At 41.5% G+C, this 144,179-nt stretch overlaps 1 protein-coding gene across 2 annotated transcripts; it reads left to right on the top strand.

Moving 5' to 3' along the window:
* The first annotated feature begins 70,483 nt into the window (after nucleotides 1–70,483).
* KATNAL1 (katanin catalytic subunit A1 like 1) lies at nucleotides 70,484–132,516 on the top strand. 2 transcript variants are annotated; one of them, XM_082859294.1, is made up of 10 exons: nucleotides 70,484–70,701; nucleotides 72,506–72,666; nucleotides 91,256–91,424; nucleotides 108,097–108,224; nucleotides 108,621–108,726; nucleotides 113,119–113,277; nucleotides 114,011–114,137; nucleotides 115,413–115,547; nucleotides 129,707–129,833; nucleotides 131,254–132,516. In XM_082859294.1, the coding sequence occupies exons 1-10, from the start codon at nucleotides 70,540–70,542 to the stop codon at nucleotides 131,450–131,452; spliced, it is 1,473 nt and encodes a 490-aa protein (XP_082715420.1). In that variant the 5' UTR covers nucleotides 70,484–70,539; the 3' UTR covers nucleotides 131,453–132,516. The 2 variants fall into 2 exon arrangements, with proteins under 2 accessions (XP_082715420.1, XP_082715419.1); XM_082859293.1 differs by lacking the exons at nucleotides 70,484–70,701; nucleotides 91,256–91,424 and having other exon boundaries at nucleotides 72,569–72,666.
* The last annotated feature ends 11,663 nt before the right edge of the window (nucleotides 132,517–144,179 follow it).

Here is a 144,179-nt window from a genome sequence, read left to right as displayed (position 1 = left end):
TGTGTGTGTGTGTGTGTGTGTGTGTGTGTATTTATCTCACACTAAGGACTGAAATCACAAAGAAGCCCCAGGTAGCAGGTGTAATGATTGTGCTACAAATGCACTGGCACACTGTGGATTGTTGCCACATGGTTATTTTCTTCAAACGTATCTTTCAGGTATAATGTTCTCTTCCTGAAAGCAAACAACCTCTAATAGTGGATTCTTGAGTGTATCATTAGGCCTCTCCAAACACAAATACATCTACTACATTTTAAAAGGAATGGCCCGCACAGCTCTTTTTCTCCGTGACTGGTGAGACGTGTAGAAATGGGATCTCAGAAGTGTTAATGAAGTAACTATCCCTGAACACTGAACAGTCAGAACCAAGCCTTCCAGTCGACACCAAAGCGTGCAGTGAGGTGAAGGAACGTTGCTGGTCGAATCTCAGCTCAATGTCTTGTTAACTGTGCTCGCGCAGAGCAGCCTGGGTGCAGGTGTGTCTCCAGGCTCCTGGGTGCCTGGAACTCCACAGCTGGCGGGTTGAAAGTTGTGTGTGCACTCTGTTCAAAACAAGAGGTGGAACGGGACAACAATTGAAAGGCGACTTGTAATTTGTAACCGACGGGCTGTGCTCGAGGAGCCCCATGTATTTACAATCTTTCAAAGCCAAATGCACAGGCTCCCAAGCCTCATTAATCACCCAGCTGCAGCACTCCTGTTTATCATGCTTTTGTCACCACAAAACCTGAACTCAAGTCAATTTTTCCTTCCCAAGTTTTCCCTTGCACTAGAAGGGCTGCTGCTTGAGCCTTTCTAAATTAGAGCCACCGATGTCCGTTTCACGTGGCTGGTCCCCGGGGGCTGTAATTGCAGAAGTATAACCTGGCAGTTAGCTCACGTGGCCCTAGAAACCGCCAGGGCACCAACGTGCTTCCTGCCAGACCGCCTTCGGCAGCTGAAGGCACGGGAGCCCCACCTGCAGCCACAGTCTGTGTGCACAGGTCTCTGATGGTCCCGGGGCACCGTGGAGGTGCCTGTTGAAGACATCGAGTCAAAACCCAGAACCCTGAGCCCTTGCTCTGCCCCCCCATCATTTTCCTGCTAATGGAGTGGCTTGGTCGGGTTTTAACTGGCAAGGGTTCTTGTTTACATTTGCTTTGGTTTTCATAAAGAGAGCTGTTCTTTAGTATGAGACATTCCCTACTTCCGAATTAGCTTAGATCACGCTTCCTACTAAAAAGATAAGCAATGTTTGTATAAGGGTGCAGAACGTCTTGCCCAGTGTAACCCTTGGGAACAGAAGCCTGGCCCCAGGGCTGAGGGGATCTGGGCCGTGTGCAGCCTGTGCGGTTGAGGATGGTGGAGGCTGGGGGAGCTCGGCTCTGGCCTGGCTGCGTCTCAGTCCTCCCTTATCTGTAAAATGAGGTTGTTGTGAGGAGTGGCTGAGATACACACGTACGGTGTGTGACGGTAGCTGGTACTTGGGTAACCCTCACGACATCCCCGGCACTGTTCTTCGTTAGCTCGTTCATTCCTCAGAGCGATCCTGTGATGGAGACAGTACTGCTATCATTCCCATTTTACAGATGGGAAGCTGAGGCACAGAAAGGCACAGAGAGTAACTTGCCCGAGGTCACACAACCCCTAAGGGCCAGACCTGGGATTTGAACCCGGGCCTGTCTGTGGAGCCCATGCTCTCACCCATGACATGGAACTGCCCTTTGTAAGATGGTTGATGAGCGCCACGCACTTGGTAAATACCGAGCGGAACAGCTCTCCATGTCAGAAGCCACGTTTCTCCGCTCTGACACTACGCTAAGAGGCATGGGCCGCCCTTTGAAGGCCCAGCAGTACTCTCTGCTTCTCAGAGGGTCAGGTTGGGCAAGCAGAAGTCTGGCAGGGTGTCAGGCCAATCGTCAGGTGGCTGCTGAATGGGGCCACGCCAGTGGTGGGGCACTCAGGCCGCGGAGGAAGCCAGTGGGGGCGCATGGGAGCACAGCTGGGCCGGGAGGAGACGCCTGACCTGTGTGTGTGTCTAGCGAGGTGAGCGAGCACCTCAGATGGCTTCCGGTCCTGGGAAACAGGGCTTGGTGGGGTGTTGGGTCTTGGCTGATGTCTCTTGTACGTCCACACGTGGAGACGGAGAAGGGCTGAATGAGAGAAGGCCCTGTGCGTCTTCCCCTCCCCCAGGCCTCTGCTTTAGAGACTAGGGGAGATGTCTTAATAGTCAAGAGACGCCCACAGGATGAGACACCATGTACAGGTTTGTGGGTGGTCACGACTTTGATACTTCCTGGTGGAAGGCCAGGGAGGACAGTGCTTCTGGGCTGCAGTTTGCTTTACATTTTCATCCTCTGTGAAATTCTGCTCTATGACTGGCAATTCAGAGACAGTAGAAAACACAGTCCCTGCCCTCAAGGAGCTCACATTCACTGGAAGAGACAAACATAAACAGACAATATAAATCGATAGGGTGACCTGGGGGCAAGCATTGGGGATCATGGGGACCTTGGGAAGGGCGTCTAACCCTGGGAGGGGAGAGGTGGGATCAGAGATGGCTGGTGATATCTGTTGAATGTCAGCCTTCAAGGCAAAAGGAGGTGGTAGCATGATCAGGTTTAAGTAACAGGGAGGCAACAGAGAAACTTTTATCTTGATGGGGCTTAAAATACCAGGCAAGGCGAGGTAGGGGATAAAGGTGGGGAACACAGAGCTTGTATATATATGAAGGAGCTTGGGCTCTATTGGCTGTCCAGCATTGATGGTGTCATTGGTTATGTGAGTTGCTTTGTAAATGTATAGATCCCTCTGACAACATTACGGAGGATGGACTTCCTGGGGGGAAAGGCTGAGCCCAGGAGACCTGTTGCAGTAAATCCAGATGGGATGTTAAGGACTTGAGCTGGGACTGTGATCTAGGAAAGCCAGGTGAATAAAATGAGCAGGTCTCGATGTCTGATCAGTTATGGGTGGAGGGTCGTGGGAGAGAGAATGAGAATTCAGCGATGGCGCCCAGGTTTCTAGCTTGGGCAGCCCGGTGGATGGTGGTACTGCCCACTGAGTTTGAAGTTATAGGAGAGGAGCTGGGTTAGCACAGGAGATGACGAGCTCAGTCTTGAGTATGTTGAGTTGGAGGTGCCTGGCGGGTGCTTAGGTAAAGGTCCAAGGGGCGGTTCCAGAAGCCGAGGCTGGTGTCATCAGCGTCTAGCAGCTGGCTGAAACCTCAGAGGAGAGACGGGCTCAGCTGGGATCAGACGGGGGGCTCTGGCAGTACCAGCGATGTGAGGCTGAGGGGGCATCAGCTCCAGGCTGAGTAGCTCAAGGCACTGGTGCCGACCAGGCTCCAGTGGGCAGAGATGCTCTGGTCCACGCTGGCTTTGCAGGAGGATCGGTCACAGGGGCCTCCTTCAGGGCTTGGGACATCGTATCCCAATGCTGGTTGTCCTGCAGGGCAGGGGAGAAGGGTGGGCTCGGGGAGGAGATGAGAGTCACAGCCCCCTGCTGGCCAAAGGGGCTGTTTAAAATGGGAACATTTAGATCATTGGTGAAACATCGTTAAAGGTCCTGATCATTGGAGTCTAGGTGGAGGTTCTTAAAGCAGGTGAAAAGGTGGAAATGTCCTGTGAGGCCCTTTCATGTTGTGCGTGGCCGCCTCCTCCCATGGGCCTCTGAGTCTCTCACAAGCCAGAGGCCTGAGACAGGCTTGGGGGTGAGCTGTCCTCAGGGGAGGTAGTGGTACGGGTCCATTTTGTGAAAGCTCCTGGGGTCATTCCGATACAGCCTCGTGGGTGGAGGGTCCCTGCCGCGGGGGAAGCACAGCTAGTGGGAGAGAAGGCCTGGCACCTCCTTGTGTTGTATGTTGTATCTTTAAATGGAACCATTTTCCACCAACCCTTCAAAATGTCCTTCCCAGCCTAACCGTACGTCCCACATTGAGAATTTCTACACTTCTATTACTATTTTTTTTTTTAAGAATCAATTTTATTTATTTATTTTTATTTTTGGCTGCGTTGGGTCTTTGTTGCTGCGTGCGGCTTTCTCGAGTTGCAGCGAGCGGGGGCTACTCTTCGTTGCGGTGCGCGGGCTTCTCATTGCGGTGGCTTCTCTCGTTGTGGAGCACGGGCTCTAGGCACGCGGGCTTCAGTAGTTGTGGCTCTCAGGCTCAGTAGTTGTGGCTCACCGGCTTAGTTGCCCCGTGGCATGTGGGATCTTCCCGGACCAGGCATCGAACCTGTGTCCCCTGCATTCTTAACCACTGCGCCACCAGGGAAGTCCCTAGAATTTCTACACTTTTATCCACACTGCAGTAAAATAATTATATAATCATCACTCAGCCACACGGCACATTCAGAAGGCAAAGGAGAGCACCTGAAGCTGTGCTGCTCTTTGTAGAACACCATGAAATATTGATGTGCTTGTTTCTATTAGGTGACCTAAGAACAATCTTATGGGTGGAAAGGATGACTGTAATATATGTACGCAATCTACAAGTACCACCAACTATCCAGGAAGAAAGATCAAGCTGTCATACCAAACCTCACTGGTTATTTCTGTGTTTTTCTGCTCATTTTTGTTAGGTCTGCTCACTTATTTGTTTTATTGTGTCACTGGTCACTGGCAGATAAGGGGTAGCAGTTGCCAAAGTTGGAAGCCAAATTTAAGAGACAAATTTCAAATGAATCTATTGAGGTCAAGATGCCTTTGGGACACCCAGACGCTTCTGCCGCCCCTGAAAATTTGTAATAACTGCAATTATTTAATTTTCCCTGTAGAACTCCTGAGTCTAGATTATGGAGTAAATTCAGGAGCATAGTTTGAGAATCACTGGCTTCAATGATCACGTTTATTGCTTCTTTAACTGTCACACAGCGGTTGTGTTTACACGTATGTACATTCCTGACCCAGGTAGTGTGTCAGCTTTGTGGGGACTCCAGTCACAATGAGAGGCAGACCTCATGTGTTCTGACTCTGGAGGTTTGGTCCCTGGGTTCTTTCCACCCCAGACACCTTCTCCTCTCAGTCCACACCAAACAAGAAGCCTTCCTTCCAGGCTCAGCGTATAGGCCACTTGCCAAAATCATCATACCAAGAGCTGAAGGACTTACAGAGGCCCCTTCCAGGTGCCGGCGTGCACCCAGAACGCCACAGATGGCTCCAGCTTCTGCCTGGGTACCCTGGGGCCGGGGAGCCCAGTCCTTCCTAAAGAAAAGGTTCTCATCTAGCACTTTTGGTTTTTATCTCATCTTCTAAAACCACCCAGCTCTTAAATTCTGTTTTGGCTTTGCCGTCAGCACTTTCCCTTCTCATATTATCGCTACTTGGTACTTAACCATGTCACACAGTGGTTAGGGCTCAGCTTTTGGAATCATTTGGGCTAGAACTCCCAGGTCATAATTACATTCACTATTTACCAGCTGTGTGACTTCAGCAAGTTACTTAACCTCTCTGAGCCTTAGTGATCACATATGTAAAGTGAGAATAACACTTCTCACTATTTCAAGGATTATTATGAGGCTGAAGGTAATGGAAGGAAATGTCCTGACAGAGAGAAAGCTGTCAGTTTTGCTTAGGTATTATTATAAGTATCCCCTCTCCTAGATTTCAGAATCGTTGAGGGCAGGGACCTCTTCTTGGATATCTTTGAATCCCTCCATAACAGTCAGCAACGTGCCCGTATGAGGAATTTAATGACCGCATGACATGAAAGAGGTTGGGCTGAACAGGAGAGACAGGAAGCCGAGACAATTATTTGAAATACGTTAAAGTCATCAGAAGGCTTAAAAATGTAACACAATGCTCCTGTAAAAGAAATGTGCAGAGCAGAATGCAGAGCAGGGACAAGTTGGGACAGGAAGTGGAGGGGAGATTGGGAAAGGTCATGCAGAATCAGGTCAAGTTCTGGAGGAAGGAGTGAGCGCTAATTAAAGGGGTGAAGAGGCCGCGTGATGCAGCGGATGCCAGCAAAGTGGGAGCTGGGCTGCTTGGCTGACCTAACGCATGTCGATAAAAAAGGAACACAATCTTTCCACCATGCAAACTGTTTCATGAGCCTGCAAATATCCAAGAATCTTGTCTCCCACTCTCATGGCTCTATAGGGGGAGTGTGATGGCACGCTCCCTATACGAATTAACCTGAGGACGGGCTTCTGGCCGCAGTTGAGGCTGCAGCGCCTTCCTGCGATCCCTTCCTCTCTGCAAGCCCGTAGATGCTCGTCCGGGAGCAGGAAATGATTACATGTTTGTGCTTTTCTGCGATTAGTCTTCTAAAGGGAAGAACAAAACAAAAAAGAAGGCTGGATGTTTAGGGAGAGTCTGAAAACATTTAAAGACTAGCTAGTAATTCAGGCAAAGGAATCAAAAGCAGAGGCCGCTCGCTCAGGTTCTCTGGATTGAGGATTTGTGGGAACTCATCTCGGGCTGGCTTATGTTTATTCTGCGCTTCAAAATGACTTTGAAGGCTTATTTGGGAATTCCAGCCCAGGTGAGGCGTCCCTTGCAGACCCTTGACTGTACAGTATATCTTCTGGAGAGAGAAGACTGCTGTGGGAGAGCCTGGGAGAGCAGGCAGAGGGGACAGGGCCACCCACAGATCACTCACCCTGGAGATGGCTGACGTGCCTGGCGGGGCCGCCCTCCCGCCAACCCTCCCGCCACTCCCAGTTGCCTGTGCTCTTCAGTCAGTGGAAGGTGTTACGTGCTTCGGGGTGGGGGTGCAGGAGCCTGATCACACAGCCTGTCTCCCAAACCGACCGTCCGGGCCAGGTAGAAACCGGCAAATGCTGCAAATCAGGCCTACATTTTCCCCTCGCAGAGAATCAACTGTTAAACATTGACCAGCGCTCCACTGTGTATAAACAAGATCCAAGAGGAACCAGTTAACCTGCTACGGTGAACAAAGAGTTTGGCATAAAACTGTGGACAAATAAGCAGATAAGGTTCATTGTGTTATGTGTCCCTTCATTAATGGAAGCCTGATAGGAATTTGACCTGAAGTGACTCAGCGGTTAGTTCCCTTTACTGTATATCCTTGGAAGTAATCGAATGGACTTTTGTTATTTCTTTTTTCTTTCCCCCTAAAACAGAGGCCTCCAGTTGCAAAACTTTCAGTTTACAGATTACACATGCCTGATGGTCATGAAAAGTCCACGAGTCCAGTGTAAAAATTCAGAGCATTGCTTGTCACTGGTGGCCCCAGACACCTCGTTGGCAGCTCAGGGGGGTGGGGAGGTCCTGGAAGTGTGGACTGGAGTCTGGTGTTTTTGATCTTGAAGCAGAATCTGACCTCTCTCTTTTAAACCTTTTCCTTCAGGAACCCTCTGTACATAGAAGTGCTGTTGAGGCCCTAGAGCAGTGAGTTGAACTTCACGGTGGACTTTGGAGAGAGGGCCTTTCTGTGGTTTGGGGATTGCACTCCCTACGTACCCCGATTGCAGACCTCAACGTCCACTCCACCAGCTGACCTACTTTTTCAGCTGAAAGACTATGGCCTGGCTTCCTACAGTCCTCTGTCTATGGATTCCAGCCATGTAGGTGCTGTTGAGTTCATTTCAAAGACGCGGCATGGTATAACAGAAAAAGGACGGAATGTGGAATATGGAGTTTGGTGTCAGAAGACAGGTTCAAGGCAAACTAATCTAGGTTGTAGAAGCCAAAAAGTGGTGGAGGGTTTCCTGGGAAAAGGCACAGGGCTGGCGAGGGTGGGGACAGGTGCTACAGTTCCCTGGGTGAACTCTGGAATAGCCTTCCCGATTTCCCACCCTCCCAGAGTTTGTGGGTGATGGAAATGTTCTAGACCCTTTTCAGGTGGTAGTTACACAAGTATATACATTTGTCAAAACTCATCAAACAGCCCTGAAGATCTGTGTATTTTACTAATGTAAATGATACAGCAGTTTTTAAGAGGGTTGGTTCAACTCCTGGCCTCTCTCTTACTCCCTGTATAGACAAGTTCTTCACCTCTTTGAGCCTTGCTTTCCTACCTGTGAAATGGAAGGACCACTCTAACCTGCGCTGTGGGTGACCATGGACGTTAAATGAGACCATGTGAGTCCAGAGTACTTGGAAATGATGCAAAGCCTTTACACCGGTGACCACTGTTGTTGTTATGCTTCCCTTCTGAGAAGATTATTGAGCTGGTACAAATCTGTGGCCTCTGCTTGGCCACTTCCCTTGGAGAGTAGTGTTTATCTATTTTCAGGAGACGCTGGAGATACCAAAATGCTGCAGAAAAGCAAGTAGAATATGGATTTGCCAGGGAGAGGAGAGAGGGCTGGAAGGGAACAGCTGGGGAGACAGCCATCAATCCAGCTCGGCAGCAGGGCCAGATGGATGCCGGGAGGGAGTCGCTAAATGCCTGTGAGAGAGTCGTGACCAGGAAAAGCAGCGCGAGTTAAAAAAAAAAAATCACATCTTGCCAAACAAACTGGGTCAAATTCGTGACGGAGTTAGTCACTGAGCAGAGATGGGAAAGCACATTCAGGGGAAAAAGCAAAAGGTTGAGGGACCGTGGTGACTCGGCTAGAAGGGACAAAAGCCACTTTGGCCTCCTGGCCTCGGTCGCTCGTTAAGTGAAGGATTCTTCTTGTGGCTCCCTGCAGTGTGTCTTGTTGGTATTTGGGTTTTGAACTTGATCCTTACTCTTAACAGCAATCGCAAACAACCTTCACATTGGAAGCAAGAGCACAGCACACATTTTAAAATGGAAAATCTTAGCAGGCAAGTGAAATGGAGACAGGGAAGCTATTCCGGAGTTCACCCTGGGAATTCAAGTGGGAGGGGACCACTGCCTGAATGCAGCCAGGCTCCTGAGGCAAAGTCTTTCAGTTTAGAAACTTTAAAGTCAGAGCAAAGGGCAAATGCCGTTTGGCAACCAAATCCTATACGATGAATGGATAACGCTGAAATCAAATTTTAAATTGTTAGCCACTAAAAGTTAAAATAGGGAAAGACTGAACAGGAAGAAATAGTCTACAAGAGAAATCTGATGTGTGAAATTTTGATTTTATCCTCATTATAAAAATTTTGGTGCTTTCTGCTAGAGATTTCTGCCAAGAAATGTGATATGTTGAAAAAGAAGAGGAAATGTACTGTAGATGCTGTGACTATAAAAGGCTGTTTAAAGTGATAGGAATCAGTCAGGGTTCTCCCAAGGACCAAGGTTATAAAATTAGGATCTAAAACCACCAGATCTGAGTGAGAAACGAAACAAAACAAAAAACAAAACAGAACTTCAGTAAAAGCAACATCTAAGTCTACCTTAATATAACTAACGTTTCCCCACAATGTTTTCTTGTCTTTGGACATGTCAGGTCTCTCCTGTTGGTAATTCCCTCTTCTACGAGTTGTCCCTATTGCAGCAAGGCAGGGAGTAGGGGAGAGGGGATGGGGTGAGCAGGTACTGTGAGGATGCGGGGGTGTCTTTCTTGTGACCTCCGAATCCAAAAGAGGGCGCCACGAGATGCCGCCACACGCATGTGGGGTGCATCGGTATGGTGGTCCATTGCTCAGGATGCAGAGCAAGCTAGGTGGGAGGAGCCTTCCCACCCAGGCCTCCGTCTCACAGGAAATCTGATGCCTTAAACCTCGACCTCAACACTCAGTGACTTCAACCTCTAGCGGTACCACTCTGGTAATTAGCACGTGGAGTCGGAGACAGGCTTTTGCATCCTGAAGCGGGCTCCAAGGACTTCTGCCCTTTTCTTCCAAGTCTTCCGAAATAGTTGGAGATAACAGCTTCTCCCCAGGTCACTTGTGGGCCGTGAACTCTATGAGAATCCCTCGTTTCTCCCTGGCTTTGGGGCTTCCAGACTTGGGTTTGAATCTTAGGTCCACCGCTTATTGACCCGTTAGGAAACCTCCGTGAACACTGATTTTCTCGCCTTGAAGGGAGGCACAGAGTAACTTAGCAGCCCATACACATGAGCTATAATCAGGTACTTAACATTTTTGCCAATGGATCTTGATGGTAAGTTAGCAAATCAGCAGGCAGTTATCTTCTATTGGATAGATGGGAACAAACGAGAGAGACTCGTGATCCTCAAAGGCTGTGTTTTTGTCCCAAATCAACTTTCCAAGTACAGAACTGGGGGGACATGTGATTTAATGGCAGCATCTGTGTGATCCTGCGATATAATAAGAAACCTGTATTTGGTCTTTATTGCCCAGTTCCTAGCACAAGAGCTTCTAAAACCCTTGGAATTTCCCGAGTAATAGGGTTGAGAGGGGCATCTTTTGTTACTCGTGATGTGAGCCCCTTTCAACCACACCTGAGTTTATGCTACTGAAGTGACTTTTTTGGGGGAGGGGGCTTGAGAGCTTCAGGATGGGGGTTGGTTACCAGAGGAACCAGCTAAGTGATTAGAGGGCTGGAACTTTCAGCCCCACCTTCTGACCTCCAGGGAGGGGAGAGGGGCTGCAGACTGACTTAATCACCAAAAGCCAAAGATTCGATCAATCATACTTACGTAATGAAAGTTCCATCAAGACCCCTGACTGATGGGGTTTAGAGAGCTTCTGGGTTGGTGAACACGCTGAGGTCCTGGGAGGGGGATGTGCCCAGAGAGGGCATGGAAGCTCCACCTACCCCCCCCCCCCATCTCTTCCATTTGACTATTCATTTGTATCCTTTAGAATATCCTTTGTAATAAACTGGTACTAGCAAGTAAAGTGTTGCCCTGAGTTCTGTGAGCCGTTCTAGCAAATCATTGAATCTGAAGAGGGAGTTTTGGGAACCTCCGACTTTATAGCTGGCCGGTCAGAAGTACAGGAGGCCCTGGGACTTGCAGTTGGCATCCGAAGAGGGTGCAGTTTTGTAGGACTGAGTCCTTAACCTGTGGGGTCTGTGCTAACTCTGGAGAGTTAGTGTCAGAATTGAATTAAGCCACAGAACACCCAGTTGGTGTCCAGAGAGTTGGAGAATTGGCTGGTGTGGGAAAAAACCCCGTACCTCTGGTATCAGGAGCGTGAATAGAAACAGATCATAACCTGTGAAATAGATTTAGGTGTCTGGTTCGCAATGTGCCCCTGTTGGGAGCAGGGCACGACAAGGTAATCTGATGGTGTCAGGGTTCTTCAGTTGCAAGCGATGGAAACAGACTTTGACACTCAGTGGAAAAGGCCTTTGCTGGAAAGGTACGGAATGGTTGTTGGATGCTGAAGAGCCAAGCCTCAGGGAGAAGCGGATCGGGCCTTTAGCAGGAACGAATGGACAGCTCCGTGTCTCCTCCTACCCCACCGGAACTTCTCTGCTACATCATTCTCCCCAAGGCTCAGAACCCTAGGAACCAGAGTCTGAATGGCTTAAAGTGGGTTTTCTGGAAAACATGATACCTAAGAAATGGGTAACGACTTGAGGAGACTGAACCCAAAGAAGAGAAGACTGATGGGCATCTGACGGCTCTTCCCAGGCGTCTGAAGGTCTGGAATGTAGAAGAAGAAGAATTTTGTATTTAATGGCTCTAAAAGGAAGAAATAAAACCAACAAACAGATATTAAAGGGGGACAGATTTCAGCTCAATTCAGCATGTATAAGAAAGATCTTACCAAAAAAAATAAGTCTACAGCTGGAAATTAAACGAGCTGGTGCAAGATAGGGAACTTTCCGCCCCTGGGAAGCCTCAGCCCTTTAATTAGCAAGAGCAAGGAGCACACTCCTCGCACCAGATGACAACACACCCTATCATGGCCCTGCTGCTGAGGACCCTGACCAAAGGCTTTCACAGAAACAGCTCTCCCCGTTCGGCCACATCTACCACAGAGCACTTTTCCGTATGTGGAGTTCCAGATGTGCACAACGTGAGTGACGACAGATGGAGAGGACACGGAGGGCCTCTGAATATCCTCTTAAACCACCTGCCCAGGGCCACATGGTACAAGCATACCATGTGCGAGTCCTTAATTTAGAGCATTGCTTCACACAAGGGCCTCTTTAGGGACGGGTTGTATTCACGTGCATCCTTCATGTACTTTTCAGTGTGAGTCAAGCCCACATCTTGCTTTATCACTGAACAACATTCAGCAAAAATACGTGCAGTCTCTTGGGCTATAGCATTTATTAGAAAATTACAGTATCAGAGTGGGAAGGGACTTTGTGATCAATGAGTTTACAACGCTTGAATATATCCAGTAGCATTCTCAACGAGTTGATCTGTAACCTGGTCTTGATTTCCTTAAAACACACAATCTCCTAAAGTAATCCACACCACTTTGGGCAGTTTTAGTTGCTAAAATTCTTTATTACTTTGGGGTAAAATCTACCCACTATGTGGCTATATCTATCAAAGTTTAAAACGCACAAAGCCACTTTTAGCAATTTATCCTACAGATATAATCCCCATGGGCTCAAAGACACGTGTCAAAGATATTCACTGCAGCGAAGGGTTAGAAATCATTTATTTATTTATTTTTGGCTGTGTTGGGTCTTCGTCGCTGCGTGCCGGCTTTCTCTAGTTGTGGCGAGCGGGGGCTACCCTTTGTTGCGGTGCGCAGGCTTCTCATTGTGGTGGCTTCTCTGGTTGCGGAGCACAGGCTCTAGGCACGCGGGCTTCAGTTGTTGTGGCGCATGGGCTTGGTTGCTCCACGGCATGTGGGATCTTCCCGGAACAGGGCTCGAACCCGTGTCCCCTGCATTGGCGGGTGGATTCTTAACCACTGCACCACCAGGGAAGTCCCTGGAAATCATTTAAATGTTTAACAAGGGGATTGATTAAAGAAATTATGGAATGTCTATTCTATGGAATATCAGGCAGGTGTTAAACAAACTCTTCTCATGTACTGACAGGGAAAAGTCTTTACGTTGGTTCTCTGCTCCTGGTTATGTTGTTTAGTGGGAAAAAGAGATTGGATCCATAATACATTTGACATTTATATAATTGAAAAGAAGGATACACATGAATATATGTTTAGGTTTTATCTGGAAAGTTACTGGCAACTGTGGTTGCCTCTGAGAAAGGAAACTGTGAGACTGGGTGTCGGGGTTGAAGGGAGAATTTTATGTGTATATGTTTATGAATATATGTATAGGTACATATACATATGTTTATATATATATATGTATATATATGTATATATGTATCTTTCTTTTTTCTTTTGACATTTTTTTTTACCCTGCACATGTATCACTTTACTTCTTTAAAAATATGCCTTCAGGCAACAAAAACAAAGATAGACCAATGAGACTACATCCAACTTAAAAACTTAAGTGCATCAAAGGAAACAATCAAGAGAGTGATAAGGCAACCTACAGAATGGGAGAAAATATTAGCAAATCATGTATCTGATAATAGATTAATATCCAGAATATGTAAGGAACTTCTAGAAATCAACAAAAACCCCCCAAAAAACCCAATTTTAAAATGGGCAAAGGACTTGAATAGACCATTCTCCAAAGATGATATAAAAATGACCAACAAACGTATGAAAAGATGCTCAACATCACTAATCATCAGATAAATGCAAATCAAAACCACAGTGAGGTATCACCTCACATGCATTAGGATGGGCACTATCAAAAGACCAGAAAATAATAAGTGTTGACGAGAACTTGGAGAAACTGGAACCCTTGTGCACTGTTGGTGGGAATGTAAAATGGTGCAGCCATATGGAAAACAGTATGGAATTTCCTTAAAAAATTAAAAATAGAATTACCATATAATCCAGAAATTCCACTCCTGGGCATATACCCCAAAGAATTCAAAGCAGGATTTCAAAGAGATAGTTGCACATCCATGTTTATTGCACCGTTAATTCACAATAACCAACAGGTGGAAGCAACCCAAATGCCAGTCAACAGATGAATAGATAAAATGTGGTCTAGACATACAATGAAATATTATATAGCCTTAAAAAAGAGGGAAATCCTGTCACATGCTACAATATGGATGAACTTTAAGCACACTATACTAAGTGAAATAAATCAGTCACAACAGGACAGATACTGTATGATTCCACTCACATGAAGTATCTAAAGTAGTGAAAATCATAGAGACAGAAAGTAGAAAGGTGGTTGCCAAGGGCTTGGGTGAGTGGGAATTAATGTTTAATGGGTATAGAGTTTCCGTTTTGCAAGATGTTGTACAATGATGTGAATATACTTAACAATACCAAATTGTACACTTTAAAATGGATAAGATGGTTAGAAAAAAAAAATCTGACCTCTTAAATCCTAGCACTGGGCCCACTTGATTCCACCTCTCAAAGCTGTACAGAACACTTTCATGTTTTTCCTACCACGCATGCATTTGAAGACTTCTAACCATGGCCCCTTGGACCACCTGCTCTTCTCCAGGTTAAACAAGCTGCATCTTTACATCATCTCTTCCACTCTGGCCACCGGGTTACCTGGCCCAGCTGGCCCAGAACCTGCAGTGCTGTAGCAGGACCATGGGCATCCTTGACAGGCTGAAGCCCATGCACGGTGGCAGAGGATAGACCCTGTCTGGAGCAGCTAGTGCAAGCACAGTGGTTACGATTTGCTGGAATAGAAGAGAAAACCAGTATCCTTAAATTGGCAATTCTACTTTACACTTTTTTTTTTAAACATCTTTATTGGAGTATAATTGCTTTACAATGGTGTGTTAGTTTCTGCTTTATAACAAAGTGAATCAGTTATACATATACACATGTCCCCATATCTCTTCCCTCTTGCATCTCCCTCCCTCCCACCCTCCCTATCCCACCCCTCTACGTGGTCACAGAGCACCGAGCTGATCTCCCTGTGCTATGCGGCTGTTTCCCACTAGCTAGCTATTTTACGTTTGGTAGTGTATATATGTCCATGCCACTGTCTCACTTTGTCCCAGCTTACCCTTTCCCCTCCCCATATCCTCAAGTCCATTCTCTAGTAGGGCTGCATCTTTATTCCCGTCTTGCCCCTAGGTTCTTCTGACCATTTTTTTTTTTTAGATTCCATATATATGTGTTAGCCTACGGTATTTGTTTTTCTCTTTCTGACTTGCTTCACTCTGTATGACAGTCTCTAGGTCCATCCACCTCACTACAAATAACTCAGTTTCGTTCCTTTTCATGGCTGAGTAATATTCCATTGTATATATGTGCCACATCTTCTTTATCCATTCATCTGTTGATGGACACTTAGGTTGCTTCCATGTCCTGGCTATTGTAAATAGAGCTGCAATGAACATTTTGGTACATGACTCTTTTTGAATTATGGTTTTCTCAGGGTATATGCCCAGTGGTGGGACTGCTGGGTTGTATGGTAGTTCTATTTTTAGTTTTTTAAGGAACCTCTATACTGTTCTCTATAGTGGCTGTATCAATTTACATTCCCACCAACAGTGCAAGAGGGTTCCCTTTTCTCCACACCCTCTCCAGCATTTATTGTTTGTAGATTTTTTACTTTACACTTTTTAAGGCATTTTACAAACAGGATTAAATTTACTACTCACCACGCCCCTTTGGGCCAGGCATTTCAGGAAGAGAAGGCCTCGGTCAGAGAGATCAGCATTTACACTGGTCCTCTCAAGTCCTTACTGGGTGGGCCCTTTCCACTCTGCAGCCTGCCTTTGATTTCACATTAAAAACAAACCAAAAAACAAATAAAACAAAAACAAAACCGAAACGATCATTTGCTAAATTGTCCCAAGTCTTATAATTTTGACAGATTGAGAAAGTTTTCTATAGAGTTAGAAGAAACAGATTGAACTGTTCCCCATATCACAGTGCACATCCGTGAGGGCCAAAGGCCATTTGTGGGGTGCCCTTGGGTACCTAGCCCTCCCTGAGCCAGGAGAGCTGGGGGCCTTGTCTTTGGCTCTGCTGGCCAGACCTGAGCCTGCCTCCACCCGAGGGTAAGACAGCCGTTAAACCTCCACTCTGCGGAAGGAGCAGCTCCCTTCCCATGGCTGCACAAGAAGCCCAGCGCATCCTTAGGGAAATCCTCAGATCTGTGACCTGGGCCCTGCCCAGGGCTCGAGGGGATCCCCCTCTTTCAGGTGCTGGAAATGGAAAATGGTGGCTGAGAGAGGGGGGAAGGTGAAGGGAAAGAGGGCCCCTGGCAGCCAGGACGAAAACGTGTGGTACCCAGAGGCCTCCAGCAAGCCCGGCTGGGCTGTGCACACCCCCGGGCCCTGGCTGTTTTCTTCCCAGTCGGCACGCGCCCCTGAGGCTGCACATTGGCCTCTACTAACTTTATCTTCCCCTTTTAGGACGCTGCCCCTGGCCATTTTAACCTAATTTCATCAAGATAAACAAGTTAGGGAAGCAGAAGGAAGAGGCACATAGGAAAATTTCCTTGCAGTCTGGAGTATCAGGGTCCCCCAGGGAATGAGAAGAGGGCGTCTCTTCTTGAACGTAGAAAAAGACATTTTTACTGCAAAAGATACTCCCCGGTGTCCTAAACTGGCAGACGCTGGGCTAGGGAGAAAGGAGGCGGGGAGAGGAAGGTGGAGGGGTTTCTGCAGGAAGTCAGCTTTCTGGCCTCTCACTGATAGATCTAGTTACAGAGGGAGAGATTTAAAATATTTAACACGCCAGCCCGACCAACCAGAGCAGCCGTCCGCGGGGTCCTCCGCGCCAGCTCCTGGAGGCCCTCTGCTGGGCCGTGTGTTCCCCGCTGGCTGGCTGTGCGGTGGCGGGAGGTGTCGGGCGAGCGGGCTGCGGCTGTTTACCGACCGGTGTGAAGTGTTTGCACACGAACGCGTGGTGTGGCCGCGGCGTCTCACAGCAGCGGAATGTCGGTCTGGGGGGCCCCGCATCAGAGACGCTGGCCCCGAATGCCTGACCGCCGCCTCGAGCTCCCTGGGTGCTTATTCCAAATCACTCCCAGCATCGGTGGCCTCACCCCGTTCCCCGGCAGAATCGCAGATGTTTGTTTCCCGCCCCCACCCCCCGCGCAGATTCGGGCAGTGCCCGGATGTCCTGGGGAGCAGCTGGGTGCCTCCTGGCCTGTGGGACTCGTGTGCGTGTGGCTGACGTTCGAGGAGCCGGCAGCTTTTGCTTTACCAGGAGGGATCGATCTTTCTCTTGTTTCCTCACCCTCTCCTTCCAGGCTGACGTGCAGCCGGCACATGCTGGTGCCTCATCTCAGCAGGAATCCAGGGTTTCGTCTCTGTAAAGAGGAGGGGCCCACGCTTCCAGAGCCACTGACAGATGTCTGCGGGAAGCGGCCTCCACACCTGCCAAACCGACAGCTTCCTTTCTCAGTCTCAAGGGCTCTGGGGAACGGGAGCATTTGGAAAATGTGTCGTATGCCCTGCAGTTTCCACCTTCTCGGAAGACCGGCTATCTCATCTGAGAGTGAAAAATCAGGCAGCCAGAGTTTCCTGAGATGGGAGGCGAGAGGTGGCATGTGAGACAATGTACACGTCACCCAGGAGCCTCCCTTCCTGAGACCAGCCTGGGGTGGGGCCCGCGGATGCTTAGACGCCTTGTCCTGAAAGAGGAGACCGTAAAGATCCGTCTTCATTTTCACGATCTGAACACTTCTGGCGAGGCTTGAAAGGGAGCGCTGCGTTTTATTCTTATTTCTATACATATTACTTTTTCTTCTAATGTATATAGTTTTAAAATTCACATGTTTATGAGGCTTATAGAAACGTCACAACCCAGTGCCTCCTGCCTCACCCATTCTTACCTCCAGTTACTGTTCCCCAAAGCCAACGGCTGGCTGTGCTTTTAGTGGTACTCCTGGTATTGGCAGCAGTCGTTCTAAACAATATGTTTATAAAACTGCATCTTCACTTTCATAATTTTAGAAATGTTCTACTGACTTATTGCTGTGGAAGATGAGGGTTTAGCTTTCGTCCCCCCTCCTAGACACAGGTGTTCGTACTTCTCCCTCACCTCCCCATAGAGTTCTCTTCCCATCTTAGATGCCATCCATTATAAGATGTACCATTATTTCAGAGTCACTACAAAAGCATGAACATGCTCCCAGTTAAACTTAGAAACAATACTTTCTTATCACATTGACCATGAGGTGCAGTCTGACTTCCAAGATGTTAAAACGTGAGAAGTATGTGCATGTTAGAATATTATAAATTACGGGACGGCACAATTTTTGATTAAATCACTCTCAGTATTTGCATTATTTTGACTGTCTACATCGTGCACTATAATTACATTTTGGTTCTTGTACATCTCCCCGCGCCCCCCCCCCGAGTTAATAATTGCCTTATCTATTTAATTGTGTAATTCTTTGGGTGTTTATGAGTAATGCATCCCCAGACGCTCCTCAGCGTGATGAACACTGATTAGTAATCTCTCAGTTGTGTTTCCCTCCCTGTGGGGATGTCGTCCTGGAGCTGTCTTCCCGCTCCAAACTCGGGGCTGGTTCCCCCTTGGCCCACTGCAGTTACCAGCTCAGAGCTTCCCTTTAGCATCATCCTGGGAATCCTCTTTCCTTCTCTCCTATGTTGGATCCTCTGTTTCCTGGGGCTTCTCTCTTCTTTCTTAGGTAATTCTTTGTTTTGTTGAAGCACATCCTTCAGTAGATTCCTGAGAAAGGGTTCATGGCAGGTAAATGTCTGGGGACTTTGTAAGTGTCTTTATTCGACTGTTGCACTTGATAGCTTGTCTGGATATAGAATTTGACTTTGCAAATAATTTTTCTTCATGTTAGAGGCTTCCCGCCGATGTCTGGTGATTTAGTGCTCACAGTAAGGGGATGTGTGCCTGGGCGAAGTTTATGAACCAGTGGGCTCCGGGTTGGTGATTCTGCAGCAACCTGGATGTTTCATTAGGGGATCCTGCTAGCCCAGTGTCTGTAAGTCTTTTCTCTTGGACTTGCCAGCTTCCCTAGAGATGAATCATCTGATCTGCCTGTGGGGTATAAGCCTCACTGCCAGCATTCTGGGAGCCAAGAGGGGGGAAGAGACTGCAGGGTGTTATAATCCAAAATGCAGACTGTCATTTAATCCTGTTTCAGCAGCGGGTCACATGCCAGCTCCCAGCTGTGCCCACTGTCCAGATGATCTCTGATTCAACCTTTTCTCCCAGGGCTGGGCAGGGGCATGGCCTGGCTGCACAGGTTTGTGGGAAGAAATAGGGAGTCTCCTCGTTCCTTGCACAAATTTTCAACACATTTGTTTTCAGTGCACCTGCACCTATATTCTGCACAAAGGGAACCAATTTCTGTTTCTTCCTAAGGCTCTGTGGGAGCTGGCTTGCTTCCTCCAGGCTCCCTCCCTACGGGCTTGGGCTTTGGCTGTATCTTCTCTGCTAAATTAATTAACTCTCGTTCATCTGCTTGTCTAGTTTCCAGAATATTGTTGACATTGTTTTGTCTCCTGTTGTCTCCATTCCTGTTCCCTCTTTGTCCTTATGGGGCTAGACAAGGTGTGTTGGTCAATGTTTGACAAGTGGCTCCTGGGGGGGGGGGAGCCCTGATCTGTAGCAGTCTCGTTTCTGCGGTATAAATGCTCCTACTGTGGCTATTTCAGGCAACCAAGAGGATATCACTGAACAGGCAGATGGGAAGAAATACAGAGAAGCACATCATTACAGATACGATAGACATAAACACTAGCTATAAAAAACCTCAAGAGAATATATAATTGTAAAATTACTATGAAGTGATAAGTTTTGAGAAATTATTAGCTTTGTTTTCAATGTAATTTTTAAAATTGTAAGCTTATATAATTTAGCTTCAAAAATAACTGTATTTAAAAACTGGTTCAAAAAATTCCTAAAAATTTAACAATCAGTTCTCACAAGTCAGTATCAGCTGGCCCTGGCATACCACTGGGTTAGTGCCTTTTTAACAGTTTAACTGTCATTTCAGTACCTTATGGAAAAACTGTTTTTCAAATGAAAACACTAATTCAAAAAGCTACATGCACCCCAGTGTTCACTGCAGCACTATTTACAATAGCCAAGACATGGAAGCAACCTAAGTGTCCATCGACAGATGATTGGATTAAGAAGATGTGGTATGTATACAGAATGGAATATTACTCAACCACAAAAAAGAATGAAATAATGCCAATTGCAGCAACATGGATGGACCTAGAGAATATCATGCTTAGTGAAATAAGTCAGACAGAGAGAGACAAATACTATATGATATCAGTTATATGTGGAATCTAAAAAATAATACAAATGAGTGTATATGCAAAACAGAAACAGACTCACAGATGCAGAGAACAAACTAGTGGTTACCAAAAGGGAGAGAGAAGGGAGGATGGTCAAATTAGGGGAATGGGATTAACAAACTACTATATATAAACTATGTAAGCAACATGGATATACTGTATAGCACAGGGAGTTACACCTATTATCTTGTAATAACCTGTAATGGAATATAATCTGCAAAAATACTGAATCACTGTGCTGTACACCTGAAACTAATGCAATATTGTAAATCAACTATACTTTAATTAAATAAACTGTTTTTCAATTTGCTGCTCTGTAGCATACAATTATCTTTCCTCCTATATTGGGGTTTCCCCCCAGTTTTATTGAGATATAATTGACATATAATTCATATGATGTTAACACAATGGTAATTCATCCAAAATTCACATTATCTAACTATAAATCTCCAGCTGTGGTGAGGGAAGGATGATGCCTCAGTGGAATGGATGATGCTTGACTTGAGAGGAGTTACAATGAGGAGAGGGTACGTAATCAGTACAGGTGGTACTCAGGGGAAAGGGCTGTCAACGAGATCGGGCAGGAGGTCCTACTAGGACAAGGCAGTAACTGGGCCAAACTTTCTGTTTTGATTTAACCTCCGTTTTTAAAAAGACCGTTCAGTGTATCTGTGGTTCTTAGCAGATCTCTGAAGTAGTGCCAACCAACTTCTCACTCCAGACACACAGGACTGTGTAATAGCATTGAGTGACTGCACGGAGGGTTTCATTAGCTAAACGCAAAGCATTTTACCCAAAGTGCCTCATTAAGTCTCACCACATCCCAATGTGGGAGTTGAAGGGGAATATCATTATCCCCATTTTACAGAAGGAAGAAACAGAGGCCTTAAAGCAAATCAACAATAGCTGAGACTGGCTCGTCAGCCTGCAAATCCAGTATGCTGTCATTTCATAACAGGATCTTAGGCACTAATTTATGTTTTCTGCCTCTATAAGTAAGGGTGCAAGTTTTGTTCTCTGAAGTATCAAAAAGTTCTTTTAAGTCTAAATTGTATGATTCTGGTTTTGACCTTTGTTGACCCTCTCACACCTTCCTACATGCTTGATTTTATAGTATTTTATGTATATTATTCAACATAACTCCGGTCTGGCTGTAGGAATAGGGGCAGGTTGGCAAGAGCAGAAGGCAGTGCCATTTGGGTAGCAAGTAGAAGAGCAGATACTGTGGTTTGGTCTCCAGGCTGCGCAGATCACAGAGCACTAACAACCGCCAAAAGAGACAATAGACTGTTCGAGCGTTTACTGTGCGCCACATGTGGAACTGAGCACTTTACATGTGCTATCTCATTTAAATCAATTTAATCTTCACAATAACAAGTTGTGGTTGGTGTTAATATTATCCCTACTTTACACACGAGGAAAGTGAAGCTTACAGGGTTTAAGGAAACACAGCCAGCTTCTTGGCTACAGTGATGGGTGTAGAGATGGACCTCTCACCCAACAGAGTCCCAACTCAGGGTATACTGAGCTGGACCCAGAAGAAGAACCCTTCCTTCTCTGGTCAAAGGGTCATTTGACTGGGAACCCAGTGAGGTGGGCTCCCATATCCACTGCTGTGTGAAGAAAGGTTTCTGTAGGAGGAGAGAATGAAATCCACACACAAAAAAGCAGAGACAAAACAGGGAGAAAGAATTACTACGGAATTAATATCCTTGCCTCTGAGTCCCTGCCTCCCTTATCTAAGCTAGTGTAAGTTCAGTTTGTCACTTGGCCCCTGCGAGAGCCTGACCAACACAAGTGTTTAAGCCTCTGCTATCCCCTTGCTAGACATTACCATATTTACCCCTTTGGATTTACCCCCATCTCTGTCAAACCTGCAAGCAGGTAAACTTTCCTCACAGTACCACCCTCCTTCTACTTCTAGACACATTCTGCGTCTCATCCATAAGATTCTTCTCTATCTCTTGTTACTTGGCTGGAGACTCCTAATGCAAATACGCTATATTGTGATAACGTGCTCAGCTGAAGAGTCCATATGCATGACTTTGTCTTCTGACCTCAAGAGGCAAGAGAAAAGCCATGGTACTAACAATACAAAGATACGATGGCCCATTGGCCAGAATTTCACAGGCCGGCCTCTTTTTTGATAGGGTGAGGTTTGGGGGACCATAATAGAGTAGTCAACTTTTCATTCGGCCAGATGAATTTAGAAGGCTGAAATTTTTCCTTCTCCAACTCTTCATTCATGCATACATTTATTAACAAGTCTAGTAAATACTCTGCTGTAAGCCCTGAGAGTATAAAGCAACCTTACAGTCAAGTCACTAGACGACTATAAAGGTCACACTAATTCTTCTTCCTAAAATTCCATTCTTCCCTTCACTTGATACCTCTGGTTACCTTCCAAATTCAGGGCAGAGTATAAGCAGATTGTCAGTCAGTCTTGTTGGCAATAATTTAAAAAACGGGTTGGAAGCCAGGAAGGGAAAAGGAGGTGAAGAGGAAGCCCTGGCAGTAGAGACTGATGCAGCGCAGCCTTGGGCCAGGTGTGGGGAGCAGTGCAGACAAAGGGCACAGCCTGCCCTACAGGGGTGCCAGCCCAGGAGCTAAGGGGGGTGAGAGGCCTCTGTGCTCTGGCTTTGGCGTGAAGTAGGTAAGGGTGATGTTGAGGCTTTATAACCCTGATGTTAAGCCTTGAGGGAATGTAATCATTCTCACCTTCATGTAACTGAATAGTAAACTACATTTGGCCAAAGTTGTGCCTTTAGGACTATAGCCAAAGCAAGACTCAGAGCAAATCAATGAGAGAGGCACTCACATCGCAGCAAGGACCAGACACAGAAAAAGCCTTCTTGGTGTACATAGTGTCTGCATCCAATGAAGCAATATAAATTTGTAAGAATCTCCTTCAAATTGCTGGCAAGGGAATCTGCAAAAGATTCTAGTAAGCAAATCATAGTGAAATGGAAATTAATTGTACGGTACCCATTACTTTTAATATGCCCTTGATAAGCTCTTGGTATACTATATTGTCTAGTGTTTTATTCAATGGAAGTGAAGATTACCTATTAGAATTTTGTAGATTTTAATTTAATTTTATCTTATCTCATCTTGTTTTATTTTATTTTATTTTATTTTTTGGCCATGCCGCGCAGCTTGTGGGATCTTAGCTCCCCAGCCAGGGATCGAACCCGGGACCACTGCATTGAAAGTGCCGAGTCTTAACCACTGGACCCCCAGGGAATTCCCTGTAGATTCATTTTTAACCATGGTCCCCCAACTTTACTTCTTCTAGGTGGCTTTTAGTTTCTGAGCCCCCAGTTCTCTGGCTGAGGGGGTTTCAGTGATGTAGCACTTGGGTTGGGGCGTGTGGTAGGCAGCCTCCAAGAAGACCCTTCCTGTTGTTCACACTCTTGCCGGGTCCCTCCCGCACTATATCAGAGTTGGTCTGTGTGACCAATAGGATACAGAAGTGACTGGAGTTTATTTCCAGGGTTAGGTTTTAAAACACACTGCAGCTTCCATGTCACGTGCTTTCTCTCTCACTCCCTCTTGAATCCCTCGTTCAGGAAACCGGCTGTCATGTCACGAGGACACACCGTGTACGGAGAGGTGCATGAGGCAGGGAAATGAGGCTTGTAGCTGAGAGCCAGTGAGGAACTGAGGTCCCCAGCTGTTACTGACCAGGGTTCTTGGCCTCCTTAATCAATGGAAATTGATCAGAGGCCAGACAAGAAATTCAGGCAGGGCTTTATCGGGGCCCCTGCTGCAACCGGGGGGGAGCGAGGACAAACCACAGGTTTCCTTGCTTGCCTGCTCCCCGAGGGGACGGCATGGGGGAGGGGTGGGCGGGCCCAGGGCTCCGGCCGGAGGGCTGGCTTAGGGGGTCTGCCCACCCTTTCGGTGGCGGTGGTGCAGGGGCATGCGCAGTCCCCTGCTTTTGCTCCTGGCTCCTCAGAAGTGGCAGTTGGATTTTTGGTCTCTCTGTATCTTGTCCGTAACTTGCCCTAACTGCCTTGCACGCAGTTAGTTTTAGTCTCTTATAGTTTCTTTGTATTTTGTTGCTCAAGGAGACCTTTGTCCAGGTGCTAGTATTGCAGCACTGCCGCAAAGGGCCCCAGGTCCCAGCCTGTCTCATAACAACTGTGTGGTGCCCCGCAGCGTGGCAACTCCAGCCCCAGTCGAGCCTCACGATGACCGCAGTCCTGGCTTGACTACAGTCTCGTGAGGGGCCTGAGTCAGAGCCACTCTGTGAGCTCACTCCCAGATTCCTGACTCTCAGAAACTGTGAGAGATCATACACGTCTGTTGTTTTAAGTTCCTGAGTCTGGGGGTGATTCACTGTGCAACAATAGATAATTAATACAGCGAGGGGAGACAGTGTTTATTCCTGCTACCCTTATTTTCTCAAGGAGTCCCTCCTTCCTTCTGCGGGGAGAGATGTCCAGGTCCCTGATTATAGGGGTCGAGGCATCCTCATTTCCTTTGCTGTCATTGGTACACCTTTGTTATCCCCTGGATGTTTGGACATGTGGATGAGGAAGTACACACAGAATCTACAGGACGACACAGACAGTTCTTCTTGTCCCTGTCCCAGCTGGGAGGAGTATGAAAAGAATTTTTGTGCACATGTAGGCTTTAGAAATGGGTATAAGTAAGAAAAAATAAACTTTATTTCTTATTACAAAAGCAATAACATATGTGGTATAAAAATTTTTTAAAAGCAAGACCATTAAGCACCCATAATTCCAATATGCAGGTATATCCAATAAATGCTGTTGATGATTGAAGCATTTCTATAGCTATTTCTATCTCTATACATTTTACACGAATAGAGAATATAATAAGTGCTAGTTTGTGACTCGTTTTTTCATTAAATATATTGTGAACCTGTGTTTATGTCATTAACCTATTAGGTCATCTACAATTATACATTTTTTTTAAAGAAAGGGAATTTATTTATTTTCACTTATTTATTTTTATGGCTGCACCAGGTCTTAGTTGCGGCAGGTGGGATCTTCATTGAGGTGTGGAGGATCTTTTGTTGTGGCGCGCGGGCTCCTCTCTAGTTGTGGTGCATGGGTTTTTCTCTCTCTAGTTGTGGCACATGAGCTCCAGACCACGTGTGCTCTGTAGTTTGTGGCATGTGGGCTCTCTAGTTGAGGCACCCGGGCTCAGTAGTTGTGGCTTGCGGGCTTAGTTGCCCCATGGCGTGTGGGATCTTAGTTTCCTGACCAGGGATGGAAGCTGTGTCCCCTGCATTGAAAGGTGGATTCTTTACCACTGGACCGCCAGGGAAGTCCCTACAATTATAATCTAAAATGACTGCATAGCACTCCATTATACAGATACCATAATTTTTTAAACCAGTTCTTTTTTTTTGCGGTACACGGGCCTCTCACCGTTGTGGCCTCTCCCGCTGCGGAGCAGAGGCTCCGGACGCGCAGGCTCAGCAGCCACGGCTCACGGGCCCAGCCGCTCCGCGGCATATGGGATCCTCCCGGCCCGGGGCACGAACCCGTGTCCCCTGCATCGGCAGGCGGACTCTCAACCACTGCGCCACCAGGAAAGCCCCTAGCCAGTTCTTTTTGTTGGACATAAATGTGTTTCTACTTTTGCTCTTATACGAAATGCTATAAGGAATATGTTTGTAGCTAAATATTTGTACCTCTCCTTGACTTTTCCCCTGTGGGATTAAATTATTAAAGTAGAATGGCTGGCTTGAACACTTATACATTTTTAGAGCTTTTCCTACATATCGCCAAGTTGCCTTCCAGAGAGGTCTACCACTTTATAACTTACTCATGTGTCTAATTCTTCATACCCTTGCCAGCACCGAGCAACTGTTTTTATCTTTCTGGCCTGGTATCTGAATGGGCAACACAAGGATTTCAGGAGAAGTCTAACTCACTTACATCCCGAAATCGTCCGTATCCACGAGTGTGAGCAGGCCCCACCCCAGCCTGATGCCTTGTCAGGGGCGAGGGGAGTGAAGCGATGGGCTGAATGTCTGTCCCCAGCTACGCTTAGAAGGTGAGGAGGGCAATGCTGGGACTCATACGTGTGCGTTCAGGACGTACGGAGGACAGCCAAACATGAAATGTTCAAACCCTTTGGTCCGGTAATTGTGCTTTTGGGAATTTAGCCTAAAGAAAAATCTCACTGAAAGGAAAAAGGGTATATACTTGAAAACCGTTTATTGTAACATTACTTATAGTAGGGAAACATTATAAACAACTCAACAGAAGAGAAATGGTTTGAGAAACGGCTTAAGAAATTGGGGTCTATCAACTTGATGGAATATTATGCAGTTGTTAAATTAGCAATTATAACAACTATGTAGAAACATAAGAATGTATTCATGATATAATGTTAGATGCAAAAGAAGGTTATACATTTTTCGCATTTAAAACGATATACTAGTTAAGTCCACGCTGGCAAAGACTGGAAAAAAGCATAGAAAGTGAAAATAGTTGTGAGAGAGAGTGGTACCCCACGTTTGGAATTTTTCTTTAAAGTCATCGTTGTGCGATTACAAGGAAAAGTAACAGTTTTGAAAGAGGTGGGAAGAGGTTCATGGAAAGAGGTAAGTGAATGTGCTAGAGGGACGGTCATGGAAAGTGCTGAGTCAATCAAATATGTTACTTAGGGAGGCTTTGCTGAATATTGGAAAGAGCGAGGCGCTGCCGGCCAACAGAGCTCGGCTGGAAGCCAGGCTCCACTTCATACCAGAAATATGAGCCCAGACAAGTTAACTTCCTGCAGGTTCGTTTACGTAGCTGTAAAAATGGATGAATAGTGCCTACTTGTGCAGATGTTGGGGGGGAGGGGAGGCCGTATTCTGCAGGCAGGTCCGCGGTAGGTGCTTGATGAGGGGCGATGATTATCAAAAGCGATGCTGCTCTTTATTCATCTTTTCATAATTATTGATACGACAATAGAGAGAAGGAAGTCCAGCCAAGAGGAAATACTTGCACGTCTATTTCTGGCAAATGTAAACCACACGATTCTGTCCAGGACAGAAGGGAGTGAGTGAGTGCAGACTCTTATCTCAGCTGCATGGTTATGGAGCTAACTCAGCAGTGTCTCTACAGCCTCCCTGTTAAGTGATTTATCTGGACACTTTGACTGATGATGACATAGTATAAAAAATACCGCAAAACTGCCAACCTTCTGCTGTGTACCGCGGCAGCAAAACTGATCGTGAAAAGGCGACGGACAGAGAAATTTCGGAAAACCTTACATCGTATCTATCCCTGCGTTATTTTAAAAAAAATGGATTATACAGTCTAATTTGGAGTGTGGGGGGGACTCAGTGCCGGCTCTTGTTAACGCGGTGGCTTGAAATCAGCCCCAGGAGAGCAAGCAGCACTGCAGTTTGCTCTCTGTGATGTCAAGACCGTTTGCCAGTCACATCTGGATTTGCAGCATCTCTAGCACCAGGGAAAGCTCAGAGGGTGGAGGGAGAACGGCCTGACTTACAGACGCTCAGCAGAGAGACTCAGTGGTCACCTGATGCAGAGAAATCCGTGACCTGAAAAGGTCCATCTGTCTCTCTTCGGGGACGGGGACAATTTCTCAACTGTACCCACCCCTTTTGTAGGGAAAAAAATCAGCACCTTGTTTGTACCGAGTCCTTTCCGACAAATTCCTTGTCATCTTGAGAACCCTTTTCCTTCTTCCTCTTCAAAAATCTTTCAGCAGTAACAGCAGCTCAAATAACTGGAGTTATTTCGGCATTAAAATACAGGCTTTGTGGACCTCTGACGCAGACAGATGCAATTTCAAAGGAAACTTCTTCTGCTGGGTATTCAGTGTTACACAGGGATTTGGGGAGTTAATCTTCACTGTTTCTGTTGTCGGAGAAAAGGAAAGAAGAGCTACTCTTTCTAACCACTCTTCCCTGTGGGCCTCTGGCTCCTTTTGTACCCTGGAATTATGGAGATGGAGGAAACCCGGAGCGGTTATCCCCCCCCCAGCCCCTTAAGGCGGGCTGGGCTCTCCTTAAACCTCCAAAACAGATGGTTGTTGATCAGAGTTTTAAAGATCCCGGGGTAGACATTCTGCAGCCTCCCTTGTTAACTGGTGTCAGTGCTCAACCTGTTTTCATGTGAATAACTTCTTTTTTTTGTTGTTACACCAACAATAGTGGAAAATTTTAAATTGCAAAAATCTGTGCAGAAGCTCCCATAAATCACCTGCAGCCATGTTGCTACAGTTTACATTTACTGCAGAGACAGCTGGAGTTTAAGAACCGGGGGTTTTTCTTCGAGAGAGAGTTACAAGTACAAATCAGTCCTATTCCTCCTGGGGCCAGGGCAGCTTCCCCAAGGGTCCTGCCATCAGAGCCGCAGTGAGGAAGCAGGCCCTTGCCTTATGCCACGTGTGTCCTCAGCCTCCGGAGGACAAACTCCCCGCTGTGCTCTGCTCCTCTGTGGGTTGGGCGGGAAGCCCTGTGGCTCATCAGGTGTCTACTGGGGACCAGGCGCACCAGGGTCTGCAAGACTCTCTTGGACTAAGGGTCGGCAAACTACAGACCAGGGCCCACAACTGGCCCGCTGCCTGTTTTCACAGAGCCTGTGCGATAAGTTTTTTTTTTCTGTTTGTTTGTTTTAAACTTTGAAGTGGTTGGGAAAAAATCAGAAGAAGAATACTATTTTGTGATGTGTGAAAATCATAGGAAATGGAAGCTTGTGTCCATAAGTAGCTCTGTTAGAACACAGTCTTGCTCCTTCGCGTGTGTCTCCTTCGTTACGCCTGTGGCTGCTTTCACTGAAATGGCCGTGTTGAGCAGCTGGGACGGACACCACTCTGTATGCCCAGCAAATCCTACAGTATTTCATCTGGCCCTTCACAGAGAAAGTCCACTGACATCTGTCTCAGGGCCTCCCATATCACCTGCGGATCTCCTTGCTTCCCCCATGGTAACCTGTCCTCATCGACACTGCAGCTGCCACTCCAGAGACAGCACACCCCGGACGCCGTGGCTCCTTCCCTAGGCTGCCAGGTTGACCTCGGGGCTGGGGGGGAGCACGGAGCAGGAAGTGGGGCGGTGCCTGCCCAGCTGTTTGCCATCATCTTTAGACTGAGATTATCAAGACTTGCTGCTTTTCAGCTGTAGGGTCTAATCCTCATTCTGAAGAATTAAAACCGACAGGACATGGGATGCAGGAGTCAAGGACAGCTCCTCTGTTTCAGCCGTCTGCTGCCGTGTGTGGAGTTGGGGAAGGAGAGGTTTGGGCAGGGACAAGGAACCCTCGAGACTCCGCTTCCCATGGACCAAGTTCGTGATCCGTCGAGAGGGCAGTTAGACTACTGGTCACCTGCGTCTGGGATGGAGGTCTGGATTTGAGAGTCATCAGCAGGCGGATGGTGCGGAAAGCCTGGGTAGCGGACGACATTGCCAAGGGGGTGAGTGCGGAGAGAAAGAAGAGGTGTCAGGACTCATCACAGGCCCATCAACGTTTAGAAGTCAGGTGCCCAGCAGCGGATGCAGGGCCTGCACACGCCACGTGCTCCACAAATTACGTATTCACTCTGTAAGCGAATTAGAATTCCAGTCGACTAGAATCATCCACTCCCTGTCTCTTTCTCATCCTGCCTCGCCTTCCCTTTCCTTCTGTCTTCTCCTTTCTTCTCTGTTATGTGTTAAACGCATCGGGGAGCACCTAGGCACCCCGGCCACCCTTGGGCACCCTTGCTTCCCTTGCTACAGCTCCGGGTGAAACAAGTGATGATCCGGTGAATTAGTCGATAGATGATATCCTCCTTTTTGTCTCCATAGGCTGTTTAAAAAAAATGTCACACGTGTTCGTGTTGAACCTCACTCACCCTCTTTATGAACTCTGTGCTCGGTTAACGCTATTTTGACTCCTGTTCCTGCCTCTTTACTAATGCCTCACAACTTGGTGTCATCTGTGATCTTAATTCGGAAGTTCTCAGTTACATCACTGGGGTAAAGATAGAGATGCTCAGCGTGAGCTCCAGCTCTGACATGTGTGAGATCACGCAGGATGCTTCCAGGTTGAGGCTGAGTCATCGATAAGCCACTTCTTGGGTGATATTATTCAGCTCTTAAGAAAGAAAAGAGTCTTATTTCTTTCTACCTCACTGATGAAAAGTCATTGGCAATGGAATCTAAGGTCATACTTCAGCACAGAGCGATTACATCTCCTGCTCATTCCTTATCTATATGGCCTACCTATCATGGAAGAAAATTAAATTGGCCTGCCGAGCTTTGATCTTCACATACCATCGAGGTGAGTGCAAACGGATCGTTTGTTGTTGCTGAACTGGCTCTTGACACTGAAGAGAAGTGGACTTGTGTCGTGACCTGCGTGGGCGTTGCATGGGGTGGGACCAGGGGAATCAGAGAGACCTAGCAAGGCTCAAGGTCATACTCTGCACCAGGCATTATGCCAAGCGCTTTACAAAGATTTCCTTATTTAATATTTGCAACAGCCCAGAGAGGTTGGTATGGTTGTTCCTGCTTTCCAGTTAAGGAAACTGAGGCTCGGAAGGTAGAGGATCTGGTGCAAGGCCACACAGCTGGTTGGCAGCATTGAACTTGAACTTGAACTTCAAGTCTTTCACACTGACTCCCAGCAGTTATGGACTTGTGCTCACCTGAACAGGATCACATTGTGGGAAAGACTATCTTTAAACTCCTAAGGCTTCAAACATTGCCCGGGCACAAATGACTTCAAAGTTTATAATCTGCCCTCTGCGCCCTAGCCCCCATCTCCAACTGCCTCCTGGACATCTCCACTTGGATCTCATGCTAAAAACTACAGCTCCACGTGTAAACTCAAGCAATGATCTTCTCTCCAAAACCCAGGACCTCCCCACCCCTCCCGTCACTGTCCTGTGCTTTTCAGTGGTGCAGTATTCTTTCAGTCTTCTCAGAATCACAGTTATTTTTAAGCCCCTCCCTGCGGATTCTTCCTCTGAAATATTTCTTGCCTCCATCTCCCGTTTCTATTTCCACCATCCTTTTTGCCGTGATCGCCGAGGGCTTAGATTACTGCAACAGCTAAATACATCTTTCACCAGCTGTTATAGTTAAACTCTGTTTAATCAAGTCAGTTCCTTCCGTGAAAGGATGGCCCTCGACTGTGTTTGCATACTGGAATTACCTGGGGAATTTAAAAAGTACTCAGAATTATATATGTTTGGGGTCTTCAGCATTACAGCGCTGAGATATCGGCATTGCAGGAGCCACGTCAGGGTTCTATGTACCTCGGAGACCAAGGATGTTGTCCTGAGGTTCTGGGGATCAGACACAGTCCCCAGGCATTAAGGAGTTGTGACTCTAATCACACTCTTGTCTCTTTGGACTGGATGAGGGCAAGCAGGCTTGACTGCCAATAAAAAGAGTCACGTAGGTAAAGCTTAGCATTACTGCAGCTCCTACTTTCCAGTAGTCCCTCCAAAAGGTATCTGCTGTTTTCCAGTGACTGACTCAGGTGAATGGTGCCTCTGTGAGGTGTTGGACCCTCTCATTAAAGGGCCATGCTTCAGACTTGACAGTTTCACAGTTTACATATTACATATTTTCTGACCAACTTTCACAGAATTCTCTGATGGAGGAGAGTTGGTTAGCAAATCTGATCAATTAATCCAGAATATAATGGCTTAATGCAGTGTTTTAAAAGTTGTGTTCCATATAACACTAGCACTGTAGGGTGCTCAAAAAAAAAAAAAAAAGAGAGAGAATTTCATGCCCACATAATCTTAGCAAATCTCTTGAGATGCACTTTAGCATATTAAAGGCTCTGAGAAGGTCTGCATTCAAAACTTTAGTTTGAATTAGTTTATTCATTACTAAGTTCCCCAAACTTATTTGACCATGGAACCTTTTTATTTTCAAGTACCATATTCCAAAATTAAGACACCAGTGCCTATAAGATGCATTATGATCTCAGAGATATTAAAGAGAACAATGGTCAATGATGATTATATGGTACATCGATTATAACAAACATCCTGATTTCAGAGATGTTAAAATGTGAAAGATCGTACATCTTAGTCTTAAGTAAATCCAGTAATACATAGTAACTTCGCTTGAGCCTAGGGTTTTGTGGAATGCCTCGTGGGGAATTACTGGGCAAGAGAGCTCTATTTTCCCAGGGGTGTTCTGATTATGCTCCAGCGGTAGAACGTGGGCAGTGTGGTGAAGTCCAGTAGAGGAGGCATTTGAGGGGAGAAGGGATTTCCAGAAGCTGCCATTGGTCTATTTTCAGGAAGACCGGCCTGGAAAGAAAGGGACAGGGTCCTCATTGCCAGAAACCTAGGGTCTGACTGACTGGCAGAAGAACACGATGGTCCAGTGCTGAATAGAAGAATGGCAGAGACTCCAGGGGAAGGGAAAATGCCTTTACCACCTGCCTTTCAAACACTGAGAGAGCCTCTGGCTTGCCCAGTGTATCATGGAATTGCAAAATGTTCATTCATTGATAATCAGGTGGCAGGGGACGGGAGTAAGTGCTGGATACCAGCTATGCCTTATTCTGGCTGTGCGAATTGGCTGAGTTTCTTTACCTATCTGAACGTTAGTATCTTAATACGTAAGTCAAATTATCATAATAATAACCACTGTCAGATAGATTACATTCGGGCTGTTTGTAACAGAAGGCTGACTATGGGGGTTTAACCAAGTAAGGCTTTCTTTTTTTTCACACTTCTCAGGAATTCCAGAGGCAGGCATTTGCGGGAGGGTTGGTGACACCAGGAAGGTCGCTTTTTTCTTCCTGCTGCGCAATGCTCAGTGTGAGGCTTTCGTCCTCACGTTCGTGTCCTCTCACAGCTACGAGGTAGCTGCTCTACCTCCCACTAAACTCTACCTCCCAGGCAGGAAGGTGAAGGAGGGAAAGGAAGAAAGGGCAGCCCCCCAAACTGTCTCAGAGATCCCCAGCTGACTTCCAGCTAGAACCCAGCGGTCAGCATCCATCCACACGGTCACTCCCAGCTACGAGGGCATCTTAGTGAGCGAGTGGTAGCGGGCACTTTGTGAATAAAACTGGGATTCTGTTAGAAAGAAGGAAGGCGAATGCAGATCCTGGGTAAGTAGCTAGTAGCATTTGCCACAGACGCTGACCTCTCAGGTGTGCGTTAGAGACGCGTAACAGAGAAAACACCCCGTGCCCGCCCGGGAGTAGACGTGCAATGGATATTCTTCTTCCTACATTCCCCGCAGCAGATGATGGTTGATCTCTTCTCCCCTTTCTTCACAGTTGGAAAATGTGTTGTAACGGGTGGTCGTACCACAAGGCAGCATGTGACCTGCAACGAAGAGGGAGTCAGAAACCTGGCCGTGAGTCCTTTGGCCCCTAACAGTGGAGAAGGATGGACAGGACGGTTTGCAAAGGAAGCCCGGGGAGGGGGGGATGCCGACTTGTATCTGGGACTGCAGAGCTGTCATCAGTACAATGTTCTGTTTCGTTAGAGAAGCCAGTGTCTGGGTCACAGTCCTTACCTGGTGCGTGACTCCTCTGTGCCCCCCAGCGGGGGCGCTGCAGGAGGTATCTGTATCACTTTATGACGCTTCCCTTATTGTTACTTTCCTGTGCTCCTGACAACCACACTATAAACTCCTTTAGTACAAGGCCTGCCCCTTGTCTACCTTTGTCTGCTTCAGTCGCCACCCTAATCCTCCCGAAAGCTCAGGGCCTTTGAGAGCCAAGCCAGGTGAACTGTGAAGTGTGAAGCGGGCCTGGGGTAAAAAGGAAGGGCACCCCGGCTGGTACCCACCACCTGCCCAAAGGGGCTCATGTTTAAATACAAACCAAACATGAGATCAAGCAGTGGCTACTAACCTGACTAAAAGACACACAATTTATCTGGTGCCTGCTTATAGAAGCACTCACCTAAGAAGAATTCTTGTCAGAAAGTCAAACCCGAATCTGATCAAGCTTCTGGATATAACTACCCATTTACAGGAAAGAAAGGAGATAGGGGAACTCGTGAAATGATACCACAGGAATGCAGTTAGCAAGATGCAGACTGTGGGAAGCCCTACAGGACAAAATGACTCAGTTGCTACAACAGAAATTGCAAGCAAAGTAAAACGTTGGGACGGCAAACCTATAGACTAAGAGAGACTTAATCAACCGGTTGCAATACACTTTATATGCTTCCTGATTCAAACACACTGTAAAAAAATATTTGAGGCAATTAGAGAAATTTGAACACTGAATTGCTTAGGGAATTATTATTTTCCAGGTAACGATATTGCGGTTATGTTTCTGAAAGAGCCCTTATCTTTTAGAGGTGCGCACTGAAATGTTTCAGGGCTAAAGTGATGCTAGGGATTTGCTTCAGGGTAACACAGTGCGTGTGGAGGCGGGCGGGTGGGACTGTGGATGAACTGATGCTCGCCAAGGACTGATCGTCGTAGAAGCAGGATGGTAGGTGCGTAAAGATCATTGTCTCCATTGCTCTAATTCTTGCTTCATTTGAAATGTTCATAATAAAAGCAGGGGGGGAAAAGGCTAGAAGAGGAAAAATCACTGGGCCAGCCAGCACAAACACATGGCAGCCAGAGGCAGATTTACCATGAAGCTGGTGAAACCCCGTTTTCAGACCTCTCACCACACAGGCCCTTGCAAGAGAATTTTGTGTTCATGCTTCTTCTTAAAGCGGGGTCTCCAAATTGTAAGAGCTTCAAGCCTCACAAAACTTGGATCTACCCCTGATAGCAGGCAACCACCTAACCCCTGTTGTAGGCATTCAGTAAATATTCACTGATAAAAATTTAAAAACACTTCTTAACGAAGACTTTCAGACTTACACAAAAGTGGACATATCATATAAAGAACCTCACATTCTGGGGCTTCCCTGGTGGCGCAGTGGTTGAGAGTCCGCCTGCCGATGCAGGGGACGCGGGTTCGTGCCCCGGTCCGGGAAGATCCCACATGCCGCGGAGCGGCTGGGCCCGTGAGCCATGGCCGCTGAGCCTGCGCGTCCGGAGCCTGTGCTCCGCAACGGAAGAGGCCACGGCAGTGAGAGACCCGCGTACCCCCCCAAAAAAAAAAAAAGAACCTCATGTTCTTTTCCCCAAATTCAAGCTATCAACATTTTCCTATATTTGCTTCATATTTCGCTCTTTCTTTCCTCCTCCTCCTTCCCCTCCTCTTCCTCTTCCTTCTCTTTCACCCCTAAATACTTCTCTCTGTTTCTCCATTTTCTTTCGTAGCCAGAATATCATGATCATATTGAACAAAATTAACAGTAATTCTCTAATGTTTTCTAAGACACAACCCATGTTCCAATTTCCCTAAATGTCTCAAAACGATTGGTTCTTAAGCAAAGATCTCCAATTAATGTCGGAAAGATGAAATCAGAGCCATTAATGACTTATCTGCCGCTTTGCATTTAATGTTTTTTTTTTTTGACTGCACCCCTCGGCATGTGGGATCTTCGTTCCCCGACCGGGGATCGAACCCGTGCGCCCTGCGGTGGAAGTGCGGAGCCTTAACCACTGGACCGCCAGGGAAGTCCCTGCATTTAATGTTAAAGTCACATATCCCCCTTCTATCATGCGTGGGAGTGTGTGAAAATATCGACTGAGCCTGCCCTTTTTGTGAAATGTATTGTGCTTAGAAAGTTAGCAGTTGTATTTCTCAACGGCCACTAAAGGTGAGTAAGCAAGACATTCACACATCCGCTAAAAGAAGAGCTTATTTAAAATATAAACAAAATGACCCATACCTTTGCACTCTGTTCCTTGTTTCTACCAATAACAGCTAGCATTCTGCCTTCAGTGTGACCTTTACTGTTAGCTCTGCCACTCTGTAATTATCTAATGTTTCACATATGCTTTGTATCCTATTGTTAGGGACAAAACTCTGTCTCCCCCAATTTATACGTTGAAGTCCTCACTGTCATGTGACTGTATTTGGAAATGGGACTTTTCAGGAGGTAAGGTTAAAATAGGTCATAAGGGTGGGGCCCTAATTCGATAGGATAGGGGTCCTTATGAAAAGGGGAAGAGACACCAGAGGGCTCGCCCTCCCTCATAGAAGAAAGGCCATGTGAGGACACAGGGAGAAGTCAGCCGTCTGCAAGCCAGGAAGAGAGGTCTCACCAGACCCCAACCCTGCTCGCACCTTGATCTTGGATTTCTAGTCTCTAGAACCGTGAGGAAATAAGTTTCTGTTGTTTAGAAAATAAGTTTCTGTTGTTTAGAAAATAAGTTTCTATTGCCCCCAGTCTGTAGTATTTTGTTATGGCAGCCTGAGCAGAATGGTACGCTGTGTGGACTGCAGTGTGTAGAACAGAATGCGTATTCTACGCAGAACCCTAAGCATACCACACTGGAATAGTTTGCCAGGCATAAGAAGATTAAGGACCCGTAGTAAACTGCATGTGTGCGCACGTGCACACACACACACACATCCTCGAATAAAGGGCAGTGAGGAGGAGGGAGGGGAAAAGCCCATCTGATCTGAAATGTAGGCCTTTACGGAGCTTATGAAGCACACTGCCTCTGTGGCATACAGACAGAAAATATACCTCGGAAACCATTCAGGAGTAAGTAGACTTGTAAATTGATCACTTCAGGGGGTTGGATTAGAAGGGGAAGGGTCACTGTCAATTTTGGGGGACGTGCACATTTTGAGGAGAATGAATAAGTGAATGGGGAACACTGAACGACAGATATCAGATCTGGAAGGAATCTCGAGAAATTATCCGGTTCAACAGTTGAAGATGAGGGTGAATGCTGATGATGAAGGGGAACACTGATTTCCAAGTGGGGATGGGGCTTGCCCCCCCAGATGGGTGACGTGCTGGTCCTGCATAGAAAGGGGTGAGGGAAGGTCACGATTTTAGAGGTGATGAAATTCACGTGAAGATGCTGGCATGTGTGGGGAACACTCATATGCCCTCAATCGCTTCCACAGGTGATTCAGTGAGGTGACGAACGTAAGAGGAGGCGACGCGTGGGCTTGGAGCTCAGACTTAAGGGGTGAAGGGCCTCCCTGGATCCTTTGACCAGGATGACCGATTTACTGTCCACGCGGGGAACATGCGTGAAGCGGGATCGTTCCTGGCGAGTTGGATGGGTGGGCGCCCTGCCCCTGCCCCTCTGCTTTCTGGCTGGAGATTCGTTTAAGGTTTCTCTGACTGTTTGCAGTGTGGACAGGCACTTGTCCTCTCCCTTTCAGAAACCATGAAGGAAATATGCCCTCCTCAGGGCCTCCTGGGGAGCCGTGATCCAGTCAGCCTCTGAAACTGGAGAAGCAGGAGAGGCCCTTGCCCTTGGGCGCCACTAGTGAGCTGGGCAGCTGAGGCCGAGTTTGATTCTTTTCTTTGCGGTACAGAATCTGAGAGAGAAGTTTTACTGTGTCGGTTCTTAGGATGAAGGGAATATCTTTTCCCAAATGGTGCCAACTTTCTAAAACAGGCAGGAAAGTACTTGCCCCAGGGCCCAGGTTTAGAAATTAACAGTGTATTGAGAAAGTTTGAATTTCTTGAAGTCTGTTTTTAAAAAATCTCCTGGTTTTAGAATTAATTCCCCTTGCTCACAAATTAAACTTTGGAAAAGCGTGGAGGAAGGAGTTCTGCTATTATCGTTCCAGAAGTTCACACATAATTGTCGAGAAGTTTGAAGAGACTGAGCCTTTACCCCACTTGCACGCTAACAAGTTAGCGGCTACAGTTTCATGGATACGGTAAAGACAGGAGACTCCTGGGTCAGGGAAGGCTGTTTATTATTCACAGCCGTAGCGGTAGAGACTACCAGCACGTTTGGGGTACCGATCTCTCAACCCTCAATTCCCAGAGGGCATTGCAAAGAGGACTGGATTATACCTGCTCCTGCAGTGGGTTGCATTTCAGGAGAGGAATCCTGAGTTTAGGGAACCTGAATCTTTTATAAGAAGCAACAGGCATATAATGCCCTTTGCTTCAGCGATAGACATTATCCCTATCTTACAAGGATGTGAGCAAACCTGCATTTTGCTCCAGAGGGAGACACTGTCTCTCTTTATCAAGGCTGGTCATTACATAAACATCCTTCAAAAGATAGTCCAGAACAAACGGCAGTCAGTTTCTCTGCTCCAGATGTGCAGGAATTTGAAAGATCCGTGAAGAATTATGCCCCTACAGTAATGTCTTTGTAAGCTTAAATTCTCAATAAGTGGAGTTGGAATGAATGAAATTGCCCAGTACCTTAGTTTTGCTTTGACCCCAAATTGTCTACTCATTTCTCCCTTTTAGAAAAAGTGATGTTGGAGAGTTTTATTAATATCTTGTCATTATTGATGTCCCCAGAGCAGAGAAACTTCTTAAACACTGTGGGAGTCATGGTACACCATTGTCTCTGCTTTAATCGTTTTAACTTTGGCATCTCAGCTTCCTTCTGGCTTTTTCATGCCTCCATCCACATGGCTGCCTGCTGGCATCTCTTCCCCCTGGACTCAAGGCTGCCTTCTGTCTTCCTACTCCCAACCTTTTTAGGTCTTTCTGGTCCTTCTGGTTTCACTTCATTTGCTTTTGTCTATAAGATATACACAGAGGGCTTCTCTGGTGGCGCAGTGGTTGAGAGTCCGCCTGCCGATGCGGGGGACGCGGGTTCGTGCCCCGGTCCGGGAAGATCCCACGTGCCGCGGAGCGGCTGGGCCCGTGAGCCATGGCCGCTGAGCCCGCGCGTCCGGAGCCTGTGCTCCGCAACGGGAGAGGCCACAGCAGTGAGAGGCCCGCGTACCGCAAAAAAAAAAAAAAAAAAAAAAAAAAAAAAAAAATATATATATATATATACACACACACAGAGAAGACAAAACAATTACACTTCTGATGCCTTGGCCATTTTCTCATACTGTAAAGCTGGGAGGAATCTTAAAAGCTATCTAATCGTACCTGCTCATTTTATAGATGTGTAGGGTTCTGTTGTCAAATGAATGCAGGAAATACTAAGTTTAAAAAGTGAAACAGGTGCAACCACTTTGGAGAACCGTTTTGGGAGTTTTTATGAAGTTAAATATATCTGCCCTATGACCCAGTCATTTCTCTCTTAAGTATTTAACCACGAAAAATGAAAGCATATGACCACAGAAGAACTTGCACAAGAATGTTCATACCTGCCTTATTCATAATAGGCAAGGCCCGGAAACAATCCAATTTCTGTCAAAAGGAGGGTGGATAAGCAGATCATGAGATATATGTATTTATCCATACACAATGGAATACAGCTCAGCAATTACAAAAAAGAGGATGAGCTGATATACACAATAGCTTTGGTGAGAGTAAGAGATCTCACGCTGAGCAAAGGAAGCCAGACCGGCCACCCACACACAGAAATAAATCCATGCAACATGATTCGATTTCTGTGAAGTCTAAGAAGTAGCAAAGCCAGACTATGGTAATGATGAGAAGTCAGACACTGTTTACGGCTGGACCAGGAGGGGGATGGACTGGAACAAGGAGACTTCCTGGGGTGATGGAAGCGTCTTGTATCTTGTTTTGGGTGGTGGTAGATTCATTCAACTTTTAAAACTCATTGACCTGAACACCTAAGGTGTGCGCCTGTGCTAATGATACCACAATTAAATCTTTCAAAAAGTGCAACATACTTCTTTATGGTGAGACTTTCCAGAGGAGCTAATCCAGCAAATATGTATCATAAATCTTTAAGAAGGAGACACAGGACAGCGTGTTTCTTAACCATATTTGGAGACGGGCCCCACTTTGAAGGCCCATCCAGGGAACAGAACATGCTTTAGAGGACGGTGGGGTTTGCACGTTGACTTGGGGCACCTTATCCGCTGTTTTCTGCTGCTTATTTCCTTCCTCCTCGACCCAGAGGGGGCAGCTCATGCCAGTGCCTGGGGCTGGACGGTGAGTCACCTGCTGTGGTCCGATTCTCCTGCCTCCCCTCTGTTAGACCCTTGTCTCTCCTAGGCCACCGGATCACCACTGCCCATCACCTCCCGTCAGTGGCAAGAGACAGGGTTGGACGGGGGAGCTCGGCACCTGATACGTTTGCAGGACGTGTCCTCTATCAGCCACGCAAGCCCATTTATTCCGTCATGTTTGTATCCATCACCAGCTTGCAGCCCACATTGATGCGAGCGCCTCTGTCTGTCACCGTGTCCATCACTGGAGACGCAAGACCGAGGAAAGCACCATTCCTGCCTTAGGAGGAGAGAGTCACATTAAGACAACTTTTAAACAATGTGGTATCCGCAAGGTGCTCAAGACCTTGCTTTCATCTTACTTCTTCCCCTGCAGACGTGCAGATTTCCTCTTCCTCAGATGGGTCTGTCAAAGGCAAAAATTGTGATACCAACCACCGAACACAAAAGGAGGATCATTACTTTGGCTGAAAGGGCGTGTGTCGTAAGAGAAATACTCTACCCGTCACACCGCAGTGGTGCAGTGGGGGAGGGGCTCCGGGGCCCGCGGGGTTTTGCTGCACTTCTGTGGGTGCAGCTGCTAAGAAGCAGCCCCAGAAGCCTGTGCTCCAACGATGAGGGGTCATATAGATCCATACGCCCTGATGCTGATGAGTCCAGTGGGTTTTTTCTTGTTTGGGGGCAGGGATGGGGGGAGGTCAGCTTCACAGTTTTTGTAGAACTCTAACGCTGTCAGAATGACTCCTGACTTCTTATTCACTGCCCAGTTCAAGCATGTGATACACTCTTCCCTGGAACTGGTAGCCAGGCAGGTGGGGAGGGTAAATCCAGCTATCGGCTGCACTCAAGGGCAGCAGAAACAGCCTGGCCTTGACCATGGCCATGGCCTTATCGATTGCCCTTGCAAGCGGGCGTCCAAGGGAGGTGGTGAAGCCTCAAGTATTATTCAAAGACCAGGTGGTTCTTAAGGAGCAACATCTCTGTTTGTTGACTTTTTATTTTTTTAATTATTTATTTATTTAACAATCTGCATTTTATTAAGGACCACCTATGATGACAATGCCAATTTTTTTGTTTGTTTGTTTTTGCGGTACGCGGGCCTCTCACTGTTGTGGCCTCTCCCGTTGCGGAGCACAGGCTTTGGACACGCAGGCTCAGCGGCCATGGCTCACGGGCCCAGCCGCTCCGCGGCACGTGGGATCCTCCCAGCCCGGGGCACGAACCTGTGTCCCCTGCATCGGCAGGCGGACTCTCAACCACTGCGCCACCAGGGAAGCCCTGTTGACTTTTTAAAAGAAATTAATGTGGAGCAGCATTGACTTTGTATGTATGTGTCTGCAGAGTCCCATGTGTTTTACTGCATGTACCACCATCACAGTCAGGATACAGACAGCCTGGTCCTTCCAGAATTCTCCCCTGCTATCCCATTTACTCACACCCTCATCCCACCCCTGACTCCTAGCAACCACTGATCGGTTCTCCATCATCATAGCTTTGTCTCTCTGAGAGCGTCATGTACATGAGATCATTAGAGTGCATAACCTTTTGAGTCTGGCTTCTTTCACACAGGGTGATTTTGTCTGAAGATCTTTCTTTAGCCCCTTAGCAATTCTTCCAGAGCAAGTCTGCTTCTGATGAATTCTCTTATTTTTCATTCACCTGAGAAGGTTTTCATTTCACCTTCATTCCTGAAGGATATTTTCTTAGAATATAGGATTCCAGGATGACAGTTTTTTTTTTCTTTCTGCACATAAACACTGTTGTTCAACTGCTTTCTCTCCTCTAGTTGTTTCAGATAAGAATTCCAGTTGTTGCACTGTTGTTCCAACATAATATGTTGTTTTTCTCTGAGTGCTTTTTTCAGCAGTTTAATCATGATGTGTCTGGGCGTGGATTTCTTGGGTTTATCCTGTTTGGGGTCTGCTGAGATTCTGCAGTCTATTGGTTTATGCCTTTTTGATAAATTTGGGAAGTTTTCAGTCTATTTTTCATCTGTTTTTCTACATCATACTCTTTTTCCTATCCTCTGGGACTCTAATGCCACAAATATTAGACTTTTTGGAATTGTTCCATAGGACTCTGAAGCGCTGTTCGTTTTTGTTTTCAGTCTTCATGCTCTCTCTCTTTTCAGTTTTTATTTTATTTTTTCCTGTCTTTAAAAAATGTTTTTTTTTGAAATATAGTTGATTTACAGTGTTATGTTAGTTTCAGGTGAAGTGTACAGTAAACTGGTTCAGTTATACATATATATATATATATTCATTCTCTCTTGTTAAGACTGGATAATTTCTGTTGCTCAATCTTCAAGTTGATCAACTTTTCCCTCTGTTATCTCCATTCTGTTTTTTAACCCATTCAGTGAAGTTTACATTTTTGTTAATGTATTTTCAGTTCTAAAATATCTATTTGGTTCATCTCGTATTTTTTTTTTTTTTTTTTGCTGAGGCTTTCTAGAGTATTTGTTTTTACTTCTTGGAGCATTTTTGTAATTATCGCTTTAACGTCTTTGTCAGATAACTTTCGCATCTGTGTCATCTTGGCACTGATATCCATTGGTTGCAGTTTCCCATGTGAGTTGAGATTTTCCTGGTTCATATGCCAAATATTTTTGGACCATATCACAGACATTTTGAGTATTATGAGATACTGGGTCTTGTTTAAATCGGGTAGAGAATGTTGTTGTTGTTGTTTTTTTTAAGCAGACAATCGACACAGTTGGGCTCAGTCTGCAAGTTCTGACCAGATTTCTGTGGGTTGTGGTTTGAATGTCAGTTCCACTTTCAAAGTCTTTGCAGTGCTCTTCACATTTCTCCTGAATGCCCACCATCTCATGGTCAGGCTGGGACCTAGATGGTGAGGTATCTGTTAATTCAGTTCTGGGTCTTTGTTACGCTGTTTGTGATCAAATCCAAGCACGCGTGGCGTGGCGGTGAGCCCAGAATTTAGCATATAATGTTATGGTTTGTTTTCCCAAACTCCTTTCTCTCTATAATCTCCCTGGTATTTTCCAGTTTCCTGGGGTTTCCCTTTTTGGTTGTCCATCCAGAAAGCTGGGCTTTTATTTTCCCTGTTCTCCTGTGCCATTCTTGTGACTCTGCCCGTGTCCAGGGCCAAATGGTGGGGGCACTGAGAGAGGGAAAACCATACTCTTGGGACCACCCCTCCTTTAATTGGAGAGGAAGTGTCCCCTTCCCCAGCATTCTCCATGCTGCGTGCCTTTCATGTTTATTAGAGGAGGTGATGGAGAGGATGTGACCTCCAGTTGACCCACGAGCTGGACCGGGGCAGGCAGAGGCTCCTAACCCCCTCCCCTCCCCTGAATGTACATTCTTCCCACCATTCCTGCAGTGGGAGCTGTTCCAAGGACACAGCCTTGGGAGTCAGGTGTTGTTGAGACCATCTGGACAGTATACGTGATTGGACCCCGGTAGGGCTTCTGATAATCTTTTAAGAGTCTGGCGGGCGGGTACAGTGATGCGTTTGTCTTGCGGCCGCTCAAGGTGAGCATCTTATGTAAGTCCCCTTGCTTATTAAACCTGCCACCTACCGATCTGGAGGAGTCAGCTTCTTTCCTCTGTCTCTCCCTGCCCTGTCTGTATAGGGGCCGGTTTCAGATTTCACGCAGGAAGCTCCCGAGGCTGTGAACTTACACTGCTGTCTACACAGCCAGAAGACTCCTTTCTCACACCTGGAGGCTGAACTAGAAGATTTCTGCTGGAGTGTTCTCGGTCCCACTTCTGGGCTTCAGGCTGCCTTGCGTCCCTTCCAGGGAATTCCAGGGGGAAAATGGTGGATCCGCAGACAAGCTGATGGTACTAGGAATTCATGTTTTCTCTCCCCATCAACCTGCTTGGTCCTCAGATAGCTGCCCCTGCATTCTGTCCCGGAATTCAGTGGGTGAGCCAGGGTAGAGAGAGGGAGCTTACTCCATCTTACCCAGATATAGAAGCTGTTCACTGACTTTTGCTGAGCCATTTCTCCAGATCTCTTTGGTGTGAGAACTGGGGACTCTTTCCAAAGGGAGAATGGACATGTCATCATAGGAGTGTATGAGGGCAGTTGTCAAATACGTGAGTTTGTGCTACTGAAGTGCTGAGAAAAGACATTGCAGCCTCTCGTGGGCAACACGGAGCCTCTAAAGAGTGGCCCAGTCCTTGTCCCAGGCTGGAGGAGCAGCCACCCTCCTCTTATTCCCACACCCGGCTGACGGCCCTGCCTGTTTAGCGTGACGGTACCGCAGGCAGCTCTCTTCCTAATGGCCCATGGGGTGCATATCATACTCCAGATGCACAGCCGTCAGCCCTGCATCTCTTCCCAGGTCGCTTAGGAAACTTTCTTTTCTTCTCTTTGCTTTTTTCCATGTCTTCTGCCAGCCTCTTTTACAGAATAATGTGACCGTAGGAAGGAATGAGTAGATCCAACCGACCCAAGGGGACGGGTGGAGCGTTTATGCGAAGAAATGAGGTTCTTAGGTGTAGTAAACATTGTGATCTCGTCTGGGGCAGTCTTTTGTGAGGAAGGAAGCTGTAGTGCAGGACACTCTTGGTTGATAAAGATATAGTTGTTCTTGCCAATGTCACCCAAGGGATAAACAGTTTTGCCCGCCATAAAATCTCATTAGTCCTGCCAGGCGAATGAAGAAATGTAAAGATTCACGTCTAACTAAAGCCATTATCTCAAGAATGTCTCAGCGATGCGTCATGGGTCTATTTGAAGATTTCCATTTACCTGTAGTAGGGTTTGCTTTCCTTTCTTCTACTGGAGGAAAACATTCAGCCTGTTTTATTGTTTTGGATTCATTTTTCAGAGAACTGAAACTATCAGAGCTAGCCCTCCCTCCAGAAAAAGTAAAAAGCACCAACCACTTGCCTGTTGCCCCCCAGCAGACGCAATCCTAGAGGAGATTTCTGTTTGTGCAGTGACAGGTGGGGTGTGTTTGGTGCACGCACAAGTTGGAGAATATGATTGACGCGGTCGTGAATCCCTTTGTGCTTGAAAAACAGGCTGAGAATCTAAGAAAAACTCAGAGTCTCTCTGAAAAAGAGACACTATGAGCATTGCACTATTTTCCTTTTTTATACATAAAAGGAAAATAGTGAGTATAGGAAACGTTAATTCTCTCAATGAATGTTTACTAACTGTCTCTGTATGAGGTTGTGTGTTAAGAGCTGTGGGAGATGCAAAGAATACGCTAAGAGTCTTGTTCTCCTCGTGAAGACGAGGCGCACTCGTAGGTAGTGGTGGCCGAGCGTGGGATCCTCCCGGACCAGGGCTCGAACCCGTGTCCCCTGCATTGGCGGGTGGATTCTTAACCACTGCGTCACCAGGGAAGCCCCTTATCAACTTTATTGAGGAACAATTTAGGTACAATAAACTACATCCATTTAAAGTACATACTCTTCTAACCATTTAAACTACTAACTTACTAATGACTTGTTAATTAAAAATTATTCACCAATTCAAATAAAAAATAATTTTAAAACCCTACACAATTGGGAAATACTATATGACCTTCAGAGGGAGCAAGACGAATATGATTTTATCTTACTGTCTGGAATCTATGTGACACACACACGTACGACAGAAGGGCAAGAGGAAGCAGGTGAGAATCAGGACGAGAGGGTCCACCAGGACGCAGGAATTGTTTCCTGGGGGCACCTGGTGTGCTCCGGTAACACAGACTAGGGAACACTTTGGCTGCGAGAATGAAGTGAGGGGGACAGTCATGCCTTTCATGACTGTCCCTTTCTGTTCCCAAGGTCCCCACCTTGGTCCAGGACCTCATCGCCTCATGTTTAAATTATTATTAAAAGCCATCCAATGTTTCTCCTTGCTTCTGGTCTCTCCCCACATTAACCTGTCTTGCATGTAACTGTGTTTAGGCCACTTCCCAACTAACACAATTTCAGGAACTCTTGGGGCGAAATCAGACGCTTCAGTCTGGCATTTGAAGCCCTCAGCCATGCAGCCTGTACCTGGAGTGGCTTTGTCAACCCATCTCACCTAATTCTAAACACAGGCCATCTGTTTCAGGTGGGTGGTGCCATTCACTTGCCCACATCTTCATGGCGTCCCTCCTGTGGGAACATCCCTTCATCTTCCTTACCTGTGTTTCGTGCTCCACGTCAACTTTATGTACACAGTGAAGACTTTGTACCCTCCGAATTGTTGCTCTTCCATATTTTTGTAGCTGTTATGGCCTGAACTACTCACTTTATACAGAATCACGAGCTGCTTTTGATTTTTAATGAACGTTTCATGAGCCTATATTCTCTTTCTTAAATAACCAGTGTAAACAGGTTGAGATCAGGGATCACATTATAGAATGCTTCCTGGGCTTTAGGATTATATGTAAAAAAAAAAAAAACATCCTCTAAATGTGTAATTCAATGGTGTGTGGAGACTTTCAATGCAAGCAAATCCAAGAATCTGAAAACAGTCCTTTGTTAGACCATGCATCTTTTAAAATATACGTGTATATCTTAAATATTTTTTGTAAGCACTAAGGAAATGCAAAGTGTGGTGATAACAATAGTGAGTATTTATTGAGTTCTGACTGTGTGTCGGACACTTTCCCAAGCGTTTTTCCCGTAACTGCTTTAATTCTCCTGACAACCCACCGAGGCTGTTATTCCCATTTTACAGCCAAGGAAACCAAAGCACAAAGTGGGGAAGTCATTGCCAAGGCCAGAGAGTTTGGGCCAAGCAGCTGGGCCTGGTGCCCAAGAGTTTAACCACAACACACAATGCATCTCTTTCATATGAGGAGCATATGAAATGTAGACAGTGTTGAGGAATAAGGAGCAGAATTGTAATTAGAGGCCAGAGGAAAAGATCGTGACCATGTCACTATTTATGCCTGAGAGATGGTGAGATGGAACGTACCGCCTGCATGACAGAGGTGTTGGATTCTAACGAACTCTGGACAAAGAACAGCTCGTTATCTGTAGAGTCTGTTTTTAGATTCTTTTCCTTAGGTCATTGTAGAGAAAATATAAAGTCTCTGATTACTCTGTATATGATAGGTATGATCTTAATTATTATTATTATTTTTAAAGATGTCATACAAGTCTGCACTTTGCCGAGTTTTTCATTAAAAAATCTCCTTTTCGGACTTAGCAAATGCTAATCTTTTCCACTTAAATAGTTGGAAATTCTCCCCTGGGCGTCCTGGCTCTTTAAATATTTTTAGGTTGCCTGATTTCTTCTGTTGACTCTCCAGGAAGCCAGTTTCATTCCTAAACCCCAGAGCGTAGCCCTGCTCCATCTTCTGCACCCTCACTGCATCACGATGAGGTGCTGCCTAATTACTGCTTTTGTGGGGTCACAGAGGCCGGAGTATTTGTCTCCAGGCCATTGCTCTGGACCCGTAAACTCTTCTCAGATGAGAGGTAAATCTCTTCAGTATTTAAATCTCCAGGATTTGTAAGAGGAGTTTACTCCAACCAAATTGTTTCAAGTCTTGTAAGAGAAGTGATCAAATGAGACAATGTAACTCAGCCTGAGATAGTTTCTAATGGGACCAGTTTAAGGGTAGGGATGTCCCCCCCCCACCCGTAAGAGTATAAAAATCTGGTGTCCACATCTAAAGGGGGATCCTGAAAAATCAAATCATTTTATTTACTTTGTTTCTCCATTTCTGGTATGAGAAGGGAATTCAGAAGTGAGTAGTTGAGGAAGTGTTACTTCGTCTCCTATGAAGACACAAAGGCAAAGTTCTAATTATAGTAATACCCTGGCTTTTTGCTGGATATTTTCTTCCAATAATGGAAATTTCTTTAAGAAATTTCAACCAAACAGCTAAACCTGTGTTTTTACTAGAAACTAAATACTTTAAATAGATATGAAATAAATGACACTTGTAATTTTATGCTTATTTGCTTAACTCTAAAGTGAAACATGCAGAACATGTTAATTTGCAAGTGCGTTGGAATTGAGTGGAAGAAGTTAACATTAAATAACACATGAGTATTTCCTTATTATCGGTGGGAAAAATTACAGGATTGGCCACGTGTAGAATATTTGCTTATTTTCTGAGATTTCTTTTTTAAAATAAATGTATTCACTTTTCCAGTCCTTATGATGTAGGGGAGTTACTGTGGAAGCAGTAAGTTACTGAGAAGCAGACCTTTGATAGAGGAACAGTGATGAGGAAAAGGGTGCTCTGCACTGTTCAGGCTTCTCCCGTGTGTTTAGCATCTTTCCCACCACACACATTGCCCATGCTTTCCTCCAAAGGTGCCGGTCCAGAAAGGAGGTCTGCTGCATGTGTGATGGTGGGACTGTAGGATCTTTGAGGTCCGAGGTCCAACTTCTGGACCGCTTTCCCAAGTGACCTGAGACATCCTCAGGTTACGTGCTTCCATCTCTGGAACAAGTAGACAGACTTGTAGTCTCTACAGCGGTGGGTCCCAAGCTCAGCAGCAAATTAGAATCTCTTGGGGAACTCTATTTATTTATTTACTTTTTTAACTTTTTATTTTATATTGGAGTATAGCTGATTAACAATATTGTGATAGTTCCAGGTGTACAGCAGAGTGATTCAGTTATAGGTATACATGTATCTATTCTTTTTTCAATTCTTTTCCCATTTAGGTTGTTGCATAATATTGAGCAGAGTTCCCTGTGCTCTACAGTAGGTCCTTGTTGGTAATCCATGTTAAATATAGCGGTGTGCACGTGTCAGTCCTCTTGGGGAACTTTAAAAACTCCTGATGCCCAGTTCCTGCCCACCCCCAGATTAAAATTTAATTGGCCGCAGTGTGAGGCCTAGATGCCTGTATATTTAAATTTCTCCAGGTGACACTGCTCTAAATTCATTCTAGAAGAAAGAAACTTCCTCCTCCCTCATTGGCCAATTGCTGGCATACCTGTAGAGATGGTAGCAACAGGGGTGTTTTATTGGTAATAATATGGCGCAAAATTATCAAAAGGCTGCAATGAAAGGCCCTGTCAAAGTAAAAAGATAACAACTATTACTCTCCTTATTTTGTTAGAAAAGATTGCTGAGACCGGACATCTGTGGAACACCCTCCCAGTTCTAAAGCACGTTCAGCATACCACCAGCTTTGTCCTCAGAAGGACCCTGTGAGGCAGCCAAGGAAGGTATTATTATGTACTTTTTTTTTTGCGGTACGCGGGCCTCTCACTGCTGTGGCCTCTCCCGTTGCGGAGCACAGGCTCCGGACGCGCAGGCTCAGCGGCCATGGCTCACGGGCCCAGCCGCTCCGCGGCATGTGGGATCCTCCCGGACCGGGGCACGAACCCGTGTCCCCTGCATCGGCAGGTGGACTCCCAACCACTGCGCCACCAGGGAAGCCCATATGTACATTTTTTACAGGTGAGGAAATTGAGTTCAGAAAGGCTGAAAGACATGTCCAGGATCACACAGCTAAGTAGCTAGCAGCGCTGGGGTTAGAATCCAGGTTTCTGATTGCTGTTCCCTTGTAACAGGTGGTCGTATTATGACTTAGAATCCCATATAGTTCTAGTTATTCACTCACTGTGTGACTGTGTGTGGTTGTGTGATCTCTCTTTTTATTATTCTATAAAATGGGGATACTACGTGGACCTGCCTCACAGGGCTGCTCTGGGATGGAACGGGATAAAGCTTCTCATAGACTGTAAAAGTCAGTACAAATGTAAACTGCTGCTGTTATTATTACCTACAGGGAAAGAGCAGTGGTTTGAGAGAGGTCAGGTTATTTATAATGCTGTTTTCCTGCACTTGGGACTTAAAATTAACTAGCAAATTATAAGTTGTTACCTGGCAGTACTTCATTCTTTCCAATATAGTCTGTGTATGTTTTTGATCTGCTTTGTTCACTGATTTACCGGCCGGGATTGCAGAATTGATCAGAGCAGACTGGACTTCCCAGGGTCAAAGGAACATCTGAGTGAGACACTGAATCCACACTGGAGTCACACTTCCCCTCCTGCTGCGTTTCTGAATTTTCTGGCTCACGATGGCATCTGAAGCAGCTGCTGTATGTGTCCTTAACCAAGTTAAGATCTGTAACGTGTCACATTACTTCACTGGGGCTCCCTGGGCCTGTTTTGTTTTGTTTTTTAGATTCTGCATATGAGTGCAATCACATGGTAGCTGAATTTCTCTGTCTGACTTATCTTACTTGGCACAGTATCCTTGAGGTTCACCCATGCTGTCCTGTGAATGGCACGATCTCATTTCTATTTATGGCTGAGTAACATTCCATCATATACATATATCCCATCACGTGTGTGTACATATATATCACATCTTCTTTATCCATTCATCCATTGATGGACACTTAGGTTGTTTCCGTATCTTGGCTATTGTGAATAATGCTGCAGTGAACATGGGGGTGCATATATCTTATCTAATCAGTGTTTTCATATTCTTTGGATAAATACCCAGAAGTGGAATAGCTGGATCATATGATGGTTCCCTTCTTAATTTTTTGAGGAACGTCCGTACTGTTCTCCATAGCGGCTTTACCACTTTACATCCCCACTAGCAGTGCACGAGGGCTCCCTTTTCTCAGCATCCTCGCCAACACGTTTAGATGATAGCCATTCTGACAGGTGTGAGGTGATATCTCACTGTGATTCCTGGGCCTATATGGAGGGCCCTGAATTAGTCATGTGGGTACTTGATCAATATCACTTGAACAGCTCTGTTCTTGCCTCAACACTGGGCTTTGCTGTTGGAGAGTAGACCTGGGTTGGGAGAGAGATGTCTGAGGAATGTCTGAGGTTTGTCTCATAAGAGATAAAAATAGGGAATCAGTTAGGAGAAGGGATAAAAGAATGCGTTCCTTCAATCCCACTTTGATCATTCAATGCGCTGTCAGTGAGAAATCTGACGGTACTTCGCTGTATATAAAGACACTTCTTATTTATAAACACAGGTCATTTATACCTATTTAAAAAACTTTATCACTGTCAACTTCCACGATTTTTTTCCATAATTCTCTTCAGCACAATACTCTACGTTCAATAGATTTTCAATAAATGTTGGCAGGAACTTTTTTCTCTGTGACATTCATTCATTTATGTATTCATGTAAGAAACATTTCTTAAGTTTTCACTTGATGTCAGGCACTGTACAGGAGCGGGGGGTAAACAGCCAGAAAGACATGGTTCCCATTTTTAAGGAACTGATTGTTTCGTGGGGAAGCAGAGCGTGAACAGATGACCAGAATCAGCATAAGTGTGTGATGGTGGGAGGCACACGGAAGGGGACTGGGGGCCAGGAAATGGGTTCCAGAGGGAATGCCTAAGCCGGTTCTGGAAGAGCAAGAGGGGCTGGAGGTGAGATGGACAGTTGGGACGACAGGTGACTATAGGCACATCTATAGGAGTTGCGTAGGCACAGAGGCCAGGGGAGGAGGCTGGAGTGCAGAGAGCACTGCGTGCCCTGCATATCCGGTAGGCCAGTGTTTTCCCACATTCCTTAGTAGTTTATGAATTAAATATAAATGAAATAGAACAGGGACTATCAGAGACTATGATACGTAGCAAGGGTGAGTTTTGTTGCATGAAACTTATGTTTCGGTTATAGGTGTGTGTGTGTGTGTGTGTGTGTGTGTGTGTGCATAGAAATGTATGCCTGTACTGAGTACAGGTAAGAATGTTTGAGATACTCTGTTGTAGGCTGGCAGTGCCGCTGAAAGGTTTTTACCCAGAGGAGCGACATGATTAGGTTTGCATTTTAGCACAACTGTGCTACAGTTATTCTGGCTACAGTATGTAGAGTGGATTTGAGTGGTTGGAATGCAGCACAATGGCAAGTGCTGGAGCAGCTCTCTTGTATAATGAGGTAGGAGCCACATGTTGTGACTGGCAGATCAATGAGACAGAAGGAGCGTGGTTCCCTGATGATTATGGAGCTGCCATACCAGCCCTATACTGCCTATCCAGACTTCTAAATTTGAGAGAAATAAAGCTCTAGTCTTGTTTAGCTCACTGTTGTTTGGGTCTGTAATGGTAGGCTAACCAATATCCTTAACCATTATACCCGCCTGTGGCAGATGGAGCCTAAGATGACCTGTAATGATCCCCACCTCTTGGTATCACATTTCTGGGTAATCCCCTCCCCTACAGTATGGGTGGGATCTGTGATTTGCCTCTAACCAATAGAATATGCCAAGAATGATATTTTCACGAATAGATCACTTAAGATACTGACTTCCATTTTGTTAGCAAGTCTTACTTTTGCTGGCTTTGATGAAGCAGGTTGGCATGTTATGAGTTGCCCTGTGAAAAGGCTCAGAGGGCAGAGAACTGAAGGCAGCTTCTGGCCAACAGCCAGCAAGTAACTAAGGCCCCCAGTCCAGCTGCCTGCAAAGAGCTGAATCCTGCCAACAGCTAGGTGAGCTTGCAACTGGGTCCTTCCCCAGCTAAGCTTTCAGATGAGACCTGAGCTCTGGCCAACACCTCGATTATAGTCTTGGGAGACACCCTGAAGCTGAGAACCCAGCTAAATGGTCCCTGGACTTCTGACCCACAGAAATTGTGATAATAACTGTGTGCTATCCTGAGCCCATAAGATTGCGGTAATTCATTATGCAGCAATAGGTAATACACTGTCTAATTTATATTTGACTTCCTCTGCCTCCTTGGTTTCAGCCTCATATTCCTGACCAGCAACACTCATACAGAGATACCCATTTCAAACCCAAATACACCTTCATACTTCCATGCTCATTAGACCAGCAAAATAAAAATGCTGGATAATTCCAAGATATGGTGAAGCAGGAATTCTTTTGCACTTGTGACTGTAAATGGAATAACCACTTTAGGAAATAATGGGCAAAATCTCAGAAAATTGAAGATGAACATGCTTTACCATCCATTATTCTACTTCTTGACATAAGCCCTAAAAGACTTTTATACATATGCACAAGGTAAGATCCAAGAATATTCACTCTACAATCTTTAGTATCAGTGAAGTCCCAGGAGTGGGGTGCTGCAGTAATAAACACTCAAAAATGGGGAAGTGGCTTTGGAACTGGGTGATGGGTAGAGGCTTGAAGAGTTTTGAGGTGCCTGCTAGAAAAAGCCAACATTGCCATGAACAGACCATTAGGGGCGATTCTGACGAGAGCCATAGAGAAAGCCTCAATCCTTTTAAGTAATCCTGAACAGAATGTTGTAGAAATAGAGACGGAAAAAGCCATTCTGATGAAGGCTTAGCTGGAAATGAGGAACACTTTATTGCACAATAGAGGAAAGGCCGTACTTTTTATAAAGTGGCAAAGAACTGAATTGTGTTCATGTTCTAATGTTTTGTGGAAGTTAGAACTTGCAAGCAATGAAGTTGGATATTTAGCTGAAGCAGTTTCTAAGCAAAGAGTTGCAGAAGTAGCCTGATTCTTCCTGACTATTTAGGGTAAAATGTGAAAAGAGAGAAATGACTTAAAGACGAAATTGTTACTAACAAAGGGAAACAGAACTTAAAGATTTGTAAAATTCTCAGTGTCCATATTGACAAGAATGAGAAGGGCTCTTTGGGAGAGAACACTAAGGATGTGGCCAAGCGAGCATTCGATAAGGAGGTGGGTAGGGATCCGCCACCTCCATAGAAGCCAGGAGGTCTTCTCCAAGACAACGGAAGAATAACCCTCCCCCCCCAAGGTGATGCAGAGATCGTCGGGGCTGCCACTTGCATCACAGGCCTGTGTTCAGGGCGGGAGAGAGCAGGAGGGGCCGCTGGCGCTCTCAGGAGCTCAGGGATAGCCGGCAGCACTGCTTTACCTCACATGTCCGCAACCTGCGCTCAGGCAGGATGCTCCTCGGCTGCCCCAGGTGCGGCTCGGGCAGCAAACTGTGGCAGCATCCATACTGCCCAGAGTGTAGGAGCCCCGGGGGCATGGCTGCCTCCCGCTAGGCTTCAAAGGAGGGGACCAACGAGGCATGGAGCCACAGGGGTGGGGCCTGTCTCTGCTTTCTTCTTTGCCATTTGTCCTCTTTGGACTGGGAATGTCTGTCCTGTGACCATCCTACCACTTTGTATTTTGGAAGCACGAGGCACGTTTGCTTTCACAGGCTCACAGCTGGGGAATTTGCCTCAGGATAAATCTTACCTTGAGTCTCACCATATCTGATTTAGATGGTATTTGGAGGAGGTTTTGGACTTTACACTTTTGAGTTGACATGTGAGTACAACATAAATTTTGGAGGGCCAAGGGCGGACTGCTATAGACGGAATGTTTCTGTCCCATCTCCCCAGTTCATAAGCCCAGGGATTACTGCCCTTTTAAAAGAGACTCCAGAGGGCTCCCTCTCCCCATCTGCCATGTGAGGACACAGCAAGAAGACAGCCGTCCATGACTAGGAATCTCACACCGAATCTGCTGGTTCCTAGCTTCCAGAACTGTGAAAACTAAATTTCTGTTGTTTATATGCCGTCCAGTCTATGGCTTTTTGTTATAGCAGCCTGAATGCCTGAAGACAGCAGGGTTGAAAACGACCTAAATATCCATCAATAGAAAATGGACGAACTGTATTATATTGTTACAGCAATTAGAATGAATGAAATGGGCTCCCCTGGTGGCGCAGTGGTTAAGAATACGCCTGCCAGTGCAGGGGACATGGGTTCCAGCCCTGGTCCGGGAAGATCCCACATACCGCAGAGCAGCTAAGCCCGTGTGCCACAACTACTGAGCCTGCGCTCTAGAGCCCACGAGCCACAACTACTGAAGCCCGTGCGCCTAGAGCCCGTGCTCCGCAACAAGAGAAGCCACCACAGTGAGAAACATGCGCACCACAACGAAGAGTAGCCCCCACTCGCCGCAACTAGAGAAAGCCCGCGCGCAGCAGCGAAGACCCAACGCAGCCAGAAATAATACACAAATAAATAAAATGAATGAACTAACTTTATGTTTATAAACATGGATCAACCTCAGAAACACAACTTTGAACAGGAAAAGGCAATCTCAAGAAAGCATAGTATAACATTTATATAAAGCTTGAAAACCCATGAAACAATATTATAGAATGCTTACAACATAGAGTAATAGTAAAAAACATGCATCTGAAAAATAATCAAAATGCAAATCAGGATGTGGTGGGTACCAGGTGTTGCTGTTATGCAACTCTATGCTTTTCATGTATGTTTTACGTGTTAAAACAAAACAATACTGAAATGCTTATTGGCCATGAGGCTGTAAATCCTGGCACAGATCAAGAAGACACTTTACAAAACTTGTGTAATTGCTGTCCTACTTCACGTCATTGTAACTTCACTTTCAGAGAGCGGGAACAGGTAAGTTGGGGGGAAAAGGGACAGAGATGAGGTTGAGTAAGGGCTGTTAGAATTCTTTATCAGCTCTTAGCGAGGGTTTTCTGGAAACGTGAAATTTGAGGTGAGATTTGAGAAAGGAAGGCGGCAGCCTGGTGAATACAAGCAGAGAATACCAAGGAGAGATGGGATGATGAATGGGTTGCTTGAGTAGTTAACCATTTAGGAATGATTCATGCAGCCAGTATTTATGACGTTGTAGCATTTATGCACATAAATCACAAAGAAGACCTAAAATGTAGCAGAAAAGCAAGAGCCAGAAAAGGAGATGGAATTGCGCCTCCCAACCCCATCATTCTCCGTTCTATAGTCACAGTAGAACAGGACACAGGAAACCAGGGGGGAAAAAGGTATTCCAGGAATGGGAGGGTCCCTCTAGAGTGGCTTGTGTTTTCTTGCAATGGGAAGGAGGAAGGGGATCCCAGCTGAACTGTTCCGTTTTTCATTCAGACCTGCAATGTTTCATGGCTGGGGTTGCTTGCCACAAGACTGCCTTCTAAGAATAGAAAACCTGATCACAAGCTGCTTTTCCTCTGCGACACGCCACCTACATCGTAACGTGCTTCAGTGGCTGAATCAGAAGGTGACGTGCTTTTCAATTCGCTAGAAGATATTCTGCTTGTCACAAACGAAGTAACTCTTGCCAACATTTTCGAGTAATGCACATTTGGTTACGTATCCTTCTAAATATAAGGTCCTCCAATAGTTAGGGGAAAGAAGCATTGCGAATGTATTAGCACCTTGCAGGGTATTCACGATGACTTACTGCAGTGCTCAAAGAAATCCCGTGACTCCAGCTGTCACAGGGGACTGTGGGTTCATTCATTGAGTTATGTACCCACAACACTCCAGAGTGCTACAAATCCACTTAACCTTGAATCCTGAGTTTTCTGTTCATATTTCTAAATCAGCATAAAGAAATACAGAATCACAAGCAAGGAGAATCCCCATAGGCTACTGCCAAGAGGTTTTCTGTTTATTGGCACACATGGGAAATATTCTGAATCCCTAAAATGGGGAGCAGTTCTTTTCATTAGGAGTATGTGATTAAGTGAGGCTGGTCTTTAAAGAAAGTCTCACTTCTAACGGAAGCACTGAAGCAGAAGTACAGTTCGTGAATAGAACAGAGCAAAGCCTCATTTTGGCTGGATAAGACAGAAACACAGGCGCCAGTTTCTTCATTTCCTTCTCTTGTTATCTCCTCCATTACCTTTAAGAAAGGACAGCATCAGAGAGACAAAATTGCTGCCCTGAAAATCTTTTTAGCCCCCCCCCTTGCACTCACTCTATGAGGCCCCGGCGCCACTTCCTGGCTTTCTGCATCATTAGCTACGTGCTCCCACTTGCCAGTGAGGAGTACAAGGGCAGCAAGTGAAAAAGCTGAGTTTCCGCATTCGGAGAGAGGTCAGACTCCAGACGAAGCTTGGGGTTCAGGCCAAGCTCCGGGAGAACACTGCAGGCTCATTGGCAGTGAGGCTCAGGGGCCAGAGTGCGCCTGGGGTCCAACAGAGACAGCTTCTGCGGAGGAGCTGGCTCCTCGCTTTGCGCAGACCTGAAATGCACAGCACCTCTACCTGTCAGGACTGGTCCCTCGACATGCAGGACACCTGCTTGTTTCTTTAAGAACCCGACTCCTCTAAGGTAGTGTTCTTGGCTCTGTTCCACCGACATTCACAGGAGGAAATACATGTTACTTCACGATCCATATTGGTCAGGGTCCACCAGTTCAGGATGTATTAAGAAGCTGCAAGTGTCCTGTATAGTACTAGAAGGGGGAGGACCGCCAGAGAGGAGGCTGCCCTAAGGAGAAAAGCTAAGGAACCACCAATCAAAAATATGTGTGTCCTTTTTACAGAAAAGGTATTATAAAGATGTTTTGGGGAATACCCGGAAATGCACATCAGAGGAGCCTGAAAGCTAGTGAGGAGAAAGGACAAAAGCCAACGAGTAATCAGTTCACGGTCTGTCGCGAGGCAGTGTGGTTAGCTGTCCGGGGGTGACACAGGTGGGAAATACTGTGAGCACAGGGCAGGAGAGTAGGACTGTGAGCAGGAATGATCTGGAAAGGTTCCATGTAAAGGCCTGAGTTAGTTTTGATGGAACAGGTAGGATTTAGTGGAGGGGGGAGCATTCCAGGTGAAGAGAACATTAGCAACAGAACAAGCCCCTGCGTGCTTGCTGCAGCGCTGGGACCTGGGGGCCAGAACCAGTGAGGGAAATCTGAGTGCTGCCCGGGGCCGAGACGAAGCCTTGTACATGGACAGGCTCTATGGACTGAAGGCCGGGAACCATTCCCACGTTTAAGGAGCAGGTAGGAGAGCTGGTGAAGAACGCAGTGACGATGCTTTGAAGAGAACCAAGGTCACGGGGCACAAAGGAGGGAGGTCAAAGGCTACCAAGGCCAGGGGACTGAGGACTGAGGGAAAACTTCTGGCTTTGAACCAGAAGCGCCGAGTCTCTCTCTCTTTTTTTTTTTTGGCTGTCTTGTGGCTTGTGGGATCTTAGTTCCCTGACCAGGGATAGAACCCGGGCCACAGCAGTGAAAGCGATGAGTCCTCACCACTGGACCGCCAGGGAATTCCCGCAAAGTCTCTTTAATGAGGGCGGTGGCTCTTCACCATATTGTCTATCTCGGGAGATTAATCTGTTATTACTTTCAGCCCCATCTTTTGAATTTGCACAGTGTGTTTAACTATCACTTCAACTGGTAGAAAGTACCCAGTGAAAACACCCAGCTAAAGTTTACAGGCAGTCCCCGTAGTTTCCCAGCCGTCCAGAGCCACGCTGTTTTTTAAGGCTGTGCTTCAGTGGCTCGTGGTCTTCCTGTGCATGACTGCCCTCCTTCAGCTTCCTGCAAAGCAGCTGTTTCCTTTCGCTGCTGTCATCCACTCTCCTCAAGGGGCTTGTCCTGCTGCATGGAGGCTCTGGGATCCCAACTTCAGAAAACAAGGAGGGTTATGCGTTGGGACCTTGCGTTTGGAGACCTCTTCATGGTTGTAGGCTGCACTGCGACCCCAGCCAGCTGCTTTGCAAGTGCAAGTGACTGTGAACACTGGAAACCAGGTGAAGGATCGATGGATCAGGTGAACCTGTCACCCTGACTAAACATGTGTTCAGCTGGGAGCCGATCAGTATCACCTTCCCCAGGAGTAAAGGAAAGTCTATTTATAGCCTTAAAATATATGCACAGTTGTGACCAAATTGCTAGAGGTGACAGGTCCGGGTGTTGCTTCTGTGATTGCTTCATACTCAGGTTTTGTTCTGGATTTTCTTGTTTGAATGCTGTCATTTCTTCTGCACAATATAAGCTGTGACCACGAAGACTTTGGTTTCTTTTCTTTCTCTTGGACATCAGATTCTAGCTACTATCAACTGCTTCCTAACTTATACTAAATAGTTCTCGTAAGTGAATCCACTCTGTAGGTAGCCTAAACACATCATGTGCGTAAGCCGCTTACTTATTGAGTAACTATAATGTGGGCTGAATCAAATAGAATATGCAGAAATATTCTGGGGTGAAGACAATTATTTTAATAGCTGGCAGTTTCTCTTGGCAAGGCACTTTTTTGTGTGTAGGAAAATACTTTGATAAACAGTTTAGGAATGGAAGGTGACCTTAAGTATAGATTCGGAGACAGAGATAAGTAAAAGTACTATATAAGGAGAGAAAATAGGAGGGGAGGGATGGGATCACAGAGATGATGGAGAGTGGGAAGCTGCGGTTCATACTAAAAGAGGATGGGGGTCGGTGGATACCAAGGCCGCTGGGATACTGAAGGACTTTTAAGAGCAGGGAATTATAATTTTAGGCTATTTGCATCTTTCATTCAGAACGCTGTGGTTGCTACAAACCTTCAGAAGAGTCTGCTATACGAACAACCAAAAAGAGTCTGCTTTCCACATTGTGTGTCAGCAGGAGAAAAAAGCGTTGCAGGAGGTGAGATGTGAGGCAGTCTAACTATTTAGAGAAAACAAGAGCTCAGAGCCAGAAGTGACCCTGAAATTGTAAGCCCCCAAGTCATATGCAGTCTTGGAGAGAACACTGGCCTTCCACAAAATCTCTATGGACAAGGTGACCCCGACTGAAAACTGATGACACACAGCAGCTTGCTATTTTCAATCATAAATTCTCAAGAGGCTTTTATTACTAGAAAATGACAGGGTCAGTACTGCCTCCTTCCTCCTCCATTTACTTCAATCTATATGCCTCATTTTCCTCACCTGCACACTCTGGAGACTGGACCTAGAATATGTCTGTGGTCTCTATTAGAGTCTACAGCTCTAATAATAATAGCTGCTATTTTAATGTTCTTTTTTTTGAGGTTAAATTTACCTACAGTGAAATGTACAAATCTCAAGTGTAGCATTTCATGAGTTTTGACAAATGCATATACCCTTGGAACCCAAATCTAAGCAAGATATAGAGCTTTTCTATCACTACAGAAAAATTCCCTCTTCAGTCAAACCACACCCTCACCTCCAGGCGCCCACCCTTCTGGCTCTTATCACGATGGATCTAAGAACTAATATTCAAAAGTTACTGTTGAATGCCAGGCTTTGTTTTAGAATGCTTCATCAGCATGAGTGTTTTATTTCTCACGAGCACTGTGAAACGGCTCTTACCTCCATTTTGCAGATTAAAACGTTGAGCATCAGACCAATTAAGTTGCCCCTGGTTATCAGCCACCCAGTGTAGCGGCAGGGCGTGAACGAAGAAGTGGGTTTTAGACTCACGGCATCTCTGAGACGGGTCATGGCCAGCCCACATACGATTATTTAAGAAATATTATAGATCAATGTTCAAGTGAAATCAATGCCATTTACAAATTCTCAAGCCTCCCGAATAATCCTAAAGGCCGCATGCATTACACTTTACTAAATGATTCGTTTCTATCCTACACAGAAAATGGCAGAAAGGAGGTGTGAGAGGTTGCAAATTCGGTTTTACTGGTGAAAAAACTCAAAAGAGGTGACTTAGGTTCCAAACATGCCTCGAGGCAGGGCCCGCGGGGATGCCAGGATAGGCGGCGAGGGAAGGGCTGGACCAGCGACCTTTAAAGAGCCTGGCGCCGCTCCTTCCTCTGACGCCACAGGCATCGTCTCAGAATAGAGCAGGCTCGACGCGCTCGCCGAGAGAACGGACACGCGTCCTGCCACGGGGATTGGACGCTGCCGCGCAGGGCTCATCGGCAGCACCGGAGTTCAATTCGTCACCCGTCCTCCTCAATGCCACCGTCTCCCTCCGCTCCTAGGCGCACCCTAGTGCCTCCCTGCCCCGGCACCTGGGTGGGTTCCCAGGCTCCTCCCCAGAGCTGACTTCGAGCCCCACGCCCTACAGGCCCACGGCTGCCATGGCAACCGTACGCCGCCGCCGCCGCCTCTACACGCACGTCGCGAACTAACGGACTCCGCGGCGGCGGCGGCCTATGCCCCACCCCCACCCCACCTGGACCGCAGCAAAACGGTCGGTCGACCTGCGGCACCTAGGTAATGAATCCGAAGGAGACGGGCGCCAGCTACAGAGCCGGTGGTGGGGTATCCGGTTTGACAGCCCCACCCCTGCTCCCGCCGCGGGAGAGGCGGGGGGCTGTGCGCGGCGGGGGAGGCAGTGCGTGCCGTGCGGGACGGGGAGAGCCGCGGGAGCGTATGGCATGATGGGGATTGTAGTTCAGCGGCTCCTTGGGCTCGCGGCCTTGGCGGGGCGGCCTGGACGGGAGAACTACAAAGCCCGGCGTCCCCGACAGCTGGGAAAGACCGATAAACTTTGAGCCGAGCGGGGAGAGACAATCTTTCTCTTTGTGTTGAGGGGGGTTCTGGGGTGGTCGCGGAATTGGGTTCTGAGCGCTGGGAAGGGGAAGTGGAGGTGAGACTCGGGCTTTCCGCCCCGCCATTTGGCCCGCCCCGGTTGCAGAACTGGCCCCACCCCGGCCCGGCCACCGCCCCGCGTAGTCTCTGGGAGGAGCGGCCGCCCAGGCTGCAGGGCCTCGGGCCTTCGGCGCCTCTCCCCCTCAGGTTGCTGCCTCTCGGTGCAGAACCGTATGTATGGCACACGTTTGATGGGAGACCCGAAAAACTATATTTTAACAGGCGTTTCTCCTTTTCCCTGATTCCCTCCTTTATTTCTAGGTATTTGATCAGATTTGTTCTGAAGTAGTTAGGAGGTGTTTGCATTAATTAAACCCATTGATTAATAATTACTCAAAGGGCATTACTGTTTAAAGGTTAAGTGTAGAAGTAGAGAAAAGATACCATGCTGTTATATGGTAGTATCTGATATTTTTACCGTTTTGCGTTTTGCATTTTATTTATTGAGGGTCAAGATCCACCCCTGCCTACTAGCCTGAACACTGCCGACACATATTTTGATTCTATTTGAAACCTCAGTTCAACTTTAAATCACTAATGTTTTTGAAATACAGACTTGTCTTTTTATTTCATTTTTTTTAGCAGTGGGTAGTAATAATTATTTTATTTTTTATAACATTTTTCAGAATTTCTCAGGACCATTTTTCAGAATGAAAAGCGCCGTGTTGTTTCTTTCTTTTTTTTAATGCTCTGGAATACACCTTAGCACCTGAAGTTTGCTCAGGCCCTGGCGGTAAGGAAGCTGACACAGATTTAGAAAACCTGCCTTGTCTACCCTTTAACATTTTTCGATAGGTAGAATACCATCCTAGAAATTTGGCATTTTACAGTGGTATGTTGGGAAATTATTGATGTATTGTGGGCTTATTTTGTGTGTGTATGTTTTAAAACAAAACATCATAAGGCCACTATAAAATTCCTTTTATTTCCATTAAATGAAGTTGGCCTCTGTAAACTATACTTAAAGTAGCAGTTTCATAGGAGGAGATAAAAAGTAGGTTTAGTAAGACCACTAGAAAAAAATCAAGACCTTACGGTATACAGTATAAGGATTTGAAATATCTTATTTATTCATTCAAGATTTGTTAAGGACCTATTATGTGCCAGGCAATAGATGCCAGGTGGTGGGAACTGAGAGATGATAGAATATAGGCTGTGTCCTGCGTGGGCACACATTCGTGTCATCACAGTAGTGTGGGAGAGAGGTGCGAGTTGCTGTGAGCCTCGAGTGGGAATACGTGGTAATATCACAGTGACGTGTATTGAATACTTACTTTGTGGGAGGTACTCTGGCGTATTTTGCATGCAATCCCACTGCTGTTATCTAGAGATGAGGAAACAGCCTTAGAGACCTTGCCCAAAGGCATAGCTGATAAGATGTGAACCTGGGATTTCAACCCACGTGGGTCTAGCTCATCTCAGTCATGATCTCAACCACTCATGCCGTTCTCCACACCCTTTGGAAGAAAGATCCTGACTCTGTCTAGGGAGATTAGGAGAAGCCTCCAGAATGATGTGACATTTGACTTGTGTTAGGAAAGTTGCTTAGGCTTTTACTGGAGAGAGGCTGAGGAGAGTCATTCTACGCAAATGGCATTACAAAAGCAAAGGAAAAATTGGAGTGCTTTGTGTTTGCGGAACCCTAGGTCATTCTGATGACTAAATCCCAGAATACTTGCAATGTAGTGGGAGAGACCAGGTCTCGAAGTACTTGGTACCATGACAAAGCGTTTAGAATTTTTTCCTCAACGTGGGGTGACTGTTGAAGAATTTCTGATGGAGTAGTGCCATTTATTGGGTTTGGATTTTAGAAAGACCTCTGGCTCCAGTGTGGAGAATGGATCCAGGAGAGAGGTGATAGGAAAACCAGTTTTAGGGGGGGAAAAAAAAAAAAAGTCCAGTAAGGAAAAGAGCCTAAAGTAAGCAGTTGGAGTAATGGGAAGAGATGGATTGCAGGAGTATTTAAGAGGTAAAATTGATATGACTTGATAAGAGTTTGGATGTTGGGGGCTAGAAAGATTTGGAATCCTAAGACAAATGATTCTTAGTTTTCTGGCTAGGATGACTGATGGGATATTGAAACCACTGATTGAGACGAGGAGGAGCAGGTTTTTATCGGGGGCAAAAGATAAAGATAAATCGGTTTACTTTTGAGTATTTGTTCAAGGTTCCTTGATATTCAGGGAAGGAGGCATTTGTATCCAGAGTTCTGGACAGAGCTCAGAGGTAGAGGTTTACGTGTAGATAAGTAGTTACAGGAGAGAATGGACCAGCTCACATAGGAGGAATGTGTAGCTATGAAAAAAGAAGAGGTTTGGATGTGGATCTCTTGAGAAACAGCAGCATTTACAGGGGGGGTTGAGTTTCTGGGGAGAGGGGGGTGTGTTTGAAAGGAAGTGGGAGCCCACAGATGAGGCTGAGAGGTCAGGAGGCAGAGAGCAAGGAGAAGAACCGCAGAAAGCATCATAACAAATGACGAAGGAGAGGAAAGTAGGAAGCAGGGAGGGAGTGGTCCAGGTGCCTCGGAGAGGGTGAGTAAGGCAAAGATTGAAATGTGTCCAATGGATTTGGACTGCACATCATTTCTAAACTTTGCAAAAATGAAGAAGAGGAATCTGGGCATAGGCTACTTGAAAAGAGTTTCCGTATTAATACATACACAAAAGAAAACAGAATAATGAGCCCCATGTAGCCATCACCTAGCTTGGAGAATGAACACATGACCAATTTTGTTTCATCTGTAATCTCTGCCCACATTTGGATAATTTTATTTATTTCTTTTTTAATTAATTTTTATTTTTGGCTGCATTGGATGTTCGTTGCTGCGCGCGGGCTTTCTCTAGTTGCAGTGAGCAGGGGCTCCTCTTCGTTGTGGTGCGTGGGCTTCTCATTGCGGTGGCTTCTCTTGTTGTGGAGCATGGGCTCTAGGCGCGCGGGCTTCCGTAGTTGTGGCTCGCGGGCTCAGTAGTTGTGGCACGTGGGCTTAGTTGCTCCGCGGCAAGTGGGATCTTCCTGGACCAGGGATTGAACGGTGTCCCCTGCATTGGCAGGCGGATTCTTAACCACTGCACCACCAGGGAAGTCCCATGGATTATTTTAAAGCTAGACTCAGATATCATATCTTTTTATCTGTAATTATTTCATTATGTATCTTTGAAAGTTAAGGATTCTTTAAAAAAAAAATAGAACTGTAGTATTGCCTACTTAAAAAATTCAACAGTACTTCCTTAACATTAAAATTTCCAGTCACACTTCTTTTTAAAGAAGCTTGACTGTGAAGAAAAAGAGTTGAGGCAAACTAAAAGAGGTTTATAGGTTTTTTTTTTAAAGATTGATGACAAGCTATTAAGGAAAGAGCCAATAAAGAGGAAATGTGTGACAATGTAGGCGACGAAGAGCGAGGAGAGAGCTGATCGAGATCCCTGAGAAAGTAGGAAAGGATGGGATGAGCAGGGTGGAAGAATTAGGCTAGAATGAATTTGGTACGTTTCATAAGCAGCAGCTAAGTTCTAGCTGTGTTACTAGGCAGCATGCTAGTGTTGATAGGAGGGGAGAAGCTCTGAAAAAGGAAGAGATGCGAATAGATACAGGTATTTATAGGTTGGGTGGTAAAAGGTGAGAGTTCAAAGCTTATGGCCCCTAAGAGGTGGATAGAAGTAAACGTCAATTGATGAGAGATGAGATTGGGGTTAGGAAAGGAGAATAGTGGAGATTTGAAATAGCCACTATGGAACCTGAGCTAGGACAAGTAAGAATTGTTTCATTGATTAGATGACAGCAAAACACCAGGTGGTGCAATTTTGTTTTTCCTTAAAATTTGATTGGTTTACTAAGGGGAAGCTTAAAATAGTGAGGAAACCAATATCCTAATGTGTTCTGAAGAGAAGAGAATTCAGGCCAAGAACTTAGATGATTGGACCATTCCTCAATAACTTTAGATTTATTCATTTAAACTGATAATTGCTGTCTATTTGTATAAATATCACACTACAACTAGAAAGGCCCTTACAGATCTTTTGGATCAATACTTTATTTTCTCAACATATACAGTGATATTCTTTTACAGAGAACATTTTTCCGAGGATCATTTCCTGAGTGTGGTGCAGTGGGAGGGGTCAGATAGATCTGTTGTCTACTTCTGGAACTACAGCTTATTTTCCATGTGATCATGCGCATGTTTCCAGACCTGCGCCCCACTCAAAAAAGATGTTAATGCTATCTATAAGATTTTTGGGAAGATTAGACAGTTTAACGGAGGTAAACCTGAAGTGCTCCGTAACCGAAGGCCTTTCTCTCCCCCTTCTCCCCCTTCCTTACCAACAACATGGCAGGATTCTCAGTTCTCTTTGACAAAAGGCCATGTTCTGTGACTTTACTTGACCACATTAAGCAGGTAGATCAGGTAGTAGTTACATTACAAAATGATGATTTGATCTATATAAAAAGATTCATCGGGCTTCCCTGGTGGCGCAGTGGTTGAGAGTCCGCCTGCCAATGCAGGGGACGCGGGTTCGTGCCCCGGTCTGGGAAGATCCCACATGCCGCGGAGCGGCTGGGCCCGTGAGCCATGGCCGCTGAGCCTGCGCGTCCGGAGCCTGTGCTCCGCAACGGGAGAGGCCACAACAGTGAGAGGCCCGCGTATCGCAAAAAAAAAAAAAAAAAAAATTATACTGATTGGTTTTTTAATAGAAACCAGCTTGAAGTTTTGGTATAAGCCCCACTTGGTCATAATGTGTTATCCTTTTTATATACTGGACCTGATTAGCTAAAATTTAAATATTTTTGCATCTGTGTTCCTGAGGGATACTGGTAGGTAAATTTCTTTTCTTATAATGTCTGGTTTTGGTATCAGGGTAAAGCTGGCCTTAAGGTATGAGTTGGCGGTTTTCCACCTCTTCCTTTTTCTGAGAGAGTCTGTTTGGAATTGGTTTATTTTTTCCCTGAGTACTTGAGAGGATTCACTTGTGAAACCTTTTGGATTTGGAGTGTTTTGGGAGTTTTTTTTGTTTGTTTATTTTGGGTTTTTTTTGGTGGAAAGATTTTAAATTACAAATTGAATTTCATTGATTGACAGAGGACTATTCAGATGAATTACTCTGTTTCTTCTTGAGAAATAGCTTTGGTATGTTGTGACTTTCATAGAACTTGTCCATTTCATTAAGCCCTCTTTTGCCTTTTAATAGCTCTAAAGTTTGTAGTGATAACCCCTCCATCATTTCTGATTTTGGTAATTTGTGTTTTCTCTCTCCCTTTCTTGGTCAGTAATACTAGAGGTTTAATCATTTTTAATGATCTTTCCAAAGAACCAGCTTTTGACTACATAGAAATTTCTTTTTTTTTTTTCTGCTCTATTTTATTGATTTTTGCTCTTAACCTTATTATGTTCTTCCTTTTACTTCTTTTGGGTTAATATGTGTTTATTTTCCTAGAGTCTTAAGACAAGCTGAAAGCAGGAGTTGGCAAACTATAGTCTGGGGACCAAATTCAATCTGCTCCTTATTTTTGTATGGCCCATGAAGTAAGAATGTTATTTTCGTTTTTTTTAATGGTTAAAGACGTCAAAAGAAGAATAGTGTTCTGTGACGTGAAAATAAATGAAATTCAGATATCAGTGTCTATAAATAAAGTTTTATTGGAACACAACCACACTCATTTGTTTACATATTGTTTATGGCTACTTTTGTGCAGAGTTCAGTAGTTGGAGTAGAGACTTTGTGATGTTCTCGTTGCTTTGCACTGCTGCTTGGTGTGCACTATAATCACAGTGTTTCACGTGCCCTGCATATCACTGTACTGTGACATTTTTTTCATTTATTGTCAGCGGATTCCCATCATGTCAAAACAAGAAAAGATGAGAAAAATGGACTTGACATATTTATACTTTTAAAGCACAGTGGAGTGTAGAATATCGAACTAAATGACAAAGCATTTTGATTATTATGCAATGACACTATAGCTGTGCTAAAGACATACAATTTACACTGACATTACCAGAGTAATCACTCGTCATGGTATTCCCAATTCATAGGAAAGCAGTGGTTAGAAAACTTAAAAAGGAATATCTTTTTAAGCAGAATTTCTTCACAAAATTAAAAAACGAAAATCAGGCTGCACCCAGAGTAAGTTTCTGAATGTCTCATTTGTTGGCCAAACAAGGAAGTCATTTACCAATGGTAATTTAAGTAAATCTTGTTTGATTGTAGCAGCCAAAGAAATGTGTCTGGAGAAAATAAACTTGCTTGTGACTATTAGCCTTCTGGTGAGAACAGTTGCTATTGAGGACATCAATAATCAATTAAATAAAACAAGGCAAATGATTTTGATTGGTTTTCCTTGGCTCTTGATGAATTGACAGATGTTACCAAAACAGCTTAAGTGTTTATTTGAGAAGTCAATGCTGAGTTTGAAGTTACTGAAAAATTACATTTAATGAATAGTATTTGTGGAATAGCTACAGACAGGAATACTTATAAAAAGTTGAGAAAACACGAATTCTGTACAACCTGAAGTGGAATCTGTTAAGATGTGTTGAAACTCGGGGTGGCAAAAAATATGTGTAGAACAGAAAAAGGCTTAGGTGAACAAATTTACAAAGCTGTGAAAATGTAGCATGGTTAAAGTTGTTGGCTCTTCACTGTTTTTTAAAAATTTATTTATTTTTTATTTTATTTATTTTTGGCTGTGTTGGGTCTTCGTTGCTGCACACGGGCTTTCTCTAGTTGCTGTGAGCAGGGGCTCCTCTTCATTGCAGCGCATGGGCTTCTCATTGCGGTGGCTTCTTTTGTTGCGGAGCAGGGGCTGTAGGTGCATAGGCTTCAGTAGTTGCAGCACGCTGGCTCAGTAGTTGTGGCTCGTGGGGCCTAGTGCACAGGCTCAGTAGTTGTGGTGCACAGGCTTAGTTGCTCTGTGCCATGTGGGATCTTCCCGGACCAGGGCTCGAACCCATGTCCCCTGCATTGGCAGGCGGATTCTTAACCACTGTGCCACCAGGGAAGCCCTTCACTGTTTTTTTTTATCAGCAGGTGTTTTGCAGAGAATATTTGAATCTATCATGTAGTAAGGAAGCATTAGTGTCTTAAGACTCGAGTGTTGCTCTTGAGGACTTAGCCATGAATCTTTGTCAGAAATAGACTTGCCCCTGCCACACAGCAGTTTGGTGGCTTGTAGTGGTAAAGTTCTATTGTAATCGTTTGAGCTAAGGGCTGATTTGAAATTTTTCTGAATGAGAGGAACTGCTCTCACCCACTATTACTGAACACTGAATGGCTTTGGAAATCAGTTTGGCTGCAGACTTAATAATGTTTCTTTATGAATCAACTGAAAATTACAGGACCAAACAGTGCTTATATGCAAAACTAAAAGTCATTTCAATGCCAACTAATGTTTGAATCACAAGTAATACCAAGCTATTTTATATAGCTTTCCTTGCTGTCAAAAGTTAAAGCAAAGAAGTGAGATCTCCATTCCCACCCAGATTTTCAGTATATTTTTTTGAGCTCAAACTACTTTGATGCAAGTGCAAAGGAAATTTCCATATTATGAAATCCATTTAACTGTGTAATTGAGATACTTCCACTTACCCTTCAATTGGAAGTGATTAACATGCAATGTAATGACATGCTAAAAGACATTATCAAGAGAAGAATAAAATCTTTAAATGCTTTCCAAACAGTGAATATGCTGGATGAAATCATATGCTTGTGATTTGATATCATTATGTGACAGTACCTATCTGGGTAAAAAGACACTTTTAAACATGAAATGCATGAGTATTATTAAAGAGCAGCATTAACATACGAACATTTGCAATTGCTTTTGATGATAGGGAACAGTAACTTTGAATCTGAACTACATGAAATATCCCCCCACAAAAGAGTTCCATTCTTATTAGCAGACCTGTTTTGCAGAAAGTGGTACTCAACTATTACTACTATAATATTTTGAATTTTGTCGATAAAAATTGTGGACATTTTTGTCTCATTATGTAAGTACTTACATAATATCCTCGATTTTGCCCATTGCCCCTCAAAGCTAAAAATATTTACTCTCTGGCCCTTTACAGAAAAAGTTTGCTGACCCCTGCTTTCCGTCGAGGTATTTTCAGTCTGCGTATTTGTGTACCTGTACATATTAGCAGAATTAATGCTTTTGTCTTACAGTGACTAATTTGAAGAATTGTTCTAATTTGAAGAGGAGGCTTTCCGTGGTTGTCCTATTTTCTGTGGGTGGATCTACTGAATGTTGACATTTCTTACTGTGTAACAGTAGTGTACTATTTGCTGCAGTGTGATTCTCAAGTAACATAGATGCTGCCTTCAAGGAACCTATGCCTGGAGAAGGGGCAAATAATATGCCAAAACACATAAAGGAAACAATTTTATTCTCAGAAATGTACTGGAGTCAGCTGAAATGACTAGAACTAGAGACAGTTAATTTTGAGGAAGAGTTTTTGAGCCCCTTAAGAATAGATAAGAAGTAGAGAGGAAGGGCCAAGCTACCCACATCAAAATTTAATTCCCTCAGGAAGGCATGGAGAAATATTTTGATTTTTCTCTACCAAGTGTATTCATTGGTTTACTGTTCCAGGAAATAAGAGTAGGTCAATTTGGACTCATTCCCAAGATGTCCTTCTCCTGTATCTCTGGACTTCCTACTCTTTGTAGTTTTCGGTGGAAAGCAGCTTTGCTTAGAAGCCTTGGATGATCTTGGGAGACTTTAGAGAAGCCTGGAAGAAAAGCCAGAATTACTGGGCTGGAGGGCTTTGGTGGAAACCAGAGGTTCAGATGATATTTTTTCCTAGCATCTTATAGAAGGGGAAAGATTAATGATAGTTATTTGCACAGACAAAAAGCTACAAATGACAAGGTCATAGAAGATTACAACATGAGGAGCAAAAAGAGCTCAGGTAGTTTAATTCACAGGTTTTTGCTTAGATTTAAATTGTATGGAACAATTAAATGTATACAAACGATGCATGGACAACTATAGGCTGTTCTTTTAAAATGTGTTCCTTAAGTCAAAAAGTTCCTTAACTTTTTGTTCTTGGGGCCAAATAGTTTTAGTGAGAAATAGTTTATGCAGTTTTAATTGTTGATATCATTGGAAAATGTGAGCTATTCATATATTTATTTTTACATTGTCAAGAATAGGTGGACTAAAATAAAGCAAGTTCATCTTTACTATTATTGCAGCGTGTAGTAATTATAAATGAGCAAGGAGAACTAGTGTCTAATTTATGTACCTGTAACATAAATCGATAGTTCAGAGCTGTGTAATTTGTCTCCTTATTATCTCTTTGTGTGTTCTTTTGTGATCTCCTTTGTATTTCCAAAATTGGGAATTTTGTTCAGTATTATAAGATGCATTCAGATAACCTCAAAGAGTGAGAGGACCATTTTGACTTTCAAAGTAGTTTTAAGCAGATCTTTTAAATCATAATAAGAAATGCTCTAAAGTCGGTACTGAAAACTTAATAAAAAGTCATATTCTATGTTTAGGTCTCTGAAAGATGAATTTGGCTGAGATTTGTGACAATGCAAAGAAAGGAAGAGAATATGCACTTCTTGGAAATTATGACTCATCAATGGTATATTACCAGGGGGTGATACAGCAGATTCAGAGACATTGCCAGTCAGTCAGAGACCCAGCTGTCAAAGGCAAATGGCAGCAGGTAAGGTCACGTTCAAGTATTCAGTGAATGAGGGCAGCGGTCTGTTATACTTGAAAGATAAGAGTTAGAAAATTAGTTTGAGATTTTTGTAAATAGCTCTTATTTGTCTGAATACTGAAATATATTTAAAATGTACTCTGAATAGTTTTCTGTCTTTCCTAGTTAATATTTTATATACTTTTGATAATATATTTTATGAGGCATATTTTGAAGATATTTAATTCAAATTGAATCTACTTTTAATTCTTTTCCCTGATCAGTTGACTAATTGTGTGTGATTACAAATTTTTGAAATAAGGTATTTCTACTTGCCCTTTCCCCTTTCATTTTACATGTAATTTTGACTTATTTCATAAAACTTTTCCTTTAAGAAGATTTCCTCTTCTTTTGAAAGACTGCTTATAAATACAAAGGAGTCAGTAATCTAATAAAAAACACTAATATATTTGCTGTGTCTCTTGACTATACAACTTGGTTATATAATATTACAGTTAATAAAAACTTGAATCAGAATTTCCCCACTTACTCTTAAAACTTAAAATCCTTTTAAAATTAAAAGTACAAAGTCAGGCATTTCTTTGAAGTTTCATTTATGTGCTAATGCCTTTCAAGTGTTTCTGTTAAGTTTTCCACTGGTCAGAAATTGATGGTTTACTAAGTTCTCAGGGTAAATTTGGCTTATTTTCCAACTTAAGTGTTAACCAAATTATGTTGAGTGAGAGCAATACACTCGCTTTAACTCAAGCTGAAATTTTTAGTTGTGTTCTATCCTGCGTCCTAGCGCCAGGCAAGAGTTGTTTATTGATCTAGCATGGAAATATTTTTGACCTGTTCTTAATTGTGTTAAATAGTGACCATTTCTGTTCTGGTACTTCTACTATGTTTCTTTCTATTAGGTTCTGAAATTTCATTTCTCTAAGTGTAGCCTATAATTGCATATATTAGTTGAATTTAGATTTTTCTTTGGTTCTGTGACTCCCTTATATGTTCCTTTCTATATATTATTTGAGATAAAGTTAAGGGAAAGTTTCTTATGCTCTGCTTTATAGGAAAGTGTGCTTTCTGGTTAAGAAAATTAAAATTGTTAAAATTAATTTATAAATGTAATTTTCAATCTATTACCTGCTTGTCTTTGAAAATTAGTTTGGGCTCAAAGTTTGAAAACATGAGAATTTCCACATAGTTGGTGCTCAGTGAAGGTTTTTAAATATGGGAAAAATCTTGCCTTTGAGCTCAAAATAAACTTTAGCCAGGACTTGAAAGATTTTAAACAAGGCGAGAAGAATTCAGACCTTGGTGAGGCAGAATTTAAATTGGAAATGGGTAATTCTTAGTATCAATATTACACCACTTCAGGCTTTCAGATGCTCACGACAGTCATTTCGTATTTTGTGATATTGGGGATAGGAAATGCTGATTTCCTATCAGCATTTTGGCTGACAATTTTTGAGGAAGCTATTTACAAATATATTAAAAGTATTTAGCATAACATTATAGATTTCTGGGAATGGTTAACTTCTTACTAACTTAGTTGCTTGTTTTAAATTGTCTTAACGGTCATCACATTCTTTGGTAGAAAGAATTTCTTCATGAAAGATATATAACGACGTGCACTAAGAAAAGATATATGTCTTCAAACCAATTCCTGGCCTCCTATGTAACTTGAAATAGTTGTTTTTTTAAACTATGTTTTAATTACCCATTTTGCATACTTTGAACAACATTAAGAAAACTAGAATTCTATAGCAATTTGTTATTTGCAATTTATATAAATATTTTGTAGCATAAAGGCTATTTTTTTAAGGTTCGGCAGGAATTATTGGAAGAATATGAACAAGTTAAAAGTATTGTCAGCACTTTGGAAAGTTTTAAAATCGACAAGCCCCCAGATTTCCCTGTGTCCTGTCAAGATGAACCATTTAGAGATCCTGCTGTTTGGCCGCCCCCTGTGCCTGCAGAACACAGGTAACTGGGACTTTACATTCTCTTTAGGTACTTCTATAGTTAATTGATATTCAGAGTGAAGAGAGTAAAGCTTTATTTGAACAAAGTATGAAAAACTGTTTTGGGGGGCATGTAAATTTAATACCTATTTATGATTTTCACACGTGTGTTTACAGGGTTTGTATTTGATAAAGAACAGAAGTGTATCGTTTGTCATCTGTGGTGCTTTTGGAATGTTTTACTACTGTAACCAAAACAATAGCAATCTACTGCTAGTCCTAAATTTTAGTTTAACTGATAAATTTTATCAGTTAAGCAGGTTCTTTTAGATTTCATAATGTCAGCATCAGAGCTTTTTTGCTTTAAAAGACTAACAACTTTAGATGAAATGGTGGACAAATTGGGTTCATCTGGTTGGGCGTACAGCCAGTTTCCTGAATCTTAGTGTTGAAGGAACCTAACCTTTCCCTAAAGGTTCCCTAACCTTTCCCTAAATTTGCCCTAAAGGGCAAATTCCCTAGTGTGTCAATAAGGCTTGAAGTTTATCTCCTTGATGCTCTGTGCATCATCTGCATTAAACGTCTCTCTTCTTCTTTGCTGCCTTCCTGTCTTTGCATAGTCTGTTCTTCCTCAAGGAATAACCACAGTCCCCATCTAAGCAACTCATATTCATTCTTCGAGTCTCAGCTAAACTGCTTGTCTTCTCTGCAGCCTTTTCTGGTTTCCCTCGCATAACAGTGTTCATCCTAGTTATGTTGTGTTTCTTTGTCTCTTGACAAGATTAGGAGTTTTGCAAGGGCAAGGACCATGGTTTTAGTTACTCAAAACAAATAACAAATAGCAAACTTCCACTGCTCACACAGTGTTTGGCACATAGTAGGCATTCAGCCAACATTGAATGAGTAGCTTCATTAATTCCACAAGTAAAGAAACTGAGGTTTGGGAGACCTTGACCTGTAAGTTAGGCTAGACCAGGAGCTGAGCTTAGGTCTTTCTGGCTTTCAGTCCCCTTTTTTGTGAAGTTGTATATTGTGGCCAGAGTGTTGCATCATAGAAAATAAATATCCCTTTGGTTAGTAGCTGTGATCATGTATTTAGCTTGTTGATCTCTTAAAATTTCCTAAAAGCATTTAAAGAACTGTGAAATGTAGTTAATTTATTCCTTCAGGATTTTTTTCCACTGAGTTAGAGATAATTTTATGATTCCCATTATAAAAACACTAGATGATGATTCTTTTCTAAGGTCTACAGCAATATAGTGCTTTCCTCAGATGTAGCCACCCTCAGGTGTTTTGGATTAAGGTGACTGTTACCCCCGCAAAAAGCACTGTTTCAAGAGTCATAGGAAGTTCCAAAGTAAATATAATGGCATTTTGATGGATCAGACTTGAAAATTTTATGTATGTATAATAAATACCTTGTTTTTTCCTGCAAGTCATTAATTTAGAAATACATTTCTTGTTTAAAGCTAAAAGCTGACACTATTTTTATTTAGATATAATTGACATAGCATTGTGTAAGTTTAAGGTGTACAGTCTGTTGATTTGATATATTTATATATTGTGATAGGATTATCACAGTAGCCTTAGCTAACACCTCTACCACGTTACATAGTTATCACTTCTTTTTCTGGTGGGAATTAAGATATAGTGTCTTAGCAACTCTGAAGTATGTGATGCAGTATTGTAGTGTTTAATCGCTGTGCTGTGCATTAGATTTCTAGGACTTATTTAACTACTGGTTGCAAGTTTGTACCGTTAAACACCATCTTCCCAACTCCCTGCCCCCACCCCCATCTCCCAGCCCCTGGTAACTACCCTTCAACTCGCTGTTTTTACAAGTTTGGCTTTTTCAGATTCCACATATAAGTAACATGCATTAGTCCTTCTTTGTATGACTTAACTCACTTAGCATAATGCCTTCAGGGTTTATCCATGTTGTTGCAAATGGCAGGGTTTCCTTCTTTGTCATGGCTGAATAATATTCCATTGTAGTATATGTGTACCACATCATCTTTATCCATTCATCTGTTAGTGGTCTCTTACATTGTTTTCATATATTGGTTATTGTAAATAAAGCTGCAGTCAATGTGGGAATGCATATATCTCTTCAGTATCCTGTTTTTATTTCTTTCGGTTATATACCCGGGAGTGGAATTGTTGGATCGTCTGGTAGTTCTATTTTTAATTTTTTGAGGAACCTTAATACTCTTTTCCATAGTGGCTGAACCAATTTTCATTCCCACCAACAGTGCACAAGGATTCCCTTCTTTCCACATCCTTGCCAACCCTTATCCCTTGTCTTCTTGATAATAGTCATTCCAACAGATGCGAGGTAATGCCTCGTTGTTTTGATTTGCGTTTCCCTGATGATTAGTAATGTTTAGCATAGTTTCATGTACATGTTGGTCATTTGGATGTCTTCTCTGGAAAACTGTCTGTTTAATTCCTCTCCCCATTTTCTAATTGGGTTGTTGTTGTTGTTATTGACGTGTATGAGTTCTTTATATATATTTACTTAACATTTTGGATATTAACCCCGTATCTGATTTATGGTTTGCAAATATTTTCCCCCATTTGGTAGGTTGCCTTTTTATTTATTTATTTTTATTGCTTATTTTGCCATACAGGAGCTTTTTACTTTGATGTAGTCCCATTTGTTGATTTTTGCTTTTGTTACTTGTGCTTTTGGTGTCATCTAAAAAGATCATTACCAAGACCAATATCAAGGAGCTTCCTTCCTGTGTTTTCTTCTAGGGTTTTGCAGTATTGGGCCTTATGTTTTAAGTCTTTTAAATCCATTTCCAGTTCATTTTTGTGAGTGGTGTAAGATAAGGGTTCAAGTTCATTTTTTCCGCTGTGGTTATCCAGTTTTCTCAACAGGATTTGTTGAAGAGATTATCCTCTCCCCCATTGAGTGTTCTTGGCTCCCTTGTCACTATTATGTGACAGGGGTTTATTTCTGAGCTCTCTATTCTGTTCCACTGGTCTGTGTGTCTGTTTTTATACTGTTTTAATTACTATAGTTTTGTATCAATAGTATAGTTTGAAATCAGGAAGTGTGATGCCTCTGGCTTTGTTCTTCTTTCTCATGATTGCTTTGGCTATTTTTGGTCTTTTGTGTCTCCATACAAATTTTAGGATTCTTCTTTCTAGTGCTGTGAAAAACGCCGTTGGAAGTTTGACATGGATTGTGTTGAATCTGTAGATGGCTTTGCGTAGTATGGATATTTTAACAATATTAATCTTCTGATCCATAAATGTAGGATATCTTTCCATTTGTTTGTGTCTCCTTCAGTTTCTTTCATTAAAGTCTGGTAGTTTTCATTGTACAGATCTTTCACGTGGTTAAATTTATTCCTAAGTACTTTATTGTTTTTGATGCCAATGTGAATGGGATAATTTTGTTTCTTTTTCAGATGTTTTGTTGTTAATGTCTAGAGGCACAACTGATTTTTGTATGTTGATCTTACATCCTGCAACTTTAGGGAATTCATTGATTAATTTCAAATGGTTTTTTGGTTGAGTCTTTAGGGTTTTCTATGTTTAAGATCATACCATTTGCAAATAAAGACAATTTTGCTTATTCCTTTCCAATTTGGATGCCTTTTATTTCTTTGTTTTGCCTAATTACTCTAGCTAGGACTTCCAGTATTATGCTGAATAAGAGTGATGAGAGTGTGGGCATTCTTATCTTGTTGCTGTTCAAGAAGAGAAACGTTCAATTTTTCACTGTTGAGTATAATGTTAGCTGTTGTCGTATATGGCCTTTATCATGCTGAGGTATGTTCCTTCAATTTGTTGAGGGTTTTTATCATGAAAGGGTGTCGTATTTTGTCAAATGCTTTTCTTCATCTATCGAGATGATAGTATGATTTTTATCTTTTATTCTATTGATGTGCTGTATCATATTTATTGATTTGTATATGTTGAACCACCCTGGCATCCCAAGGATAAATCCCACTTGGTCATGTTGTATTTGAATTTGGTTTGCTAATATTGAATTTGGTTTGCTAATATTCTGTTGAGAATTTTTGCCTCCATATTCATTGAGGATATTGGTCTATAGTTTTCTTTTCTCATCGTGTCCTTATTTGGCTTTGGTATCAGAGTAATGCTGGCTTCATAAAATGAGTTTGGAAGTGTTCCCTCTTCCTCAGTTTTTTGGAAGAGCTTAAGAAGGATTGGCATTAATTCTTTTTTAAATGTTTGGTAGAATTCGCCAGTGAAGCCATCTGGTCCTGGGAATAATTTTCAGTATAGGAAGTACCTGTTCGTAATTGCTAGAGCACCATGATGTATTTCAGAAGGCAGTGGCCACAGATAATAACTCTAATATCTAATATCTGTGGCTCAGACTGAATAGAAAGTGTGGCTGGCATTTTCCCATTGATGAACACGTTCCTGAAAACTTCTCATTAGAGAAACACCAGCGCAATTATTTCTTTTTCTTTGGTCTCCTGTAACTGCCCATAGCACAGATCTGACTTATTTTTATACTTGTTTTAATCATTATTCTCAATGAAAGTGGAAGATGAATGGACCAGAATATGTTTCTCCAAACCTCCTTCCTCCATACTAAATTTTAAAAAAGTTTCCCTTGTGTGTAACCATTGTGTGTATTTTTTTTTTTCTCTGTGGATCAGAAATCCTTAATAAAAGCAAATCTAAGACTGTATATTGCTTGGGGAGAAAAGATTCCCATTTCCACATATATCATCAACAACAATGGAAAAACACCCAGCAACTCCACAGGGTTCTACTAGTGAAGGAATTCTGTTTAATACCTTGAGTAGTATCATGGGATTAGCAGTTTTAAACTTTAAGAATAAAATCTTTACATAAGCAAATCCACAGATCCTTCACCAAGTAATAACATCATAGTGATACCTACGTAAGGCAGATGTTAATGAAGTCAACTTTACACAGGTTTGTAGCACAGAATGTGTGCATGAGCTGATAGAATAAGCAAATATTAAGATTGTAAGTTTAGGGTTAAAAGTTATGGGAGGTTAAAATTGTATAATTTTTTCCTTTTAAAATTTTGTTTCTTCTACAGGTCCTATAAAACAAAAGTAATAAAATTTCCACCTAGAGATAGTGAAAAGTGGATATAGTCCTTAGGTATTCTTGGTGTAATGGGAAGACAATTGACTGGAGCCCACGAGATCTGAGTTTGAATTCTACTTCTGACACCTCTTTCCTCTATGACCTTGTGCAAGTTATTTAACCTCTAAACATTAGCTTCACTGTCTGTAAAATGGGGATGTCTACCTCATGGAATTAATTAAGAAAATTTAATGTTTAGGACAGTAACTGGCATGTAATAAGTAAAGTGAATCATCAACTCTGAAATAAAAGACTACAGCGTTCTCTCAGATAAATAGTAAGAGACTAACAGAATTTTAAAAATGACATAGCCTCATTTGTAAAATTCCTTAAGGAATTTTTTTTCCTTCCTGTACATTCTATATAAATCCTTAGTTTTCTGAAACATTTTGAATAACTCTGGCAGAGAGAATATGGTTTTTTAAATGTCCAAGTCTCATGAAGTGGGCAGTCTTTTTTTTTTTTTTTTTTTTAACCTGTACGCGGGCTTCTCACTGTTGTGGCCTCTCCCATTGCAGAGCACAGGCTCCGGACGCGCAGGCTCAGCAGCCATAGCTCACGGGTCCAGCCGCTCCACGGCATGTGGGATCCTCCCGGACCGGGTCACGAACCCGTGTCCCCTGCATCGGCAGGAGGACTCTCAACCACTGCGCCACCAGGGAAGCCCGTGGGCAGTCATTTTTAGGAAGAGCATGATAACTAGTTATCGGTCAATTTATGTTTTACAAGCACTATCTTATTTAAACCTACAGTGATCCTCTGAAGCAGCTACTTGTATTGTGTACCCATATTACTATTGCTGATCTATTGTTATGAATAAATCGTATGAAGCTGTCATTTTGAATCCTACGATTCATTCATATGAATCGTATGAAGCTGAGGAAATTGAAGCTTACAAAGTTTGTTATTTTCCCAAAGTCATCTGAACAAGAAAGTGGCAGAGCCAGGATTTGAACCCAGATCTCCTCAACTTCAGGAGTCTTATTTATATCCACTCTGCCATGTTACTTTGCTACACATACTTGGTGGTATCTATGGGTCTATTTTGATATTTATCTATATATCCTAACATATAATATATAGTTCTGTTAACCACTTGATTAAATTCTTACTAGAGGTGATAGGAGAATAAAGAAGCTGAAAATGCTTGATGAAATAAATAATGTAATTAAAAAAATTTCTCTTTGAGAATACCACACAGAAATTGTAGTGTAGGCCAGTCGGAAAGTATAATTTACCTTGTTTTGTACAAAATGTTTCCGGGACGCATCTGTTGGGTTTATTGTTAGCCACTAGTTTGGTAGCCCTGCTTGTGGGTCTGCCTTTCCACCTCATGGACTTTAACACAAAACTTCTCCTCTCTCCCTGTTACAGTACGGTGAGGTAATGTCCATTACCACTGGTGGTTTTCCGTGGTGGTTTTCCACATTGTTCGAAGTTATACCTTATATGTCATGTGTCCTCTGGGTTTAATCATGATCCTGTTTACCAGCAGCTGCTTGGATAAATCAGAACAACCTTTTAAAGTGAATTAGATTTATTGCCTTAAGTATGAGGAAATTGAGCTACAAAAGTAGGATTATAATGGGAGGTTCTGGCAATATGAGAATTAAACTCCAAAGAGATGAAGCCTCCAGATCATTCTTAGTGTCCTAAGTTAAAAGGTATCTTGTATTAATTAAATTATTTAATAATATTTCCCATGTAAATTTATTAAGCACATTCTCTTTAATGAGGCCATTTAAAAATGATCTGTGCTGGTGAGACCTGAGGCCATGAAACTAAGATTTTCTGTATTGGAACAGTATTTGACATAGATTATATTCAATAAAGTATTCTTTATTCAACTTAAAAAATAAATGTGTTAGGTCTTTTAAAGTTACATCTTTTGGGAGATATGGCAGTAGCAACAGGATACACAAGCCTGAAAATAATCATTTGGCTTATCCCATACAGGTTGAAAAAGAGAACTCTGATAGGCTCTCTAACGTTATTGCATCTGGAACCAAGGGAAATGGCATAGAGTGTTTCTGTATACAGATAGATAGGATGATTGATTTTTTATCAAATTTGTGCTATTCTGTAGCATTTCAGCAAAGAAGAAATTCTTGTTGACTTGGTATTAAAATTGTTGCTTTATGTTTTCTTTGGGTACCCTAATAGATTAAGTAACTGCTCGCATATTAAATCCCAGTTTGCACTGGGAAAAGATCAGTTAAAGCCAAGGTCAAGTACCGATAGACAGTAAACTGCCGTCTCATCCTTACTGGTATCTCACCTAGGCTCTGGGAAATTTTCCTGGGATTGGGAGGTAGGAGAGCAAGCTTTTGTATCAGTTCCACCACTAATTGAGTGGTCCTCCAAGTTAATTTCACTTCTCTGTGCCTCACTTTTCACCTCTGTAAAATGTACATCATGGTGAGATTGTTTTGTAAAATTGTTTTAAAGTCTTAGGAAGAAAAACACTACTATTGCTCTATCCAACGTATATTTTATGAGCATTCATCATGTGCTCAACTTTATTTTTGGCCCTGTGGAAAGTATAAAGGTAATTAAAAAAAAACCCAGCACAGACCTTGGCCTCCAGAAACCATCAGAAAAATAATGCGGACATTGTGGAAAGCTTAACCTAGGATGCTGGCGCTTATTGTATGCCAAGTACTATGCTGGGCGCCAGTACTATGGTGGGGATACGGTGGGATGCGGAAACAGATACAGTCCCTGCCTTCCTGAGCTTACAGTCTTGTAAAATGGGTGTGAGAGCCATTACTGAGGTAGAATGGACTGGATTTGGTGATTAATGATATAAGAGAATGAGAGAATTGGAGCAGGTAATTAAATATCTAGATGAAGCTGTTGAATAGGAATTGGAAATGAGAACCAGAGTTTAAGAGAGATTGGGATTAGTAGTGGTTACTTAGGAATCATCAGCAAGTATGGAATTTTAAGAAAGAAATTTTAAGGTCATTCTTCATATGGTAGAGTAGGTTATTGCTGAGTATGATTGGCAGGTTGAGATTATACTCATTTCTAAACATTCTGGAGTCATATTCTCTTCCAGAATTCTGTTTCTGGAGTGTGGGATGGACTCTATATTTAGACTATGGGAAGAATTAGGGAGCAGTGCTGATTACCCATAGTCATTGACATTTATTGAGGAGTTTTTAACTGGGAACCAGGTACTATGCTAATAAACTCTCTACATGGTTTTTTTCTTGGTCTTCACAACCACCCTCTAAAATAGGTACTATTAATATCATCCCTATTTTTTTTTAGAAGAAATTGAAGCTTAAAGATTCTAAGCAACTTTATCAAATGTTGCGTGTAGGTTAAGTAAGATAAGGATTGAGAATTGGATTGGATTTAGCAACATGGAGCTCACTGGTGACCATGATGAGTGGTTTTGGTGGAATGGTGGAGAATAATGGAGTGGGTTCAGAGAATGGGAAGAGAGGAATTGAAAACAATGAATGCGTGCAGTTCTTTCAGTGAGTCTTGTTGAAAAGGGGAGCATAGAAATTGAGTGGTAGTTGGGGAAGTGGAATCAAAATTTGTTGTTGTTTCCGAGACTTTTGTATGCTGATGAGAATGCTGCAGCAGAAAGGGGAAGATTGACGATGCCTGGGAGAAAGAGGCACTACTGGAGCAATGTCCCTGAGTAGACAAGAGGAGGCAGGATCCAGTGTACAGGTGGGGCGGCTGCAGGATAGCTGATTCAGAGTAGCTGGAGGGAAGGCAGTTAGTTACAAAGGCTGTGGACGCAGAGAAGTGGGCAGATGTGGAGGTGAGCGCTTGTGGAGGTTCTCTCCTGATTATTTAGATGAGGGAAGAAAAGCAAGCAAGGTCATCTGAGAGTGAGGGCGGGGTGCAGGTGTTTTCCAGGGTTTAAATTCTCACCTAAAGTGTCCCAAGAGGGGACATCCATTCCATTTGGCTATTTTATTTCTTTTATGTAAGTTTTCTAGGAAGCATTTGTCTTATTTTGCAGAACTCAGTAGTCATTCATTTGAAATCTTATTTTGGAATCCTAGGTATTTATTACAATGAGTGCCTAAAAACTTGGTATTTCTATCGTTTGTTTTTTTTTTTTATGTTACAGAAAAGACAACTGAAAGATAGAAATTTTAATTCATTAGAGATAAACTAAGGAATGGGAACAAGATAGTGGTAAGTCAGAATGAAATCATAACACATCAGTTTTGTTCTCCTTGAAAGAAATATTTGCCTTGCTGCACTTTACCACTGTTTTCTCCCTTCTTCTTTCCTCTGGCAAACTGCTGTGATGTGTACTCTCCCTGTGTTGCCATTCACTGCTTCTCCTTCCTTAATGAGTAGAAATCCTGGATCTCTATTCATTGCAGTATGGGACTGACTTCTTGAAGACAGCTTCCTAATTTAAAATGGAATATGCCAAATTCTCAAGAGTTAAGGTGTTTAACTTTTGTAACAGTTGATAGTATTTACCATCTTTCTTCTTTTGGCTTCTGTTACACTGTACTATGCTTTTTTCCTTCCTCTTTTTTTTTTTTTTCCCCTAACTGTGGCCCCTTCTTCTCTTATCTCCTCCTCTTGTTGTTCCCTAGTGCTATCCCTCTGCTCGTTCTATATTCACTTCAGCTCCTTATATCCAGCCCCACTCTCTCTCTGCTTTGCAGATGACATTAGTGATAGGAGGATTGTGCCTTCTGGTTTGCATGAGTAGTCTAATTGTCGTTTGTAGATAACTTCTCTTTTCTCTCTCATTGTTTTTATGATTTTCTTTTTTGTCTTGGTGTTAAATAGTTTCACTATAGATTATCTGAATATGGATTTGTTTTTATTTAACACTCCTTAAGACTTGTGTTTCTTCTGTTTCAAATTCTTTTTTACGCTTTTAACCATTTTAAACGTTCATTTTTATAGTTCATAGCTGATAGTTCTACTATCAGAAGTTGTTTGGAGCCTTATCTTTCTGGTTATTTCTGCTGGCTCTTGTTTGTGGCAAAGCTGAGACTGTCCCTTCAAGGTTTGAGTCACTCTAATGTGGGGCTTGTTTAGGGGGATGTCACTCCTCAGAGGGTCTGTGTTGGGTTCAGCCAGGTGCCTTCAGGATGTCACCTGCCTGGACCACTTTTAGGTAAATTTCTTCACTTAAGGGAGTATAAAACTAAATCCCAAGTCACACGAGTGCAGGCCCTGGTTACTGTTTCTGGGGGCGACTTGTACCTTACTCCACACATATAGAACATAGGCTCAGATGGACAGACGCACTTGTTTCTTCCACGTGCGAGTTTAAAGTCTGCCCTTGGAGAGTCCTGGCTTCACTCGCCAGTCTCAGTTCAGCTTTGACGTTTGTAGGCCTAAGGCCTTGTCGCAGGCCTCACTTTGTGCTCCTTAAATCTCGAGCCCTGGAAACCCTCAAGGACTGCCATGCCGTCAGCTGTATTTTATTTATTTTTTGGCTGTTAGGTATTTCTCTTATCTTCTGGTAAGATCACCTATATATAAACAGGATATTTGTTACATTTTATCCAGAATTTTTTTTTAATGTTACAGAAAAGAAAACTGAAAGATAGAAAATTCAATTCATTAGAGATAAACTGTATCTATATATTTATCATAAGTTCTTGAGGGTTTTATCCTCCAGTTTGTTGTTTCTGAGGACTTTTGTTTATAGTTTAGTTGGGAACTCGTCTTCAGCGAGGCTTTAATTGCAGGATTTATATGTGGATAGAAAGGGATGTCCAATATAATACATAAAATATGTATATATTTTTAGCTAAACTATAAGCTTCTTGAATGCATGGACTATATCACATTTTTTTGTATTCCAGTGTTTTGAAAATCAGTAGAATATTTTCAGAACTTGACCATAAACTAGACAAAGAACTATGAGATATTTAAAGTTCAACTGATAGTATTTTAATATAATCTGTAAAAATTGTGTAGTCCCTATACTCTGAAAGAGTGCCATTGTCCATCTAGTTTTAAGGTCTTTAGAGTTAGACATAAGATAAATTAAATATTTTAAGTTTTTCAAGTTCAAAGGTCTTTAGAGTTAAATGGAAAAGGCAAGGGCCTATCTTTAGATCCAAAGAAGAGCAAGGTAAAATTAAATAATCATCCTGCCTGGGAGTAGTGGCATCCTACCATTAGACGAAATAATTAGTAATGTTATCGTCCCCTTCCCCTACCTTAGAAGTGATAGAATGACTGGCTTAGCAACTTTAAATAAGGATCAGTATGTCCCATCAGAGTCTCTGACAAGAATCTCGCCCCTGTTCTTGCTGAAATACCTAGTTGTGGGTAACATCAAAATGCTAAGAGGGCAGCCCCCGTGATATTAAATGGGACTGTATACTATTTGGTGTGAGAAGTATGTCTGCAGCTCCAGATCTCATACCAGCAGAAATTTTTGGCTAAATATTACCTTGGTTAACTTGGCTAATTGTCTTCTGTAGTGGGTAAGCATCTTTCAACTCCAGTGACATTTAGAATTAAGAGTAGAAATGTCTAAGAGATTCAAAACTGTAATAGTAGTATTTTTTGTTAAGGGATATGTACATATTTATTTATTATTTTTATGTACTTGTAATTTAAGACAATATGGCTAATGAGGGTGATAAGCATGCAATTCCAATTTTACGTGTATTATGGAATAATTTAGATCTGTGATTTTACATGAAAATTTATGTTAAGTACTTTTGGGGAACATTTAGGAGAAATTAGGCTTACCTCATTTATAAGTTTAACTTACTAAGTTTATGAAAGTATTTATATGTAAGTTATGCTTTGTTAAGTAAGACAATTAAAGAACTAAGAAGGAAATAAAATATATTACATTTATAAACGTATGTTAAAAATTTTAGTGGCATTTAATTAGCCAGGTTTGTAAATGGCATCAAGGTTTATTCAAAAACCTCTTAAAAGTGACTTCTAAAATCTGCTATTCTTGTACATAAAAAAAGATTTGTAAGTGAATCTAAAAGCTTTAAGGACTAACCGAATTTTTGCAGTTTTAACTTTAATAAATTGAATATTTAAAAAATCAAAGTAAACCTTTGAAGAGATTTTTTTGCACAAAAAGTACCCTCGAGGATATAAAACAACTCGTATCAGCATGGCTTATAGTACTCCATGTGTTTCTGAGTGTGATTGATTTGCTTGTTAGATAGTGAGGGAAGACTTAATCCAGTATACAAAAAAGCCTTTTCTATTACGTAGTGTAGTATCTTGCATTCATCAAAAGTTCAGATATTTGTTGAAAAATTAATATTTTGAACTGACTCTGGAATATATCATACTAAAATATTTGTTTATAATTTTCTGATAGCAAATAACTAAAATTTCTAAAGTTCTTTTTAGAACTGGAACTTATTAAAGGTTAAGTTCTATGGAGTCACGTGATTTATGAAGAGGCACCACTGCAATTCAGTAGGGAAAGGTGGGTCTTGTCAGTAAATGCTTCTGGGTTAATTGAATGTCCATGTGGTGAGGAAAATCTTAACCCCTTACCTCACATCATATAGAAAAACTAATTTGAAATAGATCACCACCTAAAATGTAAAAAGGTAATAAAATAAAACTTCCAGAAGAAAACATGGAAGGGATATTATCATCTTCTTGGGATAGCAAAGATTTATTAAACTGGACAATAAAGCATTAAAGATAAAAGATCAGTAAGTCAGAATTCTAAAATTATGAACTTCTTTTCATCAAGAGATGCACCATTAAGACAAGCCATATACTGGTAGAAGGTAAAAAAAAAAAGGAAAGCCATATACTGGTAGAAGATGTTTGCAAAGCATATGTATGACAAAGGACTTGTATCCAGAATATATAAAGAACAACGATCAATAAATCAATAAGAAAAAGTCAGGCAACCCAGTTGAAAGAAAATGGATTAAAGATTGGAACAGATACTATACAAAAGAAGATATTCACATGGCTAATAAGCATCTTGTTGAAAAGGTGTTTAACATCTGTAGCCATTCAAGAAAGGCAAGGTAGAACCACAATGAGACACCATTACGCCCCACCCCACCCCCAGAATGACTAGGGTGGGACAACTGGCACTCTCGTACATGGTGATGGGAGTGTAGAATGGCATCACTACTCTGGAATACCATTGGCTATATTTACTAAAGCTAATCTTACATACACTTTATGATGCAGCTATTCTGCTCCTGGGTACAGATCCCAAAGAAATGAATGCTTCTGTTTACCATGAGGATAATTCCCATATTCATAGAGGCTTTAATAATAAACCTCAAATAGAAAACAGCTCAGGTGTCCAGTCACAGAATTGATAAGTTGTATATTTATGCAATAGAATACTCCACAGCAGTGAAGAAAGATAAACGGCTATATACAGGAACATGGATGAATTTCACAGGTAATGTTGAAAGAGTATGTACTATAGGATTCCATTTTATGAAACTAGAACAGGTAAACCTAATCTATGATAGCAAGGTCAAAATAATGGTTACCTTTACCAGCTGATATTTACTAACAGGGGCCATGAAAAAACTTTCTGGGGTATTGGGAAATGCTCTTTGTTCTACTGGTGGTTATACAGTACCAAAATTTATTGAGTTGTTTACCTAATATATGTACATTTTACTGAATATATGGTATACCTCAATGAAAAATAGATTTAAAAAATTCTGTTAAGTATTAATCATCCCCATTTACAGAGGAAGAATATGAGGCTTGTAGATGTTAAGTGATACACTCATATAATCAGTAATTGGTGGACCTGGGAGTAGGAAGGCACCCAGGGTTTAGGATTCTAGATCTAATGCTAACTCCGGATCACCATGCTGTTTCTCTGTGAAGGGATGAATCGTGTTTGCAACGTTTTTATGTCAGCAGCCAGTGTAGTTCCAGTCCTTATTAGATAAACATATATTTTCTGATTTGAAAAAATAGCAGTCATATATTTGATGAGAGTGGACATTAAAATTCTTAATCATTGGACTTCCCTGGCAGGCCAGTAGCGAAGACACTGCACTCCCAATGCAAGGGGCCCGGGTTCAATCTCTGGTCTGGGAACTTGATCCCGCATGCCACAAATAAAGATCCTGCATGCTGCAACTAAAAAGATGCAGCAATGAAGATCCCACGTGCCGCAACTAAGACCTGAGGTGGCCAAACAAATATTTAAAAAAAAAATCTTAATCGTTAATTTCAAATAATAAGTCCTCTAATTTCTGTTTAAGCTTTGCTTTCTTGCCTCCTGATTTCTTACCAAGTAATTTCTCTTGGACTCAAAGTCTCATATATTGACCCCAAGTCCTTATTGTAAAAATATCAGTATGAACTACTTGGAACTCGTGTTTTTTTTCATTAGCTATGGAGAGGTATGTTTTCCTGTTTAATTCATATAGATTAATGTCATAGCAAAGTAAGAGTATTTTTCTTCCTTTTCCAGAAGTTTCAGTAATTTGATTTATGTTCTTGGGCATATATAGGACCTGTTCCAAATTTCTTTTTCTTATACTAGAATTCTAACAATGTATGAACAAACAGATATAACCAAAGAATTTAGAATAATCATGAAACAGAAAGCTGGAAGAAATAGAAAGAGCTGAATAGATGGGAATCTTAAGAAGGTGCCTGTAGAGCAAGTGGAGAAAATTGTGATAGTATCTTTGACCCTGTTTCTAAATATGGTGTGGAATGAAGGCATCTTCAGAAGAGGTCTCTTCCCCTTTGATTTCTGGAACCCTGGATGTGTGGTGCTGTCTGACAGACAGTTCTATTTCTGTTGCCCAATCTTTTATGGAGATTTGCCAGGCAGTAATACAGTAGGTTCAACTGAGGATGTGTACTCTGAGCCCACATCACTAGCACATGTGTGTTTCTAGAACATGCCAAAAACTTTGTAGCAACCCTATAATTTCATTTTCTTAGGTGCTCAAATAATTTAATTAGGGGTGTTGTTATATTCATCATATTTAAAGTTTATTAACTACCAAGTAACTAATATGAATAATAAAATTTATGTAAGGAATAAGGAGTTATAATACAGTAGGATCTATGTACCCACCATGGAGTTTAAGATAAAGAACATTAGCATTACCTTGAAGGCCCCCTATGAGCTCCTCTGCATCCTGTTCCCTCCCCTCCTCTTTCAGAGTTAGCCACTGTCCTGGATTTGGGGTTTATCATTCCTTTGCCTTTCTTTATACTTTTAGCACATACATTTTAATCTCCACACAGTATCTTGTTTTGCTTAGAATCGTTCTGTATGTGTTCTTTGAACTTACTTTTTCACTCAACATTGTGGTCCTGAGATTGATCTATTATTATTGCATGTGGCTGTAATTCATGTTCACGTGAATATAGTATCCCATTATGTGAATGTATAATAATTTATGCATCTGTTCTGATACTGGACCTTTGGGTTGTTTCCAGGTGTTTACTATTACAAGCAGTGCTGTAAGAACATTTACATATAATATTGATATTTAATATTGCTTAGAAAGGGAATATTGGCTTTTGGAGGAAGTCAGGCTTATTTGCATATGATAGGGTAAGGCATCTTTCTTCCCATTCCTACGGGGAAATATCCTCCAGTAGGAGAACTGAGCTCAGCATAGACATGCTACTCTTTTATCTGCAGATTTCCAGTTATTCTCTATATTTGAAATGCTGTAAGCTAGCAGGGTGTCAGCCTGTGTTTGACCATTGGGGCAGAGGCTGACGATGCTGTGCAACCCTACTAATAAAGTCTCTTTTTAAAAAGAGACCAGTAAAAGGAGCCCTGAGACTTATTTTTTACAGCCTGGAAGCTGTCACTGAGTCCTTAAATTGAAGCATGCCATTGGGCTGTGATGCCCTAATGGAGGAAGAAGTACAGAACAGAGTCAAGGGTGTCCTTTGGGAAGCTGACAGTCTGTTTCGAATGTACTATCAAACTGCAGTGAGACGGAACTGAAGACCTGCAAAGCACAGGCACACTTTCTGTGAGACGTGGGACTTGCCACAAATGCCACATCTGGCCTCTTGAGCAGTTTCCTTCAGACCGTTTATGAGCCCGTCAGAATACTGAGTGGCAGGACAAGGTCAGCAGCAGCAAACACCTGGAGTGCAGCCTGTGAACGAGCTTTGACATAATTCTCGCAGCACAGCTTTACTGAACTGGCTGTGTGTGCAATGTGGGCTGCAAGCAGGACTCCTCAGTGACCGCTAAATAGCAAGCTGAGGCGGGAAAGCACAAGCTGAGGAGGCAGAAGAAACGTTTCCAGAGTCCCTGCAGTTCACCCCTCCTCAGCGAGGCCACCGAGCAGCCTGGCACGCAGCTGTAAGGATGGGCTTGCTGTGTGAGCAAGAGCTTCGGGCTGGCTGTGGCTCCAGAAAGCAGGACCACAAACAATGACAGACTATTTAAATAGCAGGCGCAGCTGCTAGCAGAAGGGCAGACTTGACGTGTGTTCTGTGTGGAAGAGATTGTCAGTCGCTTTTTATTGTCTTTGGCCAGGAATCCAATTCAGGAAAGACATTATACATACACAGAGATAGATATATATATATATATATATATATAAAACAGTAAAGTTCTGCTCTACTACTTTACACCTCTTCATCAAAACCAAACAGAGGGCTTCCCTGGTGGCGCAGTGGTTGAGAGTCCGCCTGCCTATGCAGGGGACGTGGGTTCGTGCCCTGGTCCGGGAAGATCCCACATGCCGCGGAGCGGCTGGGCCCGTGAGCCATGGCCGCTGAGCCTGCGCGTCCGGAGCCTGTGCTCCGCAACGGGGGAGGCCACAACAGTGAGAGGCCCGCGTACCGCAAAAAACAAAACAAAACAAAACAGAAATTCGTTCAAAAAACAATGGTTGCAATGAAATACTAGGAATAGAGCAACATAACATTTTTAGATTTTTAGTCTTTACCAGTCTCATTACATTTTTACCTTATTGACAGAATACTTAAAAGACTAATAATGCGCTAGAACCAAAAACATAATAATACCTTTAAATTTGAGAATGCCTTATAACTATTTCACTATACACGATTTTCAAGTTCCTTTCCTGTGGATTTTTTCCCCACAAGATTGCTTATTCATCTTTGTCTCCTCCTAGGGCCTAGCACAGTAGAGGATATATACCTCCTAACAGGTGTGGGTGTTCAGTAAATAACTGTTTAACTGGATTGGACTCCAAGGATTCAGGTGTCAGTGTATGGTAACCTAGTAGAAAGACATACACTTTTCACCAGCCTCTCTCATCCTCAGCACTTTCATGTAGCGGTCTAATTCCAGTAGTCTGAAGATGCTGCAATATGTTAACTATTTTTTACCTTGAGTTTTCAACCTTCCTGGCTTTTCATCCATTTTCCTGTTTTCCTGAGTTCATTGAGTAATACACATGTGAGACTTTTTCTGATACCAGGAAGAGAAACTCCGTGATGAGTTAGATGAGTTAAAAGCATGAAGCTGGAAAAGGGATAAGAATAGATTTTGGCACATGGGTAGAAAAGGAACACACATATGGGATGTGAAGGGCTGCAAATACAGGCAGAGCTGTAAAGAGAGTAAAGGTAGGAAAACAGAGGCAGAGGCAGTTCAGGGAGGAAGAACTAAAAGCTTAGACACAAAGTGATGGAGTCTCCCCCAACACCCAGAGAGAGGCAAATAAATACTGTTCTGAGAAGCCCCATAATTTCACTATTTGAAGAAGACATGTTTCACATTACATTAGACAAAATATGCCACTTTGTAAGCATAACTATATTTATGTATTTATCAAAATTCTTTTTTAAAATTGCTGTATAATTGACACGTATTACATTAGTTTCAGGTGTACAACATACTGATTAAATATTTGTGTATATTGTGAAATGATCACCACCATAAATAGAATTAACATCCTTTGCCACATATAGTTATCAAAATTCTTGATTCCCATTTGGTGGCCTGTATAATTTGAATGATCCTGTGATTTTTGACACCCTCAAAGCATGAGTAATATTTTTACACATAAACTTTGCACATAAATTAAGAAGATTTCATTAAGCCCTGCTGTTTGTAATTTGATGAATGAAATGGTTTTTCCAACATGGAAGCAGAGAAAATCATTTTGGTTGTAAAGGATAAACTAGTAAGCTATGCAAATGAATATATTTTGAATTCTTGTCCTTTCAGCTTTTAATAATTTTTTTTTTAAGTTACTTATTTGGCTTAGGACAGTAATGAATAAAGGAATTGATTTTCTGTTAACACCATTAAGATTATTAGATAGGAATAGTCTGTATTGCCCTCTATTGGTGAATGTTATTTTTGACAAAATAATTGTTGCTGTATATGTCATTTATATGTATTTAATGTTTGTATCAACCAGTGTACTTTACAGAAAAGCACTTTAAAAACTGACCTAAGAGTTGTAGCCGTGAATTGGCAAAAGGGGGAAAAATTGACCTTGTGGGCTTATTGATTTAATAGTTTTATTGACTAATGTAGTATTGAAATACTTTTGCCTTTGATTAATTTTAATTTTATGTATTTATTTTTTTGTCAGAGCTCCACCTCAGATAAGGCGTCCCAATCGAGAAGTAAGACCTCTGAGGAAAGAAATGCCAGGAGGAGGAGCCCGGGGACCTGTAGGCCGAGCACATCCTATATCAAAGAGTGAAAAACCCTCTACAAGTAGGGACAAGGATTGTAGAGCAAGAGGGAGAGATGACAAGGCAAGACTACCTCTTTGTAACCCACTCACTTTAAGCCCGTGATGTTTGTTGCTTATTATACTTTTAGTGGGCTTTTCAGGGGACCCTGGTTTTGACATGGAAGAGGTTTTTTAAAAAACTTTGAATCAAAAACCTATGCAGTCTTTGCATTTTGAAGGCCATTCTGCACTGTCAGTAACCTCAGAGGTGTATATATTTCTTAATACACACACACAGAAATCTTAAGTAAAATGGAGCTTTTCATTCTTTGAATTTCAAAATTGTATTAAATATCATCACAATTCTGATAATTAAAGATAAAAAAATGACAAAATTAAATAGGAAATAATTTTGAATCTTAAATAGTAGTCCACGTTCACTTAGAGGAGGATGAGGAGGTAGTTTGAATTTTCTTTTTTTCCCACCCCCCCCTGCAGCTTTCCCCCTTGGTGTCCATACGTTTGTTCTCTACATCTGTGTCTCAACTTCTGCCCTGCAAACAGGTTCATCTGTACCATTTTTCTAGGTTCCACATACATGCGTTAATATACGATATTTGTTTTTCTCTTTCTGACTTACTTCACTCTGTATGACAGTCTCTAAATCCATCCACGTCTCAGCAAATGACCTAATTTCATTCCTTTTTATGGCTGAGTAATATTCCATTGTATATATGTACCACATCTTCTTTATCCATTCCTCTGTCGATGGGCATTTAGGTTGCTTCCATGACCTGGCTATTGTAAATAGGGCTGCAGTGAACATTGGGGTGCATGACTCTTTCTGAATTATGGTTTTCTCTGGGTATATGCCTGGTAGTGGGAATGCTGGATCATATGGTAATTCTATTTTTAGTTTTTTAAGGAACCTCCGTACTGTTCTCCATAGTGGCTGTACCCATTTACATTCCCACCAACAGTGCAAGAGGGTTCCCTTTTCTCCACACCCTCTCCAGCATTTGTTGTTTGTAGATTTTCTGATGATGCCCATTCTAACTGGTGTGAGGTGATACCTCATTGTAGTTTTGATTTGCATTTCTCTAATAATTAGTGATGTTGAGCAGCTTTTCATGTGTGTCTTGGCCATCTGTATGTCTTCTTTGGAGAAATGTCTATTTAGGTCTTCTGCCCATTTTTTGATTGGGTTGTTTATTTCTTTAATATTGAGCTGCATGAGCTGTTTATATATTTTGGAGATTAATCCTTTGTCCGTTGATGCGTTTGCGAATCTTTTCTCCCATTCTGAGGGTTGTCTTTTCGTCTTGTTTATGGTTTCCTTTGCTTTGCAAAAGCTTTTAAGTTTCATTAGGTCGCATTTGTTTATTTTTGTTTTTATTTCCATTACTCTAGGAGGTGGATCAAAAAAGATCTTGCTGTGATTTATGTCAAAGAGTGTTCTTCCTATGTTTTCCTCTAAGAGTTTTATAGTGTCTGGTCTTAGATTTAGGTCTCGAATCCATTTTGAGTTTATTTTTGTGTATGGTGTTAGGGAGTGTTCTAATTTCATTCTTTAACATGTAGCTGTCCAGTTTTCCCAGCACCACTTATTGAAGAGACTGTCTTTTCTCCATTGTATATCTTTGCCTCCTTTGTCATGGATTAGTTGACCATACGTGCATGGGTTTATCTCTGGACTTTCTATCTTGTTCCATTGATCTGTGTTTCTGATTTTGTGCCAGTACCATATTGTCTGGATTACTGTAGCTTTGTAGTATAGTCTGAAGTCAGGAAGTCTGATTCCTCCAGCTCCGTTTTTTCCCCTCATGACTGCTTTGGCTATTCGGGATCTTTTGTGTCTCCATACAAATTTTGAGATGATTTGTTCTAGTTCCGTAAAAAATGCCATTGGTAATTTGATATGGATTGCATTGAATCTGTAGATTGCTTTGGGTAATATAGTCATTTTCACAATATTGATTTTTCCAGTCCAAGAACATGGTATATCTCTCCATCTGTTGGTATCATCTTTAATTTGTTTCATCAGTGTCTTATAGTTTTCTGCATACAGGTCTTTTGTGTCCTTAGGTAGGTTTATTCCTAGATATTTTATTCTTTTTGTTGCAGTGATAAATGGGAGTGTTTCCATAATTTCTCTTTCAGATTTTTCATCATTAGTGTATAGGAATGCAAGAGATTTCTGTGCATTAATTTTGTATCCTGCAACTTTACCAAATTCATTGATTAGCTCTAGTAGTCTTCTGGTGGCATTTTTAGGATTCTCTGTGTATAGTATCATGTAATCTGCAAACACTGACAGTTTTACTTCTTCTTTTCCAATTTGTATTTCTTTTATTTCTTTTTCTTCTCTGATTGCTGCGGCTAGGACTTCCAAAACTATGTTGAATAGTAGTGGTGACAGTGGACATCCTTGTCTCATTCCTGATCTTAGAGGAAATGCTTTCAGTTTTTCACCATTGAGAATGATGTTGGCCATGGGTTTGTCATATATTATTATGTTGAGGTAGGTTCCTTCTTTGCCCACTTCTTGGAGAGTTTTTATCATAAATGGGTGTTGAATTTTGTCAAAAGCTTTTTCTGCATCTATTGAGGTGATCATATGGTTTTTATTCTTCAGTTTGTTAATATGGTGTATCACATTGATTGATTTGCATCTATTGAAGAATCCTTGCATCCCTGGGATAAATCCCACTTGATCATGGTGTATGATCCTTTTAATGTGTTGTTGGATTCTGTTTGCTAGTATTTTGTTGAGGATTTTTGCATCTATATTCATCAGTGATATTGGTCTGTAATTTTCTTTTTTTGTAGTATCTTTGTCTGGTTTTGGTATCAGGGTGATGGTGGCCTCATAGAATGAGTTTGGAGTGTTCCTTCCTCTGTAATTTTTTGGAAGAGTTTGAGAAGGATAGGTGTTAGCTCTTCTCTAAATGTTTGATAGAATTCACCTGTGAAGCCATCTGGTCCTGGACTTTTGTTTGTTGGAAGATTTTTAATCACAGTTTCAATTTCATTACTTGTGATTGGTCTGTTCATATTTTCTGTTTTCTTCTGGTTCAGTCTTGGAAGGTTATACCTTTCTAAGAATTTGTCCATTTCTTCCAGGTTGTCCATTTTGTTGGCATAGAGTTGCTTGTAGTAGTCTCTTAGGATGCTCTGTATTTCTGTGGTGTCTGTTGTAACTTCTCCTTTTTCATTTCTAATTTTATTGATTTGAGTCCTCCCTCTTTTTCTTGATGAGTCTGGCTAATGGTTTATCAGTTTTGTTTATCTTCTCAAATAACCAGCTTTTAGCTTTATTGATCTTTGCTCTCGTTTTCTTTGTTTCTATTTCATTTATTTCTGCTCTGATCGTTATGATTTCTTTCCTTCTGCTAACTTTGGGTTTTGTTTGTTCTTCTTTCTCTAGTTCCTTTAGGTGTAAGGTTAGATTGATTATTTGAGATTTTTCTTGTTTCTTGAGGTAGACCTGTATGACTATAAACTTCCTTCTTAGAACTGCTTTTGCTGCATCTCATAGGTTTTGGATCATCGTGTTTTCATTGTCATTTGTCTCTAGGTATTTTTTGATTTCCTCTTTGATTTCTTCAGTGATCTCTTGGTTATTTAGTAACATATTGTTTAGCCTTCATGTGTATGTGATTTTTACATTTTTTTCCCTGTAATTCATTTCTAATCACATAGTGTTGTGGTCAGAAAAGATGCTTGATATGATTTCAATTTTCTTAAATTTACTGAGGCTTGATTTGTGACCCGGGATGTGGTCTATCCTGGAGAATGTTCCATGCGCACTTGAGAAGGAAGTGTAATCTGTTTTTGGATGGAATGTCCTATCAGTTAAATCTATCTGGTCTATTGTATCATTTAAAGCTTCTGTTTCCTTATTTATTTTCATTATGGATAATCTGTCCATTGGTGCAAGTGAGGTGTTAAAGTCCCCCACTATTATTGTGTTACTGTCGATTTCCTCTTTTATACCTGTTAGCAGTTGCCTTATGTATTGAAGTTCTCCTATGTTGGGTGCATACATATTTATAATTGTTATATCTTCTTCTTGGAATGATCATTATGTAGCATCCTTCCTTGTCTCTTGTAACATTCTTTATTTTAAAGTCTATTTTATCTGATATGAGTATTGCTACTCCAGCTTTCTTTAGATTTCTGTTTGCCTGGAATATCTTTTTCCATCCCCTCGCTTTCAGTCTGTATATGTCCCTAGGTCTGAAGTGGGTCTCTTGTAGACAGCATATAGATGGGTCTTGTTTTTGTATCCATTCAGCAACTCTCTGTCTTTTGGTTGGAGCATTTAATCCATTCACGTTTAAGGTAATTATCGATATGTATGTTCTTGTGACCATTTTCTTAATGGTTTTGTTTTTGTGGATCCTTTTCTTCTCTTGTGTTTCCCACTTAGAGAAGTTCTTTTAGCATTTGTTGTAGAGCTGGTTTGGTGGTGCTGAATTCTCTTAGCCTTTGCTTGTCTGTAAAGCTTTTGATTTCTCCATTGAATCTGAATGAGATCCTTGCCGGGTAGAGTAATCTTGGTTGTAGGTTCTTCCCTTTCATCACTTTAAGTATATCATGCCACTCCCTTCTGGCTTGTAGAGTTTCTGCTGAGAAATCAGCTGTTAACCTTATGGGAATTCCCTTGTATGTTATTTGTCGTTTTTCCTTTGCTGCTTTCAATAATTTTTCTTTGTCTTTAATTTTTGCCAGTTTGATTACTATGTGTCTTGGCGTGTTTCTCCTTGGGTTTATCCTGTATAGGACTCACTGCGCTTCCTGGACTTGGGTGGCTATTTCCGTTCCCATGTTAGGGAAGTTCTCGACTATAATCTCTTCAGATATTTTCTCTGGTCCTTTCTCTCTCTCTTCTCCTTCTGGGATCCCTATAATGTGAATGTTGTTGCATTTAATGTTGTCCCAGAGGTCTCTTAGGCTGTCTTCATTTCTTTTCATTCTTTTTTCTTTATTCTGTTCTGCAACAGTGAATTCCACCATTCTGTCTTCCAGGTCACTTATCCATTCTTCTGCCTCAGTTATTCTGCTATTGATTCCTTCTAGTGTATTTTTCATTTCAGTTATTGTGTTGTTCATCTCTGTTTGTTTGTTCTTTAATTCTTCTAGATTTGTTTTAAACATTTTTTGCATCTTCTCGATCTTTGCTTCCATTCTTTTTCCAAGGTCCTGGATCATCTTCACTGTCATTATTCTGAATTCTTTTTCTGTAAGGTTGCCTATCTCCACTTCATTTTGTTGTTTTTCTGGGATTTTATCTTGTTCCTTCATCTGGTACATAGCCCTCTGCCTTTTCATCTTGTCTATCTTTCTGTGAATGTGCTTTTTGTTCCACAGGCTACAATATTGTAGTTCTTCTTGCTTCTGCTGTCTGCCCTCTAAAATTGAGCTTTTTTTGGGCCAGATTTTAGTTCCCTGACCAGGGATCGAGCCTGTGCCCCCTGCAGTGGAAGTGCAGAGTCCTAACCACTGGACCGCCAGGGAAGTCCTGAGCATTGATAGAAATATTCAAAATAAAGTTTTAAAACTTAAAAAGTATTTTAACTAGTATTCTGAATTAAAATGAAAACATAATTGTAGGGGAAAGATTTATAAGGAAGTAGATGTGTCTACAGTGTTCACAGAATAAGATGATAGATACGCTTTACTATTGATAAAAACTTTTTAAACTTTGATTTATCTTTAAATTTTAGAGTAAAACAAGATTTTTTTTCTTAATGAGAAAATTTCCTTTGGTTTGGGTTCAGTATATACTTTTACTTTATCTGGAAAATTGATTGGTGAATAAACATAATACTGGGTAGAAATTCTGTGCTGTCCTTAAAATGGACTTTAGGAAAATGTGCTGAAAATAATTTTTCAGAGTAAGGAGCCAGGATGACCTGACATTTCTCTTAGCCTTAATTTTAATGAAAAGGCAAAAATAAATTTTTAGTGATAGCATTTCCTATTTCCTTTATGATGTCATAAATGGATGAGGATGTTATTGAATTGCCACAGAGAAGTTTTATTTTCCTAGCTAGGGGTTCTATATGTCATCACATATATGCCGTGATATTTATTGTGAAAATACAGCTTATAACTAATAGCAAATGGTTATCCTTAAAAATTACATACTATATTTGAATATTTTTATTCTATATGATTTCAGTCAGTGGTAAGGACTCTACACAGACCAACTTCCTACACCTTGTGGTTTTTTAGACCATAATGGAATAAAACTGATGTTTTCTGAGTATTTCTATTCAGGAGATAGAGCCAAAGACATATTCTCTCTACCTCGCTAGGACACTGAATATGAATTAGATTTTTTTATGTTTGTAATTTGTTCAAGCTATTATGTCATGAAACAGTAAGTGATTCCATTTCAGATCCTTTTGGGATTAGTGAGGGGTACTAATAAATAAATAAATTTTCCTGCTGATGAAATTGAACTGGTTCTCCCCATTACCAAAAGCCGCATAATGGATACTTAAAAATCTGTATCTTATATATCATCTTTGTTTCTTCCTCTGTTCTTCATTTTTGTGCTGCTAACCTTGGTTTGCAGTTTAGAGAATAAGGTGGTGGCTGAAGTCCACCCATCACTCTGCTAGTAGCTTTTAGATAAACTTTTAGAACCAGGTAAGGAACTTTCAGTCTTTATCTTACCTTCACATAACACAAGAGAAGGATATTGGTCGTGGTTTATTGGATATACCATTTGGAGTGATTACACAATAATTTATGAAATAATCCCAAGTAGTAGGCAGTCATTTTATCCCCATTTTTACAAATGAAGAAACTGAGATAGAGCTAAAGTATCTTATCCAAAGTCATAGAGTAAGGAATGGAGCTTTGGGAATCACAGATCTTTTTCCTCTTTATTTTAGTATTTTTCATATTATGTAGTATCCCTACCAAATTAGATTAAAAGTCTGGTTGGATTTGAAAAGAGTTCCAGAAAAATTAAATAAATGTTGATTTTAAAATGGGATTCTTAAGCAAAGAACAAAACAGCCAGGCAGCATTTGTTGAATGTCAGATAAATTTCTCTGGATATTGTAAATTGTCTTTTACTTAAAAAGTTCCAAATAATTTTCTAAATCTTAGTTGTTCTTCATTCACATGTAAGTACTCAGAATGTCACTGGAAAATAAGCCCTTTAATAAAAGAAAAAGAAGAGTTGTTTGAAGATAAAAGAGACTTTCTGAGTCACTCTGGAAACAAAAGGGATTACAATTAAAAAAAAAGCTCATAGAAACTTCATTAGAATTTGAAAGGTGTGCTTGGTTCGGTTATGATCATTGTAAGCACTCAGATATTCATTAGAATACTGGAGTCCTTAAATTCACTGGAAGCGGTGATAGGGTTTGAGGCAGTTCAGATGAAACTGACAGATATCCATTGCCATTGAAAGCTAATTTGAAATCGAGTACTGAAGGGTACTCAGTGTTGTTGGTTTTTTTAAATCAGCTTTGTTTGTTGCAACCAGCTTAAAAAGAAAAATGAAATAGACTAGAAAATTCAGACTGCATTGCCCATTATAAGGACAGTATTATTTTGAGAAAAAAAATCTGTTATATAAGTATGTAAAAATTTAGTTATATATTTGTATACACTAGCTCATGATCTAAGATGAATTTATTACTTTGTGTCATGGTCAAAAGTTTGAAAGCTGCTTTTCTGCTCTAGCCACTTAACTTTATAGATGTTAAAAAAAGAGAGGACAGGAGAAATTACATGTTTTGCTTAAGACTCTCAGTATCTTTGGATTCCTAGTTTAGTCTTGTAAACTGTATGAGGAAGCAGCTAGTAAGAAAAGCAGTAGCAACAGGTCTCACTTTGCCTTGAGCATTCTTAACCTGTCCCAGTCCTCCCTACAAATTCCTGTGAACTCAGGGTTATTTTCCCTGTACTGTGTACGAAGAAGTTGAGACACTGAAGTTACAACTGCAAGTAGGTGGTGGAACTAGGATTTGAACTCTAATACCTGAGCTTTTAACCATTATGCTATGCAGCCTCTTATTTGAAAATGCTTGCTGTCTTATTTTAATGTATCACAAATATCTATTTCTTTTAAGAGTACCAGTTCACTTTCTGAGAGTGATTAAATGTTTTTCTTCTTTTTTTTTTAAACTGCTAACACGCTTCCAGTTAGGTCCAGTCTTAAAAATGCTATTTTTCAATAAATAACAGTCACTGTGTATGGTGATCTGTTATTCAAGCCTTACAGTTTTTTCCCCTGAGGTACAGAGTCATCATGAGGCCAGTTTGTTACGCCATTTACTTAATGTGCCTTTATTAAGTGCATACTTTGTGTTAGTCATACTTCTAGGTACTAGGAAGGCAAACTTTAATATGTGACTCCTGGCCTCAAGTTGATTGTTATTGATGAGAGGGAATCAGATGAATAAATTAACCTTTATAGCCATATTTTTTAGTCTTATTTGAATGTACCTGAGAAAAATGGTTATTTTTATTTTACTATCTAAGTCTAGAGTCAGTGTAGAAATATACATAGAAATAACAAATGCATTTTTTAATTTAAAAAGGATAGTCTAAAAGTAAAATATTAGGTAACAGAATAGATGTTTTGATATTATAAACCAAAAATAAGTTTAATTAATAAAATTCTGATTCTCAAGTATTTATAAGACTATGGTTAATTAACTCTTAGTGAAATGAGCAGTGCTTCCATTATGATCTCATGATTGAAGTTGTATGTGCTTTTAGATAGAATTCAAATTAAAGTATGGTAAATCATCTTCAGAGACTTAATTTAAAGCTATTAAACTTAAAGGACTTCATTTCATTGAATTATAACAAATGGCCATTTTTTGAATATTTTCCTTCTCTGATTAAATGTAGGGATGTCTGATATGGAGAGACATTGTAAACTGGGTTGGAGTATTCTTTTAAATTTATTTATTTATTTATGGCTGTGTTGGGGCTTCGTTTCTGTGCGAGGGCTTTCTCTAGTTGTGGCAAGCGGGGGCCACTCTTCATGGCGGTGCGCGGGTCTCTCACTATCGCGGCCTCTCTTGTTGCAGAGCACAGGTTCCAGACGCGCAGGCTCAGTAGTTGTGGCTCACGGGCCCAGTTGCTCCGCGGCATGTGGGATCCTCCCAGACCAGGGCTCGAACCCGTGTCCCCTGCATTGGCAGGCAGATTCTCAACCACTGTGCCACCAGGGAAGCCCCTGGAGTATTCTTTTGAGAACTGTTGATCGGTGGTTATACAAGTGAACAGTGACTTAAAAAAATCTTTTTATTGAAGAAAAGTGTATACATTATAAGGGTATATTTGATGAATGATGATCATCTAACCAGCAGTGTACTGGTAAACTTTTAATAACTAGTTTTCTGAAGGAAAAAAAAAGCGTATGTGTATATAAACACGTACATATACACACACAAATTTATTATAAATCTGACTGATATAAAGGATGTGCAGCGTATAATTTACAAATAATAAAATATACAGTACTCTTTAGTGTAAACTTTATAGAGCCAATGGACCCTCACCGAATGCCTTTGCTGCTTTTTGCTTAACTCTTGCAAATGTAGGTACCTATGGTTGCAGTTGACAGATGATTAGGAATGTAGTTCTGTTAGGATATTGGTTGATATTTTGTTTTTATTAATGAGTCAGATGAAAGCGAAACAACAGAAACATATGTGGGAACTTCACTCATTGATCAATCACTTGAGCAACTTTGATGAATCAGATCATGGTTTTCAAATACTGGAAAATTATTTCCTTCATTTTTTGTGCTATTTACATTGTAACAACTATAGAAATGACACACTTTTAAATGTAATATTTTCCCCATTACTTTAAGTCTAGACAGTTAACAAAACAAGAAATCAAGCCCTGTTTTGTAGCATTTTCTGGTTTCTCTGGTATAAATACTTTCACTATGATGGATTTCAAGCTACCTGAGGTCACTGAACTCAGAGTCAAGATAAGATGGGTAGTAGCCTACCATTCTATAGTGTAGACACAGTAGACTTAAGTAACCTTAAGTGCATAGGTAATAGTTAAATAGTTAGAAGTGAGGAGTTTTGAGTAATTACCACTTCTGTTTTTAATATAATTTATTCTGTTTGTGTAATTTAATTTTTATCAATGGCTGTTTTTTATAGAAAAATTCCTGCAAATTTAATAATTGGCTCTTACAAACCAGTAAGAGTCCTCTTCGGCTGACTGCGTTTAACCTCTGTAACTACCATGTAATCCATGTAACTATCACTCAGGGGTCAAGAATAGAACATTTAGCACCTCAGAAGCCATACTCAGGATCCCTTCTGATCCCTGACACTTCTTTCTCAGAAGTAACCACTATTCTGCCACTTTGTTTCCAAAGATAACCACTATTCTGATTTCTAATACCATAAATTAGTTATACCTTTTTTGAAACTTTACGTACAGTAAGTATTCTTTTTTTGTCTGGCTTTTTTTGCTCAACATATGTTGGTGAGATTTCGCCATCCTGTTGCATATCTCTGAAGTTTGTTTATTTTCATTAATATACAGTATTATACCACAGTTGAATCTGTTTTACTGTTAGTGAATTTTTGGATTGTTTTCAGTTTGAAACTATTATTAATAATGCTACCTTGGATAGTTTTGTACTTATCCTTTGGTATATATGTGAGCATATATACCTTTCTAGGGAGCATATACCTAGGAGTGGAACTGATGGGCCATAGGTTATGCATATGTTAAACTTCAGTAGGTAACACCAAATAGTTTTCCAAAGTGATTATACCAATTTCCACGTCTGCCTGCAGAGCACGGAAGTTCTAGTTGCTCCACATCCTCACCAACACTTGATACTGTCTCTCTCTCGTGGGTGAATCTCGTTGTGATTTTACCAGCATATCTACCATGTATTGTGTACTTATCTGATAACTTCTGAGGTTAAAAGTTCTTTCATGGGCTTCCCTGGTGGCGCAGTGGTTGAGAGTCCGCCTGCCGATGCAGGGGCAGGGGACACGGGTTCGTGCCCCGGTCCCGGCGGATCCCACATGCCGTGGAGCGGCTGGGCCCGTGAGCCATGGCCACTGAGCCTGCGCGTCTGGAGCCTGTGCTCCGCAACGGGAGAGGCCACAGCAGTGAGAGGCCCGCGTACCGCAAAAAAAAAAAAAAATGTTCTTTCATATGTTTATTGGCCATTCGTATTATCAGTGACTTGTTTTTAAGAAATATCCTGTTCTGTCCTTTGGATATTAAATCGCTCCACAAATTTTTTCTCTCATGGCAGCTGATTAATAGTGTTGGTTTTTGCTTTTATTTTTATTATTTTAAATTTTATTGCATTAGATTATAGTAAAGTAGTTACTTGCTGTTCTGTCCCTAAATGTTTTACTGTGTTTTACTTTGTTTGTATGTTGTGTCCCCTAATGTGAGTGTATGCCTCTGAGGGCAGGATTTTTGTCTGCTTGGATCACTGCTATTTCCCAGTACCTAGAATAGTGACTGGTACAGAGTAAGTATTCATAAATATTGCTGCAAGAACGCATTTATTGATAAGTAAGCAGAATGCTATGGATTCGTTATTTCAACTTAAATATATTTTGTATTAACACTCCAATGCAAGGCATGACACTGAAATTAGTAAGCATTTTGCATTTATCAACGTACTTTCCCTTGTAAATAATAAAGTCTTATCTCTAAAATATCAGTTTAGAGATCTTGTCTAACTTTTCCTGTGTTTACTTCTCACACTGCGGTAGGAGTAGCCCAAAGTGTGCAGCCTTATGCCATAGTGTACAAAGGGGTTGAAAGCACTGGTTCTGAAGCCAGACTGCCTAGGATCTAGCTGTGTGTCCTTGGACAATTTACTCAAGCTCTTGGTGCCTCAGTTTTCTCATCTATGAGGTAGAAATAATACGAGTGCCTAACTCATAGGACCTTTCAGATTGTTATGTCAAGTGCTTAGAACAGTGCCTGGCATATAGCAAGCTGTAAACCAGTGTTAGCTGTAAAGGTAACATGACAGTGGGGAACTAACACAGGTATGATACAGAATAAAGATCATGTTAAAAAAAAAAAGAGGGAAACAATGAGATTTCCAAGCAATTTTGCACTTGCCTTGGGCTGTTGAACTCAGGAAACAGATGAATAAGTGGGCAAGTGAGAGGCAGTGGCTTTACCCGAAGAACCAAAGGTCAGCTGTCATTCAGCTCAGACATCCCTGTGATTGGGGGCCGGTGGTTTTTATTATTAATTAGCCACTGATTCTAACATCGGGTAGCTCACTACCTACAAGAGAGATGACTCCCTTGATGGATGGACTCATTGTTAGAAAATTCTTTCTTTTGTCGATCTGAAATTTACCTCTTCTGTCACTTTGTACTGGTCCTGGTTCTTTCCTTTGGAGTAATGTAGAGTACATACAGGTAAGGAGGTCAGTTGGTTGTGTTGCTCCGTTAACATTTTCTTCTTCAGCTTAAATGTCTCTAGGGTCCCTGAGCCTCCTCCATATGACATGGGTTTTGAACCCTTTATTACTCTTCTCGGTATAATTTATTTGTCAGCATTTTTCTTAAAATGTAAGACCCAGAGCCAGTAACTGAGCGTGTTTCTCTTAGATGGCACACAGTGAAATATAAAAACTATTATTTGCATTTTAGGCCAATCTGCGTCATTAATTGACTCTATAATATTGAGTTGGTCATTAATTTTCTCATCTTCCTCAAATAGTATACCAATGAAAGATCATAAACAAACTTTTTGATATGGGTAATTTAGACACTCGTAAAAAGAAGCTAAAATACTTCGCTTTAATGAGAAAAAGTATATCAGCCTTCATGCTAATAATCAAATTTTTGCTAATTAATTAATGTGAAAATTTAAGCAAAGATTTCTAAGATCATTTCAGTGATGTTGCAGCTATTATTATTATTATAAACTGTACAGGTAATAATATCTTGGGTGAGGTTAGCTTTATTGCCTGAAAACTAAACTTCTTTTAGGTGTTGTAGTTAATCTAGTTGGTTAACTGAAACCAGAGCTACTAACTTATATTTGATATCCCTATTTTAATTTATCTGAGTATTTGTTATGAAGGATAATTGTCACCCATTTTGTGATTTCCCAATATAACCAAATAAATTATTTATTTTTAGTTTCCTTAATTTGTTGTTTAGTAACCTCACCATTTTGGTTTGAAAAAGTTCTAGAATCTTCTTTGTAGTACTTAATTTGTATTCAGGTCTCATTTCTACCATTGAGAAACTTTGGGTGCTAGGGCACGTCCTTTGACTAGCTTCTTTTTTTTAACATCTTTATTAGTGTATAATTGCTTTACATTGTTGTGTTAGTTTCTGCTGTATAACAAAGTGAATCAGCTATACATATACATTTATCCCCATATCTCCTCCCTCTTGGGTCTCCCTCCCACCCTCCCTATCCCACCCCTCTAGGTGGTCACAAAGCACCGAGCTGATCTCCCTGTGCTATGTGGCTGCTTCCCACTAGCTATCTATTTTACACTTGGTAGTATATATATGTCCATGCCATTCTCTCACGTCGTCCCAGCTTCCCCTTCCCCCTCCCCATGTCCTCAAGTCCACCCTAAGTCTGTGTCTTTATTCCTGTGTCCTACCCCTAGGTTCTTCAGAACCTTTTTTTTTTTTTGACTAGCTTTATACACTTTCCTCTTCTGTGAATTGAGAGCCTTGACCTTGACTACTGCAATAGGTCTTTGTTTTTCTGCTTCTCCTTCTCCCTCCAGCCCATCCTTTTTCCATATCGCAGCTAGCAGGGTCATTTTAAAATGTAAATCAGCTCCTGTCATTCCCCTGCTTAGCACATTTCAAAAATTTCCCCGTGTACTTAGAATAAAATCTAAATTCCTTCCCATGGCCTATACGGGCCCAGTGAGCTGGCCTCTGATCATCTCTCCAACTTATTCTTTTTGCTCAATACCTTTTAGCTATAGACCATAGCTATAGCTATAGACCATTCAGTTTTTTCATAGCACTTAACAGTTTATAATTATGTATGTTTTGGGTTTGTTTACTTGTTAATTGTTTCCACCACAAGACTGGATGCTCAGTGAGGGCAGGTAATGTATTTTCATTCACTGATCTGAAACTGAATGTGTTGGACATAGATGGTCACATATTTATTGTTCTTAAAATCCTATGATTCCTATTACTTCCAGATAAGTGTGCAGCTTTTCCTTTCCCTTGGTAGTGTTTATCAAATCCTCCCCCACCACTTGGACATTCATATTAAAATGACTGTCTGCCTATATATATATATATATATATATTTTTTTTTTTTTTTTTTTTTTCTGTGGTACGCGGGTCTCTCACTGTTGTGGCCTCTCCCGTTACAGAGTACAGGCTCCGGACGCGCAGGCTCAGCGGCCATGGCTCACGGGCCCAGCCGCTCCACGGCATGTGGGATCTTCCTGGACCGGGTCACGAACCCGTGTCCCCTGCATCGGCAGGCGGACTCTCAACCACTGCGCCACCAGGGAAGCCCTGCCTATATTTTTTAATACTAATTTTTTGGTAAGTCTAAAATTACAGTGTCAGGACTTCCCTGGTGACGCAGTGGTTAAGAATCCGTCTGCCAATGCAGGGGACACGGGTTTGATCACTGGTCTAGGAAGATCCCACATGCCAAGGAGTGACTAAGCCCGTGTGCCACAACTACCGAGCCTGTGAGCCACAACCACTGAGCCCGCATGCCACAACTGCTGAAGCCCACGTGCCTAGAGCCCATGCTCCGCAACAAGAGAAGCCACTGCAATGAGAAGCCCATGCATTGCAATGAAGAGTAGCCCCTGATCGCCGCAACTAAAGAAAGCCCATGCACAGCAGTGAAGACCCAACGCAGCCAAAAATAAATAAATAAATAAAATAGTTACAGTGTCATATCCAAGCTTGTTAAGTCCCAGATATATCAGTGTCTGTTGCATTCTTTGGTTGATTTATTTCTAGAACAGTTTTAAAATGATTACACAGTGTTCCCAGTGATTTGTTTGAATGTGACTAGCCTTGGCCTATCATTATTATAAAATGTGATTCTAGGCTGTGCTTATTTTAAATTTGTTGATGTTATTTTTGTTGCGTAGGCATGCCAGCAGTTTATTCCTTTTAAGTGTCAGTATTGGGATCTGTCATCTGAAATACAAGAATCTTTCTGAAAACTTAGCTTAATTCTGTTGCCATGCTACCCAGGGACAGTAAATTATTCATTTTGGGGTCAAGTCACCAGAGTACTGTTTGGTCATTTACCTAGTGGCTTAAAGAGCTAGAGTGTTTGCCCAAAGGGAGCCATTTAGGCCTCTCTCAGCACTTAGGATCTAGTTTATGGTTTATCTCAGATGGAGTGTGGTAGGAGAGGCTCATCCTGTTCTCTCTCTTCAGATTGAAGCTTAGGAAACTGACTCATTTTTGGACCATATTTCCTTTCATTTTTACATTAACAGTAACTGTGGAGCTGAAGCTCTGGGGAGGTGCTTGGCTCTGTCTGCTGAAGTAGTTCCAGTGGTTGAACTCTCTCTGGCAGCTGAGCATGTTTCATTTAAAGCTCTTCAGAGCCGAGTAAATCTTGGCAGAACTCCATAGAAACCATAGCATATAACTCTTTTTTAAAGCTACTATATTATTAAATAAAGAATTTGGGGTAAAGTGATTGCTTTAATGGTCCTAATGATACTATTTTAAAAGGTCCTTTTATCATTGTCATTACAGTGACTTTATGATGTGGTCCAAGGACCTCACTAGGAAGAAACCCTCAGCCCTGAGTGGGTACTTACAGTGACAGGGAAAAGGCTTTGTAAGATGCAGTTCAGGGCGCCACCTCTTTCCTCACCTGCAGCCTCTTTCCTGGATGCTTAGGAGGATAGTTCTGCCACACATAACCTAGTCTTTTGTTTGTTTTAATGAAGTATAGTTGATTTACAATGTTGTGTTAGTTTCAGGTGTACAGCACAGTGATTCAGTTATACACATTATATATATATATGTATATTTTTTCAGATTCTTTTTCCTTAGAGTTTATTACAAAATATTGAGTATAGTACTGTGTAGTGCTATACAGCAGGTCCTTGCTGGTTACCTATTTTATATATAGTAGTGTGTGTGTGCTAATCCCATCCTCCTAATTTATCCCTCTCCACCATAACCTGCTTTTAAGCTTTAAACTGACTCAGCCAGGCATGAGGTGGCCTGATGCTGTGAAGAAGCATGGATCTGGGGAGTCAGGGAGATCTGAGTTAAAATCTGTACTCTGACATGTAATAATTGTGAACTTAAGTTACTTAACTTTCTGAGACCCACTTCCTTATCTGTAAAAATAGGGTTATAATACCTACCTTGTAGGGTAGTTGTATTAAATGAGATAATATATGTGAGATTTCTTGCCATGCAGTAGGTTTTCAATTGATTTCGTTTCTTCCTCTGTGTTAATACTCAAGTATTTTTTAGTGGTGGTAGAAATCCCATGCATCCACAAATTTAGAGGTATCTAGCTCATTTCAGTCTTAGATGCAACTGTCCCCTCAAGAATGTGAATTTGAAGTGTCTAATAAAGTTGGCCAGTTCATCTATTTCTGATGAATTAAATAGGGGAGGATGGCCTTTGGGTAATTAGCAAACAGTATTTAAAAAAATAGCCATTTAAAATGGTTACATTGCAATACTTTGAAAGCTTAATGATGTTAATTAAAATTATCTTGTTATTGATCAGCATTTTTTTGTACCTGTCCCCAGGGGAGGAAAAATATGCAAGACGGTGCAAGTGATGGTGAAATTCCAAGATTTGATGGTGCTGCATATGATAAGGATCTGGTGGAAGCCCTTGAGAGAGACATTGTCTCTAGGAATCCTAGCATTCATTGGTTAGTCTGTTAAGTTCTTGAATTACAGTAGTGGAGAAAACAAATTGTAGGTTGGCTTGGTGTGAGTCTTGTCTTGTTATCCGTTCATCTCCTGATTATGACCTCATCCGTAATATGAGTGTGCAGAATTGGTAGGACAGTTCTTCTTCCAGAATATAACCAAGACATTTTCATACTAATTTGATGTTGACATAGCTGACAAAGGTTGTTAATTGAATAACATGTCCTAATTTATGATTGCAATATGTTTTCACTGATCATTTTATACAGTAAAAATTAGAATAATGTTCTTAATGTAAGAAAAATTTCATAATTTAAAAAAATTAAAAGAATTGGTATTGATCATAAATCAAAGATGTCCCTGAATAAGCATGAAACTTTGCTCTTCTTACAAAGGGATGACATAGCAGATCTGGAAGAAGCTAAGAAGTTGCTAAGGGAAGCTGTTGTTCTTCCCATGTGGATGCCTGACTTTTTCAAAGGGATTAGAAGGCCATGGAAGGTGAGAATTTATTGAAGTAATATAGGTATAAAACTGCTGCTTGCATGGTAAAGAACGGCAGCACTGTAGTTTCTTTGTGTGTTTATTAACACAGTTTGTAAAGGTTGGGGGAGGTTGGGCAGCCCTCAGGTACCTGGATTTGGATTTGTGGTTGCGATATGCTGCCTCTGCCTGGCAGGAGAGGGGCCTGGAGTGGTGGAACTATAGTCTTTAAAGTCACTTCCCTCAGGGGCGCTGAGCTAGAGATGAGTTTTAAGAATTTTCTAGATGTCTGTTTTTGTAAATAAAAAGTTAGCAAGGGGCTTCCCTGGTGGCGCAGTGGTTGAGAGTCCGCCTGCTGATGCAGGGGACGTGGGTTCGTGCCCCGGTCTGGGAAGATCCTACATGCCGCGGAGCGGCTAGGCCGGTGAGCCATGGACACCGAGCCTGTGCATCCGGAGCCTGTGCTCCGCAACGGGAGAGCCACAACAGTGAGAGGCCCGCGTATCAAAAAAAAAAAAAAAAAGTTAGCAAGCAAATTAAGTAGTAATAGTGCATAGTCATAGAATAAGTGTTTGATCAAATAAATTATCTTTTTAAAAGCCGGCGTATTTCTTAGTAATTAATTAGTTTGAACACACTTCATCTAGGCTTGGTGTAATTCTCAGATGTAATCAGAATGTTTATATCTTTTTAGCTTGCCCAGGACTAGTTCCTCCTAAGTTCAGTGTTTTCATTTTAGCATATTAAAAACCCTTCCAACAGCTGCTGCCTGGAACTTTTTTTGGTCTTAGCCATAGGCAGACTCTTTCTTTACTCTGACTGGTAGAGTGAAATAAAAGCATGATCTTACTTTGCCCTTCCGAATTAGCTGGGAAGGTCTTTTACCTTCGCAATACCTCTTCCTTGTTTGATGTGCCTAAAAGTAGAGAGGAGGAGAAATTGTGTGTTTACATAAATGGCTTGGAACACCCATGGCATTTTGATTGCCTCTCACAACTTAAAAACTTTTATAGACTGTTTGTTAGAGATTTACCTAATTTGGGGACCATATTACCATAAATTTCCCCTTTATTATAACTTTAAAAACAATGTTTAAAAGAAATAATAAGGCCTTGATAAAATAGGTATTTAAAGGAGTTTTAAAACAGCTGGAATGGTAGGTATAACCTATGTATCATGACGAGCCCTGTACACTTTTAGCAAGAGGGTAATTTGCAAATGTATGAAGGTCACCTTGGCAGCAGTATGCAGGCTGGATTGGAGATGGGCATAGATGGATACAGAGAGGAGTCTGGTCAGGAGGCTGTTGCAATAGTCTAGCGAAACGACGAGGACCTGAACAAAGGCGTTCGTTATTTGGCCAATGAAGAATGAGTGGATCTGTGAGAGATATTTAAAAGGTGTAAGTGATAACGTTATGACATGATGGTTTATAGGGGTAGGGGGAGGAACAAGTTGTATGACTCTTAGATTCCAGGCTTGAATTACAGGAGTATGCAGTTGCTCGGATACCAACTACCCAAAATTGGGCCAAACTTCACAGGTTGAGGTCAGTTTTCCACAAGACTGCCCTCACTTGAGATGCCAACCACAAATTTGGGGGTCCCCAGGTCACCCTCACTCTGACAGCTGGCTGTAAATTTGGGGGTTCTTACTGCACCCTCAGGTTTGATAATTCTCTAGAATGACTCACAGAACTTAGGAAAGCATTGTACTTCTGATTATAGTTTTTGTTATAGCAAAAGGAGGCAGATCAGAACTAGCCAAAGAAGAAGTGCATAGGGGTGAGATCTGGGGGGATGCTGACAGTGTAGCTTCTGTTGTCCTTTCCCTTGCAAGCAGGATGCTTTACCCTCCTGGCGCATGGATGTGTGACAGTATACACAGTACTGCCAACAGGGAAGCTCACTCAGGCTTCAGTGTCTAGAGTTTTTACTGGGGTTTCATTGCATAATCATAATTGATTGAATTGTTGCCCATATGTCTCAATCTCCAGTCTCCCTTCTCTCCCCAGAGGTCTGGTTGACATCGCATGGCTCAAAGCCCCAGCCTGCTAATCACAGGGTTGGTATTTTGGGCAAGGCCAGCCCCCATCCTGAGTCATCTCATTAGCATAATCTATATAGGGACCCACCATGAGCCACCTTATTAGCCTAAAATTTCAGGGCCCAACATGAACAGCAAAGACACTCCTATCACTTGGGAAATTCCAAGGGTTTAGAGTCTGCCTCCCAGGAACTAGGGAAAAGGGCCAGCCAAATTCTTCATTAAATAGGGTACAGTGAACTGATACTGGAAATGGAGGAGAGGAGCAGATTTAAATAGAAACAAAATATATTTAGGTGAAAACTCAGTGGGTAATTGGAAATAGAGGTCTGGAGCTCGGGCTAGAGTTTAAGTTTAAATTAAAATTGAGATATAAGTGGTGGTTGATAATTTGGGTATGGATGAAATTGTTCAAGGAGTTTTATAAAGGGTTTTCAAAAGAGCAAAAGATTTAGAATTGCTTTGGGAATATAAAGGGCAGGGGGAAGAGGAGACCTGGAAGCCACTGAAGATGGTCATGAGTAGGAGAAGCATCAAGAAAGAACCATGTCATAGAACCAACCTAGGGAGCAGGGGTTTCAGGGAGAAGGGAATGAACACCAGGTATCGGCACCATCCAAGGTCAGAGAGAGGGAAAGAAGCTGTGAGTTGAAAAGTGACCATTGGTTGGGACTTCCCTGGAGATCCAGTGGTTAAGACTCCGTGCTTCCAAGCAGTGGGTGCGGGTTTGATTCCTGGTCAGGGAACTAGGATCCCACGTACTGCGCAGTGGTGCAGCCGAAAAAAAGAATACGTAAAACTCAAAACAGAAAAGGAAAGAAAAGTGACCATTGGATTAGTAAATTAGGTATTTTTAGTGAAGGAGTAGAGGCAGAAGTCAGACTGTAGCTTGTGAAGAACAAATAGTAAACATAAACCATTTCTTTAAGAAGGTTGGCTGGGAAGAGGAAGGAAGAGGTAGATAGTAGCCAGAGGATTTGTAGGGTCAAGTGAAGGATTTTATTTTTTAAATAAATAGAGCCCACAGAGGAGGAGATACAGGAAATAGAGGAGATAATTGACAGGGTAATGTCATGAGGAGGGGAAATTTATAAACGCTGTACTGTATCTATGAGCTGTGTCTGCGCACAGACGCTAACCCTGGAAATTATCTCCTGCTGGACATGACCACATTAATGACATTACGGGAACTGAGAGGGCATTGAGAGGGGATGGTGGAAAGAGAAATAGAAACTTTTCTGTAGCTGTGCCAATACCATTAGTTGTCTTTACAGTTTTCAAAATATCAATCTCATGTATAAAGGCTTCTTGCAAAGCAAAAATTTTTCTTGTAAAACTAGTGTTTCAAATCCTAGTGATCCCTGGTTGTCCTGGGTATCAAAATTCTATAGCTAGAAGAGCGTTTGGACGGTTTCTGAATTTAGAGTTTATGAAACTTTGATATGCACGTAGTTTTCAAAGTTTAAACCCCCCAAAGCTAATTGAATTAAATTAACAAATGGCTCCAAATTCCTCTTAAGATCACGAACTATTATGCAAAAGAAATGTAGTGTTAACTATATATCTGAACTCTCATTAAAAGTGTTAGAAGAAAATAATAAGTATTTAAAAATCCGTCAGTCTTAAAGACTAGAGGATTGGTGTTCTTGGATAATTTTTACTCCTCATTGATTTATTTTTATGGAACGTTTTTCTGTTTGTTTCAAAGGTGAGAAGTAACTAAAATTTATATTTTAGTCTATGTAGTGGCTTTTTCATTACTAACACTATTTTATGTAAACTCTTAACTGCCTAGCACAGTTAAACTGATAAAAGGCTAGCTAATTTGATTATGTTTGAATCACCACTAGATTTTAGCCACCTTATTTATTAACTGATGAATGGATCTTTATTTCTGATTCAAAGTGTATATTGTAAGTGTGTTGTTGAAGATAGGTTTTGTACCTTAGGAGGGCGAGGGATATATAATTCTGCTCCATGTGGTAGAGAATGTCATCTTATTTTCATTGCTTAAACAGAGCAGTCACTCTTAAGCGGTGCTCAAGACCATACATGTTTGTCTTCTGCCAGGTTCAGTAAAATCGGTGGGCTCTTTCTAAATGTACCAGGAGATTCCTTGTTGTCTAGGCCCTTTGTTAGCCCATCTCTGAGTACCTCTGATTTGAGACCTTTTGTGAAACCATTCTTCATTTTTGTTTTTTCTGTCTGTGACATGATATTCGTGCCCAATGCGCCATGAGTTTCCTGTGGCAGTTGAGCTTATCTTTTGATGGGAAGGGTTTCGTGTACATTAATAGTTGCTGATATTCTATTAGAAAGCACATTAATCTGATAAATCATTTCGTGTGTCCTTTGGAATTTCAGGGCGTGCTGATGGCCGGGCCCCCAGGCACTGGTAAGACCATGCTGGCTAAAGCTGTCGCCACTGAGTGTGGCACAACATTCTTCAACGTCTCGTCTTCCACGCTGACGTCGAAATACAGAGGGGAATCTGAGAAGTTAGTTCGTCTGTTGTTTGAAATGGTGAGTGGTGTTATATTCGGATTTCAAAGCACTGTTTGTGTAGGCACATGGTATCCCTTTAATCTAGATCCGTTTACCCAGGGATCCTTTTAAGAAAGGGCGAGTGTACTTATAGTTTCACAGTTTTTGACACGCTAATAAGACACGGGGCGGTGGGTTTTGTGGAGTGGTTGATGTGTCTTCAGCGTACCTTCCTCTCTGAAGTAAAAGCCCTTTGGCATCCCGTCCAGTGCGGGTAGAAGAGACTTTGGAAATGTGTGTGGTTTGACTGATATTTCTGGATCTCTAATGAGCTGGTGAGCAGAAGTATATTTTAACATATACTTTGAAAATCAGAAATTGATCTATCATTAAAGTTTGTTCCTTTTTCAAAGTAGTTTGCAGTAGCTACTTAAGACTGCATATTTGAGGATAGATTGGTGATTTATCTTTAGAAACTTTTTGTATTATGGAAATTTTCAAACACAAAAGTAGAAAGAGTAGTACCGTGAATCCTCATGTATCTGTCACCTGACTTCACCAACCATATAACTTATCTTTTATGTTTAGAAATTTTTCTGTTTCTGATATGATTGATTAATTTAACCTCTGTCTATAAGCAAGTGATGGCATTAAAGCAGTGAGAAATTTCTCTTCTTTTTCACCATTGTTTTAGTCGGAGGAAATGTCTTCTAAAAACTTCAGATTATTTCAGGAGGTCACTAAATAATTTCTTTAAACTATTTTCACAAAGGCTAGGTTTTATGCCCCCACCACCATCTTCATTGATGAGATAGATTCTATCTGCAGTCGAAGAGGAACCTCTGATGAGCATGAGGCAAGTCGCAGGGTCAAGTCTGAGCTACTCATTCAGATGGACGGTAATTGATATTTAATTACTGTCTCTAAACTGTTTTGGTCCCTTTTTGAATTTTGTGTAGATTCATACTCTGGAAATTCTCAACGACTAGAAGGCAGCTGAACGCATTTGTCATCATTTGTTCATCCAGGCATTTGTGCACTTGTTCGTGCGCTCAGAGAGCATCTGTTGCTTACGTGCACCAGCTCAGGTTCTGAGGTTAAAAAGAACAGGACTGTCGTGGCCTTCAAGGAGCTTACTATTTAGAGCAAAGCCTTTAGAGATGTGGCTCAGGGTCCCAGGGGTCTTTAAGACTTTTAAAAGGTGTGCAAAGGCCAAACTATTTTCATAGTAATATCGAGATGTTATTTACCTTTTTCACTTTCATTCTCTCACAAGTCTCATTTCTAATTTTTAATAATAAATGTTGATATACTACATGCACACAAAAGCTCTTTGGAGGTCAGTAGTCTTTAAGGGTATAAAAAGGATTCTGGGACCAAAATTTTTGAGAACCACTGATCTAGTTGAGAAGCAGGCACCTCACAGACAATTACAATACATTATGAGTTCTGTGGTAGAACTAAGCTCTGGGTTTAGTGAAAACATAGTACGAGAGGTACCACCCGGACTAAGGGAGTCATAGAAGGGAATAGCTGACTTGGGCTTTGAAATATTGGTAGAAGTTATTCAGACAAAGAAGAAAAGGCTTTGGGGAGCCACTGGAGGAAGAGAGTGATGGGCCCAGAGCTACTTTTTAGAGATATATCACTCTGGTAGTTGTATGGTGAATAGGAGGCTATTTAAGCAAATTATGAGAAAACATAAAGTGTGTTTAAAAAAAGAAGTATATATATATATATATATGTGTGTGTGTGTGTGTATATACGTATGTATGTATGTATGTATATCCACACTGCATTGTTTTAAAATAGCTGTGGTTATCCACCAACCATAGATACTAATTGAATACTTAAAACGTGTGTTGCATATAGTGCCAGGCACTATAAGATACATAAAATAATGTAGTACCAGGAGTTCCTTCCCTCAATGAGTTAACCGTCTTAATTTCTGTTAAAGTGTAATATGAGAGACAGGAGTGACTGTGTTGTACTTGTTCTGTAGTTATCTGTTGATTTGTCTGGTTCTGACACCATGCAGAGGTCAGAAGAACTGCATCATGTTCGTCATTGAGCCTCTACCACCAAGCCTGTGGCCGATGCTTAGAAATGTTAGTTGAATGAAAGAATAAAGGACTGTAAGAAAAACACTCTTCTTTCCCACTTACTGTATATAGGAGTTGGAGGAGCTTTAGAGAATGACGATCCTTCCAAAATGGTTATGGTACTGGCTGCTACTAATTTCCCATGGGACATTGATGAAGCATTGCGAAGGAGATTAGAAAAAAGGATATATATACCTCTCCCAACAGGTATGATGCCTTCCTTTTACTATATTTTGATCTTTCTTTTACTCTCTGTTACATTTTTCTATTTCTGTAGGTCTTTATTCCCTTGGCATTCTGCTTAAAGAAGTTTATAGCATCACAAAACCCATTTGTTATTTATGGAAACAGAGGCCTCAGTACTCTGCTGAAGTTTCTTACATTCAGAGGAGTGGTTGTGTTAATAAGTTGATAGGACATCTAAGTTTTACTTTTATTTATTTATTTTTAATTAATTTATTTTTTTGGCTGTGTTGGGTCTTCGTTGCTGCGCGCAGGCTTTCTCTAGTTGTGGCAAGCGGGGGCTACTCTTCGTTGTGGTGTGCGGTCTTCTCATTGTAGTGGCTTCTCTCGTTGCAGAGCACAGGCTCTAGGTGCGTGGGCTTCAGTAGTTGCAGCACATGGGCTCAGTAGTTGTGACAAGTGGGCCCTAGAGCGCACAGACTTTAGTAGTTGTGGCGTGTGGGCTCAGTAGTTGTGGCATGTGGGCTCAGTAGTTGTGGCTCATGGGCTCTAGAGCGCAGCCTCAGTAGTGTGGTGCACGGGCTTAGCTGCTCCACGGCATGTGGGATCTTCCCCGACCAGGGATTGAACCCAATGTCCCCTGCATTGGCAGGCGGATTCTTAACCACTGTGCCACCAAGGGAAGTCCCTAAGTTTTAATTTTAAACTTGAGTCTTCATTAAAACTTACGTGGGGCTTCCCTGGTGGCGCAGTGGTTGAGAGTCCGCCTGCCGATGCAGGGGACGCGGGTTCGTGCCCCGGTCCGGGAGGATCCCACATGCCGCGGAGCGGCTGGGCCCGTGGGCCATGGCCACTGGGCCTGCGCGTCCAGAGCCTGTGCTCCGCAGCGGGAGAGGCCACAGCGGTGAGAGGCCCGCGTACTGCAAAAAAAAAAAAAAAATCTTACGTGATACAAGTTTTTGTCCCTGTACTACAAAAAACAATGTACGTTGATAAGAATGTGAAAATTTAAAAACATTTTTATAATGAAAAAAAACTTCAGTGATTAAAAATAAAGTTCTCTTGGGATCTTTTTTGAAGTATGCTGCTTTGAAAAAATATTTCATTCTGTTGACGAATGTTGACATTTTCATAAGTGAGTTTTTTCTTTTTATATTGAGATAAAATTTACATACAGTGTGAAATGTACAAATCTTAAGTTTACAGTTTGATGAGTTTTGACAAATGAATACTCTTGTTTAATCAGTACCCTACTCACGATGTGGACATTTCTTTCACCTCAGAAAGTTTCTCTGTGCCCCTACCAGTTGACTCAAACCCCTAACAGTCATTCACCTTCCTGATTTTTAACACCATAGATTAGTTTTACCTATTACTAAACTTCATGTAAATGGAATCATGACATATGTACTCTTGTGCATGTGGCTACTTCCACACAACATAATGTTTCTGAAATTCATCCATGTGGTTACATGTATCAGTAGTTTATTTTTGGTGTGATTACATGACAATTTGTTTATTCTCTTTTTGATGGACATTTGAGTTATTTCTAGTTTTTGGCTATTATGAATGAAGCTATAAATATTTTTGTATAGATCTTTTTATAGATGAATATTTTCAATTCTTTTGGGTAATATAGATAAGAAGAGAATAGGTGGATCATAGGGTAGGTGTGTGTTTAACTTTATAATGCTCAAACCATTTTCCTAAGTGGTTGTACCATTTTATACTCTCACCATCAATGAATGAGAATTCCAATACTTCCATATTTTTGCCAACATTTGGTATCGCCAGTATTTTAATTTTAGTCATTCTAGTAAGTGTGAAATGCCTTATTTTCTTTCAGTTTGTGGTTTGCCTTTCAATTTTCTTTATGGTGTCTTTTGATAAGCAGAAGTGTTAATTTTGATTAAGTCCTCTTGTCAGGATTTTCTTTTATGGATAGTGCTTTTTGTATCTTAAGAAATCTTTGCTTACCACAAGAAGTCAAAGGTTTTCTCCTATATTTTCCTTTAGAAATTAGAGTTAGATCTGTGATCCATATTGAATTAATTTTTTGTATATGTGTCAATTGGGGGTTGAGTTTCATTTTTTTCATATGTGTATTGAGTTGTTCTAGCATCACTTGTTAAAAGGAGTTTTATTTTTCCATTGAGTTACTTTGGCACCTTTGTTGAAAATTATTTTGCTGCATATATGTGGGTCTATTTCTGAATTCTCTGTTCTGTTCCATTGATTAAAAAAAAATTAGACATAGGGTTATCCTGTCAGGTTATCTATTTTTCATTGAGTAGGCTTTGGTAGTTTGTGTTTTTCAAAAAATGTGTCCCTTTCCTCTAGGTTGTCAGGTTTATTGGGATTTGACCTAATACAAACATGGAAGCTGACTAAATGGTTTATGTGAGGCTGTTGATTTCATGTCTGGTTCTGGAGGCTGAAGTCAGTAGGGAGGGCAGTAGGAAGAGAAGATGAAATGGTAGAAACAAGAACAAACTGTAACCTGTGGGGATGAGCTGGAACTCATGAGGATACACTGGAACCCACACTGGGCTCTCATTGCCTCTAAGAGTTACAACTTTGATGATTGGGGTGTCCTTTAGAAGAAGCTGGCACTCTTTGTAAGAGTACTAAAGGTACACCTGGCTTAGGAGTCAAGCTGAAGGAGGAAATCTGACAGGAGCTGGAAAGAGTTGGAGGCCCAGGTGCTGCCCCTCACTAAAAAGATGAGCCGGCAGACAAGCGACAATAGGCCTCAACTGCAAATGCTCTTCATGCCCTGAACTAACTTTCTGAGTTGATTTCAGTTCTGCCTTTCACATCTTGTCCATAATGACTGATGTGGTCCCCACTAACCCAGAACTATGTAATGAAGAGAATTCTGAGAAGTGAAATTCTAACTTCACTGAAGTTGACACAGTACAAATCCACACACCTTAATTTCTGTTTCGTCTATATGATCTGTAATAATGGCTCAATTTTCATTCCTAGAAGAGGCAATTTGTGTTTTATCCCTGTTGTTCTTGATCATTCTTGCTAGACATTTATCAGTGTTATTAATCTTTTCAAAGAACCAACTTCTTGCTTTGTTAATGTTCTGTTTTGTATTTCATTGATTTTTATCTCTTCTTATTTCTCCCTTATACTCCTGAGTTTAATTTTCTCTTTTTTTATGAAGTTAGAAACTTAGACTGTTGATTTTAAACCTTTGTTCTTTTTCTTTTAATATAAACATTTAAGGTTGTATTTCTCTTAAAGCACTGCTTTGGCTTCATCCCACAAATTTTGTTATATTTTCTTTACTATTCAATTAGAAATATTTAAAATTTTTCCTTTTTCTTTTTTTCTTTGACTCTTGAGTTATTTAGAAGTATGTGGTTTAGGGAATTCCGTGGCGGTCCAGTGGTTAGGACTCTGTCCTCTCACTGCTGAGGGCCTGGGTTCAATCCCTGGTTGGGGAGATAAGATCCCACAAGCCGTGAGGCAAGGCTGAAGAAAAAAAAAAGAAGTATGTGGTTTAGTATCCAAATATTTGAGGATTTTCTAGATGTCTTGTTGTTGTTGATTTCTAATTTAATTCCACTATAATTAAGAACTACTCTGTAAGATGTCAATTTTTGAATTTTGTTGAGATTTTATGATTCAGCATATAGTGTATCTTGCTGAATGTTTCAGCCGCAGTTGAATAGAATATTTATTCTGCACTTGTTGAGACAATATTCCATAAATGTCAGTTAGATCAAGTTGTTGTGATAGTATTGTTTAAATCTTCTAGATCCTTAATGATTTTTTGCTCTGGTTTTTTCTATCAATTATTGAGAGTGGGTGGTTAAACTTTTTAAGTATGATTGTGAATTTGTTTATTTTTCACTTTAATTCTGTAAATTTTTGCTTCATGCAGTTTGAAGTTCTGTCATTAGGTACATAAACAGTTATCATTATTATATCTTCTTGATTCTTCTACCTTTATGAAACATCTCTTCATCTCTGATTAAATCCTTTGACTTGATGTTTACTTTGATATTAATATAGCCTCACCATCTTTGTTTTGCTACTGTTTGCATGATACATCTGCTTCCTTCCTTTAATTTTCACCTTGTACGTGTTTGTATTTGCAGTGCAGTTCTTGTAGACAGCATATAATTGGGTCTTACTATTTGTGTAGTTTATCTTTGCTTTTTAATTGCAGTATTTTGTCCATTGAAATATAATGTAATTATTGACATGGTTATGTTTAAGTCTGCCATTTTGCTATTTGTCCCTTTTGTTTGTTCGTTACTCTGTACCTCCTTTCTTAATTTCTCTTAATAGTTGACTCTTTTTTAGTATCCATTTTAATTTCCTTATTGGGTTTTAGCTATACTTAACTGTATATTTTTTAGCAGTTACTCTAGGGATTTACAATATGCATCTGTAACTTATTACAGTCACTGTAGAGCTAATATTGTACCACTTCATGTAAAATGTAAGAACCATTTGCCTCCCCCAGCCTTTGTGCTATTTTGTCATGTATTTTACATCTGCATACATTGTAAATCCAAACATATAATGGGCTTAAATTGTCAGCTCAAACTTAAATTAAGAGGAGCACAAATAGTAGTCTTTTCTGTTTACCTACATATTTAGCATCCACTGCTCTGCTTTCCTTTTTAAGGTTCAAGTTTCCAGCTGGGTCCGTCTCTCATTTGTCTAAAGAACTTCATTTAGTAGTTAAGGTCTGGTAGCATCAAATTCAGTTTTTGTTTTCTGAAATGTCTTTATTTCACTCTTATTTCTGAAGGCTGTTTTTGACTGATAAATAATTCTGGGTTGGAAGAGGGCTTTTTGTTTGTTTTTTGTTTTGTTTTTTTCTCTCAGTGCTTATAAAGATATCATTCTATAATCTTCTGGCCTCCATTGTTTTTTGCATGTGAGGTCAGCTGCCATTCCTATCATTGTATGTAATATATCGTTTTCCCTCTGGTTATTTTTTTAAATTCAGCTTTATTGAGGAATAATTTATATATAATAAGCTTTATCCACATAAAATTTGATGAGTTTGACAATTGCATACAGCCATGAAACACACCACAATCAAGATGCAGAGCATATCTTTCATCCTGAAAGGATTTCTTGTGCCCCTTTGCAGTCCATTCTTCTCTCCCCAAAACACTTCCCACCTCAGACAACCACTGATCTGATTTTTGTCACTATAGATTGTTTTGAATTTCACATAAATAGGATGATACAGTATGTATTATTTTGTGACTGGCTTTTTTCACTCAGCATGATTATTTTGAGATTCATCGATGTTATTGTTTTTTATTGGTGAGTAGTATTCTGTTATATGACCGTACCACAGATTATTTATCTATTCTCTTATTGATGGATATTTAGATAATTTCTAGTTTGGGACTGTTATAAGTAAAGTTGCTATAAACATTCATGTTCAGTTCTTTGTGTAGACATGTGTTTTCATTTCTCTTGGATAAATACCTGTGAGTATATGTTTAACTATAGAAAACAAGCTGGTATTTTCTTGAGTGTTTGTCCTCTACAGTTGACTTTTTAAATATTCTATTTATCATTGTTTTTCAGCAGTTTGACTATGATGTACCTCTGTGGGGTTTTCCTTTTATTTATCCTGCATGTGTGTTGGACTTTCTGATATTGCTGCACAGATCACCGGGACTCTGTTAACAATTTTTTTTCAATCTTTTTTCTTTCTATTCCTCAGGTTGGTAGTTTCTGTTCACTTGTCTTCACGTTCACTGACACTGTTTTCTTCTGCCATGGCCAATCTGCTTTTAATCCTGTCCAGTGAATTTTTCATTTCACATGTATTGACATTTTGCAAATCTAGCATTTCTGTTTTGTTGTTGTTGTTTTTTATAGTTTCCATTGCTTTGCTGGGATTCCTCATCTGATCATTGATTTTCTGTATATTTTCCTTTAATTCTTTGAGATGTTTCTCTCCAAAAGGTGGAGCTTAATTCCCCTCCTCTTGAAAATGGATTGGACTTAGTGATTTGCTTCTAAGGAAAAGAATATGGCAGAAGTGATGCCATATGACTTCCAAGGCTAGATCATAAAAAGGATTAAACCTTTTTATCTGAAGGCCATCTGCTGACAGAAATCCCTCTTGCTCTGGGGACCTCTTTTGTTCTGTTCAGGCCTTCAGCTGATAGATTGAGGCCCACCCACATTATGGAGCACAGTCTGCTGTACTCAGAGTCCAGCAACTTAAATATTAATTTCATCCAAAAACACCCTCACAGAAACATCTAGAATAATGTTTGAACAGATATCTGGGCACTGTGGCCCAGCCATGTTGACACATAAAATTAACCATCACAGACCCTAAACTAGAATTTTCTAGCTAAACTGCTCCCAAACTCCTGATGCACAGAAACCATGAGGGTAATAACTTGTTGTTTTAAGCCACTAAGTTTTAGTATAATATGCTGTTCTGAAATAGGTAATTGATATACTACTTTATAGTTTTTGTCAGCTAATTCTAACGTGCGGAACATCTGTTTCTATTTGCTATTTAAAAAATTGTTCGTGTATGGGTCACATTTTTCTGTTTCTTCACACATTCAGTAATTTTTATTGTATGCTCTACATTTTAGAGAGTCTGGATTATGTTGTTTTCTTTTAAACGGTGTTGAGATTTGTTCTGGCAGGCACTCAAATTATGGGCAGAACTTAAAAAGTCACTTTGCAGTCCTTTACTGTCTGTTGACTAATGCATGAAAACAGTTGCCTGTTATATTTTAATAGTTGTTTACCATAGAAGGATAAGTCTGATACCATTTTTTTTTAATGATGGCCAGAAGTCATAGCCTCCCCTATGACTTTTGAAACTTAATTATTGTAATATTCCTTATTCACTTTTGCAACTAGATCTCAAGGGTGTATATAAATAATTGGTAGATTTCTAGTTCACAGATTACATCTTGTATTGTCTTTCCTGGCTGCTACTACATATTCTGTTAATTCTAATAATATCATTACTTAAACAGAAAAAATTTTCTTAAAATAATGCTTAACTTACTAATTGAGCTTACAGAATAATAAACTTATTTAAAGCAATAATGGAAGTGATTCAAACTGTCCTGAAATATTACTCCTCCCAGAAGCAGCTCCTTAGTGTCTGCCTTGCTCTTCTATTAGTCACATGAAGATTTGAAATTTGAGTGGTTTATTATCACTCCCGATTTAATAAATTTCTTCCCTTTCTCTTTCCCCCTTTTTTCTCTTCTTCCTTGCTTTCTAAACAAAATATGTGTATGACACCTAGTATATTTATATGAAATCTTTTAATTTTGCTATTGTGCACAATGATTATAAATAAAAAATTAATACTGATGGGGAAAATAAAAGCTTTACTACTTGAATTGACATCATTTGAACTTCTGTACTTTGAACTTTAATTCACTGTAACAGACAGAAAAAAATATAGTTAGAAAAATAATTGATGATAGGAATTTTATAAACTGCTGAGGAAAGCTTGGGTTGAGGAGAAAGATATACTTTATGGTACAAAGATAGGAATTCAGCTTTCTTTGAAATATTGGAGAAGAACATAGACCTGGCTGACTATTGGGATTTTTTCTAAACTTGTTTTCCTTTATGAAAAGGTTATGTTATAGGTAATGGTCATTATAGGTAATGACTTTTAGGTGCTTCTCTTTGCTCATTACTAGTCTGAATGTGTGTACCTCATGACCATAGAACTTGAGAAATTGCTTTCTCCTAAAGGGCTCCCAAACAAATAATCATAATTAGAACTCCACCCTTTCTAACTTCTTCTTTTATCTGTGTTAATTAATTTCACAGGTGTTTATTTAGCTCTTTGCTCTCTGAAAGACATTTATTAGGTACTGTGGGAATATAAAGTGTACAATCCTTGTCCTTAGAGAACTCACCGTGTGGTTGGAAGGGGGCATACACCTCCCCTAACAGCGGGGAAACAAGGGAGCATGTGATACTGGAGTTGCCCATAGTACTTTTGGGGTGGAAACGTGGAATAGTAAATTCGGGCTGAGGTGCTTAGGGGAGACTTCATGGAGGAAGTTGCATTTCCGCTGAATTTCCATAGAGAAGAACAGAAACAAAGGCATGGTTGCTTGAAAGTGAATGGACAGCTGTTGTGGCCGGAGCATCTGGTGGGATAAAAGGGTCTGGAAGAGACAGAACTATAAAGAAAATTTGGAAAGATGAGAGAACTGAAAGAATGATTTGGAATCTAGGGTAAAATTAATGGAAAGAAAAGTAGATTATATTAAAGTAAAAAAATTGAAGGACATTTTATGAACAAAAGCAACCATGAAAAGCAATTTTTAGTTGGAAAAGGCAAGAAGTATAAGAATGAAAATAGATAAAACAAGGAAAGCCACCCCAAAAGGCATATTGTAAGTTATATAATTTACATAAATATGCAGATTTCTTTAAGATTGCGAGGCAATTAGAACTTGATGGCAAGAAAAGTCAGTGTATCAGTTACTCTTGCTGTTTAACATACCATTCCAAACAGTCTTCTTTTGCTCACAGATTCTGGGATCAGGGATTCGGATAGGGCACCACAGGGATGGTTTGTGTCTGTTCCATGATGTCTGGGTCACAACTGGAAGATCAGCAGCTGAGGGTGACTCCACATCTGGAGCCTGGCATCATCTGGAGTGTCTTCACGCCATGCCTGGTGGCTGAGGCCTGGGGCCTCAGGTGGGGCTGTCTTTCTGGAGCACCTCTGTGTTACTTGGGGTTATTCCATGTGGCCTGGGCTTCCTCAGGCATGGTGGCCTCAGCTTGTCACATTTCATACGTGGTAGGTCAGGGCCCCAGGTGTGATTGTTCCACTGGAAAAGGTGGAAGGTGCATTGCTTCTTATGACCTAGCCTTGGGGGTCACGTAGTGTCACCTCTGCTGTACTCTGGGTTGAAGCATTTACAAGCCCACGAATTTTCAAGAGGAGGGGGATCAGACTACCTCTGGGTGGAGGAGTGGAAGGCCCCATTGTAGAAGCGTGTGTGGGAGGAGAGGCTCTTGCACCGTGTTGGTAAATACAATCTGCGGTAGTCAACAGATGGAAGAAGTCAGGTAACAGGCACGGGTGGAGCTGGGCCTTGTACCAAGTCTCTTCTTACTTTACGCATCTGCATTATGGCAGCAACCGCTGCTCAGCCTAATGAACTCCTTCTCCAGCCCCTTCATTTAGTTGTTTGGCTTTTAGGCTAACCTCCCTACACCACCAAGGCATCACAGAGTCTCTTAGACTCTGAGTGATTCTTATTTCCTACCCCATCAGGGTCAGAGTACTTTTTTTTTAAACTGTAAGTTCATACCTTATCTATCCTATTTGTGTCTATTTGCATTTCTTAATACTGTGTTGTACTTTTCTACTTACCTTTTTTTTCATTCGTGCTTCTTCCTGCTTCCATGTCATAATTTATGGTGCTCTCATTTCCCAGATTGTTCTCCCTCTTCCTTTGTATTTAAATTTTATTGATTTTTCAAAGTTGACATGAAAGCATACCAATTCTATGAAGTCTTCTTTGCCATGGTCTCTCTCCCTGTGTGGACTTCACTCCCCTGGGTGTTTCCTCTGTGCTGTCTAACCCCCAGGTGGTCCTTAATAGAAGGGATCTGGCTTTTCTCTGTCTCCCGCTAATCCTGTTTGTTGATTGACTGAAGGTGGTGTGCGTGATGGGGCGACTGCCATTTACTGAGCGCTGCCTGTGGACTGGGCTTTACGTGTATTAGCTCATTTAACCCTCACATCAGGCTTGTGAGGTAGATTCTGTTCTTATCTTTACTTATGAGAAACTGAGGCCCCGAGCAGTTAGGTATCCTGCCCAGTGCGGCAGAGCAGGGATGTGCACCCCGGCCATGCGGCCGCACAGCACACACTCCTTATCAGTCGTGCTGGACTGCCTCCAGTACTCAAGAAGAAGTTGTGTGATCCATCTAACAGTGTTTATTTAAATTTCAAATGTGTATTAACTTGGTTATGTAGCATTGGCAGTTCTTTATACTGTTGTTAACACATTAACCCCTCGTTAAATCCTTTCATAAGCTTATTACATATCATTAATTCAGTTTTATAGAGATGATAAATCCTGCTTAGAATCTTCTGACAAATCATTGATACAACCAGTATTAAAAGTTATCTTTTCCAAATCATAGTTACTAGGGAAGAGGAGGATGCTTCCTACTAAGCTTCAGTCCCACCAGCCCTCACTTATGAGCAGCTTTATGCTCCAAAGTTCATTTAAGTCGACTGTCAAGAACTTTGCTTCGGGCTTCCCTGGTGGCGCAGTGGTTGGGAGTCCGCCTGCCGATGCAGGGGACACGGGTTCGTGCCCCGGTTCGGGGGGATCCCACATGCCACGGAGCAGCTGGGCCCGTGAGCCACGACCACTGAGCCTGCACGTCCAGAGCCTGTGCTCCGCAATGGGAGAGGCCACAACAGTGAGAGGCCCACATACCGCCCCCCCCCAAAAAAAAAAAAAGAACTTTGCTTCTGGGGGCGAATGCGTTGTATTAAACTTGATGCTTTAAGTTCTTCGGGCAGGCCATGGTAAAACGTTTTGATTTGCAAATACAGTGGTGTTCTACCATGGGAACTGAAAGAGCAAAGTGATGTTCGTTCACTAACATCCACCTGCTATGTGTGGAGCTCTTGGGCTGAACTTGGAGCTTTCCCTGCGGCATCCGGAGCACGAGCGCCTCGTGCAGCAGTGGCCCTGTGAGCTCCCTCCCTTCCCCATCTTTCTTCCCACACCCCTCTGGCTGACCACCTAAGTGGAGGACTTCCTGGGCCCGCACCACCTGTGGGTACCCATGCTCACTGCAGGGGGGTGCCTGTGGCTGAAGATGGTCAAGGATAGGAGCTCCCGAGGTGAAGGGATTCTGGAGGTCACAATTTCTAGTCACACGCAGATCCTGCCTGCTTGCTGCTTCTCTTTTCACCCTGGCTGCTCTTTGCGTTGCTTTGCTCCATCTTACTTCAAGCGTGTGTGTGTGTGTGTGTGTGTGTGTGTGTGTGTGTGTGAGAGAGTGTGAGTGAAATATAACTCAAATACAAAATAATCTGTTAAAATGTCCAATTTATCCAGTAATTGGCAAAGCAAACAACCGTCGAAGCACCTGCTGGGACAGGAAGTGGAGCAGTGTCAGGCCTCCGCGCTCCGCAGTATGTTCCTTCCCGGCACAACTCCCTTCCAGTTCCTGCTGGTAATCACTGTCACTGCTTCTAGGGAAATAATTTATTGTTTTTCCGTACAATTTTATCACCTAGTAATGTATCCCCACACACAGTTTTACCTCCTTTTAAACTTTACATAAATGAATCACATTGCGTTCATTTGTAGCTTGCATATTTTGCTCAGTGTGATTTTAAGATTCATCCATGTTGTGACGCGTAGAGGCAGCTCGTGTTTGTGGCGGTGTGCTGTTGCATTGTATTCATTTGCTAGGGCTGCCATAACACAGTACACCCACAGACTGGGTGACTTAAACAAGGGAAACTTATTTTATCACAGTTCTGTAGGCCACAGGTCCAAGATGAATGGTGTTGGCAGGATTGGTTTCCTTCTAGGGCCTCTTTCCTTAGCTTGTAGGTGGCCATTTTCTTTTAATGTCCTCATGTGGTCTTTCCTCATGTTGTGTGTCTCTGTGTCCTAGTCTTCTTGTAAAGATACATATTGGATTAGGACATATTGGATTAGGGCCCACCCATCTGACTCATTTTACCTTAATTACCTTTTTAAAGGTCCTGTCTCCAAATACAGTCACATTCTGAGGTATCAGAGGTTAGAGCTTCAACATAAGAATTTAGCAGGGGACACAGTTCAGCCCATAACATCCATTATGTGATTATGCCACAATTATCCATCATATTTTTTGATGGACGTTATGATTATTTCCAGTTTTAGGCTTTTATACTGCTATGAACATTCTTCTGCATGTATAATGGTGCAAGTGCCTAAGTTTCTTTAGGCCAGGATGGAGCATTCCATCCTAGGAGTGAATTGCTAGGTCATGTTGCACAGCTGAAACATCAGTGGATAAATCCAGGCTGTCTTCCAGAGTGGTTGCTTCAGTTTACACTCCTCCCAGCCAGCAATGTATGAGAGTTCCCGTTGTTTCACAGTTTTCCATCACTTGGTGTTGTCAGACTTTTAAATGCGTACCAGTCTTTCGGTGTGCAGTGCTTATTGCGGTTTAATTTGTATTTCCTATATTAGTAAAGAATTTGAACATCTTTTCCTTTATTGATTGGCCATTTTGATTTTGTGATATATTTGTTCAAGTTTTTTGTCCATTTTTCTATTAGGTGGTCTGACATTTTCTTATCGATTTGTAGGAAGTCCTTAAATATTCTAGATATAAGTTTTTTGTTAAATCTGGTGTAAATATTTTCTCAAACTCTGTAGATTGTGTGTTTTCACTGTTTTACAGTGTCTTTTGATGAATAGGCGTTCCTAATTTTAATGGGGTCAGTTTATCCGTCTTTTTCCATGTAGTCGATTTTTTAATGTATCTTAAGAATATTTATTGTGAGGTCATTAAGATAGATTCCTGTTTTATCTTCTAAAATGCTTATAATTTTGCATCTTATGTTTAGATCAGTAATATATCCGGCACTGATTTTTATGTATGGTGAGGATGACCCAGTCCCATTTTTTCTCTGTGAGTAGTCAGTTCTGGCATCGTTTATCGAAAAGACCCTCCTTTCTCCTACTGCCCCGAACCACCTGTGTCACAAATCAGGCGTCCATAGCGTATGCTCTGCTCTGCTCTGCTCCTAGGCTCTCCATTCTGTGTCACGGATCTGCTTGTCTCTCTCTGCAAGAGTGTTAGACAGATTTGCATCCTATTGCTTTGTAGTAGAGCAGTTCCTCCTGCCTTGCTATTGTTCTTCCAGAGTGTCTTGGTTATTCTTGGTTCCTTCCATTAACATTTTCATATCTGCCTGTCAGGTTCCACAAACAGACCTGTTGGGGTCTTCATTGGAATGCCTTAACTCTGTAAGATCATTTGGGGGGAATTGTCAATGTCATGAAAGACAAAACAAAGTAACACTGGGGAACTGTTTGAAGAAGACTAAAGAGAGACAATAACTTTAATGTAACGTGTAATGGTTTTTAAGAAAGTAATAAAGGCCCGGGACAAATGCGGACATTTTAATCTGGACTGTGTATTAGATGAGACCAATGCACCAATGTTAAATTTCCTGTTAAGTGTGATGGTTGTATGGATGCCTTTGTTCTTAGGGGATACATGCTGAAGAATTCAAGGTAAAGTGTTGTGTTGCCTATAGCTAGCTCTCAGTTCATAAATGAGAGTGGGGATGAGAGGAGAGGGCAAGGGAGTGATAATGGCAAAATGTTGACAATTGGTGAATCTAGAGAAAAGGTAAATGAGTGTTCACTATTTTTTTTTTTACCTGAAGATTTAAAATTTTTCAAGATAAAAAGTGGGAAACTTAAATTTCGTTTTGTATATCAGGAAATCGTAGAGAGCCGGATCCAGGCTAATTCTGCATTACCTTAGTGTGCTATATGAAGCAGATTTGTCACAAAAACTGATGGTGAAACAGCAAGCAAGATTGGTTATTAAAAAATTCTGTTTGTTTCAGCTTACTCGATACACATTTCAATCATATTGGAACAGCAAATGTCTGTGGGCCGGCTCTCCAAGTAAAAAATATATTAATAAGCGTTTTGTGCCAATTGCTGATTGCTAGGAAAAGAAAACTGGATTTTTAAAAAATACTGATTAGAGTTCTGGAAATCTTTTCCTATGTCATACTAAAAGGTGAGCAAAGTAACTCATAGGAGTTACACTCCATGCAATCTAGTTTCATAAAGCTAGGCTAAATATTTTTTTTACAAAAGCATTTCTGGTGCTTGAATACTAATGTTTTTATTTTTCATAAAGGATCTCAGACCCTTTGTTCTCATAGCAAATATCTTCACAATCTATTAGGAAAACTCTGAGTTTTGTTTCAATTATTAGTTATTACAGCCAAGGCACACAGGAAGTTAAATGATTCCACTAGTCATGCAGTGAATTAGTAATATTAGTGGACTCACAGTTGTTGACTTTCCTTTTCCTGAATGTTAAATAGGTGATTTCTTATCAAAATGATTTGTAAAGTAAAACATCTAATAATAACAACAAAAAAAATCTTCTAACAGCAAAAGGAAGAACTGAGCTTCTGAAAATCAATCTTCGTGAGGTTGAATTGGATCCTGATATTCAACTGGAAGATATAGCAGAGAAGATTGAGGGCTATTCTGGTGCTGATATAACTAACGTTTGCAGGTATTTTTTGTTGTTGTTAATGATCTGTGACGTTAGACATTAGTTATGGATTTATCAGGAGGACTTGTCTTAAAGTCAGTGTGCAGTTGACCCTTGAACGATGCAGGTTTGAACTGTGTGGATTTTTTTCACTAAATACATCCTGTAGTACTACAGGATCTGCGGTTGGTTGAATCTGGAACTGTGGATAAGGAGGAATCGCTCGTTCAGAGGGCTGACTATAAGTTATTCCCGGATTTTCAACTGTGCCAAGGGTCTGCACCCCTAACCTCTGTGTTGTTCAAGGGTCAACTGTAGTTCACCTTTTAGAGCCTTTGATTTTTAAGAAATTGTTTTGCCCAACTTGGTCATAAATGGCTTTGACAACCTAAGGTTAATTTAGCCCTAGATTGGAGACTAGCTGCATCAACATAAAATAATATCATTTTGTTTTGGTCGGCATTATTTTACTACACGCAGATGAACAAAGGTGATCAATTTTATATGTATATATATATATAAATTTCCCTTTCAGTTTAGTGACATCATAACTTTTAGACAATTCACATCTCTCAGTGAAGAGGATTTGTTTTTAGTACTTAACTTCCCTAACAATACTTAAATTGACATCAGTAGCCTTTCCTTAAAACCATAACATCTGTGTTACTCATTTTTTCTATGAGTATTTGTCCTATTCGCGTGTAAGTTTAGTGGCACTCAATAAGCTCACAATAGCTTCTCCTGTTACCATAGAAAAATGTATACACAATAGCTTCTACTGTTACCATAGAAAAATGTATAAAAATGTGAAGTTTTGGTTGGCTTGGCTGCCTAATAGCTTTTTCGTGAGCACTAGTTGTACACTTCTTCCTAACCTGCGTAATTATTTACAAGTGATCAGAACGAGCTGAAAATAGGATCCAGAGAAGCCAGGTTTTCTCTCTTCACTTGCCCACAAATATTCCATGTAGGGAATTCCACATCCAGTGTATTCAGATATATTCATGCTCCAGAGAGAGAGAGGTTCCTGGCTTTACCTCCTCTAATTAGGTTGTAGACAAACTGGTATAAGATTTGAGTTATGTTAACATTAGCTGTATGTTTATTTCCAAGTATGCAATTCAGTATTTCATAATTCTCCTTCAGCTTCCTAGACTTCTGGGCTGTCTTTGAGGAGCAAGTGGGGAAAAGAAAATTCAGTACCATCTGAGCCCAACCTAGACTTTTAGGATTCATTACAGTACTTTCTATGTTTAAGTCCTTTGCATCTTGTTTTAACCTTTCCTGAGCCCTCAGGATGTCTCTGAAGTGGAAAATTCTGAGCAGCATGGTAAAAACATATAAAATGATCTTTTGAATGTTTTCCCTTAACATGATCACAACTGAATATGTTTAAAACATTTGCAACAATAAGTATTCACTGATTTTGGTATATTTTTAGGGATGCCTCTTTAATGGCAATGAGACGACGAATCAATGGCCTAAGTCCAGAGGAGATCCGTGCACTTTCTAAAGAGGAACTTCAGATGCCTGTTACCAAAGGAGACTTTGAATTGGCTCTTAAGAAAATTGCTAAGTCTGTGTCTGCTGCAGACTTGGAGAAATACGAAAAGTGGATGGTTGAATTTGGATCTGCTTGAATTTCTGTCAGCTCTTTCATTTCTGGTATTTTTGTTTATAAAATGTGAAGAAATTCCAGGAATTTTTTTAAAAAACAGGTTTGGAACTTTACATTGGAGAGATTTTCTCTTAAAGAAAAAATTTAAGACACAAAAGAACATACATATACTTGAGAAGTAAGAAAAGCTTACATAGAGAGCCTGATATCCACATATCCATGCATTATAGATGCACACCCTAACCAGAGTATTGGGGGCTGAAGAAAGCAACCAGTGTGCTATCGTAGAAACTTGTTTACAGAAAATGTAGAAGGAGCTCTGTTTCTCACTAGTGTTCATTGTTTTTTAGTTTTTTCTATTCTTTGCTCTGAACATGAGGGACCTATATCTGTTGGCTTTTAACATCAAAACTGGGTTTGTGTCAGATCTATTATTTGTTGTTAAGAATTATGGTTTTGGATTAAATAATGAATCTGCTAGCTAAACCTTTAGAATTCAGCTACTACTGTTAGAGTCTCTTATATAGTTTGAATTTTCCCTTCCCTTCCCTCACCATTCCCTCTACTAGCTATTTAATCGCTTATTGAGCTTTATGGGGGAATAACCTCATGCTTTGTGGTTTTTGAATCCTTTTGCCAAGTGGCTTCTCTGGTTTTCAGTATTTGTTTTGCTGGCCGTATTTTACATTGGAAGGGTGGAAAGAACATCATGCTTGCATAAGATGCTCTTTTTCATTCTAGACTTCTGAGTTTGTTTTCACTTTTCTTTCAATATGTTCAACAGATAAACCCTTGATTTTTCTCAGCTCAAACATTGTTTTTTGCTGAATTTGCCTTTCATATTCTAAATAAATGCTTTGGTATTCTAAACAAGTCCACTCTCTTGTGGCTAATGCAAAACAAACAAAGCAAAATCTTTATGGCTTTCGAGACAGCTTGTTTATTAACAAAATAACATCGTGCATAATGAACAGTGAACATTTAAGAATCATTCCTTGTCTAGGTTGAGTGCTTGTACGCACGCTAAGATTAGGTTAGAAATATGATATGCCCATTCTTTTCAGCAGGAATTAGACCGTAGAAGGAGGCCAGAAAAGGAGAGGCCATGTATCTAGTCACAAGTAGAGTAGCCTAGTGTTAATTTTTTTTTTTTCCTAGTGTTAATTTTAAAAAATTACATTTATCCTGTTTTGATTGGGCAACCTCTGCTTTAATAGTCAAGCTTTAAAAAATTTGTATTTGATGATATCCTGAATTTTGAATTTTGGACAGCAACTACTAGTTTAAAACCAGAAATAACATATAGCTTTTTTGACAGTTAAACTCTTAGCAGCTTCCTTAAGAGATTTCTTCCCCCTACTTAGAACCATATACCACAGTATTCATCTAATGCTTTCAATTATCCCCCTTTCCTCTGAGGCATAGATTTATAAGAGTTAAAATCATGAGATATCATGATTTTATTCTAATTGATTTAGTTCATCTTAAAAGTTGAAATGAGAGAACTTTCCTTTTATTCATGAACTTTTAAAACAAAGAAATAAATAATCCCACTAAGATAATCTTGCAGACTATTGCCATCCAGTAAGTTATTTTTTTCCCGAAGTCCTAGGGGCAGTCGTTAAAACCTTAGTGTTTTGATTGCCAAAACTTGTTTGCATAGTTTAGTCAGACCATTTTGCTAGATTTCATGTATTTGTCTTGGCTTACATTTCAATTTTTTTCTGAATTCTTCATGCATAATAACGTGGTAATTTTGATTTTTTAAAAACTATCAGTTGAGCAGTATTTGGAGACTCAAGCCTCCTAGGAGCTTATCTTTGCTGTGTTAAGTCAGTCCGGTGTGTTTTTTATTTCCCTTGTTTCTCACTTTGCTCTGTCAGTGGATGGTGAATGCTTTGTGTGTATTAACCCCTTAAAGGATCCTGAGGAGATCCCTAGGGCGTTCTGTCCGACCTTTCCTGCACATGGTATGTGCATTGTCTTTATTGCAAGACTGTGTTGCCTTACCCAGAATGAGAGCATTTTTGTGTTTTATTTTATTTTTTCTGTTGTATTATCAAATTAGAAAGATTTGGTTCCTTTCATTCCTCTGAAAACCTGAGTGTTTGGGGTTCTTCAACACAGTGATGTCGGGACTAAGTTTTCTACACTTCTGTCTCGCAGTTATCTGATCAGATAATCCTCCATCTTAGTAGGCTCATGTTGGTTGCCTACTGTGTGCCTGTCCCTTGGGTGGGCGCTCTGTGGCCACAGAGTTGGACCAGGCAGTGCAGTACCGACTGGGCACTTCCTGTAATTACACCGTGTAGCTTCTGGCTCCCACTAATGAAACGATTTCAGTTTATAAATGGAAGGCACAGTAACCTGCGAGTTGCTTTAAACGTTTTTCTCTCTTTAAATTTGCTTTAAAATTGGAAGTGGTATCCATTTGCTTGAACAACAGGACTACTATAGATCTTGGCTATTTTCATGAACAATTTTTGTCATTTCCCAAGCTACATGTTTATTGTAAACACATACACATGCAATTATGGCAAACATGTAAACGTGCTACATGTTTACTGCAAACATTTTGCTTGCACAATTCCTTTACTTTTGAAAGGAAATGAATATTAATTGAATGTGCCAGACAAACGGCTCTCTAATGGAGGCCGAAACCTTCTAGTAATCCAATGTAGAAAATAGACGATGGCGTCACAGACTTTGTCTTCAGTCAGCAGCAGTGTGGGCATTCCAGAACGACCAGACACACTTTGGGCTTGGACCTCTACCTCCCAAAATGCCAAGACAGCTTGGAAGAGGTAACATGTTGTGGTCTAGCTGCCTAACTGGGGGTTTCGTTTGGGCTCCAGAGACTGCAGTTTTTATGATGTGATATTTGACTGTCCAAACATAGGCTGAAATCACTAATTACTCAAAAAGTGAGCAAGCAAGTGTCTGGTGAATCTGCCGTAAAATACATACATGTACATCAGGAAAAATGTGCGCACACAGCCCAGATTTTCAATATAAGTGTCACCCTTTCACTTTGCTGCATGCAGCCTGACTCTTCTGAACACAAAGTATTGGTACTGTAGGTTTCGAACACCTTGAGTTTGTTTGAATCCCCTCCTTGGAAGTTGCTGTCTACACTGCCGTATCCATGATGAGAATCACAGACCAGTTGACGCAGTTCTGTTTCACTTTCCTTACCCTAGCAACCTTGAGGTAAAGTGAAGGATGAGGCAGGTTATTGCTTGTCATGTGGGCTTTGGCTCCTTCTGTGTTGTCTTGCTTATTGAATCTTTTGGCATAATAGTAGATTCCCACTCCTCCTTTTCTCTTGTGAATGATAAGTCACCTCAGGGTATTTCCTGTGTGATAGGCATAAAATGTTAAGGATAATTGTTGGCCTTTTCCAAGAAAGGGCCACTTTAACCATATGAAGAAATAATAGTAATCCTTTTAACATTTGTTTTGTATCTTCTGTTCCATAATGGTTTTGATTGTATAGTAGTTTGTACATACCACTTAATTTGTGATGTACATAATTTTTTTTTTTTTTGCGTTACGCGGGCCTCTCACTGTTGCGGCCTCTCCCGTTGCGGAGCACAGGCTCCGGACGCACAGGCTCAGCGGCCATGGCTCACGGGCCCAGCCGCTCCGCGGCATGTGAGATCTTCCCGGACCGGGGCACGAACCCGTATCCCCTGCATAGGCAGGCGGACTCTCAACCACTGTGCCACCAGGGAAGCCCAATGTACATAATATTTATGTGAATCTAAGAATCTGTCACAATGGAAAAGGGTAGGAATTATAGTTGGAGGGCGTGTTAGGGGAATACAAATATTTAAACCCCAAATGTTTTATTCTTATCTCCGCTAATTTTTTTTTTTTGCAGAAAAAGCTAAAAACTGTAATAATTACTATGTTTACTTATTTATACCTTTAAGTTAGGCTTTTCGTACTTATTTATTTGATTTTTTAGGACGTTTGCTTTTAATATTGTTTTCTCTTGTGAAAACTATATGAATATTTAAAAATAAAGTCCCTAAGATAACACATATGTTTTTAAACATTCACAAATTAACAATAATTCTTTGAATTTTTATTAGGTTTTTTGGCTCCGGACAACTCTTTAACTTTAGGAATATTTCTCAATTTCCAGATGACTTGTTAATAAAAACAGGAAAAATATTAAGGTAACGTCATCAAATTTATTCTTTTTATTTTACCTTTCTCCTTTGTTGATTGATTTTATTTTATATGTATAGAAATAACCTAGATTCTGCTTTGTCACCAGCAGTGTGTAGGTTTCTGTACATATGGAAATTTGGTAGGGAATTAATGTGGAGGTTTTCCTCCTATGAAAGGACTCCCATTTTATTTTATGTTCAAAATCATAAAATGCACTTTTGTTTTACAACCTCTGAAATGACTAAATATTGCCCTTTGGAAAACCTGAGTCTTTGCACGTGTTATTTCCAGAGTCTACCTCAGTCAAACAGGCTTAGTTTTAGGTGCGAATGAATTGAAACCATATTGAAATTCAGTTCGTCATCTCTACTATACCTATGTGTTCGTCTAAGCGCTTCCTTCTCTCTCCTCTCTCACTCACTTTTTTTAACACTGAAATTTCACTTGAAAATATTTGTTGTTCTTCCTCTGGGAAAGCCATATGTTCCAAGTGAAGCCTCTACAGAATGTCTGGGTGAGTCTTCCCCTCTTTGTTGGGACAGCTTCATCACTCGATGTTCCTCATGTCAAGGAGTGGTTTCAAACACAACACACCTCCCGTTCTCTCATAGCTTCATAAATACAAACTCATGTGACAGCATTAAAAGTCTCGGGACCTAACTGTTCCTGTACAAGGACCTAAGTACTTCATGGAAACACACCAAGGTGGACACGTGACATGTCTGTTCACACGGCAGCAGGGCAGCAGGCGTCGCCTTCGGTTAACATTGTGCGGACACAGTGTCCAGCGAGATCGCTATGTGCTGTAAGTGTTTTGTTAAGATTTTTGTTTCAGTGTCTGTCTCCCAGTATTTTGAACCTAATTTAAAGAAAAAGACGTTTCCAAATTGTATGTATTAAATGTGCTTTTCCTTACATTTTGTGCGGCTACATCCCTAGCTTCATGAGCTTAGCTGTGTCTGTGCATAGGTTGTAGTTTGGTAATAAATTTCTAGAGTGTGGCTTGTCGGTGTTTTCTTTGTGGTTCATATTTGATCTACAGTCGCTGGTCCACTTATTGCCACCAGTGGGAGTAACAAATCCCTCACTAGTAAGGGATGACTTTTTCTGGAGTTTCAGTTCTTATAAAATCACATATTGTGAACCTGACGTTTTGTGTTTGCCGTGCATTATGCTAATAATTTCAAGGTTGATGTGGCTAAGATAAGAATGGCTTTTCAATTAATTCTAACTGGTTTAACAAATACATGTATTTGTGTAGCACCATTGCGAAGTGGATGTTCCATAAGGTGAATTTTCCACATGACGGTGTCTTTTTTTTTTTCTTTCCTGTTTCCATTTTTCTTTTTAAACATCTCTATTGGAGTATAATTGCTTTACAATGGTGTGTTAGTTTCTGCTTTATAACAAAGTGAATCAGCTATACATATACAAATATCCCCATATCTCCTCCCTCTTGCGTCTCCCTCCCACCCTCCCTATCCCACCCCTCTAGGTGGTCACAAAGCACCGAGCTGATCTCCCTGTGCTATGCGGCTGCTTCCCACTAGCTATCTATTTTACGTTTGGTAGCGTATATATGTCCATGCCACTCTCTCACTTCGTCCCAGCTTACCCTTCCCCCTCCCCATGTCTTCAAGTCCATTCTCTACATCTGCACCACATGACTGTGTCTTATGTTATGAATTCTCCAAAACTATTTTTTTTTAGTTCACAGGCTTTATTTTTTGAGCAATGTTATGTTTACAGAAAAATTAACCTGTATATGAGGAGAGGTTCTTCTCCCCCCCCCACCCCCGCCATTTCCCCTTTTATCAGTATCTCGCTTTAGTGTGATTTGCTTGTTTTAGTTGGGTCAGTATTGATTATTACTAAAGTTCATAGTTTATATTACAGTTCATTGGGTTTTGACAAAAGCATAATGTCATATATCCACCATTACAGAGTCATACAGAATTGTTTCACTGACCTAAATCCTCCCTGCTCTGCCTGTTCATCTTTGCCCCTCCTCTTAACCCCTGGCACCCACTGATCTTTCTACTGTCTCCACAGTTTGCCTTTTCCAGAATGTCATATAGCTGCAATCATGCAGTATGTACCCTTTTTAGACAGGCTTCTTTCACTTAGCCATATGCATTTAAGGTTCCTCCTTGTCTTTTTGTGGCTTGATAGTTCTTTTCATCATGGAATATACTCCAGTACATGGATGTGCCAGTTTGTTGATCTGTCACCTACTGAAGGGCATCCTGGTTGCTTCCAGGTTTTAGCATTTATGAATAAAACTGCTGTAAACATTCTGGTGCAGGGTTTTGTTTGGACATAAGTTTTCAACTCATTTGAGTAAGTACCTAAGAGTACTGTTGGTGGAATGTATGGTAAGAGTATGTTTAGTCTTGTGAGAAACTGCCAGACTGCCTCTGAGTGGCTGCACCATTTGCATTCCCACCAGCGATGAGTGGGCGTCCCCGTTGCTGCACATCATCACCGGCGTTTGGTGGTGTCAGGGTTCCGATCGTGCCATGCTGATAGGTGTGTCGTGGGTTCTCATTGCTGTTTTAATTTTCAGTTCTCTAATGACATGATGTTGAACGTCTTTTCATATGCTTATCTATTTTTAATTGGTTTTTACTGAAACCTTTCTAAAAGATATCACACTTGTTCTCTGACTTTGTAAAGTAGAGAATTTGAACGTAACCTTTTCTTTGTCATTCAGAGTTCTCCTTGTGATGTGCTACCCTCAGCAGCTAGTGGAGGGACAGCAGGGCTTTTCTGCCTGTCACTCAGTGGTCTTTGAGTTCTGGTGTTTGCTTCTGTAGCATTTTTACTCTTCTGTTATCAGGCTGTCAACCTTTATTTCTCTTCCAATTTCCGGCCTGCAGTCTTCAGTGAACCTAATGAAAAGAAACAGTTGTTAGGCGTGTTAGAATTGCGGGTAAATTAGGAGTCCAGCCGTTTGAGGATGAGGAGTGATAGGGAGGTCTGTTCTTTGAGTGTTCGTGTTTGTGTCATTTATCTAGGCCGTCTGTGCCCTTTCTAGCTTTATCTTTAGTTCCCAGAGTGTTCCAGGTAGACCAAGTGTGAAGTAGATATTTATGCATCATTATTTTGTCATGTAGTTGTATAATATTTATAGCTGGAAGGCACCTAGCAACAATTTAATTCCGTGGCTCCACTTTTTTTCTTCCTGTCACCATTGAGGTTTTGATCTCTTAAAGGATATGAAGAAAAAGAATGAGGTACAAAATTAATTAAGGACAGAAGTAGGACACATATGTGGCTAGGGCCTTCCCTTCAGTCCTTCCTACCTTCTCCAGGTGTATGGCCAGTGCCGCCTTGAGATGGCTCATGGCAGAGCACACTGGATCGCTAGGGGGCCTGCCCAGAACCAGGAGTTCAGGTGGAAACGGCGAGGGAAGATAGAAGCGTTGCCTGGCCAGTGGCAGCTGCTTCCTTGCAAATGGATGGGTGGAAAGGCAGGGTGGGCTCAAGTCTCACCTGGCTGATTGCATCAACCCAGGCTCAGATTCAGGAGACTGGTGCACCGTGCTTTCCTCCCTGCCTGCCTGGGCATCACCACGGTCAGATGCTCCTGGCCCAGCAGACCCGAACCTGGGAGCAAATGACTTGGTCCAGTCCCCTCGTGTCACAGGTAAAGGAACTGTGCCCAGGGAGATTTTAATATCTGTGTTCAAGATCACATTCTGAACTGGGAAATAGGACTTATATCTATTTCTGATCTTAACAAATGCTGCAGGTAAGGTATAATGAAAGCAAGCTAGACAGGGGAACATTTATTAAAGACCTTAAAGCCTCTGCGGCATGGTGCCAGTACAGACTGTTCAGCTAAGTTGATGATAGTTAAGAATAAGAAGTATCAGATAAATTGACATCATAGGACTGGCGCTAACATTTATAATGTTTACTGTATGCAAGATACTGTACTTTTATTGCTTTATTAATTCCACACATTAGTTCTAAGATGTATTTACTATTATTCTCTTGTTGCAGAAGAAGAAACTGAGGCTTATAGAGTGATTTGCTCTAGTCATTTGGCTCCTAAGAAGTAGAAGAAAAAATGGAACCTAAGTCAGTCTAGTTCCAGAGCCTAGTCCTTTGCCATATTCCAAGGTTACTTTCAACAATGTTAAATGCAAAAGTACTCAATTCTTGAAATAAATATGTTAACATTCACCCATTTATCTGAGGTTATTAATCACCGTTTTACCATCCCTTTCCTGTAACTTTTTTTTTACCAGGAGACTTTTGGGCAGACTACAGTGATATATTCTGTTACAGTATTTATGTTTATAATAATAGGAAAAAATAATGGCTTGTGTTGTGGGATTAACATGACTTTGGGAATATTGTTGCCCTACGTTATATCAGAGTGTAAATATACAGCTATTTCTTTTTCAGGGCCGGTTTTATGAAATGAACTGATCATTCTAAGAGTTTCCATGAATCATATTTAAATCACCAACTTAAGTGGTATAGAGCTCAGTCGTTTATTTTTACTAATAAGATTCCTGACCGTGTTCTGCATAGAGGGCGGCAGCTCCAAAGTCCTCAGCTGTACGTATGGTCGCCATGAGTTACCAGGAGAGCAGCCCCGTGTACTTGCCCTGGCTTCAGTGTCTGTATTTGAAGAACTACCCCAGAGCTGAGTTTAGCTCTGAACGTTCAAAATGCTTTCAATCAGCACATCTTAAATAACCTCTTTCAACAAATAACTAATCATGGTATGACTACTGTATTCCGTAACATAAATCCTAAACTACAGTGTTAGTAATTAGTGTTGTAATTAGAGATGGGTGAATCAAGCTTCATTTGGGATTTGTAAAATACCTCCAGCTATTTTTCAAACATTCTGAAATATATTTTATAACATTTCTCAAACATACTTTACCAAGCATATTTCCTTTAATTTTTAAACCCTTGTGTATTTCAAGGTGAATTCAATCCATACGTTTATGATTCATTTGTGCTTAACTCATAGAAATTACTTTTTAAGCACAACTTGGTTTCTAAGGCCTTAGGAAACCCTTCTCATGAAATCCGTAAGCCTTTAAAAGCCTTTTCCCCAATCAAACTTTTTTTCCTCAAAGATAAATGTGTGTGAAATGTTTTAGTTTGGTTTACAATGCAGAGCCCATGTTTCAAAATCTAAGCTAGTTCTGAATTTAGTACACGTTATTCTGCCTTTACTGTAAGAACTGGCTTCGTTTGTGTCTCTCTGTAAAGAGCTGGTAATAACAGTGCTCTCTTGAAAACCCAGCGCACCGACATTCCATGCCGTCTCCCGGAGTTGTAGCACAGGGGACAGACATGCGTTGATCAAACACAGCAAACCGAATTAGCTGTTCATCAGGGATCTGTCGTGTGCTGAATGTATATACATGTTTGTACGTATTCAGATATACATGTACACACTCATAAAAATGCTTAAGTCCTTGTAGGTTGTCTTTTTTGTTTTGACCTCTATTTAGAAATTCTAACAAGATGATATTGTATTCTGGATTAAATTAATAATTTACTGTGAAATGACTGTAATTGTTCTCATCTCTCTTCGAAGAGAACTGTTTTTTCACCTGAGATTTAGTTCACAGGTTTCTGTTGCCTAGCAGTGGGTCTTTGAGAACAGCTTTTTGTATAGTTTTAAATGAACGGGTTGATGGTGTGAAATCTTCTTAGAAGAAGTAAGGTTATTGCAGTGAAGGTAAAAGGAAATATGCTGACAACTAATTGGACAAAATGTCATCCAGCACAGCGGCTCTGGAAGAGATTTGCAGAAGCTAGCAACATAAGAATGGACTTTGCTCAAGGCAGCTAGAAACTGCATCCAGAAATATTCATGGTAAAAGAAAAGCACCATTTTCCTAGGTTCTCATTAGGGAATGGTATGAAATACATATTTGCTTATCATAAGAAACAACCTCATTAGTTCCTATTCTTAATGAAAACTCTCATTTTCCCCCTGATTTTTTTTAGTGTGGGATTATTAAACAATGAAAACATCTTTTCTTTGCTTTTCAAAGTATACCAGTTTCTTATATATTTTATTAGTTTGTGCTATAAATGTACTTTTAATATTTTAGAAAAATCTTTTATGATGAATTCCTTTTGAAATTTAGCACCTGAATTTTTCTTTATTCAAACTAAAATGAAAAACCTCTTGCAGGAAGGGAGACTTTTACCTTTTGCTTTTATATGATAATTATTTTGCTTTACAAAGGAAATATGCTTACAAATATATTAAGGTGGTTTTTAAAGAGCAGTATTTATAGAAACCCAGTCAGTGCTTGCCTTTACTTCTGCCTCCTGAAAGCCCTCGGCCTGAAAGTCAGTCGTGGCTCTGGACCCCATTGCATGTGCCTTGCAGGGCAGGATTGTGCTGGTCATTTCGTGTGACCTGGGACAGTGCTCTGCAAACTCCTGTGACGAGGCCTCTCCATCGGTAAGATGTTTGTGAGTTTTACACGATAGTTTACACTATATTACAATATATTTACTATACTGATAAGCTAAAGAATATTTGTAATTTATAAAAATATGCACAAAATTAGAAAATTTGAGGACTGTAAATAAGAAAACTAATTTTATTGGCACAAAATGCCCTCCAAAAATCATGGATAATATTTTTATCGAGAACCATGAGATTAAATATGGTTCATTTTTTAAAAAAACCCTTGGGCTAGACTAACTAGGTACAGCAACTTAGTTAATTTTAGTGTTTAGTTTTAATGACTTTCGTAGATGAAAAAGTTACCTCACAAAAGTGTGTAGATGCAAGTGGAGGCAATAAATCATTGGCTGCAGTTATAAATCATGAGCTTCATTTTTTAATCACAGCCACTAATTATGCAGAACTTTTCATTTAACTTTGGCTGTTAAGTCTGCATCTTCCCTGGTGTCAGTCAGTTCTTGCAAATTAATTGGAAGGTTGCATTTTGTATGAATAGTTTTAAAACCCACTGAACCTCTTCAGTTGGAAGACTTATTTTTTATCACCATTAGTTTACCTTTTACTTTATTCTAAAGAACACTTGTGTGCACATTATGATGTGACTACAGTTCCACTGGTGAGGAGAATCTAACCTAAACGTGGTAATAACTGGAACACAAAATGGGTTCCTCTTAAGATGAATTTGCCCAAGATCTCTAAAATCTGTCTTTGTGAATTAGCTTCATAATGTATTACACAGGCATATATGTGTTTCATAATTTGCATTGTGAATAACATAGCCTAAAAACACAAAATTCCAACTATTTTCTTTATATAAATATATTCCTTCCATTCATTTGATCAATATTTTTTGAATAATTGCAATGTGGAAGATATTTAAATAGGGGAAATTGTTTCAAGTTTAGATTGCACATATTAGAGTTTCTAATAGGAAACTCACTGTTTTCGGCAACAACATCACAGAACAATGGAAACAAATCCTCGAGATCAGGGCCTGGGAGTCTTCCCTCCGCCTGCCACCCTGACCCTCATATGCCCATCAATTCCAGTTCTCAATCAGTCCCACCGATTGTTCTCCTGATTCTGCTTAGTCTGGAGGTGATGGCCCTTAAATGACTCAGGACAAGTTTAATTCCCGTCCTGGGTTTTCATTTCTCCTCAGGCTTGGAATAATTCCTGACTTCTGGATATGATATGAATATATCACTGTCCATTTCTTCCTCTTCATTTATCAGTGATCCCTGGGCCGCTTCCACCACGGTTCCTCCACTGCGTGTGGAAAGGATGCCCCGGGCCGTGTGCTCGCTGCTTCCTGCGCTGGGAACGTTGGTTCCTGTCCTGGTTGGGGGGACGTGCAGGTAGCTGTCGCTCCCGAGGAGGGCGCTGCTTGCTGACCTGTCCTTGTTCACGGAGGGATAGAGCTGGTCAGCTAAATGTGAGTGGGCTTGTTGGGGGACGAAGAGCAGGACAGAGGCTCTCGTTCCTGACAGGGAAGTGCAAAGGGGTGAGAGTCGGACTGGAAGGAAGAATCAAGAAGGGAGGAGGTTGAGTTTTCAAAGAGAAGGAATCTCCGTGTGTTCTTGACTGGGTGAGGAGGTTGGCATGAACTGCAAACGTCTGGTCTTATTTGGGCCGTGCATACTCTGGTCATCGCACCATCCTGGCCCTTTGGCTAGAGATCTGTTATTTTGGGAACAAGGATCTGTCCCAGGAGAGCACTGTGGGGTTGGGAGAACTTCAGCTCGGGAGTCAGAACCGGGATTCCAGCCTCAGCCCCGCCGCTTCCCAGCTGGGTGACACGCGGCAAGTTGCTTATCCTCTCTGTGCCTCTGTTTTCTCACCTTCAGATGGAGATGATGATGATGGACCTTCCTTACAGGACTGCTGGGAAGATGAAATGAGATACTTGAAATATAAAGTGCTTATCAGTTTCTGGCCCCATAATAAACCCGCAATAAATGTGACCCGCGCCGGTGTGCTCGAGCTGGCTCCTCACAGGCTTTCTCAGAGCCAATTTTTTTTTTTTAAAGTTTATTATTATTTTTTCTTTGGCTGCGTTGGGTCTTCGTTGCTGCACGCGGGCTTTCTCTAGTTGCGGCGAGTGGGG

The sequence above is a fragment of the Leucopleurus acutus genome (genome assembly GCF_964270905.1).
Source record: "Leucopleurus acutus genome assembly, chromosome: 18".
NCBI lineage: Eukaryota > Metazoa > Chordata > Mammalia > Artiodactyla > Delphinidae > Leucopleurus > Leucopleurus acutus.
This window is presented reverse-complemented; position numbering and strand designations above follow the sequence as displayed.

Coding starts and splice junctions, on each gene's coding strand:
- KATNAL1 (XM_082859294.1), top strand. CDS start 70,540: ATGAATTTGGCTGAGATTTGTGACAATGCAAAGAAAGGAAGAGAATAT. Junction 108,225..108,620: donor AGGAATCCTAGCATTCATTG/GTTAGTCTGTTA, acceptor CTTCTTACAAAG/GGATGACATAGCAGATCTGG. Junction 113,278..114,010: donor TTCGTCTGTTGTTTGAAATG/GTGAGTGGTGTT, acceptor ATTTTCACAAAG/GCTAGGTTTTATGCCCCCAC.